Source organism: Molossus molossus, unplaced genomic scaffold (genome assembly GCF_014108415.1).
Source record: "Molossus molossus isolate mMolMol1 unplaced genomic scaffold, mMolMol1.p scaffold_m16_p_18, whole genome shotgun sequence".
Classification (NCBI taxonomy): domain Eukaryota; kingdom Metazoa; phylum Chordata; class Mammalia; order Chiroptera; family Molossidae; genus Molossus; species Molossus molossus.
In genome coordinates this window covers 4,213,478-4,357,656 of record NW_023425353.1, presented here as the reverse complement: position 1 = coordinate 4,357,656, position 144,179 = coordinate 4,213,478, and the positions used below count along the sequence as shown (strand labels likewise).

The window sequence follows — 144,179 nt, the reverse complement described above, 5'->3', positions numbered from 1 at the left end:
AATGGAAAAATGTCCTCGGTTGAGGATTAAAAAATATAAATATATATATATATATATATATATATATATATATATTCAATGGAAAAATATCCTTGGGTCAGGATTAAAAAACAAAAAGCCCTATGTAAAAAAAAACAAAAACTATATATCTATATATCTATATCTATATCTATCTATCTATCATCTATCATCTATCCATCTATATACATATACTCTATGCACAAAAGGAAACATACTTGTAGACTAAACCAATCTATGGATTACCCATTTACAATCTGTTATGGGTTTGGATGAGAGAACCCCATGCAGAGAAAAAAGAACTAACAATTCCTGTGCTTTTTTGGATGACTGGTAAATATTAATTCTGTGCTAGGCACTATGCAGAAATATTACAACAAATGAGAGAAATAAACCAGCCTTGCCTTGCAGAAACTCATGTCATTGATGAAATGAGATAAATACAGGTAAACAAAATCACAGCAACAGGCAGAAGAGAAAACAGTCCTATCCTGAAATGTAGACTTTCTAGGTGAAAAATGAGGGCCATGGCAGTTGCTCTGCATGGAATAAAATGTCAGAGACTGAGTTCTGGGTGCAAGACTGTGCAAGAAACTCCCTAGATTCCCACTTTCAAGATCTCAGTTTTGTGCAGTGTGAAGGAGTGTATTTTGATTTGTGTTTTATAAGATTCAGCCTCTGAATTAATAAGAACATGCTTTATACATATATTATTTTAGAATTAAAACAGATTTATGGGGGAAAATGTTGGGCAGAGAGCCAGATGGGGGCTGGGTTGTGTGGCTTGGGAAAGAGGATTGGTCTTGCCCATCTTGAGTGCACCCCTCCCCCCACCTGCTGGTCTGCCAGGTCTGCCACTCCCTGTTGTGACCCCAGAGGAATGGCCCTGGGCTGGAAATCTTCATCACCGCTGCTCAGTTTGCCGGGTCTAACAATGCAGGGGACTCAGACATTTGGCCTGGTGAAAGCCTGGATGGAAGTCCCACCCATCAGGGGCCAGTCACATGGAAAGATTGGAGTGTCAAGCTGGGCTGATTTTTCTGGGGGTTTTTTCACCCCCATCCTACTTGGTGTGGTGGCAAAGAGTGCTAGGGAGCCAGCCAGAGCCGAGGTATTGCGACTATGTCTCCCAGGTGGCTTCAGTCCAGGAGAGAGATGTGCATGTGCTAAGCCCTTCAGCTGCATTTTGTGAAGCAGATCAAGCTCTCCGGTGAGTTGAACCAGTGCAGCCATGAGAAGGTAGAGAAGTGCCCTCCCTGACTCCTACCGGTTACAGGCATCTTTATTATTTTTTTTATATTTCATTTTCTTCTCCTTTTTTCTTTTATATCTATTATCACTCTTTCCTTTTCATACCCTATTTTTTCCTCTATTCTTTTTTTACTCTTTTTTCCCATTTTTTCTTTTCCTATTCTATATTTTATTTTATTAATTATTATTACTATTAAAATTATTACTATGACTTCTTCTTTTTTCTCGTTTTTTCTTTCATAACTTCTTTTTTCATTTCTTGTTGAATTCTTTTGGTCTTTTGTTTTTTAGTATTCTTTGGTTTTTCTTTATTTTTGTCATGGTTTTTATTGTTGCTAGTTTGGGATTTTTTGTGTGTTGTTTTCTGTTTGGTCTTGTTTTGTTCTATCAGAACTTGTATAAAAGTTGGCATGACATGGTCAGAGTAGAACTTCAGAGTCAGCCATCCTGAGAGCCGAGTCCACCCATGAGCAGGACAACAGCAATTGAACCCAATTACAACATGAGAGCCCATGTAGCCCACACAAGAAACATTCTAGAGCACCCACCTAAGAAGATCAAGTAGACTACACCACTGAGAGGTCCCACAAGACACCCACTTCAGAAGGCCACCCTAGCAAGACAGGGAGTCATATCAGTTCTATCCAATACATAGAGACAAACCCCAAAACAGCAAAAATGAGGAAACAAAGAAATAGGCCCTAAATGAAAGAACAGGAGGAATCTCCAGAAAAAGAGCTAAATGAAATGGAGGAAAACAATTTATCAGAAAGACAGTATAAAGTAATTATTTTAAGGATGCTCAACAGGATGAAAAATGACAGAAACCATTAAAAACAAACAATTGGAAATGAAGATCAACAGATCTGAAATAAGAATACATTGGAAGGAATTAACAGTTAGATTAGAAGAAACAGAGGACTGAATCAGCAAATTAGAAGACAAAGTAAAAAAACAATCACTCAGTCAGAGTAGCAAAGAGAAAAAATAATTAAAAAGCATGAGGAAAGTTTAAGGGAACTTTGGGACATATGAAACAGAACAACATCCGCATCACAGGGGAACCAGAAGGAGAAGGGCAAGAGCAAGGAATAGAGAATTTGTTTGAAGAAATAATGACAGAAAACACTCCTAACCTGGTGAAGAAAAAAGTCATACAAGTTCAGGAAGTACAGAAGGTCCCAATCAAGATGAACACATATAGACTGACTACAAGAAACATCATAATTAAAATGGCAAAGGTTAAAGAAAAGAGAGAATCTTTTTTTCTTCCAATTTTTATCAATTTATTTTTGTTACAGATGTTTTTCCTCCCCCACCCCAGACACCCTGCTCCCCATCTCACACCCCCAAACCCCAGCATTGTTGTCTATGTCCATTGGTTCTGCATGCATACGTATAAGTTCTTTAGTTCATCTCATCCATCCCCTCTGCCCCACTACTCTGAGTTTTGTCAGTCTGAACCATACTCCTTTCTATGTGTCTGGGTCTATTTCGTTAATCAGCCCACCTTGTTCATTATATTCCACAAATAAGTGAGATCATGTGGTATTTGCCTTTCTCTGATTGGCTTATTTTGCTTAGCATAATACTCTTGGGTCACTACATGTTGTCTCAAAGGATTAAAGATCATTCTGTCTTGCAGCTGCATAGCATTCCGTTCTATATATGTACCACAGTTTTTTATCCACTCATCTATTGATGGACACGGGCTGTTTCCAGATCTTACCTACTGTAAATAGTGCTGCTATGAACATAGTAGCACATATATTCTTTCTGATTGGTGTTTCAGGCTTCATAGGGTATATTCCTAGAAGTGGGATTACTGGGTCAAATGTCAATTCAATTTTCAATTTTTTGAGAAAACACCATACTGATTTCCATAGTGGCTGCTCCAGTCTGCATTCCCACCTGCAGTGTACTAGAGCTCCCTTTTCTCCACACCCTCGCCGGTAATTGTTGTTCAATGATTTGTTCGTGGCAGCCATTCTGGCATGTGTGAGGTGATGCCTCATAGTCGTTTTAATTGACAACCTTCTGATGATTAGTGAGGCTGAGTATTTGTTCATATGTTTCTTGGCCATTTGTATGTCTTGTTTGGAGAGGTGTCTATTTAGGTCCTCTGCCCAATTTTGAATTGTGTTCTTTGTCTTCCTTTTGTTGAGTTTAATGAGTACTCAATATATTTTGGAAATTAACCTCTTATCTGATGTATCAATGGCAATTATGTTCTCCCATATAGTGGGTTGCCTTTCCATTTTGATGTTGTTTCTTTTGCTGTGCAGAAACTTTTTAGTTTGATGTAGTCCCATTTTCTCCTTTGTTTCTGTTACCTCAGGTGATGTATCTGAAAATTCTGCTGTCTGAAATTTTGTTGCCTAGATTTTCTTCTAGGATTTTTATGAATTCATGAGTCACATTTAAGACTTTTATCCATTGTAAGTGTATTCTGGTGTATGGTATAAGTTGATGGTCTAGTTTTATTTTTTTTACATGTAGCTGTCCAATTTTTTCAACACCATTTATTTTATTACTTTTTATTTTTTATTTTATTTATTTATTTATTTTTGTTTTTTTTTTATTAATTAATTTTTGTTACAGATGTTTCTCCTTTTTCCCCCACTGATTCCCTCCTCCCCCTCCCTCCCTGCCCTTTCCCCAGATTGTTGTCCATGTCCACTGTTCATGCATACATGCATATAAGTTCTGTGGTTTATCTCTCCCCCACGACCCCCCTCTTTAGGGGATTTTCAGTCTGTACCCCGCTTCCGCGTCTCTGGGACTACCCCATTCCTCATACTGTTATGTTCATTATATTCCACAAATAAGTGAGATCATATGAAACTTGTCTTTCTCTGTTTGGCTTGTTTCACTTAGGATGATACTTTCAAGGTCCCTCCATGTAGTCTCAAAGGATAAGAGATCTTTCTTTCTTACAGCTGCGTAGAACTCCATTGTGTATATGTACCACAACTTTTTTATCCATTCGTCTACTGATGGACACTTGGGCTGTTTCCAGATCTTAGTGATTGTAAATAGTACTGCTACAAACATGGGGGTACATATATTCTTTCTGATTGGTGTTTTAGGCTTCTTAGGGTATATTCCTAGAAGTGGGATCACTGGGTCAAATGGAAGTTCAATTTTTAATTTTTATTTATTTTATTTTTCTATTTTTTATTCAGGTAGAGTGGGAGGGAGAGAGAGGAAGAGAGAGAGAAACATCGATGTGAAAGGGACACATCGAGTGGCTGCCACCCGCACGACCAACCAGGGCCCGAGGACAAACTGCAACCGAGGTACATGCCCTTAGCGGGATCCGAACCCGGGTCTCTCGGGACCGCAGGCTGACGCTCTAACCGCTGAGCCAAACCGGCCAGGGCAATTTTTAATTTTTTGAGGTAACACCATATTGTTTTCCATAGTGGCTGCACCATTCTGCATTCCCACCAGCAGTGCACTAGAGTCCCCTTTTCTCCACACACTCGCCAACACTTGTTGTTTGATGATTTGTTGATGGCAGCCATTCTGAAAGGTGTGAAGTGATACCTCATTGTTGTTTTAATTTGCATCTCTCTGATGATTAGTGATGATGAGCATTTCTTCATATGTTTCTTAGCCATTTGTATGTCCTGTTTGGAGAGGTGTCTATTTAGTTCCTCTGCCCATTTTTTTAATTGGATTCTTTGTGGAGTTGTATGAGCACTCTATATGTATTGGAACTTAACCCCTTATCTTATATATCATTGACAATTATGCTCTCCCATTCTAGTGGGTAGCCTTTCCGTTTTGATGATTGTATCTTTCGCTGTGCAGAAGCTTTTGAGTTTGATGTAGTCCCATATGTTCATTTTCTCCTTTGTTTCTATTGTCTTTGGTGATGTGTCAGTAAAAATTCTGCTGCGTATGATGTCTGAAATTTTGTTGCCTACAGTCTCTTCTAGGATTTTTATGGATTCATGAGTTATATTTAAGTCTTTTATCCATTTTGAGTTTATTCTCATGTAGGGTGTAAGTTGATGGTCTAGTTTCATTTTTCTGCAAGTAGCTGTCCAATTTTCCCAGCACCATTTATTAAAGAGGCTGTCCTTACTCCACTGTATACTTTTGCCACCTTTGTCAAATATTAATTGAGCATATTGCCTTGGGTCCATTTCTGGATTCTCTGTTCTGTTCCACTGGTCTATATACCTGTTCTTGTGCCAGTACCAGGCTGTTTTGATTATAGTGGCTTTGTAGTATAACCTGAAATCTGGTATTGTGATCCCTCCAACTTTGTTCTTCCTTTTCAAGATTGCTGTGGCTATTCAGAGTCTTTTTTGGTTCCATATGAACTTTTGAAGTAATTGTTTTAATTCTGTGAAGTATGCCGTTGGTATTCTGATGGGGATTGCGTTGAATCTATATATTGCTTTGGGTAATATGGACATTTTAATGATGTTAATTCTCCTAATCCATGAACAGGGTATGTGCTTCCACTTTTTTATATCTTCCTCTATTTCTTTTTTCAATGACCTGTAGTTTTCTGCGAATAGGTCCTTTATTTCTTTGGTTAAGTTTATTCCTAGGTATCTTAATTTTTTTGCCGCAATGGTAAATGGGATTGTTTTCTTAGTTTCTCTTTCTGTGAGTTCATCATTGGTGTATAAGAATGCCATCAACTTCTTGACGTTAATTTTGTATCCTGGTACTTTGCCAAATTCATTTATGAAGTCTAGTAAACTTTTGATGGAGTCTTCGGGGTTTTCCTGTATAGTATCATGTCATCTGCAAATAATGACAATTTCACTTCTTCCTTTCCAATTTGGATCCCTTTTATTTTTTCTTCCTTCTGATTGCTGTGGCTAAGACTTCCAGAACTATGTTAAATAGGAGTAGCGAAGTGGGCATCCTTGCCTTGTTCCTGTTCTTAAGGGAAATGCTTTTAGTTTTTGCCCATTGAGTATGATGTTGGCTGTAGGTCTTTCATATATGGCCTTTATTATGTCTAGATATGATCCCTCTATTCCCACACTGCTGAGCGTTTTTATCAGAAATGGATACTGGATTTTGTCGAAGGCTTTTCCAGCATCTATTGATATTAACATGTGGTTTTTATTCTTCATTTTCTTTATGTTGTGTATCACATTTATGGATTTGCAAATATTGTACCAGCCTTGCATGCCTGGGGTGAAACCCACTTGGTCATGGTAGATAATTTTTTTGGTGTATTGCTTTATCCAATTTGCTAGTATTTTGTTCAGGATTTTGGCATCTATGTTCATCAGGGATATTGGCCTGTAGTTTTCTTTCTTTGTTGTGTCTTTTTCTGGTTTTGGAATTAGAATTATGCTGGCTTCAGAAAACGAGTTTGGAAGTCTTCCTTCTTCTTGAATTTTTTGAAATAGTTTGAGGAGAATGGGTATTAGTTCTTCTTTGAATGTTCAATAAAACTCCCCCGTGAAGCCATCCGGGCCTGAGCTTTTGTTTGCTGGGAGAGTCTTGATTACATCTTCAATTTCTTCTGTTGTTATTGGTCTGTTCAAGTTTTCTATCTCTTCTTGATCCAGTTTTGGGAGACTATGTGTTTCTAGAAATTTGTCCACTTTGCTTAGATTGTCAAATTTGTTGCCATATAATTGTTCGTAGTAGTTGTTAACGATCTTTTGTATTTCTGTGGTGTCAGTTGTTATCTCTCCTCTTTCATTTCTGATTTTGTGTATTTGGGTTCTCTCTCTTTGTTTCTTGGTGAGTCTAGCTAAGGGTCCATCAATCTTGTTTATCTTTTCGTAAAACCAGCTCTTTGTTTTATTGATCCTTTGAATTGTTTTTTTTTTTTTTGGTCTCTATGTCATTTATTTCTGCTCTGATCCTTACTATTTCCTTCCTTTTACTTGCTCTGGGGTTTTCTTTTTGTTTGCTCTCTAGTTCTTTAAGTTGTGAGGTTAGATAGTCTATTAGAGATTTTTCTTCTTTTTTGAGGTAGGCCTGTAGTGCTATGAACTTCCCTCTCAGAACTACTTTCGCTGCATCCCATAGATTTTGTGTTGTTGTATCTTCATTTTCATTGATTTCCAGGAAGTTTTTGATTTCTTCCTTGATCTCCTTGGTGACCCATTCATTGTTTAATAACATGCTATTTATGTTCCATGTGTTCAAATGTCTTTGTATGTTCTTCTTGCAATTGATTTCTAGTTTCATGCCATTGTGATCTGAGAAGATGCTTGATATAATTTCAATCTTCTTGAACTTGTATAGACTTAGTTTGTGCCCTAACATGTGGTCTATCTTTGAGAATGTCCCATGTGCACTTGAGAAGAATGTGAATTCTGTCGTTTTGGGGTGTAGTTCTCTGTAGATATCTATTAAATCCATTTGGTCTAGTGCTTCATTTAGAATCTCTGTTTCCTTGCTAATTTTTTGTCTAGAGGATCTATCCAGTGATGTCAGCGGGGTGTTGAAGTCCCCTGCTATGATTGTATTGCTATTGATTTCTCCTTTGAAGTCCTCCAGAAGTTTTTAAATATATTTTGGTGCTCCTATATTGGGTGCATATATGTTAATCAAGGTTAAAGCTTCCTGTTGGATAGATCCTTTCAATATTACATAGTGGCCTTCTTTGTCTCTAATAATGGCCTTCATTCTGAAATCCATTTTATCAGATATAAGTATTGCTACCCCAGCTACTTTTCCTTTTCCGTTTGCTTGGAAGATTTTTTTCCATCCCTTCACTTTCAATCTACGTTGTGAGGTGGGTCTCTTGTAAACAACATATAGATGAGTCATGCTTTCTTATCCAATCAGCTATTTTGTGTCTTTTTATGGGAGCATTCAGTCCATTTACATTTAGGTGATTATTGATATGTACTTGTTTATTGCCATTTTTGTTTAGTGTGGTTCTATTTTCCTTCCCATTTCTCCTGGAAGTTACAGCAGTCCTTTTAACATTTCTTGCAGTGCTGGTTTGGTGCTAATGTATTCCCGTAGCCTTTTTTTTGTCTGGGAAGCTCTTTATTTGACCTTCTATTTTGAATGATAGCCTTGCTGGGTAGAGTAGTCGTGGATTCAGATCTTTGTTTTTCATGACCTTGATTACTTCATGCCATTCCCTTCTAGCCTGTAGTGTTTCTTGTGAGAAGTCAGCTGACAGCCTTATGGGGTTTCCTATGTAGGTAACCTGTTGCTTATCTCTTGCTCCTTTTAGGATTCTCTCTTTGTCTTTAATTTTTGGCAATTTGATTACTATGTGTCTTGGTGTGGGCCTGTTGGGTTCTTCTTACTTGGGGCTCTCTGAGCTTTTTGAACTTGAATGCCTTCTTCCTTCACCAAATTAGGGAAGTTTTCTGTCACTATTTCTTCAAATATATTCTCTAACCTTATCTTATTTTCTTCTTCTTCAGGGACTCCTATGATGCGAATATTATTATGTTTCCAGTTGTCCCACAGTTCTCTTAAGCTGTCTTCCTGTTATTTTAATCGTTTTTTCCTTTTGGTTTTCTGATTGGTTGGTTTCTTCTAGCCTGTCTTCTAATTCACTGATCTGGTCCTCAGCTTCCCCTACTCTGCTTTTTAAACCTTCCAATGTGTTTTTCATTTCTGATGTGTCATTCTTCATTTCTTCCTGTTGGTTTTTAATTTCCAACTGGTTGATTTTCAACATTTCTATGTCTTTACTCAGGGTGCGCATGTCATCATTACACATGCTGTTGAGCTTCCTCAACATCATGGCTCTAAATTCTAGTTCTATTAACTTGCTTAACTGCACCTCATTTATCTCATCTTCCGTAGAGTTTTCTTGTTCTTTCATTTGGCTTTTGTTTCTTTTTTTCACCATTTTGGCTATCACATGGGCTTTGAAGTCTGCCAAATTTTCCTTGTGGGTGTTGGTGTTCTGCTGTTTGTGGCTCCCTCTTCTGGGTTTGGATGTGCCAGGGAGGACCCACTTTAAACACCACCATCAAGTCTTAGCTTTTCTGGTTAGTGTTGCTAGCCCAAGAAATGGTAGTTATCCTCTAGCTTTTCTTGCCTGGAGGCTATTAGTAGAGGTCACCTGCAGACCCTTGGTTTCTGAGTTGCCTGAGAAACTCCCTCAGGTGCTCAGTGTAAGAGGATTTCCTGAGCGTGAGGCAGCTGTTGGTTATTAATGGGCCTCAATTAGCATTTCAGTGGCCACCAGGTGGGGTTGAATCTCCGAGGGAGGGGCCGCCGCCTCTCCTCTGGGCCCTGGGAAGGAGTAAAATGACCACAGTCCTGCGTGGCTGCACTCTGCGAGACCTCTTAGCACCCTCCAAAACCCTAGTGTCCCCACACAGTTCTAGTCCAGTCTGCCTTCCCTCTGCCAGAGCCCAAGGTGAGTGGCTGCTGCCAATTTAGCCTCTGTCTGGACTCTGCGTTGTGGAGCCACCTGGGACTTTTAACCCAAGGGCGCTGCTTCCAGTCAAGGGAGGCCCGGCTGGGGCTCCAGCCAAGGGCCTTGCACTCAGCAGAAACCCCAGGACTGAGATGCGGTAGCGGGACACTGAAGAGGTGGCAGTAGCTTCCAGCACAGTCCCCTGGTCCCAGCGAGTCCATGCAGCAACATCTGAGGGCTTAGCACACAGAGTTCCCGGGACTCAGCCTTGGTAGCAGCGTCCGCCGAGTCCCCTGGTCCCCGCGAGTCTGTGCGGCACCAGCCGAGGGCTTAGCCGGCAACAGAGTTCCCAGGACCCATGCAGGGTCGCAAGGGAGGAGGTAGCAGTAGCTTCCTGCCGAGTTCCCTCGTCCCTGCCCTGGCCACTGTGGACCGTGGGCTCCCGGCCCCCTCTCACTTCCTCGCAAGCCTACCAGGATTGAGTCAGTGTTTCTGGTTACGTGTTCCTCCAAGGTGTCTTTCAGTTGCCCCTTCCTGATGATTTGCCTTTATTTTCATTGTAAATCCAGTTTGGTCCTGGGAGATGGTCTGTGTAGCTCCATTCACTTCGCCGCCATTTTGGTTCCCCTCAACACCATTTATTAAAGAGACTGTCTTTACCCCACTGTATGCTCTTGCCAACTTTTTCAAATATTAACTGAGCATAATGTCTTGGGTCCATTTCTGGGTTCTCTGTTCTGTTCCACTGGTCTATATGCTGTTCTTGTGCCAGTACCAGGCTGTTTTGATTACAGTGGCTTTGTAGTATAACCTGATATCTGGTATTGTGATCCCACCTACTTCATCCTGCTTTTTCAAGATTGCTGTGGCTACTCAAGGTCTTTCTTGGTTCCATATGAACTTTTGAAATCTATGTTCTATTCTGTGAAATATGTAGTTGGTATTTTGATGGGGATTATATTGAATCTATAGATTGCTTTGGGTAGTATGGACATTTTAATGATGTTAATTCTTTCAATCCTTGAACAAGGTATATGCTTCTACTTTTTTATATCTTCCTCTATTTCTATTTTCAATGTCCTGTAGTTTTCTGCAAATAGATTTTATACTTCCTTGGTTAAGTTTATTTTTAGGTATCTTAATTGTTTTGCCACAATGGAAAATAAAATTTTTTTTTTAGTTTCTCTTTCTGTGAGTTCAGTATTTGTGTATAAGAATGCCATACTTTCTTGACATTAAATTTATATCTCGCCAAATTGATTATTAAATCTAGTAGATTTTTGGAATCTTTAGGGTGTTTTATGTATAATATCATGTAATCTGCGAATAATGACAGTTTCACTTCCTCCTTTTCAATTTGGATGCCTTTTATTTTTTCTTCCTGTCTGATTGCTGTGGCTAAGACTTCCAGTACTATGTTAAATAAAAGTGGCGAAAGTGGGCATCCTTGCCTTGTTCCTGTTCTTAAGGGAAATGCTTTTATCTTTTGCCCATTGAGTATGATGTTGGCTGTAGGTTTTTCATATATGGCCTTTATTATGTTGAGATATGATCCCTCTATTCTCACTTTGCTGAGTGTTTTTATCAAAAATGGGTGCTGGATTTTGTCAAATGCTTATTCAGCGTCTTTAGGTATGATCATATGTTTTTCATCTTTCATTTTGTTTATGTGTGTATCACATAAGGCTTATTGATTTGTTAATATTGTACCACCTTTGCATCCCTGAGATAAATCCCACTTAGTCATAGTGAATAATTTTTTTAATGTTGCTGGTTTCCAGGAAGTTTTTAATTTCTTCTTTGATCTCCATGGTAATCCATTCATTGTTCAATAACATGCTATTTAGCCTCCATGTTTTCAAATGTCTTTGCATGTTCTAGTTGCATGCCATTGTGATCTGAGCAGAGGCTTGATGTGATTTCAATCTTCTTGAACTTGTAGAGAATTGCTTTTTGTCCTAACATGTAATGTCTCATTGAGAATGTCCCATGTGCACTTGAGAAGAATGTGAATTCTGAAGTTTTGGGGTGTGATTCTCTGTAGATATCTATTAAATCCATTTGATGTAGCACTTCAATTAGAGTCTGTGTTTCCTTATTAATTTTTTGTCTAGACTATCTATCCAGCGATGTCAGTGGGGTGTGGAAGTCCCCTGCTATGATTGCATTGCTGTCAATTTCTCCTTTGAAGTACTCCAGAAGATTTTTAATATATTTTGGTGCTCATATATTGGGTGCATATATGTTTCCCAAGGTTACATCTTTCTATTAGATAGAGTCTTTTAATATTATGTAGTGGCCTTCTTTGTCTCTAGTTATGTCCTTCATTTTGAAATCTACTTTATCAGATATGAGTATTGCTACCCCAGCTTTTTTTCTTCCCTTTCTATTTGCTTGGAAGATTTTTTTCATCCCTTCACTTTCAACCTATGTGAGTCTTTTGTTGTGAGGTGGGTCTCTTGTAAACAACATATAGATGAGTCATGCTTTCTTATCCAATCAGCTACTCTGTGTCTTTTGATTAGAGCATTCAATGTATATTTAAGGTTATTGATATGTACTTATTTATTGAAATTTTTGTTTATTATGGTTATATTTCTCTTCCTATTTCTTTTGCTGAACAGCAGTCCTTTTAACATTTCTTGCAGTGCTGGTTTGGTGCTAAAATATTCCTGTAGACTTTTTATTTATTTATTTTGTCTGGAAAGCTCTTTATTTGACCTTCTATTTTGAATGATAACCTTGCTAGATAGAATAGTCTTGTATTCAGATCCTTGTTTTTCATTACCTTGATTACTTCATGCCACTCCCTTCTGGCCTGTAGTGTTTCTGTTGAGAAGACAACTGATGGTGTTATGGGGGTTCCTTTGTAGGTAACCTGTTGCTTATCTCTTACTGCTTTTAGGATTCTCTCTTTGTCTTTAATTTTTGGCATTTTAATTACTATGTGTCTTGGTGTGGGTCTGTTTGGGTTCTTCTTACTTGGGACTCTCTGTGCTTCTTGAACTTGAATGCCTTCTTCCTTCATCAAGTTAGGGAAATTTTCAGTCACTGTTTCTTCAAATATATTCTTTAACCCTTGCTCATTTTTTTTTTTTCTTCTTCTGGAACTCCTATGATGCAAATGTTGTTACGTTCTCAGTTGTCCCACAGTTCTCTTAAGCTGTCTTCCTGTTTTTTAATTGTTTTTTCTTTTTGGTTTTCTGATTGGTTGATTTTTTCTACCCTGTCTTCTAATTTACTGATCTGGTCCTCAGCTTCCTCTACGGTGCTGGTTATTCCTTCCAATGTGGTGTTCTTTTTCTTTTTATTATTATTTTTTATTTCTGCTATGTCATTCTTCATTTCCACTTGGTTGGTTTTTAATGTTTTTATATCTTTACTCATGGTGTTGAGCTTCTTACTCATGCTGTTGAGCTTTCTCAAGATCATGGCTCTGAACTCTACCTCTGATAATTTGCTTAGCTGCATTTCATTTATCTCATCTTCAGTAGAGTTCTCTTGATTTTTCATTTGGGATTTCTTTGTTTCACCATTTTGGCTATCTCACAGGGTTTTTGGAGCCTGCCAAATTTTCCCTGTGTGTGTTGGTGTTCTGCTGTCTGTGGCTTCTTCTACTGAGTTTGAATGAGTGTTGGAGGACCCATGTTAAACACCATTGTCAAGTCTTACTTTCCTGGTTAGATTTGGAAGCCCAGGAAAGGTTCAGTAACGCTTCAGCTTTTTGTCTGGAGGCTATTAGTATCAGTTACTTGATAAGCCTTGTGTTGTAACTCTCAGGTGAATGAAAAATGCCCTCAGGTGTTCAGCATAAGAGGATATTCAGAGGGTCGAGCAGGTGCTGGTTGTTAATGAATCTCAATTTGCATTTCTCTGGCCTAGATGGGCAGAGTAAAGTGTCTGAGCGAGGGGCTTCTGCTTCTCCCCAGGGTTCCGGGAAGGGGTACCCAAGCAAGGTAGCCACTGTCCTGTGTGGCTGTGACTCATCAAAAACTCTCAGAGCCCTCTAAATCCTGAGTGTCCCCACACAGTTCCAGTCCAATCCGCCCTCCATCTCCTGGAGTTCAAGGTGAGTAGCTGTAGCTAATTTAGTGCTCTGTCCCAGCCCTTTGCACTGTGGAGCCAACTTGGGACTTTGACCCCCAGGGAACAGCTCACCACTAAAACAGCTGCTGTCCATTGGCACCCAGCCCTCCCTCTCATACCTCTGCCGAAGCATTAGGCTCAATTCAGTGTCTTTTTGTCCTGTCCCTGGTTATATGGGTCATCTCCAGCTGATTTTCTGTTGCTTTTTTCCTGATGATTTGTTTTTATTTTAGTTGTAATTCCAGTTTGGTACTGGGAGATGGTCTGGGTAGCTTTCATTTACTCCACCACCATTTTGGAATCCCCAAAGAGGGAATCTTAAAGGCATCAAGAGAGAGACAGTAAACTACAAGGAAGCTCCCATAAGGCTGTCAGATGATTTCTCAACAAAAAGACTAAAAGCCAGAAGGGAATGGCATAATGTTTTCATTCTGATGAAAAACAAGGATCAGAACCCAAGACTATTCTATCAAGCAAGGCTATCATTTATAATTTAAGGTGAGCCCTGGCCAGTGTGGCTCAGGTGTTAGAGCATTGGCCCAGGGACCAAAGTGTCATAGGTATGATTCCTGGTCAATGCCACATACCTGGGTAGTAGGTTTGATCCCTGGCCCTGGTCAAGGTGTGTATGTAAGACAACCAATCTATGTGTCTGTCTGTCTGTCTGTCTGTCTGTCTCTCTCTCTCTCCTCTCCTTCCTTTCCCTCCCTCTCCTCTCTCTTTCTAAATAAATAAATAAATAAATAAATAAATAAATAAATAAATGTTAAAATATGCTTGGGTTAGTATTAAAAAAAAAAATTGAAGGTGAAATGTAAGAGTTTCCCAGACCAAAAAACAAAACAACACAAAAACAAAGGTAAAGAAGTTTATTACCACCAAACCAGCATTGCAAGAAATGTTAAAGGGACTCTCTTAAGGAGAAGAAGAAATGGAGAAAGAGATGAACATAGGTATAGAATAAAAATGGCAATAGATAAATAGCTATCAATAGCAACCCTAAATATAAATGAATTAAATGTTTCCATGAAAAGACATAAGGTAGCTGGATGGATAAGAAAACATGACCCAGGATTCCAAAATGGCAGTGGAGTAAATGGAAGCTACACAGACCATCTCCCAGGACCAAATTAGAATTACAACTAAAATAAAGACAAACCGTTGGGGAAAAGCAGCTTGTGAGTACCATATAACCAGGGACACTGACTCAATCCTGGTAGGATTCCGGAGGTACGAGAGGGGGGCTGGGAACCCATGGACAGCAGCTGTCTTAGCTGTGAGCAGCACCCTCGGGGTTAAACTCCCAAGCGGCTCCACAGTTCAGAGCTGGGACAGAGCACAAAAATAGCCACAGCCACTAAACTTGGGCTCTGGCAGAGGGAGGGCGGACTGAACTAGAACTGTGTGGGGACACTCGGGATTTGGAGGGCGTTCAGAGCTTTTGCTGAGTTGCAGCCATGCAGGATGGTGGTCATCTTAGTCCTTCCCAGTGTTCTAGGGAGAGGCAGTGGCCCCTCCCTTGGAAATTCAACCCCACCTGGTGGCCATTGAAATGCGAATTGAGGCCCATTAACACCAACCATCTGCCCCACCCTTGGGAAATCCCCTTAAGCTGAATACCTGAGGGTGTTTTTCATTCAAATGGGAAGCCAAGACTCTTCAGGTAACCACTACTGATAGCCTCCAGGCAGAAAGCTAGAGGATAACTGAAACATTCCTGGGCTTGTAGTTCTGCCCAGCAAAGTAAGACTTGACAGTGGTGTTTAACGTGGGTCCTCCCATGCTCATCCAAACCCAGGAGAGGGAGCCACAAATAGCAGAACACCAACACCCACAAGGAAAATTTGGCAGGCTCCAAAGCCCACTGTGATAGCCAAAATGGTGAAACAAAGAAACAAAAGCCAAATGAAAGAACAAGAGACCTCTACTGAAGATGAGATAAATGAGGAGCAGTTAAGCCAGTGAACAGAGCTAGAATTCAGAGCCATGATCTTGAGGAAGCTCAACAGCATGAGTAAGGGCATCAACACCCTGAGTAAAGACATAGAAATGTTGAAAATCAACCCATTGGAAATTAAAAACCACAAAGAAGAAATGAAGAATGACATACCACAAATAAATAACACATTGGGCCCTGGCCTGTTTGGCTCAGGAGTTAGAGCATTGGCCTGTGGTCTAGAGAGACCTGGGTTTGGTTCCCGTTAAGGGTGCAAACCTCAGTTGTGGTATGTCCCCTGCCCTGATTGGGTTGTATGGGTGGCAGCCACTTGATCTGTCCCTTTCATGTCAATGTTTTTCTCTCTTTCTCTCCCACTCTAACTGAACAAAATATTGAAAAATGTCCTTGGGTGAAGATAAAAAGAAAGAACACATTGGAAGGTCTAAACAGCTGAGTTGAAGAAGCTGAGGACTGGTGCAATAAATTAGCAGATGGTAGAAAAAATCAACCAATCAGAAAATCAAAAAGAAAAAAACAATGAAAAAACAGGAAGACAGCTTAAGAGAACTGTGGGACAACTGGAAACATAATAATATTCGCATCACAGGAGTCCTCGAAGAAGAAGAAAATGAGCAAGTGTCAGAGAATGTATTTGAAGAAATAGTGACAGAAAACTTTCCTAATTAGGTGAAGAAGAAGAAAATGAGCAAGTGTCAGAGAATGTATTTGAAGAAATAGTGACAGAAAACTTTCCTAATTAGGTGAAGGAAGAAGCATTTAAGGTGAAGAAGCACAGAGAGTCCCAAGTAAGAAGAACCCAAACAGGCCCACACCAAGACACATAGTAATTAAAATGTCAAAAATTAAAGACAAAGAGAGAATCCTAAAAGCAGCAAGAGATAAGCAACAGGTTACCTACAAAGGAAACCACACAAGTCTCTCAGCTGACTTCTCACAAGAAACACTACAGGCCAAAAAGGAATGGCAAGAAGTAATCAAGGTCATGAAAAACAAGGATCTGAATCCAAAACTACTCTACCCAGCAAGGCTATCATTCAAAATAGAAGGTCAAATAAACAGCTTTCCAGACAAAAAAAGTCTACAGGAATACATTAGCACCAAACCAGCACTGCAAGAAATGTTAAAAGGACTGCTGTAATTAGTAGAAGATATAGGAAGAAAAATATAATCACACTAAACAAAAATGTCAATAAATAAGTAGATATCAATAATCACCAAAAATGTAAATGGATTGAACACTCTGATCAAAAGATACACAGTAGGTGATTGGATAAGAAAGCATGACTCATATATATGTTGTTTACAAGAGACCCACCTCACAACAAAAGACTCACATAGGTTGAAAGTGAAGGGATTGAAAAAAATCTTCCAAGCAAATGGAAAGGAAAAAAAAAGCTGGGGTAGCAATACTCATATCTGATAAAGTACATTTCAAAATGAAGGCCATAACTAGAGACTAAGAAGGCCACTACATAATATTGAAAGGATCTATCCAACAGGAAGATATAACCTTTATAAACATATATGCACCCAATATTGGAGCACCAAAATATATTATAAAACCTCTGGAGGACTTCAAAGAAGAAATCGACAGTAATACAATCGTATCAGGGACTTCAACACCCCGCTGACATCACTGAATCGATCCTCTAGACAAAAAATTAGCAAGGAAATAGAGACTCTACATGATGCACTAGACCAAATGAATTTAATAGATATCTACAGAGAATTACAGCCCAAAACTTAAGAATTCACATTCTTTTCAAGTGCACATAGGATATTCCCAAAGATAGACCACATGTCAGGACACAAACTAAATCTCTACAAGTTCAAGAAGATTAAAATCATATCAAGCATCTTCTCAGATCACAATGGCATGAAACTAGAAATCAATTGCAAGAAGAACATGCAAAGACATTTGAATACATGGAGGCTAAACAGCATGTTATTGAACAATGAATGGGTTACCATGGAGATCAAGGAAGAAATCAAAAACTTCCTGGAAACCAATGAAAATAGACACACAACAACAAAAAATCTATTGGATGCAGTGAAAGCAGTTCTGAGAGGGAAGTTCATAGCACTACAGGCCTACCTCAAGAAGCAAGAAAAGTTTCCAATAGAGTATCTAACCTCAGAACTTAAAGAACTAGAAAGCAAACAAAAAGAAAACCGTAGAGCAAGTAGAAGGAAGGAAATAGTAACGATCAGAGCAGAAATAAATGAGATAGAGACCAAAAACACAATTCAAAGGATCAATGAAACAAAGAGTTAGTATTTGGAAAAGATAAACAAGATTGAAGGACCCTTACCTACACTCATCAAGAAACAAAGAGGGAGAACCCAAATACACAAAATCAGAAATGAAAGAGAAGTATCAACTGACACCCATAAATACAAAAGATTGTTAACAAGTACTATGAACAAATATATGGCAACCAATTCAACAATCTGAGCGAAATGAACAAATTTCTAGAAACACATAGTCTCCCTAAACTGGACTAGGAAGAGATAGAAAACTTGAACAGACCAATAACAAAGAAAATTGAAGATGTAATCAAGACTCTCCCAGCAAACAAAAGCCCAGGCCCAGATGGCTTCACGGGGGAGTTTTACCGAACATTCAGAAAAGAGCTAACACCCATTCTCCTCAAACTATTTCAAAAAATTCAAGAAGAAGGAAGACTTCCAAACTCATTCTATGAGGCCCGCATAATTTGAATTCCAAATCCAGATAGAGACACTACAAAGAAAGAAAATTACCGGCCAATATCTCTGATTTACATAGATGCCAAAATCCTGAACAAAATACTAGCAAATTGGATCCAGTGATACATCAAAAAAATTATTCACCATGACCAAGTGGGAATCATCCCAGGGATGCAAGGCTGGTACAATATTTGCAAAACATTAAATGTAATACACCACATAAATAAAATGAAGAATAAAAACCACGTAGCCCTGGACGGTTTGGCTCAGCGGTTAGAGTGTTGGCCTGCGGTTCAGAGAGACCCAGGTTCAGTTCCCGCTAAGGGCACTTACCTCGGTTACAGTTTGTCCCCGGCCCTGGTTGGGTTGTGCAGGTGGCAGCCACTCAACGTGTCCCTTTTGCATCAATGTTTCTCTCTCTCTCTCTTCCTCTCTCTCCCTCCCACTCTATCTGAACAACAACAACAACAAAAATGCAAAAATGTCCTTGCATGAGGATAAAAAAAACAAAAAACAAAAAAACAACCCACATGATAATATCAATAGATGCTGAAAAAGCATTCAACAAAACCCAGCGTCTTTTTCTGATAAAAACGCTCAGTAATTTGGGAATAGATAGATCATATATCTGCATAATAAAGGCCATATATGAAAGACCTATAGCCAACATCATACTCATTGGGCAGAAACAAAAAGCATGTCCCTTAAGAACAGGAACAAGAAAGGAATGCCCACTCTTATTTAACATAGTACTGGAAGTCTTAGCCACAGCAATCAGACAGGAAGAAAAAATAAAAGGGATCCAAATGGGAACGGAGGAAGTGAAACTGTCATTATTTGCACATGACATGATATTATACATAGAAACTCTAAAGACTTTATCATAAATCTACTAGACTTAATAAATGAATTTGGCAACATAGCAGGATACACAATTAATGTCAAGAAATCGACGGCATTCTTATACACCAATGATGAACTCACAGAAAGATGAACTCACAGAAACAGAAACTGAAAAAACAATCCCATTTACCATCGTGGCAAAAAAATAAGATACTTAGGAATAAACTTAACCAAAGATGTAAAAGACCTATTGGCAGACAACTACAGGACATTGAAAAAAGAAATAGAGGAAGATATTAAAAAGTAGAAGCACATACCTTGTTCATGGATTGGAAGAATTAACATCATTGAAATGTCCATATTACCCAAAGCAATCTATAGATTCAATATAATCCCCATCAAAATACTAATGACATATTTCACAGAATAGAACAAAGACTTCAAAAGTTCATATGGGACCAAAAAAGTCCCCGAAAAGCCACAGCAATCTTGAAAAAGAAGGACAAAATAGGTGGGATCACAATACCAGATATCAGGTTATACTACAAAGCGACTGTAATCAAAACAGCCTGGTACTGGCACAAGAACAGGCATATAGACCAGTGGAACAGAACTGAAAACCCAGAAATGGACCCAAGACATTATGTCAATTAATATTGACAAAGGAGGCAAGAGCATACAGTGGAGTAAAGACAGCCTCTTTAATAAATGATATTGGGAAAATTAGACAGCTACATGCAAAAAAATGAAACTAGACCATCAACTTACACCATACACAAAAATATACTCAAAATGGATAAAAGACTAAAATGTGACCCATGAATTTATAAAAATCCTAGAAGAAGATGTAGGCAACAAATTTTTGGACATCATATGCAGCAGAATTTTTACTAATACATCACCTAAAGCAACAGAAACAAAGGAAAAAATGAACACATGGGACTACATCAAACTAAAAAGCTTCTGCACAGTAAATGAAACAATCATCAAAATGGAAATGCATCCCACTGTATGGGCGAGCATCATTGCCAATGATACATCAGATAAGGGGTTAATTTCCAAAATATATAGAGTACTCATACAACTCAACAGAAAGAAGATAAAGAACCCAATTCAAAAATGGACAGAGGAGCTGAATAGCCACCTCTCCAAATAGGACCTACAAATGGCCAAGAGGCAAATGAAGAAATGCTCAACATCACTTATCATCAGAGAGATGCAAATTAAAACAACAATGAGGTATCACCTCACACCTGTCAGAATGGCTGCCATCAACAAATCATCAAACAATAAGTGTTGGCGAGGATGTGGAGAAAAGGGTCTCTAGTACACTGCTGGTGGGAATGCAGATTGGTGCAGCCACTATGGAAAACACTATGGTGTTACCTCAAAAAATTAAAAATTGAATTGCCATTTGACCCAGTGATCCCATTTCTAGGAATACATTAGAGACAACATGGTGGGACCTGGAAAGTATTATCCTTCGTGAAACAAACCAAGCAGAAAAAGACAAATACCACATGACCACACTTATTTGTGGAATGAAATGAACATAACAGTCTGAGGAATAGGGTAGACCCAGAGATGTGGATGTAGGGTACAGACTGACAACCCTCAGAAGAGGGATGAGCGAGGGGAGGGAAGAGATAAACCATGGAACTATATACATGTATGCATAACCAATGGACATGGACAACAAACCTGGGGATTGGGTGGCGGGGATGGGGAGGAGGGTGTCAATGGGCGAAAAAAAGGAGAATGTTCTGTAACAAAAATAAAATAAAAAAATAAAAATAAAAGAAGATTATAATCTTAAAGAAAAAAATAAAATCCAAAAAGAGAAAGAAAACATGACCCATATATATATGCTGTCTTGAGAGTCACCTTAGAACAAAAGACTCACATAGAATTAAAGTGAAGAAATTGAAAAAAATATTCCATGCAAATGGAAATGAAAAAAATGTTGGGGTAGAGAAATACTTATAACTGACAAAATAGAGTTCAAAACAAAGGCCACAGCAAGAGAGAAAGAAAGTCATTACATGATATTAAGGGATCAACCCCAAAAGAAGATATAACCCTGGTAAATATATATGCACCCAATACAGGAGTAACTAAATATATAAAAAAAATCTTGGAGGACTTTAAGGGAGAGATTGACAGCAATATGGTTATAGTAGGAGACTTTAACACCACTGACATCACTGGATGGATCTTCCAGATCACAAAAACAAAAACAAAAAAACAACAATAAAATAGGTGCCTTAAATGACAGACTTGATCAGATGAGTTTAATTAATATTTACTGAACATTTCACCCTAAAACTGAAGAACATACATTTTTCTGAAGTGCACATGGAGCACTCTCAGAGGTAGACCACATGTTAGGACACAAATTAAGTTTTAACTAATTTAAGAAGATTGAAATCATATCAAACATCTTCTTGAATTACAGTGGAACGAAACTAGAAATCAACTACAATTCAAAACTCAAAAACATTCAAACATATGGAGGCTAAATAGTATATTATTAAACAATGAATGATTTCCCAATGAGATCAAGGAAGAAATCAAAAACTCCCTGAAAACAAATGAAATAAACACACAACAACCAAAAATCTATGGAACACAGCAAAAGCTGAGTGGGAAGTTCATAGCATTACAGGCTTACCTCAAAATAAACAATTGAACTCTTCATCAAAAAGAACAAGAAAAGCCCAAAGCAGAAAGAAGAAAATCATAAAGATCAGAGAGGAAATAAAAAACAAAGACCAAAAGAATAATGTAAAAGATCAATGAAACCAAAGGCTAGTTCACTGAAAAGATAATTAAGACTGATGCTTCTCTAGCCAGACTCATCAAGAAATTAAGAGGAAGGGCCCAAATAAAATCAGAAATGAAAGAGGAAAAGTCACAACTGACACCAAGGCAATACAAAAGATTTTAAGAAAATACTATAAACAAATATATGTCAACAAATTGAACAACCTGGGCAAAAATGGACAAATTCTTAGAAACATACAGTCTTCCAAAAGTCAACTAGGAAGATTCAGAAAACCTGAATAGCGTTATAACAGCAAATAAAATTGAAGCAGTTAAAAAAACAAAAACAAAACCTCCCAGCAAACAAATGTACTGGACTGGATGGCTCCATAGGCAAATTTTACCAAATATTCAAAGAAGAACTAACACTTATCCTTCTCAATCAATTCCAAAATAATTCAAGAGGAGAGAAGACTTCTAAGCTCTTTTTATGAGGCCACCATTATGCTTATTCCAAAACCAGAGAAATACACTATACAGAAAGAAAATTATGAGCCAGTGTTCCTCATGAACATAGATGCTAATATCCTCAAGAAAATGTTAGCTAATCAGATCCAACATACATTAAAAAGATCATACAACATGACCAAGTGAGATTTATCCCAAGGATACAAGGCTGGTACAATATTTGCAAATAAATAAATGTGATACATCATATAAACAAAATGAAAGACAAAAATCATATCAACAGACACAGAAAAAGCATTCAACAAAATTCAGTACCCATTTATGATAAAAACTCTCAACAAAGCAGAAATACAGAGAACATACCTCAACATAATAAAGGCCATTTATAAAAAACCTACAGCCAACATTATACTAAATGGGCAAAATCTAAAAGCATTTCCCTTGATGGGAACAAGACAAGGAGGGCTGCTTTCACCACTCATATTCAACACAGTACTGGAAATCCTAGCCACAGTAATCAGACAAGAAGAAAAAAATGGAAAGGAGAAAGTAAAACTGTCATTATTCATGGATGACATGGTATTGTACATAGAAAATCTTAAAAACTCCACCACAAAACTACTAGGTTTAATAAATAAATTTGGCAAAGCAGCAGGATACAAAATTAACACCCAGAAATCAATGGCATTTTATACACCAATAATGAACTCTCAGAAAGAGAAACTAAAAAAATAATCCCAACCCTGGCTAGTTTGACTCAGTGGTTAGAGTGACAGACTGTGGACTGAAGGGTCATGGGTTTGATTCCTGGTCAAGGGCATCAAGAAAGGGCATTCCTGAACCTGCATCTGGGTTGCAGGTTCAAACCCCAGCACTGATCGGGGTCATGAGGGAGACAACCAATCAATGTTTCTCTCTCATATCGATGTATCTCTCTCTTCCTCCCTCCCTCCCTTCCACTTTTATCTAAAAATCAGTGGAAAAATATCCTCAGGTGAGGATTAATAAACACACACACACACACACACACACACACAAATCCCATTTACCATTGCAACCAAAATAATAAGATATCTAGGAATAAACTTATCCAAGGAGGTAAATGACCTGTACTAGGAGAATTATAGGATATTGAAATAAGAAACAGAGGAAGATAGAAACAAGAGGAATCTTGTTTAATATTAAAATTTCCATACTACCCAAAGCAATCTATAGATTCAATGCAATCCCTCTTAAAATACCAATGGCATATTTCACATATCTAGAACAAATATTCCAAAAATTTATATGGAACCAAAAAAAAAGACCACAAATAGTCAAAGAAGAACAAAGTTGGGGAGATCATAATATCAAATATCAAACCATACTACAAAGCCATTGTAATCAAAACAGCCTGGTACTGGCACAACAACACACATCATTCAATGAAACAGAACAGAGACCCCAGAAATCAACACAGGCCATTATGGTCAATTAATATTTGACAAAGGAAATAAGAGCATACAATAGAGTAAAGACAGCCTCTTCAATAAATGGTGCTGGGAAAATAGGACAGGCACATGCAAAAAAATTAAACTAGACCACCAATTTACACCATATACAAGAATGAACTCAAAATGGATAAAAGACTTGAATGTAAGTGGCAAAACCATAAAAATACCAGAAACAAACAGGCAGTAAAATCTCAGACATCACATATAGCAGTATTTTTGCTGATACATTTCCCAGGACAAGGAAAACAAGGGAAAAAATAAACAAATGGACTACCTCTAACTAAAAATCTTCTGCAAAGCAAAAAAGCCAACAAAAAATGAAAATAGAATCCACTGTATGGGAGAACATATATGCCAATGATACATCTGATAAGGAGTTAATTTCCAAAATATATAAAGAACTTATACAACTCAACAACATAAAGACAAACAATCCTATTAAAAAATGGGCAAAGGACCTGAATAGACACTTCTCAAAAGAGGACATACAGATGGCCGATAGATAAAAAAAATGCTCATCATCACTAATCATCAGAGAGATGCAAATTAAAGCTAAAAGGAGATATCACCTCACTTCTACCAGAATGGCTATCATTAATAAATCAACAAACAACAAGTGCTGTCAAAAATGTGGAGAAAAGGGAATTCTAGTGTACTGTTAGTGGAAATGCAGACTGATGTAGCCACTGTAAAAAATAGTGTGAAGTTTCCTCAAAAAATTAAAAATGGAACTGCCATTTGACCCAGTGATCCCACTTCTGGGAATATATCCTAAATATCCCAAAGCATCAATCCGAAAGAATATATGCACCTCTATTTTTTAGCAGGGTTATTTACAATAGCTAAGATCTGGAAACAGCCCCAGTGTCCATCAGTAAGTAGATAAGTGGATGAAAAAGCTGTGGTACATTTGCACAATGGAATACTATGCATTTGAAAAAAGGAAGGAACTCCTACCTTTTGCACCAGCATGGATGAACCTGGAGATTATTATGCTAAGTGAAATAAACCAGTGAAAGAAAGACAAATATCACATGATCTCACTTATGTGTGGAATGTAATGAACAAAATAAACTGAAGAACAAAATAGGGCCAGAAGCATGGCTACATGGAAAGATTTACAGATCTCAGAGGGGAAGGGGTGGGTGAACTGGAAGAGATTAAGCATATATGCATAGATCACGGGCACAGACAATAGTGTGGTGAAGCCCTATTGGAGCAGGGCTAGATGGAGGGGAGCAAAAGGGGTGGGGAATGAAGAACATCTGTAATACTGTCAACAATAAAATTAAATAAAAAATAAAAATAATACAAAACATTTATTTATGTATGTATTTGTGCTAAAAGGAGATATATGCTGATTGGACAAGTTTTTGACAATACAGAAATATGTAAATAAAATAGAAAATTACCCAAAAGTCCATCACCCTGAATGAGGACCTTTAACCTATATACTCCCAGACTTTTAAAAATGTACATTGATCCCATCCAACTCTCTATTACTCACCCCCCAATGCAATGTACTTCTTTCCTTGGGGAAATGCCTCAGTAAAAAGTACATCTCCCACACTCCGTTGCAACTGACTGTGGCAGGGACAACCTGGCTTTCCCTGACCTCATTGATTCTCTCCTCTTCTCTGTCTGTCTACTTACAATACAGACGTGGGACTAGAGGAGCCACCCTGTGACCATGAATTCGCCAAATAATGAGAGCCAAACAGAGATCACTGGACAATGGAGCAGAAACCCGGAGTCCTGGATATTGGTATCATGGAATTGCTTTGGTAGCCTGGAATGCATTTTTCTCTGGACTTTTAAAGTAGATGCATGCTTGGCGGCTGGTTTCTGTTGTGTGCAACCAAACAATTCCTACCGATTCACCACTTGTTATATATGTATGTTTATATATTTATGTGTGGGTGTGTGCAAACGCACATACAAATCATCTTGTATGTTGATTTAACATGATTTACTCACTTGACTTGCTTGTCGCTGTATTGGTGTATAAGCACAGTTCTTTGATTATTTTTGTTTTCCATAAGTTTTAAAAACAAAGTTAAAGGGAGGGCACACCATCATTGCTGCACTCTGGGACTCAGCTTCAGGGAGTCTGTGCTTTCCAAAGATTTCCTGCTGAAAACTCAGATTTGGGATAAAAATCATATGTACCATTTGCACATTCGTGAGTGGGCAAATGTTCGTTACTTTGTACTAAGAACACATGCTCAAGTTCATTAAGCCCTTGGTATGTAGAGTCTCATTTAATTAGTAACCCTATGACGTAAGCAGCCTCGGTCTCTCCATTCTATACGTGAGCAAACGGAGGCCCACACAGGTCAAATGACTTGCTTAATGTTCCGCAGCCAGCAATCCAGGGGTTGAGGTTTATCCTAGGTTTCTGACCTTGGAAACTGAGGTTTTGCTCACCACAAGAGGAGACGTGGCCCCTCTTGATACTTTGTTACTAATGTCAAGGCTTAGGTACATCATACTGCTCTCTGGGTTCTCAATAGGGATTAAAAAATCAAATCACAGTAATATTAGACATCAAAAACCACTCCAGTAGCTACTCCTGTTCAAGGTCAATCACTGTATTTCTTTCTAAAGTACTCCTTAGACAACTAAGAACCCCATTAATGAGAGTAACTGCCATCTGTTAATACACTCCAAGTTATTTTGACCCTTCTTAAAGGGTACCATGTGTCACACATTTCTATACACTCTGCACCCGAAGGTACTTAAGGAAACCAGGGTGACTTGTTTCTTCCCACCTCCATGGGCAGTATTTATTATAATCGATGCCTCACCATTCCAATTACCCCAGGGCCTTTTCACATACATTGAGATGAAATTGAAAGTCTCTCCTTTCACTAATCTAACCGCTGCTGTTGTGGTTTTACAATCAAATGTGGCACAAAAGTATTAGGTCATTATCTTCAGTCTTTGAATATGTCACATGATGTAAATAAACATACATAAGTACTTTGTTTAAAGTACGCTAATTATCATGCTCTAAAATTAAAAAATAAGAAAAATAATTACATTTAAACACAGGCTGATATTAGGTTAAATCACAGGAAACTGCCTTTTGTTGTTAAAAGTCAAATATCCTCGATTTCAATATAATGCAATGCTGTTTCGGGTGATGAGCGGAGTATGAACTGGCATTAGGCTCACTGTCTGCGCTGGCTTCCAGGTTCTGCAAGTGATATAATCGAATGGGAACCTGGCAACAATTCATGCATAACTGTCTTTTGAAAATATTTTTATTTTATTTGTTTATTTTTTAATCCCCACCTGAGGACATTTTTCCATTTTTTGTTCAGATAGAGTAGGAGGGAGAGAGAGGAAGAGAGAGAGAGAGAGAGAAACATCGACGTGAAAGGGACACATCAAGTGGTTGCCACCTGCACAACCAACCAGGGCCGGGGACAAACTGCAACCGAGGTACTTGCCCTTAGCGGGAACCGAACCCGGGTCTCTCTGGACCGCAGGCCGGCGCTCTAACCACTGAGCCAAACCGGCCAGGGTTGAAGATATTTTTATATATGAAAATGCTTTTTAATAATATCCTTTTGGCATCTCACTGGCTGGAACTCCTCGGGGAGAGGCCAGCACTGCAATCTGGCCCCGTGGGCAGTGAGGTTGCTGAGGCCCAGCGGCCTGAGCCCGCGCTCGGAGACCGCCTTCCCTTCCGAAGGGCGAGGCGCTCCCCGGGAAAGAGCAGCAATGTCCTTTAGATGTTTTGCAGTCATCTTCCCTAATTACGAAGATCTCAATTCTGTCAGAGAGCGATAATTTGGAAAAGACTTTGGGAAGGATTCTTTTTCACAGGAGAGGTTGTAAACTTGGAAATTTTCACGCAACTGTCTGAATTTATGCGTGGGTGTACCTGAGTGTATTTGGAGGGAAGATTCAAAATCCAAACTCTACAATTTGTCGTTTCATTATTTCTAAATGGAGATTTTAAAATGTTATTCTAGACAGGCTAATTTTATAAAAACTCACTAAATAATTAGTTTCCTTATTTCTATGGTTATTTCATAACAGTTTATAATTTCATGATTTCTTTTAGGAATGAAGAAAACAGGGAAACCAAAGTTTCATTAGCTGAATGTAGTTCTCCCCATTCCAGAAATAAATGGAAAGCTCTTTCAGTTCCCTGGCGTTCCATTTTCCCGTGTGTCTGTTTCAGTTTGGGGGCCCTGTTGACTTGCGACAGTCCTTTGTCTCAAGAAATAATAAAACGTAAAAGAATTTAGAGAACTTCTGGTTCAGGGTTTGCAAAGTCAAGGCTTTGAGTGGCCAGGCAAAACCAGAAATGAGTGTCAAGTGTATGGCAGTAGGGAACAGTGGAGACTCTGGCAAACTGCGGAGCATGTGGCCTGTCTGTAGGGGCCTCCCTACTCAGCAACAGCCTATTGTGGAGAATTAGTGTTGCCAGATTTGCTTTGCAAGAGAAGCCAGAATTCTGGTGTATGCTAAGATCTCTTGATTATTAAATGTTGACAACGAATTCGAAACCATTTTAAACACTTCGCCAAACAAACACGTATGCAGGCCTGACATGACAAGCCCCTGGTTTGTGACTGCGGAACCACCGCATCCCCTTCATTTTGCAGATCAGGAAATTGAGACCCAGAGAGTGAAGGTGACTTGCCCCACACACAAGCTATTCAGTGGTGGAACAGGAAGTGGAATGTTGGCCACTTGTGTTCCAGCCTAGGGCTTTTCCAATACAAACATCTGCTTCTCTTTTCTTGCTAAGATTTAAATGATGTTCCTAATTACATGATTTCAAATGTTGCATATTGTTTAAAAAATAATGGTGATATTTAACTGGCTTTGGAGCACATAATTGGCAATCAATGGCTTTTCAGTCACATGGTCACATAACCAAAATTTGTTCTAACGTTTATAAGACCAGTGTCATTTTACTTCCATTCACGTACTAAGAAACCTTTCTGCATTTTTATTCCCTCCACTTTCCTTCTCCTTCATCTCTTTACTAAATCTTCCTAAATATAGAGAAAAACTAAAATATTTAAGAGGAGACAGGTTGATTTCTCTATCAAGAACAAGAACTAGGTGGCAGGAAAAAAAATACACCGTGAATCTGAGACTGTAAAATCTAAGCCATGCATACAAAGCATTTCAGGGCAGTTTGCTTGTTTTGCCAAAGCAAACATAATACACAGTACACTTGTAAGGATCCCAGTACACTTTGGAGAAGGACTAGAGATCATTATTCTGAGTTTCAGTAACTGAAAACCTTCATCATATAACTGAGGATTTTTTTTTCTTTCAGAAATTAAGAAAAGTACAGAATAGTTCAGAAATATAATATAACAAACATCTCTACACTAGCAGTTAGGATCGGAAATGTTAACATGATTGCTCGCTGTCCTTTGTTTTTAATCAGAAGAAATAACCTTCACAAAAAAAGTGGTCATTTCCTTTGCCCCCTAGTCCCGATCTCACCCTTATCTCCAGTGCCCAGAAATAGCTACTGTCATAAATTCCGTGTGGATCCTTCAAACTTTCATATGTGTGTGTGTGTGTGTGTGTGTGTATTCACACAAATATAGATACATATATATACACACACACACATATATATGGATGCAATTTGTACTGTTTTATCTGTGTTTTAAAATTTACATACATAATATTATACCACATGTAAGATACCATAGCCTGTGTGTTTTAATTAATAACAAAATTTTTAAAGAATTGATCCAAGTTGATGAATGCGGATCTAGTTCATTTTTAAACAACTTTATAATAGTTTACATTTTATTGTTCATTTCACTGAATGGCTATCTAGCCATTTCTAATGTTTGAACTATTTTATTTTAAAATATTTAAAGTAGGAATCAATTTATCTGAAAAGAATGACAACCACAATTGAATATACAGCAGATCACTATATTATCCAAAGGCTGAAAAGGAATAGAAAATGTTACAGTTTTTTCTAGATCCAGAACTCCTAACCTGTCCAGTGTATCAGGGAGACAGTCCAATTGAACTATTGTATGAAAAATGTATTATGCATGAATGGTGTTTTTAAAGACAGCATCCATAGCTCTTGTGAGAGTCTCAGAGTTACCTGTGCCTCCCAAAAGACCAAGAAGCATGTGTTTAAATGTCCCCTCCTTAGCGTGGGAAGCAGTCCTTGGCTTTCTGCATTCCCCTCGCACCTCCATTTCTTAGAGAAATTGCCATCTTTCATTGTGGCTTACAATGACATTAAATCGAATGGTTAAGTACTGAGAATACACTAAATGCCGATAGCAGGGACAAGAATAAGTCAGGAGCCCTGGCCAGTTTGGCTCAGCGGTTAGAGTGTCGGCCTGCCATCCAGAGAGACCTGACTTTTGTTCCCGCTAAGGGCATGTACCTCGGTTGCAGTTTGTCCCTGGTCCTGGTTGGGTCGTGCGGGTGGCAGCCACTCAATGTGTCCCTTTCACATCAATGTTTCTCTCTCTCTCTCTTCCTCTCTCTCCCTCCCACTCTATCTGAACAAAAAATAGAAAAATGTCCTTGGATGAGGATAAAAAAAAAGAATAAGTCAGGAAAGGCCCCCCTCACCCCCTGCCCCAACGGCTCCCTCTGGCCTGGAGGCACTGCCAAAGCTCCGCGGGGGCAGGTGGAGGGACGCGGGCGCTCGGCGGGTCCTCTGTGTGTGGAGCGGCCTGTGCACTGTGGGGTGTTCAGCAGCGTCCTCGACCTCTCTACCCACTGGGTGCTTGCGAGTGGACTTCTCCCCATAGGCTGTGATCATCAGTATGTCTCCAGACATTGCCAAATGTCCCCCTAGGGAAAAATGTCGCCAGGTGAATAGCACAGTTTTAATGTAATGAGCAGCGTGGAAGGGAAACATGGATTTCAGCTCCTCCTCTAAGGAGCAATCTGTAGAACAGAGTTCATGCAGGGCAAAAACAGTGGCCAGTACTCAGAGAAGGATGTTCTCGACTTGGCAATGTTACAAGTTATTTTATGACCTTGGAAAAATCATTGAACTTTTCTGAGCCTTAGTTCTTTCTTTGCAAAACCAGGAAGGTTGGATACTTCTGCTCTAATGTTTGATGGTATCCTAGACATCTGAATCAGTGGAGAGTGTCAGGATCTGGGTGGGAGACTAACATTTGGAAGCTGCTGCTATTTGGGGGGAAATAAACACAGAGAAAGTGCTCTGCTCAACCCTGTGTGTCATTGAAAGCAACCTTGTCATTAGAAACGTAGCCCCTAGATGCGTTCGCCACATTACTTCTGTTTAAATGATCTTGTCAATTGCCTTCTTCATTATAAAGCAATCTTCTAGACTCTACCAACAGGAATTGCAGGCTGTTTTTCATCTCTGGGAAAGGAAGCCAGACTGACAGCCGTGACATGTTCCGTCTCTTAGCCACAGAACAGACAGGCCAACGAAACTTTTCTGGACTGTGCAAGCAATGTGATCCTGGATGAATTGTCCTGAAAAATACAGCAATGCCAGTTCCACTAACAATATATATTTGATTGCTACTGGGTACAAGTCCATTTGTACCTAAGTGGACCCCAGAAATAGGTATCATTAAGGCAACTACTTAGCCATTAAACAATTCTCATTTTCAGTTCCATAATCATTTGATCAGGGTTCCAAATGGACGGAAAGGGATTTGGTATTGGACATACTCAACTCTCCCCTGAGGAACTATGTGCTATTCTCATTGAAATTCACTTCCCCCAGGTCTTTGCTTGGCCAGCTCCTTCTCATAACTCAGGTACCAGCAAAAAGTCACCCCTTCAGAGTATTTCTCACACATTATAGATCAAGTAGTCCTCTACACTTTCTGTTCTATTAGTTTACCTATTTATTAACTGTCTTTTCTTACTATAGGGAAACTTTATGAGCATAGGACTCATTTTGACTTATTTATTGCTGTATCACCAGGATCTAGAATAGAACTGGCACATAGCAGGCACTTGCTAACTAGTTGTTTTTTGTTTTTGTTTTTTAGTCATGCTTTTTGGTGTAACATTTAAGATCTTTCAGTCAGATTTGACTCTATATTTTCTTTAAAATATTGCATAGTTTTTCATTTAACATTTTTATCTATGATACATATTGAGTATATTTTTGTATCAAGTGTGAAATTTAGGTAAGAGGTTCACTTTTTTAATATATGGATGTTTAATTGTTCCAATAACATTAATTGAAAAGGCCAACATTTATCAATTGAATTGTCTTGAACAATCCTTTACAATCCTTTGTAAAAATCCAATGGACCATTTTTATATGAGTGTTTCTGGATTCTCCATTTGGTTCTATTGATTTCTGTGAATATCCCTTAGCAATATCACAGTCTTGATTACTATAGCATTATAGTAAATCTTAAAATTAGGTAGTGTGGTTCCTTCAATTTTGTTTTACTTTTTAAGACTGAGTACTTCTTAAATGAATGAATTAAATACTTTCCCTGCCCTCTTTGCTTTGTTAAGTCTTATTAATCATTGGGATTATAGATCAGGCATCACAGCCTCAGGGAAACCTTCCCAGACCATCCAGGCTGTGTCACATGACCACTGCACACCTGGGCAATGCCACGAATCTCTGTCCTCTTGGCATCTTCTTGGTCTTTATTTGGGGGTGACTGTGCCCCCTGAGGGACATTTGGCAATGTTTGGGGTCACATTTCTGGTGTGATGATTGGAGAGGAGGGGTGGACATCCCCTGCTGTGTGAAAGCCAGGGGTGCCTCTACACTCCTGCAATTCCAGGTCAGCCTCTCAACAACAAGGGCTTATCCAGCCCAAAGTGTCAAGATACTGAGACTGAAAAACCCTGCTCTAAACAGATTGGTAATTTTCCATTTATTTGTTTAATGTCTAGACTATAAAATAATGACTAGAATTTGGGATTTGAAACACATGAAACCTTATCCATCACCCTACAATTAGGGCCACCAGGCAGCTCACTTAGCCGTTGACTTTGCCAGTTCCCACATAGAGGTGATAATTAATTATCTTAGAAAAGTTCAAACAATAGTTCTCTGGAAGGAACACAGCAGAGTAGATATTTAACCATTTAATCAGGCACAAGAGAACCCAAGAAGCAAACCCCAAAATGCAAAGAACAAAAAACTGGGGAGTAGTCAAGTGTCAATATGTCCAATGGTCAGATGCAGGAACACAGGAAAGAATTTTGTTGTGGCTTTGGGTATTGATGGGGGTAAGGGTTGGGGGGCATAAGTAAATTGACCCCAGGAGGACCTAAGCATAATACATATGAAAACAGCATCTTCTCATTTGAGAGAGGAAGAGTTCAACCAAGGGGGAGAACAAATGCTCACATCCACTTCCAACGAAGAAATGACAGATCGGTTATGTAATGGTCAAAAGAGAACCTGTGAGGAAAAGGGTAGGTCTTTGTTACCTGTAATGACAGGGAAAACCTTCCTCCTCTTTAACTAATTTTTGATGAGTAGGGGAGGAGGATCTAGTTCATTTGTTACGCAATTAAATAGATCATTAGAGTACAGAGTTTATGTGTCCTTCAGGTTGTTTTCTAAATTTTTAAAGAGAATCCAGTATCCGAGGTTTTGTTTTTGGACTCTCTACACTTTTCACCCACAGAGCCTGTCTAAGGTGACGGACACCTGATGTAGCATAGACTGCTTGGCAGCCAGCGTACTTCACTCAAACATACATCACCACCCTGGCCAGTGTGCTCAGTGGTTAGAGCATCAGCCCTCACACTGGAGGGTCTCAGGTTTGATTCCTGGTCAAGGGCGTGTACCTGGGTTGCGGGTTTGATCCTCAGCCCTGGTCAGGGCATGTGCAGGAGGCAACTGATTGATGTGTTTCTCTCACACCCCTGTTTCTCTCTATCCCCATCTCTCTCTCTCTCTCTCTCTCTCTCTCTCTCTCTCTCTCTCTCCCCTATCCTTTACTTTCTTCCACTCTCTCTAAAAATCAATGGGAAAAATATTCTTGGGTGAGGATGAACTAACAACAACAACAACAACAACAACAACAACAGCAACAACAAATGTACATCACCAAGAGACTCTTTGAATTGAATTTAAAACAAAAACAGATTTAGTGTGATCTTTACCGCCTATAAAGTCCTCACAGAGGCCTCCTCAGCAGCTTATTTTAGGGATTCAGAGGACCTAACACTCTGTCCTCATAACTGCAGTATTTGAAGAGACTGTTAAGAAATAGATGGCAAAAAAACCTTTGTTTATTTTTTCTTACTTTTTCATTTTAATCTTTCCAAGTTCCAAGGACTAAAAACAGATGTTTACAGGCTGCTTTTTCTAAGACAGTAAAGAGAAGCTGACCCAAAAGTGCTAGGGAGAAATCTGTTTAATCAGTGTTTAGATTTGATCTACTGTGTTCCCAGATAATCTTTTAATCGTTCAGGACAAATCATGACACACATTTTTAAACAATCGTCTTTGCTCTGTGAACCTCTTTGCTGAAGAAAGACACTGTGAACACACTCTGTGCTGGTCGTGAGACCTCAACTATTCGCTTTGGTGCCAATTTATGGAGAGGGTTCTATTTATAATCTCTGGAATCTAAGGACATTTTTTATCCTTTACAATTACACTTAAAGAAACAGAATAAGAATTTTCTTTTGACACCCGTTCCCCCACTCTTGAACTTCAAACCTTTAGCTTTACTTTCCCTGAAATATTCCATCTATGATCAGTGGTTTTCCATGCCCAGGGACAATTTTGCCCCCAGGGAATATTTGACAATGCCTGCAGATATTTTGGTTGTCACAACTAACTGGGGTGGGGATGGGAGGTGTTCTTGAATCCAATGGGCGGAGGCCATGGATACAGCTGAATATCCCACAATGCACCACAGCAGCCCCTCCGCAGAGAGCCAGCCACTCACTCAGAATGCCAGTCGTGCTGAGACCGAGGAGGGCGGGGCTGCGATTTTCATCACCAGCGTTAATGGGGTCAAACATGTACGTGCCGACAGACAGCTTTTAGTATTTGCAAAACATGATTACCCTTTACTTCGATATCTTTCAAGCAGGTTAAAATATTAATGGGAAAATCAATGGTTTCCTCTATTAAGACTCCCAGGATCAGGACTCCATTACTAACCTTTCCAAATAACACCTCTGTTTTGGTCCCTGGGAAAACCATGTAGTTATAGTTTGTGAATGTCTCACCAAAGAGTCGTCCACAGAACTCTGGAGTTGGCACCTTCTCTAGGACTTCAAAGAAAATGTTATTGATTTCCTACTTTTTTTTTTTAATGGGTTACACACTGTTGTGCTAAGTTTCTATTCGGAAAATGCTCAAATAAGTAAGTGCTGGATCAAATGGAATCACTGAGGGCCCACTGTTTTTAGTACTGCTGTGTCCCCAAAGATGTGGGCCAAGGGGAATGAAGAAGAAGTCATCCTTCTTGGTATTACCTGACAATGAGGTTCTAACCACAGGAGGTGCTTGCTATGTGCACATCTGCCGATTTTCTTAATAGATTATCCCAGAAGCAGGCCCGAGCCAAGGATTGGGTTATCTGATGAGACACAGCAGGGAGCGGGGAAGGCGCACAGGAAAGGGATCAAGGCCAGGTTCGGGTGACAGCGTAGGCCCAGCCGCAGCCGCAGCGAGAATCTGCAGGGAGCTCTGGAGCGGAAACTGCACCTCCGGCTTGATCCCACCTGGAGGAAAAGGAGTTGGGGTTTTATGTTCCCACACCAGTTCCTCGTTGGCTTCCCTGGGGGAGGGGGGAAGCTCTCGGCACTTTGGCTTTCCATCCAGGGTGGGGCTGCAGTGCCCAAACTCAGTCCCCTGCCAGCAGCGAGCAGAGCCAAGCAGCAGGCGCTGGTGCTGGTGGAGGAGTGAGGGGTCTGCGACTTCCACGGTGTCAGCCTTGGTGCACAGCGCACCTGCCACGATGGACTCCGAGACCCGTTTATTCAGGCAGCCATTCATTCGGTGAGCAGTTTCAGTTTCTGCTGGGTGCCACAAACAGCACAGTGAGCTGGAGGTGAATGGTGTACAGGGAAGTGGACATGCACAGGCTGGGGGCTGAGGGGCGTGCTGTGGGGACACCCATCCGCCTGCAGAGGTGGCGCTGGAGGAGCCACGGCTGAGCTTGAGACATGAACAACAGGAAGGAATTAGCGGGGGAAATGCGAGTTCGGGGCTGGGCAACAGGGTTGTGAAGGTTTTCCCAGGCACAGGGACCAAGGCGATGACATCCTGAATGACACTTTGGGAACTGAGGGTGGTGGAAGAAGAGGAAACAAAACAGAAGCATGTGTTAAATACTGGTAGCAGGCTCTTTCCTCCCTAAATCTAGAGACACCACTGCAGTCCCTCCTGGGAACAACATCTCTAGGGAGGAATTTACACTTTTCCCAGCCTGTGTGCCACTAGCGAGACCAGGAGCTCGGGAGAGTCGTGAGGTTGCAGGGTGGGGCCACCTGGGCACCATGGGTTTCACTGTCAGTGTGAACATTGCCAGAGGTCTGATGACCTAGAGAGGCAGGCACAAGGACAACAGAGCACACCCCCAACTGCCCCTCTCAACTTACCAGACGAGCAGTGCTCAGGTGGCTTGGGGGCAATGGCTTTTTACCAACTCGAATAGTGCTTCGCTGTCGTAAAACTAGCAGTGCCCCATCGGTGCGGACCAGCGGAACATTGTGCAACTGAAGGGGGATGGGTATAAGACTCCCAAAAATCACTTGTAGTCCCTGCTTCGGGTAAAAACACAGGTAGTAGGAGCCTTTTATTTTTCTCTTTACTAAAACAGTCATTGTATAGTGTAGCGATAGCATCACATCCATAATGACATGGAAATGTGACAGTTGTGTACTGACTTAACATTAGCACAGCAAAGAGAAGACTGGGGAGTGCTGGGGTGGTGGCACATGGCAGGAAGGGCTGGACAGACTGGGACTGCTGCCACCCGCTGAAGCCAACTGGGGCCATGTGGGAACGCAGGCGCAGCACTGCCAGAACATCTGAGTTTTCAAGGGGAACCAGAAACTACAAAATTTAAGAGAGAGATGATTTGTTTTTTCTAAATCCTCACTTGAGTGTGTGTGTGTGTGTGTGTGTGTGTGTATATATATATATATATATATATATATATATTTAATTTATTTTAGAGAGAAAGAGAACCATTGATGTGAGAGAGACACATTGGTTGATTTTCTCTCTTACGTGCCCCGATCTGAAATCAAACCCACACCTTTTGGTATATGGGACAATGCTCCAACCAACTGAGCCATCAACCAGGGTATATCTCCTGCTTTTAAATATTGGCAGCCAATTAAAATGATTTTCAACACTGTGTGCACCGAACAAACTATGTCTGTGGGCTGGATTTGGCGTGCGAGTCTCCAGTTTGCGAGCCTCTGGCTCCAAAGAGCCTAGGTCCAGTTTGCTTTCCTGTGCTCCTCACCATGCTCTTCCTCCAATTCCTAGAATTCTCGGAGTCCGATGGGCCAGACTGGCCAGTTTCCTGAAGCTGAGACAGCTCCCTGTTTCTTGTGTGGTGGTCACAGTGACACAGGTGCCCCGGGACGTTTTAGATATGTTATCTAAATGGTGGAGATGATTAAATTTGCTCATGTTGACATTCTTGAGAGGGAAATGTCAGGGCTGGTGGAGACTTCACACCCAAGCTTAAGACAAGGATAGTCAATCATGGTTACTTCACACAGTGGAAACTCTGTCATTGAGGTTCTTGGGGATGGTAACAAAATACTCGAGTGACCTATAAATGGCCATGTAGCTTCCTACCTACTTGATTTATCAACCTTCTCTATCAGATTTTTCACTCTCTTATGAACCATTTCTGCTCTGTGTGTTGAGACAACATTTTGCTTCAACATGAGCATTCGCAGAAACACAAGCTACGACACAGGGAAATCTCATCACAAACGTGCTCCGCATAGCACGTTCCAGGGGTGAGCTCCGCTCCCTTCCCCAGCCTCCCACACTTCAAACTGGACTCTGTCTCCACTGCTTCAGGAAGAGAAAATGCAAAAGTCATGGCCAAAATGCAAAATAAACTAAAAGAACTTAATTCTTGTTTTTTTTATTTGTCTAGAGTCTGAGTTCTGTTGATTTAAGAATAATTAATGGACCTTCAAGGGAAATTTGAACACGTATGATTTTAAAGCTTATTTCCTATTTTTAAAAGCTAGTCTCTTTATAAGATGAAACTTCTTAACAATTATCATCATACTAATAGACAATAGTAATAATAGATATTATTTATTACCTTTCTGTGCCAAGCACAGAGCCGAGCACATTACAGTGTCAAACTCAGGCGTTATCTCAGTCTTCCCCTCAGCTCTGCAGCTCCCGAGACTACGTATTCCCGTTTCATAAATGAAGAAACAGAGGCACATATACATATACTGTAATTAGTCTCAGGTCACATGGCTAAAAGTGACAGTCAAAATTCAAACTCATCCACCTGACTTAAAAGCATACATTTTTAAAGAAAATATTAGTAGCTACCCCTTTATTAGTGGTGGTAAAAATTCATTATTTGTTTAATAACAATAATAATTATAACAAGCTGTTACTAAGGATGATGTTTCTGGCAATGAAGTGGGTAATAAAGCACAGTCTTGCACCTTGGAGTCTTCAAGCTATTTGAAAAAACAGAGATGTGGATAAATGATTAAAGTACAAGATGAGAGCTAAAATAGAAGTATCCACAGAACAATAATTTTTTTTAGTTTCTTTTGCATGTGTACTGTCATCAATCCCAGACCTCAGGTGTTAGACCAGTTGGAAACTCCTGAAATCTCTGGATAAAGAATCTTGACTGGTAAGTTATGCCTCTGAGTAAGTCAGGTAGCATGTACTCACCCTTCTTAATTAGTTTCTCAAAGTTTGTTAATAATCGTGGAGTCTGCAACTTTTACTATCTAATTGTTCTGACATCATCCAGAGATTTCCTCCTGGGGCCCACAATTTCCTAACATCCTCACAGTTCAATTTATAGTTTTGCTACTGAGAAGGCTGCTTAGTCAGACCACTAAGAGGCTACAATACAGTGGCCCTCCTTTCTCTGGGGAGTCTGGCCAATAGTCCAACATGATGGAGCAGTACTGTCAATGCCAGTGCAAAAGCGTAAAGCCAAGCAGAAGAGTCTCTCATACATTTCAGGCTCTGGGGCTTCGCTGTCACTAGGCTAAGAAGATGAAGACTGGCCTTTGGGTGCAAAACAAATAAGTTTGTTATTGACCAAAAATAAGTTTAAGCAAAGATGATTATTCTATCTGACATATTTGCTGAGATGATTTTTTTCCCCTTGAATTTTACAAATATGCTGGTATTGCAAAGTACAGCTATGTTGCTAATATCTTTATGTTGTCATAATTAGCTAATTATTAATTTTAATAATAGGAAGAGCGCAAAGGGGAGGCCAGACATTACAAGCATGGCCATCTGGGCAGCTTTACCAGGAAACTGCAATTTTACTCTCCCCAGGGAACCACTAATCCATTCCCTGCAAATCACTGGGGAAAGGGATTGAACAAAGGGGAAAATGGGTACATGCGCTGTGAAGTTGGGGTCACGTAAGGGAGGTGCTTGCCTGTCAGTCTAGCCTGGAAAAAAGGCCACTGGTAGGACGTGGACCCCAGAACAAGACTGCAAAAGTTTGGAAAGCTGATTGGTTATTCTGAAAAAGCTTCTGGTTCTTCCCAAGCCTGAGATACATAATCCCAAGTGAATGAATTCCTCCTTGTGCTCTCTTGCTCCATGACCTGGACTCACCAACTGTGTGGCTTTAAGCAGCTGCATGACCCATGGCCATGCAGACACCAAAATCAATGGACTGCAGCTGGGAATACAAGCTAACCTAGCCAGATGTTAGACTGGGCTGTGCTTTAATATGGAGCAGAGGCTGGGCAGTGGCCTTAATTCTGGCCCTGCAAAAGACAAGATTGGACTTTTTCCATGTCTGGACAGAGGGAAGTGGGACATTGAAAACCCAGGGGTTTAATTTCATGAAAATAAAAATCACTCATCCTCCCATGCAAGTCACAGTAAATTCCTTTCCTTGTTACAGCCCAAGAGCTCCACTTCCACTGGTAACCGGTGGGGACGCAGAAGGCACCCACCAATGACATTTAGAGAATATGGTTTCCTTGGAAGTGATATCTCCAGAGGGATTGTTAGAGTTTTTAGTCCATTGTAAAATTGCCTTTGTAAAGATCTGTAGCAGGGAAATAAATCCTAGGAGGGGGGCGTGTCTCTGAACATCTCATGACACTCACTGCTCCACAGAATTATCCTGTTAAATCTCCATATATCTTATTAACATTTATGACAGCCATAATTTATTGTGCATCTGTGATGTTCCAAGTATGAAACAATAAGGTTTATATCCATTATTTCTCATTCCAAAGTGAGGTGAATATGTCAGAACTCAATTTGTGCTGTGGGTCCTTTTAAAATATGCATTCTCAACAGGAATAATGTCATCCACGAAGAGGTGAGAAATGACTTGGGGGTAAACTTAACTCTCTCTATATAATACATTTTCTTTATCCACTAACAGACATTTGGATATCTCTTCAAGATACTGATTATATTTCTTCAGATATAAGCCCAGATGTAGATTGCTGGATCACATGGTAGTTCCACTTTTAATATTTTATGAACCTCCATGTTTTCCATAAAGGCTGCACCAAGTCATAGTCTCACCAACTGAGCACAAGGACAGACCTTTCTCTACTTTCTTGCTGACACATATCTCTTATCTTTTTTAGATAATAGATATTCTAAAGGGTATGAAGTGGTATCTCATTGTGGTTTTGATTTGCGTTTCCTCTATGATTAGGGACATTGATCTTTTCATGTACCTGTTGATAATTGTTTTTTTTTTTTAAGCATCTGCAAGACATTTATTTTTTTAAATTAATTCATTTATTTTTGTTACAGATGTTTCTCCTCTTTCCCCCACTGACTCCCCCCACCCCAACCTCCCCACCCTGTCCCCAGCTTTGCTGTCCATGTCCATTGTTCATGCACACATGCATATAAGTTCTGTGGTTTATCTCCCCCCCCACTCCCTCTTCTGGGGATTGTCAGTCTGTACCCCACTTCCACATCTCTGGGACTACCTCATTCCTCAGACTGTTATATTCTTTATATTCCACAAATAAGTGAGATCATGTGGAATTTGTCTTTTTCTGCTTGGCTTGTTTCGCTTAGGATAATACTTTCCAGGTCCCTCTGTGTCGTCTCAAAGGATAAGAGATCTTTCTTTCTTATTGCTGCATAGTACTCCATTGTGTAAATGTACCACAGCTTTATTATCCATTCATCTACTGATGGATATTTGGGTTGTTTGCAGATCATAGCTATTGTAAATAGTGCTACTATGAACATGGGGTTCATATATTCTTTCTGCTTATGTTTCATGTTTCTTAGGGTATATTCCTAGAAGTGGGATCACTGGGTCAAAGGGCAGTTCAATTTTTAATTTTTTGAGGTAACACCATATTGTTTTCCTTAGTGGCTGCACCAGTCTGCATTCCCACCAGCAGTGCTAGAGTCCCCTTTTCTCCACACCCTCGCCAATACTTGTTGTTTGATGATTTGTTGATGGCGGCCATTCTGACAGGTGTGAGGTGATACCTCATTGTTGTTTTAATTTGCATCTCTCTGAGGATTAGTGATGTTAAGCATTTCTTCATATGTCTCTTAGCCATTTGTATGTCCTGTTTGGAGAGGTGTCTATTTAGGTCCTCTGCCTATTTTTTAAATTGAATTCTTTGTCTTCCTTTTGTTGAGTTGTATGAGCACTCTACATATTTTGGAAGTTAACCCCTTATCTGATGTATCATTGGCAATTATGCTCTCCCATACAGTGGGTTGCCTTTCCATTTTGATGATTATATCTTTTGATGTGCAAAAGCTTTTGAGTTTTATGTGGTCCCATGTGTTCATTTTCTCCTTTGTTTCTGTTGCCTTAGGTGATGTATCAGTGAAAATTCTGCTGCGTATGATGTCTGAAATTTTGTTGCCTACAGTTTCTTCTAGGGTTTTTATGAATTCATGAGTCACATTTAAGTCTTTTATCCATTTCAAGTTTATTCTTCTGTATGGTGTAAGTTGATGGTCTAGTTTCATTTTTTTTTGCATGTAGTTGTCCTATTTTCCCCACACCATTTATTAAAGAGGCTGTCTTTACTCCACTGTATGCTTGTCCCACCTTTGTCATGTATTAATTGAGCATATTGTCTTGGGTCCATTTCTGGGTTCTCTGTTCTGTTGTACTGGTCTATATGCCTGTTCTTATGCCAGTATCAGGCTGTTTTGATTACAGTGGCTTTGTAGTATAACCTGAAATCTGGTAATGTGATCCCTCCTACTTTGTTCTTCTTTTTCAACATGGCTGTGTCTATTTAGGGTCTTTTTTTGGTTCCATATGAACTTTTGAAGTATTTATTCTAGTTCTGTGAAGTATGTCATTGGTATTTTGATGGGGATTGCATTAAATCTATAGATTGCTTTGGGTAATATGGACATTTAATGATGTTAATTCTTCCAATCCATGAACAACGTATGCGCTTTCACTTTTTTATATTATCCTCTATTTCTTTTTTCAATGACTTGTAGTTTTCTGTGAATGGGTCCTTTATTTCTTTGGTTAAGTTTATTCCTAGGTATCTTAATATTTTTGCTGTAGTGGTAAATGGGATTGTTTTCTTAGTTTTTCTTTCTGTGAGTTCATCATTGGTGTATAAGAATGCCATCAATTTCTTGATGTTAATTTTGTATCCTGCTACTTTGCCAAATTCATTTATGAAGTCTAGTAAATTTTTGATGGAGTCTTTGGGGTTTTCTACGTATAGGTTCATGTCATCTGCAAATAATGACAGTTTCACTTTCTCCTTTCCAATTTGGATCCCTTTTATTTTTTCTTCCTGTCTGATTGCTAAGACTTTCAGTACTATGTTAAATAAGAGTAGCAAAAGTGAGCATCCTTGTCTTGTTCCTGTTCTTAAGGGAAATGCTTTTAGTTTTGCCCATTGAGTATGATGTTGGCTGTAGGTCTTTCATATATGGCCTTTATTATGTCGAAATATGATACCTCTATTCCCACACTGGTGAGCGTTTTTATCAGAAATGGGTGCTGGATTTTGTCAAATGCTTTTCCAGCATCTATTTATATGATCATATGATTTTTATCTTTCATTTTGTTTATGTGGTGTATTGCATTTATGGATTTGCAAATATTGTACCAGCCTTGCATCCCTGGGATGAATCCCACTTGGTCATGGTGAATAATTTTTTGGATGCATTGCTGGATTCGATTTGCTAGTATTTTATTCAGGATTTTGGCATCTATGTTCATCAGGAATATTGGTCTGTAGTTTACTTTCTCTGTAGTGTTTTTTTCTGGCTTTGGAATTCGAATTATGCTGGCCTCATAAAACGAGTTTGGAAGTCTTCCTTCTTCTTGAATTTTTTGAAATAGTTTGAGGAGAATGGGTATTAGTTTTTTGAATGTTCGGTAAAATTCCCTTATGAAGCCGTCCAGGCCTGGGCTTTTGTTTGCTGGAATATTTTTGATTACATCTTCCATTTTTTTTTTGTTGTTGTTATTGGTCTGTTCAAGTTTTCTATCTCTTCCTGGTTCAGTTTTGGGAGTCTATGTCTTTCTAGAAATGTGTTTATTTTGCTTAGATAGTCGAATTTGTTGCTGTATAATTGTTTATAATATTTGTTAACAATCCTTTTATTTTTGTGATGTTAGTTATTTTTTCTCCTCTTCCATTTCTGATTTTGTGTATTTGGGTTCTCTCTCTTTGTTTCTTGATGAGTCTAGCTAAGGGTCCCTCAATCTTGTTTATCTTTTCCAAATACCAGCTCTTTGTTTCATTGATTCTTTGAATTGTGTTTTTGGTCTCCATGTCATTTATTTCTGCTCTGATCTTTAGTATTTCCTTCCTTCTACTTGCTCTGGGGTTTTCTTTTTGTGTGCTTTCTAGTTCTTTAAGTGGTGAGGTTAGATAATTAGAAATTTTTCTTGCTTCTTGAGGTAGGCCTGTAGTGCTATGAACTTCCCTCTCAGAACTGCTTTTGCTGCATCCCATAGTTTTTGTGTTGTTGTGTGTTCATTTTCATTGGTTTCCAGGAAGTTTTTAATTTTTCCTTGATCTCCATGGCAACCCATTCATTGTTCAATAACGTGCTATTTAGTCTCCATGTATTCAAATGTCTTTGCATGTTCTTGTTGCAATTGATTTCTAGTTGCATGCCATTGTGGTCTGAGCAGTGGCTTGATGAGATTTCAATCTTCTTAAACTTGTAGAGAATTGCTTTGTGTCCTAACATGTGGTCTATCTTTGAGAATGTCCCATGTGCACTTGAGAAGAATGTGAATTCTGCAGTTTTGGGGTGTGATTCTCTGTAGATATCTATTAAATCCATTTGATCTAGTGCTTCATTTAGAGTCTGTGTTTCCTTGTTAATTTTTTGTCTAGATGATCTATCCAGTGATGTCAGCGGGGTGTTGAAGTCCCCTGCTATGATTGTATTGCTGTTGATTTCTCCTTTGAAGTCCTCCAAAATATTTTTAATATATTTTGGTGCCCCTAAATTGAGTGCATATATGTTTCCCAAGGTTATATCTTCCTGTAGGATAGATCCTTTCAATATTATGTAGTGGCCTTCTTTGTCTCTGGTTATGGCCTTCACTTTGAAATTTACTTTATCAGATATGAGTATTGCTACCCCAGCTTTTTTTTCTTTCCGTTTGCTTGAAAGATTTTTTTTATCCCTTCACTTTCAACCTACGTGAGTCTTTTGTAGTGAGGTGGGTGTCTTGTAAACAACATATATGTGAGTCGTGCTTTCTTATCCAGTTATCTATATCTTTTTATTGGAGCATTCAAACCATTCACGTTCAAGGTGATAATTGATATGTACTTATTTATTGCTATTTTTGTTTAGTGTGGTTCTATTTTTCCTCCTATTTCTTGTACTAATCACAGCCATCCTTTTAGCATATCTTGCAGTGCTGGTTTGGTGTTAATATATTCCCTTAGCATTTTTATTTTTATTTTTTTTTCTGGAAAGCTGTTTATTTGACCTTCTATTTTGAATGACAGCCTTACTGGATAGGGTAGTCTTGGATTCAGATCCTTGTTTTTCATGACCTTGATTATTTCATGCCACTCCTTTCTGGCCTGTAGTGTTTCTGTTGAGAAGTCAGCTGAGAGCCTAATGGGGCTTCCTTTGTAGCCAAACTGTTGCTTATCTCTTGCTGCCTTTGGATTCTCTCTTTGTCTTTAATTATTGGCATTTTAATTACTATGTGTCTTGGTGTGGGCCTGTTTGTGTTCTTCTTACTTGGGGCTCTGTATGCTTCTTTATTGAATGCCTTCTTCCTTCACCAAGTTAGGAGAGTTTTTTGTCACTATTTCTTCAAATAATTCTCTTACCCTTGCCCATTTTCTTCCTCTTTGGGGATTGCTATGATGCGAATGTTATTACGTTTCCAATTGTCCCACAGTTCTCTTAAGCTATCTTTCAGTTTTTTAATTGTTTTTTCCTTTTGGTTTTCTGATTGGTTGATTTCTTCTAGCCTTATCTTCTAATTCACTGATATGGTCCTCAGCTTCCTCTACTCTGCTGGTTAGTCCTTCCAATGTGTTCTTAATTTCTGTTATGTCATTTTTCATTTCCACTTGGTTGGTTTTCAATGTTTCTATATCTTTACTCATGGTGCTGATGTCCTCACTCATGCTGTTGAGCTTCCTCAAGATCATCGCTCTGAACTCTACTTCTGAAAATTTGCTTAGCTGCATTTCATTGATCTCATCTTCGATAGAGTTCTCTTGTCCTTTCATTTGGGGTTTGTTTCTTTGTTTCACCATTTTGACTATGTCTCTGGATTTTGGAGCCTGCCAAATTTTACCTGTGGGTGTTGGTGTTCTGCTGTTTGTGGCTCCCTCTACTGGGTTTGGATGTGCCTGGGTGGGCCCACGTTAAACACCACTGTGAAGTCTTATTTTCCTGGGTAGATATGCAAGCTCAGGAAAGGTTCAGTTATTCTCTAGCTTTTTCCTAGTGGCTAGTAGTCTCAGTTACTCAGTGCCTTGGAATGTAGCCCTAGTGTTTTGTGTCCCTGGTTATATGGTCCTGTTCTGATGCTTTTCTATTGCTTTTTTCTGAGGATTTGTCTTTATTTTAGTTGTAATTCCTGTTTGGTCCTGGGAGATTGTCTGCCTAGCTTCTATTCACTCCGCCTCCATTTTCCCATCCTCTAAGCCTATCTTGTATGCAGTTGTGTCACACAGACCTTTCTGGTGCCCCCACACCCTGCATGTCCCGTGGGTAACTGGATTGCACAGTCCCTTTGGGGATCCGGCTCTATGCCTATGTTATGGGCTGCTGGGTCTCACAGGCCTCTGGTGCTTCAGCACTCCTCAGGCCCCGTGTGTAAGTAGATCACACAGTCCCTGCTGGGTCGCACAGCCTCTCTGGTGCTTCAGCACCCTGTATGTCCCACGGGTAACTGGATGGCACAGTTTCTGCTGGGTTGCGCATGCCTCTCTGGTGCTTCAGCACCTGACAAACCCCATGGGTAGCTAGATCATGCAGTCCCTGCTGGGTCACACAGGCCTCTCTGGTGCTTCAGCACTCCGCAGGTCCCGCAGGTAACTATATTGCACAGTCCCTACTGAGTCACACAGGTCTCTCTGGTGTTTCAGCACCCTGCAAGTCCTGGGGGTAACTGGATCACACAGTCTCTGCTGCGTCGCACAGGCCTCTCTGGTGCTTCAGCACCCGGCAGGTCCTGGGGGTAACTAGAATGCACAGTCCCTGCTGGGTCACACAGGCCTCTCTGGTGTTTCAGCACCCGGCAGGTCCTGGGGGTAACTAGAATGCACAGTCCCTGCTGGGTGGCACAGGACTCTCTGGTACCCCCGCACCCTGCAGTTCCTGTAGGCAGGCAGCTGGATTGTACCAGTCTCTCTAGGGTTCAGGCTTCCCAATGCTCTTGTGAGCTACTGTATCGCACAGGCCTCTGTGGAGCCACCGGTCCCGCCGCTGGTGGCTGGGGAGTGCTGCTGCCCTGTGGAGCTCAACTCCTGCTCAGCTTTTGCTGTAGATTTTGGGGGATGGGCCTTAGCTGCTGGTCTGTGCTTCTGTTGCCTGGGCATGGATGTCTGCTCCCCAGCCTCTGTTGCTGGGGGTATATCTGGACTCTGATCGGGCTGCTACTGCGGGCGATGGTGCTGGGCTCTGAGCTGTTCGTGGCTTCTATGCCTGGCACCTTGGGAGCTCCGCTACTGTGCACTGGTCTGTGTTGACACAGGGTGTCCACTGGTCTGATGGTGCCAGGAGTACTGATGGGTTCATGTTGCTGGGCCCTAGCCATTCCCACTGCTTCCTCCCAGGGAAGACCCAGGATATTCCAAAATAGTGGGACCTTCCCACGGTGCAGGGAGAAGAGCCCTGAGGGGCTGCTCACCATGGTAGCTGGCTGCTCCGTCCACAGCACAGGGACCTTCTGCTTTGCACCACCTTCGCGTCCACTCTCACTCTCTCACACACTCACCCTCCCTCTGGTCCTGCCCACTACGATCTTCCCTAATTCTGTTTTTTTGTTTTTTATTTCTCACCCAAGGATACTTTTTATTTATCATCAGATAAGAGTGGGATGGAGGGAGGGAGAGAAAGAGAGAGGAACAGAGTGAAACATTGATGTGAGAGGGCCACATGGACTGGTTGCCTCCTGCAGGACCCCTACCAGGGCCAGGGACAAACCGCAACTGAGGTACCTGCCCTTGGCTGGAATTAAAACCTCGACTCATTGTTCCGCGGGCCACTGCTCTAACCTCGGAGCCAAATTGGCCAGGGTCTTGTTGACAATTTGTATGTCTTCTTTGTGAACATGTTTAGTCAGGTTCTTTGCCCATTTTTAAACTGTATTATTATTATTTTTTTGCTATTGAGTTGTATAAATTCTTTATGCATTTTGAATATTAACCCCTTATCACATACAAATTTGCAAATACTTTCTCCCATTTAGTGAGTTGCCTCTTCTTTTCATTGCTGGCTTCCTTCGCTGAGGGAGAGCTTTTCGTGTGATGTAGTCCTACTGATTTATGTTTGCTTTGCAGCTTGTGCCTTTGGTGTCATATCTAAAAGTCTGTTGGCTGCCAAGCCCTGTGTTAAGGATCTTCTTGCCTTTATTTTCCTCTAGGAGTTCTACAATTTTAGGTCTTACATTTAAATTTTTAGTCCATTCTGTGTTAATTTTTGTGAGTGGTGTAATATATAGGACCAGTTTTATTCTTTTGTGTGTGGATATCAAGTTTTTCCATCATCATTTATTAGAGACAATCTTTTCCCCATTGAGTACTCTTGGCTCCCTTGTCAAATGTATATGTGTGGGTTTGTCTCAGGGCTCTGATTCTGTTCCATTGGTCTATGTGTCTGTTTCTAATACCAGTACATGCTGTTTTGATTTATACTATATCTTTCTATTATAGTTTGAAAACAGGAAGTGGTATGCTTTCAGCTTTGTTCTTTCTCAAGATGGTTTTGGCTATTTGGAGTCGTTTCTGGTTCTACAAATATTTTAGGACTGTTTTTTCTATTTCTATAAACAAAAAAAAGCCACTAGAATTTTGATAGGAATTGCATTGAATCTGTAGATAGCTTTGGGTAGTATGGACATTTGAACAATATTAATTCTTCAAAACTATTAAGAAACTTACTCTTTTGTGTATAATGCACAGGTATAAATACATTATATAGAAAGATATGCAGTATATTTGTGGCATTACATTTTCATTCAGTGTAGTGTTTCCAGAAAAAATTTAAAATGGAACTGCCATTTGACCCAGTGATCCCACTTCTAGGAATATATCCTATGAAGCCTGAAACACCCATCAGAAAGAATGTATGTACCCCCATGTTCATAGCAGCACTATTTACAGTAGCTGAGATCTGAAAACAGCCCAGGTGTATAGCAATAGATGAGTAGATAAAAAATCTCTGGTACATTTACATAATGGAATATTATGCAGCTGTAAGAAAGAAGGAACTCTTACCCTTTGATACGACAGGGAAGAACCTGGAGAGTGTTATGTTAAGTGAAATAAGCCAGTCAGAAAAAGATAAATATCATATGATTTCACTTTTTTGTGGAATATAATGAACAAAATAACCTAATGAAGAAAATAGATCCAGAGACATGTAAGTAAGGAACAGACTGACCAACCTCAGAGGGAAGGGTAATGGATGGGGTGGGAACAGATAAACAAATAACTTACATGCATATATGCACAACCCATGGACACAGACAACAGTGCAATGAAGGCAGGGGGTGGGGCAGGATTAGGGAGGAGGGTGTCAATGGGGGGAAAAAGGAGGGACATCTGTAATACTTTCAACAGTAAAGATAAATCAAAAACCATTTTTTTTTTTTAATTTAGGGGGCAATGATTAGAGAAAAAAAGTGTTTAAAAGGCTCTTTAAGGGGGTGATAATAGAAATCAAAATTGTGAAACACCACTTCAAGAGATAGCTAATTTACAGTTTTGTTGCTGGCTTTTTGTTGTTTTCTTTTGGCGGGGGTGGGAGGGTGTTGTTGTTTTTACATTTTAATGTGACATTTTTAAAAATCGTTATTTTAAAATCATTATTCAGTAAGTCATGACTCAGATTTTTCCACTTGCTTATTTTACGTCATATATTCTTGTATTTAGATTCTTTCATGCTTTGAAAATGTACAAGACTGTTTCCTTGGCTGCACAGGCCCATCCCTTGGACGGGGCACACGGAGGGCTGGCACTCCGTCCCCGCCCTGGAACCCGTGAGCCTGGCTGCTTTCCGGGGACGAGGTGTCACCATTCTCCTTTTACAGATACGGCAACTCATGTTTTGCAAGAGCAAGTCATTCATCTCTGCTGGTCCCACAGTTGGGTCATGGCGACTGGATTAAACCCAGTTCTGGAAGGGGTCAATGCACGCTTGATGCTTACCCCAGAATTCTCAGGATGGTAGCCTGTGGGCAAATCCAGCCTACTGACATGTTTAATTTGACGAATTTACTATAGATTTGAATTTGAAAATATTTTAATTTGTTTTCAACATTTAAAAAGTAGGACACCTTTCCATGAAAAAGCCTGGATTTCCAGTTCCTTTTTGAAGGGTCAGAGGCTGTGGTGGACATCCTACCGTGTGACATGACTCAGACTCAGTGGTGGACACGGAGAATATGGTGCACACACTCCAGCTCGCCTAAATCTCAGCCTCCCTGTCACCTCACAGCCAAACCCCTTTGTCCAAAGGCCCTTGGCCGAGCGGCTCCGCGCCGTGTGCAGTGTGTCTGAGTCCTTTGACTCCAGTGTGTTCCGAGGTTCTCCCATGTTTCTTCTGCACCTTCCCTTTTTATTCCCCATGCAACAATTTCAAAGCATGATTTATGAATCCAGTTCAATTTACTACTTTATTTTTTCTTATTTTTCTAGATCTCTCTAACATATGAACTTACTTTCAATAAAAATGAAACCAATTTTTCTTCTTCCAATAGTTATGTTATATTTCATCTAAAACATCTTTTTAATTTATTGCTTATTTCCTTAGGGTCTCCATTTCTGAAATTCATACTCTGCGAAACCTTAAAATACACCGTCTCTCTCAGTGTGTAGTTTTGAGCTACCCTGCCAGACACATCGGTTGTATTTCACAGTTCAGATTTTGATTGGTGGTTTGTGAGGAATTTTCTCTCCTGCCCTGACCTCTTATGGGTTAAACTGAGCTCTTTCCTTCTTGGATTCTTTCCTTACAACTGTCTTTATTTTGACTTGTGGTACGTGCAGATTACGTGTTTGAAAAAGAAGTGGTCTGCATGCCCACTGAAAATGAAACTCAAGAACCTGATCCAGGAGAAGGGACACAACGCGGAGAATGGGCTGGGGCGTTCCAGTCCATCAACAGCTCCATCTCTGAGGGCTCAGAATCCAAGAAACAACTGCACAGCAGAGACCACAGTGGATGAGAGGAGGCGTTTCCACTTTGGAAGCAAATATCTGTTCTCACATGTGGCTTTACACTGGCCCTTCCGTTAATGTGGTAATACACTCTTCACCGACAACATCTGCCTCTGCAACAACTATCTAACAAACTGAAGAAAACAAACACCACCAGATAAAAGTGGCTTGTAATTTGATACATCTGACATCATTCTTTCTTTGGGGTAGTTGCTTTAAACATTTTATTTGTGTGCAAATATAATTTAAAACATAAATCAGAGTACAGAATTTAACATTTTTGCCCCAATTTATTATAAATATCTTGTATTCATTGTAGTTATCTCACTTTTTCACTCATTTATTTGTTGATTTATTCACACATTATTCACTCATTCATTCTTCAAACATTGAGTGGCCTTTTAATTGTCACTGTGGAGCTTTTAAAAATACAGATGCCAGGGCCCTAGGCTTAGAGATTTATTTGGCGTATAGTGGGACCCAGGCATTGGTAATTCTAAAAAGATCCCTAGGTATTTTCATTGATTAAGAACGAGTGTTTAGCCCTGGCTGGTTTGGCTCAGCAGTTGGAGTGTTGGCCTGCGGACCAGAGAGTCCTGGGTTTGGTTCCTGCTAGGGGCACATACAAAAAAAACCCCCCAAAAAACTAGTGTTTAAAGCAGTGGTTCTCAACCTGCGGGTCAAGACCCCTTTGGGAGTCGAATGACCTTTCGCAGGGATCACCTAAGACCACTGGAAAAGACGTATCTCTGATGGTCTTAGGAACTGAGACACCGCTCCTCTATCTTCTCCAGGCGGGTCCGCCCACATGCAGGTCCGCCCACATACGAGTACCCGCATGATGACATCATCACGCCAAACCATCACATACACCCCGTACAAATACAAGTGTATGTGACAGGGTCAGTGCCATAATATACTTATGCAGACCAGTCACACATGTGTAGAGAGTAGCTACTGTGTAGAAAGCAGTTACTCTGTTAAAAGCAGCTACTGTGTTGAAAGCAGCAGTTTTGGAGGTAAAACGACACTTCGTGAATTATAATTACTGGGTAAATGTAAAATCATGTACTGTAAAATCATCAACTACTGCAATATATATATATATGTACCATGGGAAAATTTAATCTGTATGCTGATTTGTGTTTGTATTTATTTATTTATTTGTTTGTTTATTTTTCTGTCCTCACCTGAGGACATTTTTTTCCATTTTTTGTTCAGATAGAGTGGGAGGGAGAGTGAGGAAGAGAGAAAGAGAGAAAAACATCAATGTGAAGGGAACACAACGAGTGGTTGCCATCCGCACAACCCAACCAGGGCCGGGGACAAACTGCAACCGAGGTACATGCCCTTAGCGGGACCTGAACCCAGCTCTCTCTGGACTGCAGGTCAAAGTTCTAACCGCTGAGCAAAACCAGCCAGGGCTGATTGGTGTTTTTATATTCAACTGTGGTTGATGTAAATACTGCCTCCTTGTGATAGTAACAGGTATGTAACAAAAACAACACAGAGAATGGTAAATCATAGGAAACGTTAATAAACTGTATTGACTAAACTATGCCATGTATCATCTTTCGTATTATTAAAGCTATTGTTATACATTATTTTCATTAGAAAACCATCCCGTGACAATGGATCATGTAGAGAAGAATGTTAAGAAAAGAAAATACAGTGAGGATATTTTACAGTATGATTTTACCTCAATAATTACAGCAGAAATTGAGATACTGCAATGTGTTATTTGTTGTGAAGTTCTATCAGCTGAATCTATGAAGCCGAACAAACTAAAATGCCATTTTGATAGCAAGCATCCAAGCTTTGCCAACAAGGATACCAACTATTTTAGAAGCAAAGCTGATGGACTCCAGAAAGCCAGACTTGACCCTGTTGGCAAGCACCACAAACAAAACATAGCAGCCATTGAAGCTTCATATTTGGTGGCACTCAGAATTGCCAGAGCTATGAAACCTCACACCATTGCTGAGGATTTACTGTTGTCAGTGGTCAAAGACATTGTTTGAGTTATGATCGGAGATGAATTTGTTACAAAATTGAGTGCAATTTCCTTATCTAATGACACTGTCCACAGAAGAATAGATGACATGTCTGCTGATATTCTTGATCAGGTAATCCAGGAAATTAATCTGCTCTACTCCCAATATTTAACATCCAGCTTGATAGATCTACAGATGTTGCAAACTGTTCACAGTTACTGGTTTATGTGAGATATATTAATGATGGTGACTTTAAAGATGAGTTTCTTTGTCCTGGATGGTTTGGCTCAGCAGTTAGAGCATTGGCCTGTGGTCCAGAGAGACCCAGGTTCAGTTCCTGCTAAGGGCAGTTTGTCCTCGGCCATGGTTGGGTCATGCAGGAGGCAGCCACTCAATGTGTCTCTTTCATGTTGATGTTTCTCTCTCTCTCTCTCTCTCTCTCTCTCTCTTCTTCTTCTCTCTCCTTCCCACTATCTGAATAAAAAATGGAAAAATGTCCTCAGGTGAGGATAAAAAAAAAAAATTAAAGATGAGTTTCTTTTTTGCAAACCTCTTGAAATGACAACTACTGCACGCGATGTATTTGGCACAGGTGGTTCATTACTGAAAGAGCATAAGATCTCTTGGGAAAAGGTTTTTGGTGTATGCACAGATGGTGCTCCAGCTATTCTAGGATGTCAATCTGGATTTCAACATTTGGTACAGAATGAGTCACCAAAAGTCATTGGAACTCACTGTATGATTCATCGGCAAATATTAGCAACGAAGATGCTGCCACAAGAGTTACAAGAAGTAAAGAAAAGCCTCATATGTTCTGCCAATTTTGTAAAGGTGAGCACTTTAAACAGTTGATTGTTTTTGCAACTGTGCAACAAGCTGAATGTGCTGAACAATGCTCTGCTATTTCACACTGAAGTGATATGGTTGTTGACAGGAAAAGTTTTAAATGTGTTTTTGAGCTTTGTGATGAACTCAAAACGTTTTTTAATCAGAAAGCAAGACTGCAGTTTGAAGCACTTTTCAGTGATAAAAGTGAACTGCAGAAAATAGCTTACTTGGTTGCCATCTTGAATGAGTTAAATTTATCACTGCAAGGACCAAATGCAACATGCCTCAATTTGTCTAAAAAGATCCAATCATTCCAAATGAAACTTCAGCTTTGGCAAAAAATAATTGGATGAAAATAAAGTTTACATGTCGCCTACCTTATCTGCTTTTTTTGAGGAACATGACATTGAACCAGACAAAAGGATTACGATGATAATTTCTGTGAAAGAACACTTGTACATGCTTGCAGACAAAATTTTATTGTACTTTCCAAATCTACCTGACACCCCATTTGCACTTGCCAAAGGCCCATTTACAGTCAAAGTTGAAGATGTTCCTGAGACAGCACAAGTGGAGTTCACTGAACTTATTAACAGTGATGCAGCGAGAACTGATTTCTCTACAATGCCAGTTGCAAAATTCTGGATCAAGTGTTTGCTGTCATATCCTGTTCTGTCTGAAACTGTGTTGTGCCTTCTTCTTCCATTTCAAATAATGTATCTTTGTGAAACAGGGTTTTCTAGCTTGTTGGTTATCAAGTCTAAATACAGAAGTAGACTTGTTGTGGAAGATGATCTTCGTTATGTTCTTGCAAAGACTGCCCCGAGAATTTCTGATCTGGTGAGAAAGAAGCAATTTCAATGTTGGTACTGACTCTGGCTTTTTTTTTTGTATGTGCCCTTAGCGAGAACTGAACCCGGACTCTCTGATTTGCAGGCCGACGCTTCAACCACTGAGCCAAACCTCCAGGCCCTGACATTGTTTTTTTTTTTTTTTTTTTTTACCATATTTAGCATACTGTCGCAAAATATAGCAATGTAGTTGACTGTTGTTATATTAAGACTGTTAACCATGCTACACCATGCTTCAAGACAAAATTTTATTTATTTTTAATTAGAAATAAATGTTTCACAATATATAATTACATATTGTTTTTGTGATTAATCACTATGCTTTAATTCTGTTCAATTTGTACCAATGAAAATACATCCTGCATATCAGATATTCACATTACAATTCGTAACAGTAGCAAAATTACAGTTATGAAGTAGCAATGAAAATAATTTTATGGTTGGGGGTCACCACAGCAGGAGGAACTGTATTAAAGGGTGGCGGCATTAGGAAGGTTGAGAACCACTGGTTTAAAGAGAACCTTTGTCATGTAGATTTTTCCAAGAGAAGTGATTACAGTTGGCCTTTTTTTATCATGGTGAATCAGTTCCAGACTCTACCGCGATAAATGAATTTCTGCGAAGTTAGGATTCTTTGTTTACATACACTCGTCCCTCGCCACTTCACGCGTCCACGTTCGCGGCTTCACTCTTTCGCGCTGTTTTCAAATACAGTCTAGTACAGTATCCGAAAAAACAGTGATGAAGTGAGGCCGCGAGCACCAAGCGCCAAGTGCCGAGGGACGACTGTATTTGAAACATTATTGTGTAAGACCTTTTAGATTAAGGATGTATACACTTTGGGATAAATAATAATGTGCCTAAATAACTAACATTGATGGCAGTTAACATTTACTGAGTGCCATAGGTACTGGGCTAGGTAATTCATATCTAGGACATTTTAATTAGATTCTATATTAGCTCTGTAAGGTAGATATTATCCTTTTTTTGTGTGCAGCCAGAGGAAATGATATTTGGAGAGCATGCCTGAGGTCACACAACCAGAGTGCTTTAGCTGTTGGGATTTGAAGTCCACATATCTGACCCCAAAGTTATGTTCTTCCCACTCTGGGAACTCATTCAGATCTTTGTTTCAACATACCTCTCTTCATAATAGCGACTGGTAATTCTTCACAGTGCAGTTTTGAACACACGACCTCATTTATTTATTTATTTTTTTAATCCTCACCCAAGGATATTTTTCCATTTTTGTACAGATAGAGTGGGAGGGAGAGAGAGGAAGGGAGAGAGAGAGAGAAACATCGACGTGAAGGGACACATCGAGTGGCTGCCACCCGCACGACCAACCAGGGCCGGGGACAAACTGCAACCGAAGTACGTGCCCTTAGCGGGAACCGAACCCGGGTCTCTCCGGACCGCAGGCCGACGCTCTAACCGCTGAGCCAAACTGGCCAGGGCCACACGACCTCATTTAATAGTGCTGATCGCTTGGACAGCTGCGCGTGGAGGTGCAGAGACTGAGGACGAAGGGAGTGAAACTGAGAAGCTTTAGCCAGTTCTGCCTAGGACTTGAGCTGCAAATCCCGGCGTTCCTCCACTGGAACACTGCGCCTCCTCGTGTCTTTTTAGTTTTTGATTCTGTAGATTTAGGAGATAACAACTGCTTTGGCTCTTTGGGCAATGGAGGCAGGACCATGCACTTTGCCACAGCTGATTGGGTCAAAGGTGGGTCCTCATACTAGGTTAAGCCAATCACATTCATCTCTCTCTTTCTCACCACCCCTCTCTCCACTCTCAGGGTTGTAGAATTGAGACTAGAACAGCCGGGTCAGGTGCTGAACTGAGTGAGGTATGCACACTAGCAATGAATAAAATCCCGTTAGGATGGGTTCTCAGGGTCCAGGTAACTGAGAACGGATCAATCCTGGGACCTCTGGAAGAGAGAGAAGCAGCAAAAGTGGCTCTCTCGGCTCCTGCTGACTTTCTAGAGATGATTTATTCTCATTGTGATGCCTGAACTAAGTTCATGCCCTTGGGTCTTGTGAGCAACCCCTGACTTGATACAATAACCTCTTCTTTATTTGACCAAAATGAATGCTTCCCCTCTTTAAACCAACCAACGCTTGACTTAGTTAATGATCATATTTTGGTACACATAAAATTTTTTAATTTGGAGCTACCTTAGAGTAAGATTTCTTTTCCTAGCTGGGTCAATCAATCTGGACTATTTTGATTGCAAATGGTAGAAACTGAAATCAAACCAGATTAAGGGAAAAAGGGAACTTTCTTTGGCTGTTGTAATTGAAACACCCAGGATTTGCTTCTGGAACGGCTGAATCCGGTGACATGAACAATGCCTTCAGAAAAGTGCCTCTCTCCCTCTCTCGGGTTCATTTTCCACTCTGAAAACTTCATTCTCAGGAAGCCACAGAGGGGCCAACAGTCACCATGGCTCCCTGCATGCCCCCTGGGGCTTAGAAACCCCAGGGGCAAGAGAGTGGTTCATTCTCTCCAGTGCTAAGAAAACACCCAAGCCTGATGCTCATCGGCTCACACTGGGTAAGGAGCCCATCCCTGAACCAACTGATGTGGAAGGAGAGAGGAGGGACATCAACGGCCAGGAGCTGAGTATTCTGCAGCCAGAGCTGTAAAAGGCATGTGTTTCTCCTGAACTGCAAGAGTGAAAGAGGGTGCCTCCCCGGTGGTGGGAAGGTTTGGGATTCATTTCAGAGGGGATTCTGGGCAAGCAAAAGAAAGACTGTTCATAAACTCACCTACTTGCTAATATTCAACCACTTTCTTTTATTTATTTATTTATTTATTTATTTATTTATTTATTTATTTATTTTTCTTTATTGCTTTTAGAGAGAGAGGAAGGGAGAGGGAGAGAGAGATAGAAACATCCATGAGCGAGAATATCTACTGGCCGCCTCCTGCATGCCCCCTACTGGGGATCAGGCCCACAACCTGAGCATGTGCCCTGACCAGGAATTGAACTAGCAACCTACTGGTGCATGGGTCGACACTCCACCACTGAGCCACACCGGCCGGGCCCAACCTCTTTCTTTATTGGTACTTTGCTTTCTTATCATAATATATTTTTTCAAATTTATTCACTATTGCATTTTTAATTCCTGTTGTTTCCTAGTTCTCTCCAGGACTTTCCTGCTGGGAGCACACAGGTTCATGTTAGCCTTCCTGTTTATGCAACCTGGTCCTTTTATTTAAAGTAGTATTTTTATTTTTTAAATTTATCTTTATTGTTGAAAGTATTATAGATGTCCCCCCTTCCCCCCCTCATTGACTCCCTCTTTCCCATTCCCACCCAACCCTGCCTTTACTACACTATTATTTGTGTCTATTGGTTGTGCATATATACATAAGCATTCTTTGGGTTATCTCTTCACGCCCCCTTCCCCCACCTCACTCTGAGGATTTTCAGTCTGTTCCATACTTCCATGTCTTTGGAACTATTTTGTTTGTCAGCTTATTTTGTTCATTAGAGTCCACATATAAGTGAGATCATGTGATACTTGTTTTCCTTTGACTGGCTTATTTCACTTAGCATAATACTCTTCAGGTCCCTCTACGCCATCTTAAAGGGTAAGAGAGCTTACTTTCTCACAGCTGCATAGTATTCCATTGTGTATATGTACCACAGCTTTTTTATCCACTCATCTACTGATAGACATTTAGGCTGTTTCCAGATTTTAGTTATTGTAAATAGTGCTGCTATGAACATAGGGCTGTATGTATTCTTTCTGATTGGTGTTTCAGGATGCTTAAGATATGTTCCTAGCAGTGGGAACACTGGGTCAAATGGCAATTTTATTTTTACCATTTTAATGTTTTCTATAGAGGTCGCACCAGTCTGCATTCCCACCAGCCATTTACTAGGGTTCCCTTTTCTCCACATCCTCACCAGCACCTGCCTTTTGTTGATTTGTTGATGGTAACCCTTCTGGCTGGTGTGAGGTGATAACTCGTTGCAATTTGTATCTCTGATGATTAGTGATGTTAAGCATTTTTTCATATGTCTTATGGCCATTTGTATGTCCTCTTAGGAGAAGTGTCTATTCAGTTCCTCTGCCCATTTTTTAATTGGATTGTTTATCTTTCCTTTGTAGAGTTGTATGAGTACTTGATATATTTTGGAAATTAATCCCTTATGCAATGTATCATTGGTGAACATGTTCTCCCATACAGTGGATTCCCTTTTCACTTTGATGCTGGTTTCTTTTGCTATGCAAAAGCTTTTTAGTTTGATATAGTTTCCACTGTTAATTTTTTCCTTTGCTTCTCTTGCCCTAGGCAATGTATCAGTGAAAATTCTGCTATGTAAGATGTCCTAGATTTTGCTGCCTATTGTTTCTTCTAGGATTTTTATGGTTTTATGACTTACATTTAAGTCTTTTATCCATTTTACCTGTTCAATTTTCCCAACACCCCTTATTGAAGAGACTGTCTTTACTCCATTGTGTGTTCTTGCCTCTTTTGTCAATTATTGAGCATATTGGCTTGGGTTGATTTATGGATTCTCTCTTCTGTTCCATTGATTTATATGCCTGTTCTTGTGCCAGTACCAGCCTGTTTTGATTACAATGACTGTAGTATTAGTTGATATCCGATATTGTGCCCCCTCCTACTTTGTTCTTCTTTTTCAAGACTGCTGTGGCTATTTGGGGTTGATTTTAGTTTCATATAAATTTTTGGAATATTTGTTATAGATCTGTGAAATATGCCATTGGTATTTTAAGAAGGATTGCAGTGAATCTATAGATTGCTTTGGATACTGTAGACATTTTAATGATGTTAATCCTTCCAATCCATGAACATGGAATATGCTTCCACTTGTTTATATGTTCCTTTTTTTTTTTTTCTTCTCAAAGTCCTGTATTTTTCTTAGAACAGGTGATTTACCTCCTTGGTTCTTGGTTGTTTATTCCTAGGTATCTCACTTTTTTCATTGCAATGGTAAATGAGATTGTTTTTTAAGTTTCTCTTTCTGAGAGTTCATTATTGGTGTATGAAAATACTACCAACTTCTGAATTTAATTTTGTATCCTTCTATTGTCAAATTCATTCATTAAATCTAGTAGTTTTTTGGTGGATTCTTTAGGGTTTCCTATGTACAATATCGTGTAATCTGCAAATAATGAGAGTTTTACTTTCTCCTTTCCAATTTGAATGCCTTTTATTTTTTTCTTCTTGACTGATCACTATGGCTAACACTTCTAGTACTATATTGAATAAGAATGGTGAAAGCGGAATCCTTGTTTTGTTCCTATTCTTAAGGGAATTGCTTTTAGTTTTTTCTCATTGAGTATGATGTTGGCTGTAAGTTTGTCATATATGGACTTTATTATGTTGAGGTATGATCCCTCTATTCCCACTTTGCTGAGTTTTTATCAAAAATGGATGCTGGATTTTGTTGAATACTTTTTCTGCATCTATTGATATGATCATATGATTTTTATCTTTCATTTTGTTTATGTGGTGTATCACATTTATTGATTTGTAAATATTGTTGTACAAACCTTTCACCCCTGGGATAAATCCTCTTTGGTTATAGTGAGTAATCTTTAAATATATTGATGGATCTAATTTGCTAATATTTTGTTGAGGATTTTGACATCCATATTAATCAGAAAGATTGGCCTGTAATTTTCTTTCTTTGTAGTGTCTTTATCTGGTTTTAGAATTAAGATAATTCTGGCCTCATAAAAATAGTTTGGAAGTCTTCCCTCCTTTTAAATTTTTTTTGGAAAAGTTTGAGGAGGGTAGGTGTTAGTTTTCTTTGAATGTTTAGTAAAACTCCCCTATGAAGCCATCTGGACCAGGGCTTTTGTTTTCTGGGAATTTATTGATTACTGCTTTAATTTCACTACTTGTTATTGGTCTGTTCAGGTTTTCTGAATCTTCCTGCTTGAGTTTTGGAGGATTGTATGATTCTATAAATTTATCCATTTTGTCTAGGTTATCCAATTTGTTGGCATATAATTGTTCATAATTTTTTTTTCTTTATTGATTTTAGAGAGAGAAGAAAGGAGAGAGAGAGAGAAAGAGAGAGAGAAATATTGATGAGAGAGGACATTGATTGGCTGCCTCCTGCATGTCCCCCATTGGGCATCAGATCCACAATCTGGGCATGTGCCCTGACCAGGAATCAAACTGATGACCTCTTGGTGCATGGGTTGATGCTCAACCACTGAGCCACACCGGCCGAGCTCATAGTATTTTTTAAAATAAACCTTTGTATTTCTGTGGTGTCAGGTGTTACTTCCCCTGTTTTGTTTCTGACTTTATTTATTTAGTTTCTCTCTCTTTGCTACTTGATGAGTCTGGCTAAAGATTCCTCAATCTTGTTTATCTTTTCAAAGAACTATCTCTTGGTTTTATTGATCTTTTTTATTGCTTTTAGTCTCAACATCACTTATTTCCTCTCTGATCTTTATTATTTCTTTCCTTCCACTTACTCTGGGTCTTTCTTGTTCTTCTCTTTCTAATTCTTTGTTTTAGGATTAGATGCAAATGGAAATATTTAAAAAGTTGGAGTAGCAAAATCATATCTGACAAAATAGACTTCAAAATGAAGGCCATAATAAGAGACAAAGAAGGTCACTACATAATAGTAAAAGGGTCAATACAACAAGAGGACATAACCCTGGTAAACATATAGGCACCCAATCTAGGAGCACCAAAATATTTTTTTGGTACATGCTTCTAGTGGGAACCGAACCCGGGACTCTCTGGTCCGCAGGCTGACTCTCCAACCACTGAGCCAAACCGGCCAGGGCGAGCACCAAAATATATTTAAAAACTACTGGAGGACTTTAAGGCAGAGATTGACAGCAATATGATCATAGTATGGGACTTTAACACCCCACTGACATTACTGAATAGATTTTCCAGACCAAAAATTAACAAGGAAACAGCAGCCCTAAACAACACTAGATCAAATGGATTTAATTGACATTTACATAATATTTTACCCCCAAACTGCAAAATATACATACTTCTCAAGTGCACATAGGACATTTCAATGCCCCTGCCTGGGGTTTCCTCTTGCCCCACTCTCCACCAGACCAGTTCCGTTGCATTTGTTCCTACACAGCCCGAGGAACTTTTCCTCTAGGAAGGATCCGCACACTCTCCCTCATCACTTGATTAATTTAGAGGTACCTTGCTGAGCTCCCACAATTCTCTGTGCCTGTTCCATCTTCACTTTCATCACATGGCAGCATAACTATTTGTTTTCATCTCTGTATCAGCTAGACTGTGAATTCCTTTATGAGCAGAACTCGATTTTATTCATCCTATATCCTCAGTTCTTAACACAGGGCTTAGCTCAAAAACACATTCAATAAATGCCTACTGACACTTAACTCTGGCACTGCCTATTCTTCTTTAGCAGAGGAAGAATATTCTATCATAAATAAGTTCTTTGAAACACCTGTATGGTAGTCTAACGACCTACAGTGTCAATGGCCTATTTCTAGCTCAGGGAGATCTATTTGATTTTAATAGTTTGAAAGTCATTTATGGATGGCTAGTTCCTTTGGGTAGTGCATGGCCCTAATAACACCAAGGCCAGGGATTCAATATCTATTTAGTTGAAAGTGCTTTGCTCCACCTTGATTGACCACAGGCTATGTCTCTAACCAGCTGGCTGCTTTTCAGATTCCTGCCATTTGTCACATGGACTGTAGCCTGCAGACAGAGAAATCCATCATCCAGCCAGGAAACACTGTTCAAAGCACACGTCTCTGAGTAGAAAATAGAACACACTCTTGTAGAAACAAATAGCATATAAAAAGAATATTTAATATATAGACTAGTATAGAAAAAGGATAAACTCAGAGAAGTAGGCAAATAGTTCAGCCATAATTTTGCTGACAGCAATCAACCACTGTTAAAATGTGAACACTAATCTTTCTCCATAACTTTGATTGTTGCTATAATTCTGTTCATGTCATTAATTTTCCTAATTTTTCCCCCCTCTTCGTAACATTATATCCAGAGAATTTTTCCAGGCCCCTAGAACTTCTTGTAAATATAAATTTTAATTATTGCTTAAGAGCTTGTCATATGGTTATTCTGAGATTTTTATCATCATTGCTCATTTGTTGGAAATACCCATGGCATCTTAACTAAAAGAATGTAACGTAAAAGTCTTCCTTTGTTCTAACCTTCCAATTTAGGTTGAAATGTTAGTTTAAATTATGTCTTTTTTTTTTTTTTTTACCTAAATAAGCAAAAGATAGCCAGCATGTAGAATTGGCATCAGGGCTGGAATACACGGGACAATCACTTTCTTCTTCCTTGTTTCACAGATGAGAGGAGCAGAGGTCAGAGACCACGACCAGGTCAAGGATCTCACTGCAAACAATCCAGTGCTCTTTCCAAGCAGTGTGGTCCAGGGTCATGCTGACTCAGAGAGATGGCAACAGTCTTTCCTTGTCAGCATATCAGTGTCAAGTGTGTGCGTTCCTACCTCTCAGTGCAGAAGGCGATCCCCCTTGGGCTCAATAGCATCTCCTATACTATTTTCTCCCTTGATTGCCCACCCCACTGTTCTCCACCATAAAGAATTATATTCTGCATAAAAAAGATGAAAATAAACATGCACACAACATTTTTTTTTATTCCACTCATTAATGGGAACAGAAATACCCCCATTAAAACCAGCTCATTAGCACTTGGATTTGGTCCTATTTTACTAGTGAATGAAACTCAGACATGCATTCTATGATCTTTTATGCAAAGAATCTTCAGAGAGAGAGAGAATAGCATGCATGAGAAATAAAGACTTAGTTAAGAGAATATGTTTACCTGTGTTAGGCATTCATGAGCAAATATATAGGATTGTAGAATACACACTCTATTTGAGAACTGTAAACATGGAAGAATGAGAAGTAGCAGCCCTAATATATTACTTGCCAGAATAATGTTCACATTTATTTGTCTTGGCCATCAGGTTTTTCTGAGTGGTACTGTGACCTTGTGTTTCCCGTTCTAGAAACACAACCGTTCTCAGTCAATAAGCCAGTGGGGGTAAGGGTGGCTTTGCAGAATACTTACTCCATCCTCCACTTTGAAATGAAAATTGGTATTGGTTCCTCCCACCCATCAAGCTGTTTTCCAAATGCTAAACTCCTCTGTCTTTCATCAAACTTCTGCTTATCTCAATTGTCAATGTCTTTTTACATTCACAAATATTTCTACTAAATTTAAGGGGAAAATGAACTTTCTGTCTTACCTGCTGAATCCCCATAATAATGTTTTCAATCTGCATTATCTGCCCTCAGTAAAGAGGACTCTTTGACATTTCAAGTTCAAAAACCTTACTTTCTATGGCCGCTAATGTAATTTCCTCTTAAAGAGGCCAGAGAGAGCGTGAGGAGGGAAGCCTTCAGGAATAATCAGGACAAAGCCGAGCCAACCCTCCCAATGCACCGAGCATGCACTGAGCCGCCCACTGCCTAACTCTGCACGCACTGTACCTTACTGGGTCTTCACAAAAACCCTAGTGCTAACAGTATTGGCATTGTTTTCTTTTACGTAAGAAGACTGAAATTCAGACAGACGAAAGCACTTGCCCAAGCTTCCATAGGGAGTAAGTGGCACACACCTGATCAAATCCAGATTTCATTTGACCTCAGAGCCCTTGTTTTTAACTACCAGCTACTGTCATTCACGAAGGGGACACGTCCTGAGAAATGCATCTTTAATTGGTCTTCTCATTGTACAAACATCACAGAGTGCACCTGCATAAACCTGGACGGCCTAGCCTACTGCGCGCCTGTGCGACGTGTTACTGTACAAAACAGCACAAGATTGTCACACACGAGATAAAACACTGTGCTCCAGAGCAGTGCTGAGCACAAATACATGCCGCAGCTGCCGGCTTACAAGGGGCACTGTTTTATTTCTTTTTCATCTTCACTCAAGGATGTGTTTTATTGATTACTTTTTTAAGATAGAGGAAGGGAGAGAGAAAGAAACATTAATGTGAGAAGGAAACATTGATCGGTTGCCTTCCATACGTGCCTTGATCAGGGATTGAACCCAAAACGCTTGTTATACGGGATGGCACTCCAATCAACTGAGCCACCTGGCCAGGCCAAAGCACACGTTTCACAGAAAACTTTTTACAATGAGTAGAAACAGTACACTCTAAAATAACTAAACAGTCCTGGCCAGTGTGGCTCAGTTGGTTGGGCATCACCCCTTGCACCAAAAGGTTGCGAGTTTGATTCCCAATCAGGACACACGCCCAAGTTGCAGGCTGATCTCTGGTAGGAGGCAGCCGATTGATGTTTTGCTCTCACATTGATGTTTCTTGCTTCCTCTTTCTTTCTTTCTTTCTCTCTCTCTAAAAATCAATAAAAAAATTAAAATAACAATAAAAGAATAAATACATAAAGTAGAATAAATAAATACAGTAACGCAGTCATTTGTCATCATCATCACGTGGTGTGAACTGTACATACTGTGTGCACTGTCCTCAGGCATCGGGCAGCACCTGGGTGTGCTCACACCAGATCGCCACAACCGTGTGAGTAGCACATTGCTCTGCCATGGTAGAAGGGTTGGGGCATTTCGAGAGCTACAACCTTATGAGGGTTAAAACGTCGCTAGGTCCTGGGAATTTTCAGCTGCACTATAATCTTATGGGACCATGGCGATATTTGCTGTCAGTCGCAGACTGAAACGTCATTATGTGACATATGACTGCAATGTACCTTTCTGGTAAAGCGTCCAAGAAGTAGCAACCAGGCTGAAGAATCTGAAGTAGGAAGTTGAGACGAAAAGAAGCTGCAGAGATACCCGGGGAGAGTGGAAAGGTCGCCTCCCCTTGGGCGGGAGGAGGAGGTTCAGACTTCTGCTGGCAGCTAAGCCTCCAAGGCGACCTCACCTCACTGGCTGAGGGCTTGCTCTTCTCGCTCTGCCCTCTCTTGTCACCTCTGCCCAGACCCCCCACCTCAGTCTCTATCGCATTCTTCCCGCTCTAGTTCCAGTCACCCTTGACCTTGGGGTCCTCAAATGCTCCACGTGCTCTCCTGTCTCCAGTGAATTACCACTGTTGTTCCCCGACGGGAACCCTTGGTCCCTTCCCCCTTAGCCTGATTAACTTCACTGGCCGGCTGCACTGTATCTTTGTGGCAAATGTGCTCTCTAAAACCAGTCCCTACATCCGCTTCTTACTGGTGTGTCTGAGACTTGGCCAAGAACTTCATCTTCTGTTTTCTCAGCTAAAGGGTTGTGGTGAGGATGGTTGAGTTGAAACACGTAAAGTGCTCAGCACAGTGTCTGGCTCAGAGTAAGAGCTCCCGATATATTAGCTATCATTGCTCCTCATCACTCAAACCTTGGTTTCCCCTCATCTGGGCTGCAGCTCGGAGCCTCTGAGACGCTCTGACATGGTACTTCCGGCCCTGCATTGTGATGGTCTGTGCCATCCCTCTGCGCTGATGGCCTCTAAGCTCCTTGATGCTAGAACCGGGTTTGTGCTGCTGTCAGCTGTTCCTCTAGCACCGAGTTAGGAGCTTAGCACATGGAAGGACTCAGTAAACACCTGTGGAATTGCACCTTTGCCTGGCTCTTCCTGTTCTAGTATTTGATTGTTGACTCCTGACCTTTATCTCCAATTTCAAGGCCAGTTCACCCCATCAGATGTTCCTAGAAATTTTGTTCAGGAAAAGCTGCCTCAGGATCCTCTTCTTTGAGTGGGAATTTTAAGCAGTGTGTTCTGGGTTTAGCATTATTATGCCTGGGAAGATCGCCCAAACCCCAAACACTTATGTTCTCAATTCACATGACCTGAAGGAGGAGAAGAGGTCTAAAATAGCCAAAGGAAATCAACCTACATTGTTCTTATTTAAAACTTTATATAATGAAGAATCTCCATTATATTTCAAAGTAGGCAGACCACGTTCTGAACCCTCGTGCACTCACCATCCAGCTGCGGCAATGACCGACGCAGGGCCAATCATGTTTCATCCATATTTCTATCCACTTCTCCTCTTCCATCATTTAGAAGCAAGTTGTATTTGTCATATCACTTATTTACTTTATAATTGATGAAACTGAGGTCTAAAGAGGTTAAAAAACCTCAGATGCAGTTAAGGAGCTCAATCCTTTTCATTTGTCCACTCATTCGAATATGACTCCCATCGCCTGCCTGCCTTGTCTACGATGAGGCAGGCACTGGGAAGTTACAAGTGATGAATAGGACCAAGCAAGGTCCTGTTTTAATGAAGGTTACCTACTTGGGATAGAAAGAAGAAGGAACCAGATGAGAACAATTGAACAAATACATGAAGGAGAAAATTTTAGATAACGTGTAAATGTTCAGAAGACAACAAAAGAAAGGCATGGCAGGAGACTAGGAATGGGAATGAGGAAGGGCAGAGACTCGGAATGGGAATGAGGAAGGGCCAGAGACTAGGGATGGGAATGAGGAAGGGCAGAGACTAGGAATGGGAATGAGGAAGGGCAGAGACTAGGGATGGGAATGAGGAAGAACCAGAGCCTAGGAATGGGAATGAGGAAGGGCCAGAGCCTAGGAATGGGAATGAGGAAGGGCCAGAGCCTAGGAATGGGAATGAGAAGAGCCAGAGCCTAGGAATGGGAATGAGGAAGAACCAGAGACTAGGGATGGGAATGAGGAAGGGCCAGAGCCTAGGAATGGGAATGAGAAGAGCCAGAGCCTAGGAATGGGAATGAGGAAGGGCAGAGACTAGGGATGGGAATGAGAAAGAACCAGAGACTAGGGATGGGAATGAGGAAGGGCCAGAGCCTAGGAATGGGAATGAGGAAGGGCAGAGACTAGGGATGGGAATGAGGAAGGGCCAGAGCCTAGGAATGGGAATGAGGAAGGGCCAGAGACTAGGAATGGGAATGAGGAAGGGCCAGAGACTAGGGATGGGAATGAGGAAGGGCCAGAGACTAGGAATGGGAATGAGGAAGAACCAGAGACTAGGGATGGGAATGAGGAAGGGCAGAGACTAGGGATCGGAATGAGGAAGGGCAGAGACTAGGGATGGGAATGAGGAAGGGCCAGAGACTAGGAATGGGAATGAGGAAGGGCAGAGACTAGGGATGGGAATGAGGAAGGGCCAGAGACTAGGGATGGGAATGAGGAAGGGCAGAGACTAGGGATGGGAATGAGGAAGGGCCAGAGACTAGGGATGGGAATGAGGAAGAGCCAGAGCCTAGGAATGGGAATGAGGAAGGGCAGAGACTAGGGATGGGAATGAGGAAGGGCCAGAGACTAGGGATGGGAATGAGGAAGGGCCAGAGACTAGGAATGGGAATGAGGAAGGGCAGAGACTAGGGATGGGAATGAGGAAAGGCCAGAGACTAGGAATGGGAATGAGGAAGGGCAGAGACTAGGGATGGGAATGAGGAAGGGCCAGAGACTAGGGATGGGAATGAAGAAGAACCAGAGACTAGGAATGGGAATGAGGAAGGGCAGAGACTAGGGATGGGAATGAGGAAAGGCCAGAGACTAGGAATGGGAATGAGGAAGGGCCAGAGACTAGGAATGGGAATGAGGAAGGGCAGAGACTAGGGATGGGAATGAGGAAGGGCCAGAGCCTAGGAATGGGAATGAGGAAGGGCCAGAGACTAGGAATGGGAATGAGGAAGAACCAGAGACTAGGAATGGGAATGAGGAAGGGCAGAGACTAGGGATGGGAATGAGGAAGAACCAGAGACTAGGAATGGGAATGAGGAAGAACCAGAGACTAGGGATGGGAATGAGGAAAAACCAGAGACTAGGGATGGGAATGAGGAAAGGCCAGAGACTAGGAATGGGAATGAGGAAGGGCCAGAGACTAGGAATGGGAATGAGGAAGAACCAGAGACTAGGGATGGGAATGAGGAAGAACCAGAGACTAGGGATGGGAATGAGGAAAGGCCAGAGACTAGGAATGGGAATGAGGAAGACCAGAGACTAGGAATGGGAATGAGGAAGAACCAGAGACTAGGGATGGGAATGAGGAAGAACCAGAGACTAGGAATGGGAATGAGGAAGAACCAGAGACTAGGGATGGGAATGAGGAAGAACCAGAGACTAGGGATGGGAATGAGGAAAGGCCAGAGACTAGGAATGGGAATGAGGAAGGGCCAGAGACTAGGAATGGGAATGAGGAAGGGCAGAGACTAGGGATGGGAATGAGGAAGAACCAGAGACTAGGAATGGGAATGAGGAAGAACCAGAGACTAGGGATGGGAATGAGGAAGAACCAGAGACTAGGGATGGGAATGAGGAAGGGCCAGAGACTAGGAATGGGAATGAGGAAGGGCCAGAGCCTAGGAATGGGAATGAGGAAGGGCCAGAGCCTAGGAATGGGAATGAGGAAGGGCCAGAGCCTAGGAATGGGAATGAGGAAGGGCCAGAGCCTAGGAATGGGAATGAGGAAGGGCCAGAGACTAGGAATGGGAATGAGGAAGGGCCAGAGACTAGGAATGGGAATGAGGAAGAGCCAGAGACTAGGAATGGGAATGAGGAAGGGCCAGAGACTAGGAATGGGAATGAGGAAGGGCACAGACTAGGAATGGGAATGAGGAAGGGCCAGAGACTAGGAATGGGAATGAGGAAGAGCCAGAGACTAGGAATGGGAATGAGGAAGGGCAGAGACTAGGAATGGGAATGAGGAAGAGCCAGAGACTAGGAATGGGAATGAGGAAGGGCCAGAGCCTAGGAATGGGAATGAGGAAGGGCCAGAGACTAGGAATGGGAATGAGGAAGGGCCAGAGCCTAGGAATGGGAATGAGGAAGGGCCAGAGACTAGGAATGGGAATGAGGAAGGGCACAGAGACTAGGAATGGAATGAGGAAGGGCCAGAGACTAGGAATGGGAATGAGGAAGAACCAGAGACTAGGAATGGGAATGAGGAAGAGCCAGAGCCTAGGAATGGGAATGAGGAAGGGCAGAGACTAGGAATGGGAATGAGGAAGGGCAGAGACTAGGAATGGGAATGAGGAAGGGCAGAGACTAGGAATGGGAATGAGGAAGGGCCAGACACTAGAATGGGAATGAGGAGGGCACAGACTAGGGATGGGAATGAGGAAGGGCCAGAGACTAGGGATGGGAATGAGGAAGGACCAGAGCCTAGGAATGGGAATGAGGAAAGGCCAGAGACTAGGAATGGGAATGAGGAAGAACCAGAGACTAGGAATGGGAATGAGGAAGGTCCAGAGACTAGGAATGGGAATGAGGAAGAGCCAGAGCCTAGGAATGGGAATGAGGAAGGGCAGAGACTAGGAATGGGAATGAGGAAGGGCAGAGACTAGGAATGGGAATGAGGAAGGGCAGAGACTAGGAATGGGAATGAGGAAGGGCAGAGACTAGGAATGGGAATGAGGAAGGGCAGAGACTAGGAATGGGAATGAGGAAGGGCCAGAGACTAGGAATGGGAATGAGGAAGGGCCAGAGACTAGGAATGGGAATGAGGAAGGGCCCAGACTAGGAATGGGAATGAGGAAGGGCACAGACTAGGAATGGGAATGAGGAAGGGCAGAGACTAGGAATGGGAATGAGGAAGGGCAGAGACTAGGGATGGGAATGAGGAAGGGCAGAGACTAGGGATGGGAATGAGGAAGGGCAGAGACTAGGAATGGGAATGAGGAAGGGCAGAGACTAGGAATGGGAATGAGGAAGGGCACAGACTAGGAATGGGAATGAGGAAGGGCCAAGACTAGGAATGGGAATGAGGAAGGGCAGAGACTAGGGATGGGAATGAGGAAGGGCAGAGACTAGGATGGGAATGAGGAAGGGCAGAGACTAGGAATGGGAATGAGGAAGGGCAGAGACTAGGAATGGGAATGAGGAAGGGCAGAGACTAGGAATGGGAATGAGGAAGGGCCAGAGACTAGGAATGGGAATGAGGAAGGGCACAGACTAGGAATGGGAATGAGGAAGGGCAGAGACTAGGAATGGGAATGAGGAAGGGCAGAGACTAGGGATGGGAATGAGGAAGGGCAGAGACTAGGGATGGGAATGAGGAAGGGCCAGAGACTAGGAATGGAATGAGGAAGGGCCAGAGACTAGGAATGGGAATGAGGAAGGGCAGAGACTAGGGATGGGAATGAGGAAGGGCCAGAGACTAGGAATGGGAATGAGGAAGGGCAGAGACTAGGAATGGGAATGAGGAAGGGCAGAGACTAGGAATGGGAATGAGGAAGAACCAGAGACTAGGGATGGGAATGAGGAAGGGCCAGAGACTAGGAATGGGAATGAGGAAGGGCAGAGACTAGGGATGGGAATGAGGAAGGGCAGAGACTAGGAATGGGAATGAGGAAGAACCAGAGACTAGGGATGGGAATGAGGAAGGGCCAGAGACTAGGAATGGGAATGAGGAAGGGCAGAGACTAGGAATGGGAATGAGGAAGGGCAGAGACTAAGAATGGGAATGAGGAAGAACCAGAGACTAGGAATGGGAATGAGGAAGGTCCAGAGACTAGGAATGGGAATGAGGAAGAACCAGAGACTAGGGAATGGGAATGAGGAAGGGCAGAGACTAAGAATGGGAATGGCAGGGAAGATCTTTTTGAGGAGGCACCATTTGAGCTGCTTCCTGAACAAAAAGAATGCAGGATAAGATGATCTTAGAGCAGGGAATTTTGGACAAAGGGTACATGCAACAGGTACAGAGATTCTAAAGTGGAAATAAAATAGAATATTTGAGGAAAAAAGGAGACCCAAGTGGCTGAAATGGAGTATTAAAATATAATTTTCAAAAAAGGGCCAAATTATGACTCTCATACAGATATGAAGTAAGTATCTGGTAAGAATTTTATTTAATGTATTAATCAATGATGGACCTGGCAGGTGTTATCAATGGTTTATAGAAGTCACAACAGTACAAATTTAAGAGGAATATTGAAATGAGTGTGCAGAGGGAGGCAAAACTAGCTTCTACCACCAGTGGGAAGAGAAGTCAATACAACTTCTATTGGACAGGACAGATTTGCTTGTCTAGAGACAAGAATTGTTTTGCATTGCTAAATTACAGAGTTGTGAAATAGTTCCATCGACTCTGAATCAGATATTTTAAAGGGATGTTTTCTGAAATTAAAATAATGCATAATTTTCCATGGAAGCACAAATTTTCCCCTATGATGTGATTGAGTGGGACGATGATAAAAGATGAGATAGAAGTAGCCAGGACCCAGATTCTGCATGGCCTCGGGACGAAGCAGTGATTTCAGGTTTTATTTTAGGGAGAACAGAAGACCATGAGAGAGGTTTAAAGCCAGAGAGAGGCATGTTCTGTTTACTCCTTTGATAAGAACCACTTTGGCTACTGGGTGAAGAAAGAAATGTTATGGGGTGTTGAGACAACCAAGTGGCTAGGACACATAAAAATAATTTTTAGCCCTGGCCGGTTTGGCTCAGCGGTTGGAGCGTCGGCCTGCGGTACAGAGAGACCCGGGTTCGGTTCCCGCTAAGGGCACGTACCTCGGTTGCAGTTTGTCCCCGGCCCTGGTCGGTTGTGCGGGTGGCAGCCACTCGATGTGTCCCTTTCACATCGATGTTTCTCTCTCTCTCTCTGTTCTTCTCTCTCCCTCCCACTCTACCTGAACAAAAAATGGAAAAGTGTCCTCGGGTGAGGATAAAAAAAATAATAATAATAATAATTTTTAAAAAAGGAAATAATAACTCTTTTACAGATGTAAAATAAACACCTATTAAACATTTTCTTTAATTCGTTAATCGGTGAGGAAACCAGTCAGCTGCCCAGTGGGGGACGATGGAGGCGCGGGGGTTGGGGGGTAGAGCTCAGAGCACTGGCTCCGCGTATTACCTGGAGTCTTCAGGCTAACAGGTACTCAAAGGGAGAAGGGCCTTGAACCTCCTGGGCTGGAAAAGGAGGGTAAGAAAGAGAAGACGTCAGTGTTGAACAGAATTTGGGTGAATCAATAATAAAGAACACAGCTGGAGGCTGGAGGCATGAATTTTTCAATGGGAGGGAAACAAAAACCAAAGAGCACCGAGATCTGGAACCGTTACCTGTACCATGTGAGAGTGTGGTTGACAATTATCCTTATCCCTTCTGAACTGCTAGCCTGAAAATTCCCTCCCAGCCAAAGTAGTGGTGAACTCAGTTCTGCAGGGAAAATGGGACACAAAGGTACCACCTGAAAGAGAAAGGGGCTGAGTTCACCATCCGCGAGTGTTCATCTGGGGTGTGGAACCCCACCGCTCACCCCTCTCCATCATGACATGGTCCTGTGACCCAGGCACTTACCAGTACAAGTGGCAGCAGGAGGCGCGTTACAGAGCTCTTGTTTGGGGGCTGCCTCAGGTGACTTATTCTATGACAATTTCCATGACCTTGTTTGACAGATGTGAAAATCAAGTCTTGAAAAAGCTAAAAGATCTGCTTGATGCCATGAAGAGGTGGTGCTGTCGCTGTAAATTGGAGCATGTGGACTCTCAACACAGCTCTCCTCACTGCACCACACAGCCATCTCTATGGTGCTGATTAGTTCAAAACATCGAGCCCAATTCTCTGGATCAGTGCTGTCCAAAAGCGCTTTCTGCAATGATGGAAACATTCTGTAACGATGCTGTTGAGAACAGCCACTCGCAATGTGTGGCAATGGACCACGTGAAATGTGTCAGTGAGAGCCACTGAAGCTGGCATGCAAAATAGTTTGCTCCTTGTTCCTGGCTGAGTAAACAAAGCTTAATTCTGGGGCCATTTGGAGATGCAGTGAGCACCCCAAAGCCTTCAACACATTACATCTCTGCTTAAGCTAAGTAGAGACACTTCTCATATCTACAGCTAAGGACTCTAACTGATAATAGCCCAAAACCCAGGGGTTTTAGCTAAGAGGGAAAGTGTGTTTGTCAGTCAGGTTGGCTAGGTTTAGCTGCAGTAACAAACAATCCAAAATCTCAGTGACTCGTGCCGCCAAAGTTTTGTTTCTCACGCTACACGCCGTGGCTGATGTGGATTGTCTTCTGTGCTTCCTGTTTGTCCCATTGCAGGAGTCAGGGTCCGAGGACGGCTGGTGCCATGGGACAGATCAGAGAGAAACAGTGAATTATGAGCTGGATCTTGAAGTGTCTTTGTGGAAGCGATCGGTCTAGCCCTGATTTGTGGGCATAAGCAAGGCATTTGGCCACTCGGGTTGGGCAGGGCTGGATACATAAACCTCCCAAGGTAGGTAGATAGGCTATTTTGAATAATAATATATTCTATACCTATAAATAGCTAACATTTATTGTGTGCTCAATTTTTACCAGCCAATAAGCTAAGCCCTTTATATACATTATCTTAATTCAGTTTCACAGCGGTCCAGTTGGCTGGTCTCCTATTTCACAGGTGAGGACAAAGGCTTAGCAAGACTGTGCTGAGTTATGTAGTTCGGAAGACACCTTCTCTGTGACTTAAACCCCGTACATGCTTCCTTCTAACTACTTCGTGCTTTTAATGGAAGAAGAATAATTTTGAGAGAGGTGGGAAAATACATTAAACTTCTAAAAACACAAACTTTTCTTCAAGTCAGCAGTTAAACACTCCCGCTGCTGAATAACTCCGTCTTCCTAAGATTTCCTCAAAATTATGAGATCCAAGTCGCTGATCTCTGCAATTCTTTTGCTGTGAAATGTCCCAGGACTCTAGCTTAACTGTCAAAACAATGTTTTGCAATAATAAAATTCTTCAGCTAATTTTTAAAATTATCTTCTATGTCTAATATCTTTCTAACATTTTGGTGTAATATAGCAAATAAAGCCTTTCCCCGAACAGCCTTGCTTTTCCCAGGGGGGCCCCGGCATTATCTGACCCCTTTGTAAACATGTGCACTCTGTCGAAAAGTTTTCAGTGATATAATTTTACACAAATGGGATTATATTGTGCCTATTGCTTTGTCCCTTGTTTGTCTTTATGACATCATGGGTATGTCCTATGGCGGTGTGCACTGGACCACCTCATTCTAACAGTCCATTTCACTTTGTAAAGCACAGTGTAAATTCTGATTGTACGAGATCACACTCTCTTTGCCTCCTGCTGACCAAACGCTCATACAGGCTCATAAAGAGAATGCGGGTCTGAAGTTCTTCAAAATGAGCATCGGGCCGTCCCCTCCTGGTGTCACTGGCAGGTGTCATTTTTCTCCTGCATGACCCGGTGGGATTCATTTCCTCATGCCGGGATTTGCTCTGCAGTATGAAGGAAGCTTGTTTTGCTACCAGTTGTTACGGTCCAAGAGAAGAGGGGTCCCAGAAAGACGGACCAGTGGTGTCTTCCAGTAAACTCTTTCAAAACGACTGTCTGTGCGACCACCTTTGTTCGTAAGAGTATTCTTTGAGGAATGAACAATTTAATATGAGTAGTGGCCTCCCTGCCACCCAGTTCTGGGCATGTGGGAGCCTGCAATGAGCAGATTAGTATTTAATGCATTAATTTGTACAACACTGTCCTCCATAAAGCTTATTTAGTTGGACTTAAAGGAAGCCAGTGTGCTTCATACAGAGCACAAGGCAATTCGCCAGTCACCAGAGCAAGGGAGACTGCGAGTCTGTGGGTAATGCGTGGTCAGTCTGCTCTCGTCAGCGACCACGAGGTCCTCCACAGCGTCATTGATTGGGAGTGAATAATGTCACTGGGCACCAGCATGGGAGCTTTTAGCTTGTGTGTGCGCGGGGCCTTTAACAATCATGTGCATTCGGAGCATTTACTTCTAAGGGTCCCCGCGGGGAGTGGCCTCAGTGAGCTTGACAAAAACTGGAATGTTCTGGTTCCAGAAGGGAGAGACATGGGAGGGGTCATAGACTATGCTCCTGGGAGCCTTGGCACTGTCTCCAGGGACCAACCAGCTGAGACTTTCTGTCAAGGTTCCAGAATAAATAACTCACACAACTAATTAAGAGTAGTCTCGAATAATTAACATCTGTGCAACCAGACAGTTTTGCCTTGGGACCATTCAGAAGCAAATCAAAAGTGAATGGCACACATGAGCTGTGGGTGCCCGTAATAGTGTGCGCGCCTTCTGTCCCCTCAGCAGATGATGCTGAGGTGCGTGCTACAAGACCCCTTGGAGGTCCTGAGGGACTCTGCAGTGGCCACACAGAGCAACGGCCTCCCGCCGTCTGTCACACCTTTGTGTCACTGCCCATCTGTCTCTCACTGCTGCTCCCTGGGGGAAATTCGCACATGAGCCGCCTGCGAGCATCAGCGCGCACACAGGAGGCACAGGCACAAGCACAGTGAGCAGCCGCCTGCGAGCATCAGCGCGCACACAGGAGGCACAGGCACAAGCACAGTGAGCAGCCGCCTGCGAGCATCAGCGCGCACACACGAGGCACAGGCACACGCACAGTGAGCAGCATGGTTTGGAAACAAGATGATGCTTCGGAAGAGGTGAGGGAGCTGCGGAACGGGTGGGAAAGGGCTATAATTGACGCTATGAGAGTTGAAATTAAGGTAGGATATATCAAAATAGAATGAATTCAGGCTAAGAGATCCACTGCGATATAAATCCTACAATAATCAGACTAAATTAATTAGAATTATTTACAGTTCAACATATAAATAAAGTTAATTTTAAGTCATTCCTGTCTTATCTTCTGTTTCAAAATTAACCATATTTTCCTGATTATGTAGAAATGTACATACATAAAATATAATACAAATATATAAATATATTTTAGATTAAGTGAGATACACAAAATGATGGTAGAAGTGGTTTCCTCTGAGATCCAGGTCAGAAAGTTGGTCCCCTCTAGACGGGATAGTTAAGAACCCTTTAAAAAAAAGGGTTCATTTTACATTATGAACCCTTTAAAAAAACTTTTCAGTTACAATTGACATATAATATTCTATTAGTTTCAGTTGTACAACATAGTGATTAGACATTCACATACCTTATGAAGTGATCATGCTGATAAGTGTAGTACCCATCTGGTACCATACAGTCATTACAATATTATTGACTCTATTCCCTCTGCTATGCTTTACAGTCCTCCCCCCATGACTGTTTTCATAACTGACAGTTTGTACTTCTTAATCCCTTTCACCTTTTTCACCCATTCCACCAATCCCGCCTCCCATCTGGCTACCATCAGTTTGTTCTCTGTATCTATAAGTTTGTTTCTGTGTTGTTTGTTTGTCTTGTTTTATAGATTCCACATATAAGTGAAATCATATGGTGTCTGTCTTTCTCCTTCCATCTTACTTGACTTAGCCCAATACCCTCTCGGTCCATCCACATGGTTTCAAATGCCAAGATTTCATTCTTTTTTTATGGCTGAGTAATATTCCATTGTATATATGTACCACCTCTTCTTTATCCATTCGTCTATTGATGAACACTTAGGTTGCTCCATATCTTGGCTATGGTAAATAATACTGCAATAAATGTAGGGATGCATATGTCTTTTTGAATTAGTGTTTTGAATTTTTTCAGATAAGAACCAAGAAGTGGAATTGCTGAGTAATATGGTAGTTTTATTTTTAATTTTTAAAATTTATTTATTGCCCTGGCCAGTTTGGTTCAGCGGTTAGAGCATTGGCCCATAGACCAGAGAGTCCGGGTTTGGTTCCCACTAAGGGCATGTACCTCAGTTGCAGTTTGTCCCGGCCCCGGTTAGGGTTGTGTGGGTGGCAGCCACTCGATGTGTCTCTCTCACATCAATGTTTCTCTCTCTCTTTCCCTCCCTTTCTCCCTCCCTCTCTATCTGAAGATAAATGCAAAAAAAAAAAAATGTCCTTGGGTAAGGATAAAAAAATAAAATAAAATAAAATTTATTTATTGATCTGAGAGAGAGAGAGAGAGAAAATCCTCAATTTGTTGTTCCAGTTATTTATGCATTCACTGGTTGATTCTTGTATGTGCCCTGACCAGAGACTGAACTCCCAACCTTGGCATATTAAGATGATGTTCTAACCAACTGAGCTACCTGGCCAGGGCTTTATTTTTAATTTTTTGAAGGACTTCTATACTGTTTTCCACAGTGGCTGTTTCAATTTACAATTCCATCATCAGTGCATGAGGGTTCACTTTTCTCCACATCCTTTCCAACACTTGTTGATTTACTGTTGATAGCCATTCTGATAGGTGTGTGGTTTTAATTTGCATTTCCTTGATTATCAGTGATTATGAGCATTTTTTTATATGTCAGTTGATCATCTCTATGTCCTCTTTGGAGAAATGTCTATTCAGGTCTTCTGCCTATTTCTTAATCAGATTGTTGTTGTGCTTTTGGTGTTAAGTTGTAGAGGTTCTTCATAAATTTTGGCATTTAGTCCCTTATCAAATATATCAGTGGAGAATAACTTCTTCCATTCAGTAGGTTATCTTTTTTCTGTTGTTGTTAATGTTTTTTTCACTGTGTAAAAACATTTAAATTTCATGTAGTCCAATTTGTATGTTTTTTCTTTTGTCTCCTTTTCCTGATGAGACATGTTCAAAAAAATATTGCTAAGAGCAAAGTACAAGATTTTACTGTCTATGTTTTCTTCCAGGAGTTTTATGGTTTCAAGTCTTACATTTAAATCTTTAATCCATTTTGAGTTCATTGTATATGGGGTAAGAAGGTGGTCTAGTTTTACTTTTTTCATGTATCTGTCCAGTTTCGCCAGCACCTACTGAATAGGCTGTCTCTACCCCATTGTATATGTTCATCTCCATTGTCATAGGGTAATCAACCATATAGGCATGGGTTTATTTCTGGGATCTCTATTCTATTTCTCTGATCTATGTGTCTGTTTTTATGTCAATATCATACTGTTTTAATTACTATAGCCTTGGAATATAGTTTGATACCAGGTAGCATGATACCTCCAACTTTGTTCTTCTTTCTCATAATTACTGAGGCTATTTAGGGTCTTTGCAGGTCCATATATATTTTACAAGTATTTCTCTACTTTTGTCAAAAATAACCATTGGTATTTTGACAGATATTGCATTGAATATATAGATTGTTTTGGGTAGTATGGACATTTTAATGATGTTAATACTTTCTATCCATGAGCATTGTATATGCTTCCATTTATTTGTATCTTCAATTTCTTCACTGTCTTATAATTTTTTAAATTAATTAATTTATTTTTCTAACAGATGCTTCTCCTTTCCCCCCCCACTGATTCCCCACTTCCTCTCCCTCCCCGCCTTGCCCCCAGCTTGGTTGTCCATGTCCTTTGTTTATGCACACATGCATATAAGTTCTGTGGTTTATCTCTCCCCCATAACCCCCTCTTCTGCAGATTGTCAGTCTGTACCCCATGTCCACGTCTCTGGGACTACCCCATTCCTCAGACTGTTATGTTTATTATATTTCACAATTAAGTGAGATCATATGATACTTGTCTTTCTCTTTTTGGCTTGTTTAACTTAGGATAATACTTTCCAGGTCCCTCCATGTCGTCTCAAAGAATAAGAGATCTTTCTTTCTTACAGCTGCATAGTACTCCATTGTGTATATGTACCACAGCTTTTTGATCCATTTGTCTACTGATGGACATTTGGGCTGTTTCCAGATCTTAGCTATTGTAAAGAGTGCTGCTATGAACATGGGGGTACATATATTTTTTCTGATTGGTGTTTCAGTCTTCTTAGGGTATATTCCTAGAAGTGGGATCACTGGGTCAAGTGGAAGTTCAATTTTTAATTTTTTGAGGTAACACCTGATTGTTTTCCATAGTGGCTGCACCAGTCTGCATTCCCACCAGCAGTGTACTAGGGTCCCCTTTTCTCCACACCCTCGACAACACTTGTTGTTTGATGGTTTGTTGATGGTGGCCATTCTGACAAGTGTGAGGTGGTACCTTATTGTAGTTTTATTTTGAATCTCTCTGATGATTAGTGATGTTGAGCATTTCTTCATATGTCTCTTAGCCATTTGTATGCCCTGTTTGAAGAGGTGTCTATTTAGTTTCTCTGCCCATTTTTTAATTGGGTTCTTTGTCATCCTGTTGTTGAGTTGTATGAGCACTCTCTATATATTGGAAATTAACCCCTTATCTGATATATCATTGGCAATTATGCTCTCCCATACAGGGGGTTGCCTTTCATTTTTATGATTGTATCTTTTGCTGTGCAGAAGCTTTTGAGTTTGATGTTGTCCCATGTGTTCATTTTCTCCTTTGTTTCTGTTGTCTTAGGTGATGTATCAGTGAAAATTCTGCTGCGTAGATGTCTGAAATTTTGTTGCGTACAGTTTCTTCTAGGATTTTATGGATTCATGAGTCACATTTAAGTCTTTTATCCATTTTGAGTTTATTCTTGTGTATGGTGTAAGTTGATGGCCTAGTTTCATTTTTTTGCATGTAGCTGTCCAATTTTCCCACACCATTTATTAAAGAGGCTGTCTTTACTCCACTGTATGCTTTTGCCACCTTTGTCAAATATTAATTGAGCCTATTGCCTTGGGTTCATTTCTGGGTTCTCTGTTCTGTTCCACTGGTCTATATGCCTGTTCTTGTGCCAGTACCAGGCTGTATTGATTGCAGTGGCTTTGTAGTATAATCTGAAATCTGGTAATGTGATCCCTCCTACTTTGTTCTTCTTTTTCAAGATGACTGTGGCTTTCCGAGGTCTTTTTTGATTCCATATGAACTTTTGAAATATTTGTTCTAGTTCTGTGAAGTATGTTGTTGGTATTTTGATGGGGATTGCATTGAATCCATAAATTGCCTTGGGTAATATGGACATTTTAATGATATTAATTCTTCCAATCCATGAACAAGGTATGTGCTTCCACTTTTTTATATCTTCCTCTATTTCTTTTTTCAATGACCTGTAGTTTTCTGCGAATAGGTCCTTTATTTCTTTGGTTAAGTTTATTCCTAGGTATCTTAATATTTTTGCCGCAGTGATAAATGGGATTGTTTTCATAGTTTCTCTTTCTGTGAGTTCATCATTGGTGTATAAGAATGCCATCGATTTCTTGATGTTAATTTTGTATATTGCTACTTTGCCAAATTTATTTATTAAGTCTAGTAACCTTTTGATGGAGTCTTTGGTGTGTTCTATGTATAGTATCATGTCACCTGCGAATAATGACAGTTTCAGTTCCTCCTTTCCAATTTGGATCCCTTTTAATTTTTCTTCCTGTCTGATTGCTAAGACTTTCAGTACTATGTTAAATAAGAGTGGCAAAAGTGAGCATCCTTGTTTTGTTCCTGTTCTTAAGGGAAATGCTCTTAGTTTTTGCCCATTGAGTATGATGTTGGCTGTAGGTCTTTCATATATGGCCTTTAATATGTCGAGTTATGATCCCTCTATTCCCACATTGCTGAGCGTTTTTTTATCAGAAATGGGTGCTGGATTTTGTCAAATGCTTTTCCAACATCTATTGATATGATCATATGATTTTTATCTTTCATTTTGTTTATGTGGTGTATCACATTTGTTGATTTGTGAATATTGTACCAGCCTTGCGTCCCTGGAATGAATCCCACTTAGTCATGGTGAAGAATTTTTTGGATGCATTGCTGGATTCGATTTGCTAGTATTTTGTTCAGGATTTTTGCACCTATGTTCATCAGAAATATTGGTCTGTAGTTTTCTTTCTTTGTAGTGTCTTTTTCTGGTTTTGGAATTAGAATTATGCTGGCCTCAGAAATTGAGGTTGGAACCCTTTCTTCTTCTTGAATTTTTTGAAACAGTTTGAGGAGAATGGGTATTAGTTCTTCTTTGATTGTTTGGTAGAATTCCCCCGTGAAGCCGTCTGGGCCTGGGCTTTTGTTTGCTGGGAGAGTCTTGATTACATCTTTAATTTCTTTTGTTGTTATTGGTCTGTTCAAGTTTTCTATCTCTTCCCGGTTCAGTTTTGGGAGACTATGTGTTTCTAGAAATTTGTGCATTTTGTTTAGATTGTCAAATTTGTTGCCGTATAATTGTTCATAACATTTGTTAATGATCGTTTGTATTTCTGTGGTGTCAGTTATTTTTTCTCCTCTTTTATTTCTGATTTTGTGTATTTGGGTTATTTCTCTTAGTTTCTCGGTGAGTCTAGCTATGTGTCCATCAATCTTGTTTATCTTTTCAAAGAACCAGCTCTTTGTTTCATTGATCCTTTGAATTGTGTTTTTGGTCTCCATATAATTTATTTCTGCTCTGATCTTTACTATTTCTTTCCTTCTACTTGCTCTGGGGTTTTCTTTTTGTTTGCTTTCTAGTTCTTTAAGTTGTGAGGTTAGATAGTCTACTAGAAATTTTTCTTGCTTCTTGAAGTAGGCCTGTAGTGCTATGAACTTTCCTCTCAGAACTGCTTTCACTGCATCCCATAGATTTTTTGTTGTTGTGTGTCTATTTTCATTGGTTTCCAGGAAGTTTTCAATTTCTTCCTTGATCTCCATGGTAATCCATTCATTGTTCAATAACATGCTATTTAGCCTCCATGTTTTCAAATGTCTTTGCATGTTCTTGTTGCAATTGATTTTTAGTTGCATGCCATTGTGATCTGAGAAGGTGCTTGATATGATTTCAATTTTCTTGAACTTGTAGAGACATAGTTTGTGTCCTAACATGTGGTCTATCTTTGAGAATGTCCCATGTGCACTTGAGAAGAATGTGAATTCTGCAGTTTTGGGGTATAATTCTCTGTATATATGTATTAAAACCATTTGATCTAGCGCTTCATTTAGAGTCTGTGTATCTTTGTTAATTATGTGTATAGAAGATCTATCCAGTGATGTCAGCGCAGTGTTGAAATCCATTGCTATGATTGTATTGCTGTTGATTTCTCCTTGGAAGTCCTCCAGAAGATTTTTAAATATATTTTGGTGCTCCCATATTGGGTGCATATATTTCCCAAGGTTATATCTCCTTGTTGGATAGATCCTTTCAATATTATGTAGTGGCCTTCTTTGTTTCTAGTTATGGCCTTCATTTTGAAATCTACTTTATCAGATATGAGTATTGCTGCCCCATATTTTTGTGCTTTTTGTTTGCTTGAAAGATTTTTTTCCATCCCTTCACTTTCAACCTATGTGAGTCTTTTGTTGTGAGGTGGGTCCTTGTAAACAACATATATGTGAGTCATACTTTCTTATCCAGTCAGCTACTCTGTGTCTTTTTATCGGAGCATTCAAACTATTCACATTTGAGGTGCTAATTGATATGTACTTATTTATTGCCATTTTTGTTTAGTGTGGTTCTATTTTTCCTCCTATTTCTTCTACTAATTACAGCAGTCTTTTTAGCATATCTTGCAGTGCTGGTTTGGTGTTAATATATTCCCTTAGCCTTTTTTTTTTTTTGTCTGGAAAGCTGTTTATTTGACCTTCTATTTTAAATGTTAGCCTTGCTGGGTAGAGTAGTCTTGGATTCAGATCCTTGTTTTTCATGACCTTGATTATTTCATGCCACTCCTTTCTGGCCTGTAGTGTTTCTGTTGAGAAGTCAGCTGAGAGCCTTATGGGGGTTCCTTTGTAGGTAACCTGTTGCTTATCTCTTGCTGCTTTTGGATTCTCTCTTTGTCTTTAATTTTTGGTATTTTAATTACTATGTGTCTTGGTGTGGGCCTGTTTGGGTTCTTCTTAATTGGGGCTCTCTGTGCTTCCTGAACTTGAATGCCTTCTTCCTTTGTCAAGTTAGGAAAGTTTTCTGTCACTATTTCTTTAAATATATTCTCTAACCCTTGCCCATTTTCTTTCTCTTTGGGGACGCCTATGATTTGAATGTTATTACATTTCCAGTTGTTCCACAGTTCTCTTAAGCTATCTTCCAGTGTTTTAATTGCTTTTTTTTTTTTTTTTCTGATTGGTGGATTCCTATTACCCTGTATTCTACTTCACAGATCCGGTCCTCAGCTTCCTCTACTCTGCTGGTTAGTCCTTCCAATGTGTTCTTAATTTCTGCTATGTCATTTTTCATTTCCACTTGGTTGTTTTCAATGTTTCTATATCTTTACTCATGGTTCTGATGTCCTTACTCATGCTGTTGAGCTTCCTTAAGATCATGGCTCTGAACTATCCCTCTGATAATTTGCTTAGCTGCATTTATCTCATCTTCGATAGAGTTCTCTTGTCCTTTCATTTGGTATTTGTTTCTTTGTTTCACCATTTTGGCTATCTCAGTGGGTTTTGGATCCTGTCAAATTTTTCCTGTGGGTGTTGGTGTTCTGCTATTTGTGGCTCCCTCTACTGGATTTGGATGTGCCTAGGTGGGCCCACGTTAAACACCACTGTCATGTTTTACTTTCCTGGGTAGATTTCTAAGCCCAGGAAAGGTTCAGTTATCCTCTAGCTTTTTCTTGTTGGCTAGTAGTCTACTCAGTGCCTTGGAAAGTAGCCCTGGTGTCCTGCATAAGAGGATTTCCAGAGGGTGGAATAGATGCTGGTTATTAATGAGCCTCAATTTGCATTTCTTTGCCTCACCTGGGAAAGGCTGAATCTCTGAAGGGGTTGCAGCTGCTTTTCCCCACAGGTCTGGGAAGGAGCACATTGGCCACTGTCCTTTCTGGCCACAACTCAGCAAAAACTCTGAGTGCCCTCCAAGTCCTGGGGGCCCCACAGAGTTCCATCCCAATCCGTCCTCCCTCTGCCATAGCTCCCAGGTGAGTGGCGCTGGCTGTTTTAGCTCTCTGTCCTGGCTCTCTGCACTTTGGAGTGGGCTTGGTCTTTTTTCCCCAAGGGTGCTGCTCACAGCTAAGACTGCTGCTATTTGTGGGCTCCCAGGCCGCCACCCTCTCACACCTCCCCAGATCCTACCAGTGTCCCTGGTTATGTGGTCCTGCCCTGCTGCTTTTCTGTTGCTGTTTTCCCAGGATTTTTCTTTATTTTAGTTGCAATTCCCTTTTGGTCCTAGGTGATCATCTGTGTAACTTCTATTCACTCGGCCTCCATTTTCACATCCTCTAAGCCTATCTTGTGCGCAGCTGGGTTGCACAGGCCTCTCTGGTGCCCCTGCTCATTGCAGGTCTCACGGGTAATATGATGGCACAATCCCTTTGGGGACCCGGCTCCATGCCTATGTTATGGGCTGCTGGGTCGCACAGTTCCCTCTGGTGCTTCAGCACCCTGCAGGTCCTGCGGGTAACTAGATATTATAGTCCCTGCTGGGTCTCACAGGCCTCTCTGGTGCCCCGGCACCCTGCGTTTCCTGTGTGCGGGCAGCTGGATCGCACCAGTCTCTCTCGTGATCTGGCTTCCCACTGCTCTTGTGAGCTACTGGACCACACGGGCCTCTGTGGAGCCCCAGGTCCCATCTCTGGTGGCTGGGGAGTGCTGCTGCCCCGTGGGGCTCAACTACTGCTCAGCCTTTGCTGTAGTTTTTGGGGATAGGTCTCAGCTGCTGGTCTGTGCTTCTGTTGCTTGGGGATGGATGTCTGCTCCCCAGCCTCTGTTGCTGGGGGTATATCTCGACCCTGACCGGGCTGCTACTGTGGGGAATGGTGCTGGGCTCCGGGCTGTCTGTGGCTTCCATGACCAGCACCTTGGCAGCTCCACTACTGTGCACTGGTCTGTGTTGACACAGAGTGTCCACTGGTCCAATTGTGCCAGGTGCGCTGGTGGGCTCAGGTTGCTGGGCCCTAGCTGCTCCCACTGCCTCCTCCCAGGGAAGACCCGGGATCTTCCCAAATGGTGGGACCTCCCCATGGCGCAAGGAGAAGCGCCCTGAAGGGCCGCTCACCGCGGTAGCCGGCTGCTCTGTCCACAGCACAGGGACCTTCTGCTCGGCAGCTCTGCACTGCTGGTGTTTGGTCGTCCACCTTCACATCCACTCACACTCTCTCACACACTCACCCTCCCTCTGGTCCTGCCTGTCACCATCTTCTGTCTTATAATTTTCTGAGGACAGGTCTTTTATCTCCTTGGTTAATTTTATTCCTAGGTATTTTTCTATGTAACTGTAAATAGGATTGTTTTCTTAATTTATCTTTCTGATAGTTATTTTTAAAAACTTTAAAGCAGTTAAAAATTTTTAACTTTTAATTTTAAACAATAAGGCAAATATAAACAGTATAAAAGATGAAGTTTATATATACACATTAATGGTGTGTTCTTTTCAGACAAAATACTGAAACAGTTTAAAAACAAAAACTATACAGAAGACTTCATGCTATAATAGCTCAAACTTAAAATTTCTTCAGAGAGATTCACATGTCTAGTAACAGAATAAACTAATAACCTAGTATAATTTGTTTTTTAATTAAATCCACTTATGAGGCTGAAATTTCATTTTTCAGAAAAACAATAATATTTATGTAGGATAAGCTAGTCTATATATACCAAGTTTTTTTTTTAAATATGTTTTTATTGATTTTTTTTTTAGAGAGAAAAGAAAGGAGAGAGAGATAGAAACATTGCTGTGAGAGAGAAATATCGATTGGCTGCCTCCTGCATGTCCTCTATAGGGGATCGAGCCTGCAACCTGGGCATGTGCCCTGACAGGAATCGAACCTGGCCCTCTTGTTCCATGGGACAATGCTCAATCCACTGAGCCACACTGTCTGGGCTATACTAAGTTCTTATGTGAAGTTTATTTTGTTTTTGTTTTTTGAAATAAATGGATTGTGCCCAGCCAGTGTGGCTCACTGGTTGAGTGTCGACCCATGCACCAAGAGGTCACTGGTTCGATTCCCACTCAGGGCATATGCTGAGGTTGTGGGCCTGATCCCCAGTGGGGGGCATGCAGGAGGCAGCCAGTTGATGTTCTTTCTCATTGATGTTTCTCTCTGTCTTCTTCTCCCTTCCTGTCTCTAAAATCTATAAAAAATATGATTTTTAAAAATAGATTGCTGGGAGTTAGTATACATTTAATACTTTTCTGCCTTGATAGAAGTTTAGGTCAGATGTTAAGTTTTATCACTTTGACACTGTCCTTAACTCATGTAGGAATTTAAAGGACCTTACCAGTTTTGCAAACATAAGTAAAGCCTTAGTCACACTTAATTTTAAAAAAATCCTTAGGGATACCTTAGGGTAATAAAGTGACTTTCTCATAAAAATAGTTTGAAGGGGAAGTTAAGTTTTTCACTCAAATCATGGTGTACAGAAAAGTTGGTATAGAGCAACCGTCTGTCAGAGCCCAGCAGGAGCCCCAGCACTTACATTGTTTAGCGTTCCCTTGGTGTCCCCACTGTCTGGAGCAGTGTTAAACCGTGTTCTAAGCCTCACCGGTTCAAAATGCTATGTATGGCAAGGCAAATAAAGTAGTGAAAAAACATTGTAAAGTCCACCATTTGTAAAAATTCAAGTTTTATAATAGCTTACTGCAGCAGCTGCAGATAAATTACTCACCTTATTACAAAACTAAACCTTTGTAAACAAGTTTAAATTTTATTTTCAACAAACAAATTGCACTAAGCAAGAGTATATGAATTTTAAAAATTTAAAAACTAGATTCAGAGTTCTATATCACTTAATGTACCCTTTAAGGTAGCACTTATCTAGTTTAAAACTTAGATGATAAAATTCCTGGTTCAAGATAAACATAGTAACACTGGATCAAACATTTTTATGGCTTCTATCCAGTCACCTTGGGAATGAATTCATCTTTGTAAACAAGTCCTGCTGTTTCTTTAAAGAGCTGACATAGGAATGAATAAATTTCTTAGTGCCAATTTTAAGTGTTTTTTAAAATATGCTTTTATTGATTTTTTAGAGAGAGAGAGAGAAACATCGATTGGCTGCCTCCTGCACACCCCCAACTGGGGATCGAGCCTGAAACCCGGGCATGTGGCCTGACTTCTCAGTCCAGGGGACGATGCTCAATCCACTGAGTCACACCAGCTGGGTAGCAGTATTTTTAAATCAAAGAATGGTATTGAAATTTCTGAATTGGCTAAGATAGTCATAGCACTATTTTCCTGTAAAGCTTTAGCAGTTCCTTTTTTAAAATTCTACCAAAAACTCGTGAATATTTGTTTGCTTCACTAACTTCATTAGTGTTTCCTGGTGTTTTTTCAGTGCTCTGCAGTGGTGTCATAATGCCTCAATGCACACTGGTGACAATATCCCCCCTTCCTGAAGGTTTTTATGCAATTCACTTCCTCCACCATAGCCAGATGATGTGTATGTGTCAGGATATTGTGGCCTTCCATAGAAATTTTCTTAAAAATCTTCACTTTCACTGGACGAGTACCTTTAGTACACTGACAAAGGCACCATGCTACGTACACGTTCAGAAACGGTGTCCCTTCCAGACCCGAGCTTTCTTAGCAGCTTCCACAGAGGTGCGATGGGCCGGCAGCCGCAGCCAGTACTCTGCACTGGACTCTCGTGATCAGCGGCTGGAATACACAGATCTGAAAGCTGGGCTCTCCGAATGAGCTTTCCCTGCGAGGACTGACGCAGAAGTCTAGGAGCATCTTTAAGAGCATCAGTTTGGAGGCAAAGGTTTAGGCAGGAGAAGTGTTGCAGGACAAAGTTCTCATTTTAAAGCCTTTAATATAATGAGTTCCATTCCTAAGACATCCTCTTCTCTGCGAGCACCATCAGGGACAACATAAGGAATCTCTTGGTGCTTAGGAGCACAGATTTCCTCAAATTTGGAAGCAATCAATAATGAGGTAATCCCAATGAGTTGAAGCATATTTTTATTTATATCCTTTTGTGTCAACACAAATCTATCAAAAAAGTATTGCACAAAGCAAAATGCTTCCCTATGAAGTGTGTATACTTCAGATACCTCTAAAAACCAGTCTAGGAATAACGACCTCATCTGTGGTTCCAAGTCAGCATGCAGAACTTCAAAATGCTTGTCATGAACATATCAGGTTCCTTCCTTTAATATCTTTAGCCAGACATCCTTTGAACATCCCTAGCTTAAGTCAGGCAATGGTGAAGTTTGAATAAAAATATTTTTAAATCTGTAATTTGTAAATCTGGAGAAATCACTTGTTCCCATTTCTTTGCGGGGTGTTGCAACAACATCGCAAGGACTGACCCCTCCATGCACTACAGGTGGCTAACAGTTCCTGATCTCATACTGATGTTTCTTGGCGACCTTCTCCTATTTTCTTTTTTGACATCCTGGGCTGTTTTGCTCTTCTTGGCCTGAATCATCTGGGCTTCTTCGGGGGAGAAATCAGTGTGGCTGGGCTGGGGTTGCTGCTTAACTTGTAAACGGCTACTGCGTCTTGATGAAACCTCGCCAGACCTGCTACCATTGGCTCTCCTCTTTCTGGCAGTTTTATTGGTGCATGACAATGCAACCAATTTCTGAATATTAATTTTATATCCTACTACTTTACTGAATTCATTTATTAGGTTTAACAGCTTTTTTGGTGGACTCTTTAGTGTTATCTATATAGTATTGTGTCATCTGCGAACAACAACAGTTTTACTTTTTCCTTTCTAAGTTGGATACCTTTTATTTCTTCTTCTCTGATTGCTGTGGCTAGGACTTCCCATTGTGAACACTTTTGTATCTTTACAATTTTGTATTATGTACATGTATTATGTAAGCAAAGATTTAATTTAAAAAACATGCTTTGGCCCTGGCCGGTTTGGCTCAGTGGTTGGAGTGTCAGCCTGCGGACCAGAGAGTCCCAGGTTCTGTTCCTGATAGGAGCTCATACCTAAAAAATCCCCAAAAAACAAAACATGCTTTGGGCAACAAAATATCAGAGCTACATAATGATGAAATAGTCTAACATTCCTCTTCTCCAGGCCTCTTTCCCAGAAGCAGATGCTGCCAGAGGTTGGTGTGTATTCTTCTGAATCAGTGTTCTCAACTTAGCTGTGTATTATAAAAATAAAAAATATAATATTATATGTGTGTGTGTGTGTGTGTGTGTGTGTGTGTACTGTTTTACTATTTATCTAGGTTGCCTTTTCTTTTTACCTCTTTTGGTTACAGAGTAATAGATTTTAGGTTTGACTCTTGCTGAGTTAGTATCACTAATTCTAAATATTCATAGATAGATAGATAGTTTATTTTTTAATGATAAGTTTCTTTTGAACTAGTGGGGCAAATCACAAAGCTTTAACTCATTTTTTAGTAGCTATTTTAGTCAAGGCTATTTTGGTAGTAAAAAAATATATGCTCCAATGTAATATATACCAAATGAAGGTATTTTATAAGACAATAATAAGATGTCTCATGGAAATTAAAATTAGCTGCTAAAACAAACACCAATCTTCAGTGGCCTAACAGAATAAAGGTTTATTTCTTACTCCCTATATAGATCAATTGGTTTTTACCAGGTGGCCTTCCAGAAAGTGATTGATGGACATAGGCTCCTTCTACCTAATGGTTCTGTTGGGTCTTGAACCCTCTGTTGGATCCCGTTCATTGACCAGTTAGTGAGCAAACACAGATAGAGCCTGGGCCTGGCCAGGTGGCTCAGTTGTTGGAGCATCATCCCATATACAAAAAGGTTCTAGGTTTCAATCCCCATTTGGTCACATGCAGGAGGCAGATGATCAATGTTTTTCTCTCCCTTCTTTCCCCAAAAAATAATCAATAAATATGTGCTTGGGTGAGGATTAATAAAATAATAATAATAATAATAATAATAATACTAGAGCGCAGCAGGGCTCATGGGAGAATCAGGAAGCCACGACTGGAAGTGGTGCACATGCCTTCTGTCCACATTCCATTGGCTGGGACTTGGCCACACGGTATGACTTGAGTGCGGGACTCTGGACAATGCAGTCTGACTACCCAGCAGTAAGAGGGGAACATAGTGCTGGTAACACTGGCAGCCTCTGACATAACAGGAAGTGTGCGGTGGATTAAACAAGAAGCTGGGTAATGTTTAGGAACCCTAGCAGCTATGCTTTCTCTTTCTTTGGGGCTATATAATCTGTCTTTTTCTCCATGCAAACTATACCATTATTCTCTCTTCTCCATTTCTCTCTCTCCTCTTCTCGCTCTCTGTTTCTCTCTTTCTGTGTGTCTGTCTCTGTCTCGGTCTCTGTCTCTGTCTCTGTATTGCCTCGTCTTTCCCCGTCTCTCCCTCTTAAGGTAGACTTGAGAGAACCTCTGGCTGTTTTATCTGCCAGACAAACTGCCTGTTCTCAAAGTAAATATCTAATTTTAGCTGTAAGTGCTACCAAGTAACCGTTCAGTTTACAGTGGTCTGCGGTGGGGTCCTGGCAGCGGGACGGCTTCTCGGAGTCAGTGGGCAGGAGCTCAGCGGGGAGAAGGCGCGAGGACGGGCCCGCCGCGGGAGTGGTGGGCCGGCCAGGAAGCAGCGCGCTGCACCAGGCTGGCAGCGAGAGGGAAGGGTGCTGCCCGCTGGGCCAGAGCAGGTGCGAACTTCTAGACCATGATAAGAACTCCGGATTGTTTTCCTCACAACATGGAAAGTCAATCCCGTCTCTTTAAATATCTATTTTTTAGAATACGGACTACTCTAACTATTAGGCTTTTTTTCTTCAAAAGTTAGCAAGAACAGCGTAACTGAGTGGGGCAGAATGGTTTTGACCACACGTTGACTATAGTCATAGGGGAGGAAGACACAGCCATGGCCAGCTACGTGCTAATGTACACTAACCACACTTCCCCTGTCTCCCGATGAGCTAATCCACGCCAGCAGAACTGTGAAACAAAGTCATTAAGAATTAAAGTACCGGAAATACTTTTTTTATAATGTATAATTGCCTAAAATTGATAAATGTAGCAATTACCAGACAAAGACTGAGAGCAGAAATGCCTATTCTGTTTATGCTAAGATTATGTGTGTAGTGTGTTTTATGTAGCTACTCACTAGTTGAAACATAAGCGACATTGATTCTCTTTGTTCAGTAATCACCACGACACATATATCCTGGGATGGAAAGTCGGTGGCAGAAATGTGCTGTTAATGATGTGTGGACACGAAATTTCCTATATTACGAAACATGGCCTGAAATATCAAAATATGTTCTTATCAAGTGCAAAGTCAAATTAAACAAAGTTATTCTACTAAATGAGTATTAATTTCTTAATACTGATAGTAATAGAACAAACCTATTAAAGGAAAACATATTCATGACTATATAAACACTAAATAGCTTTATATGATTTTATAAGTATTCCCTGAGAAAAAGAAATAAAATTATCAATATTTTTACAGACTAAGACCAAATTAAATATAACTATCTTACAAAATAAAAAGATCTTTAAATTATCATGAACATTATTCTGTTCTTAGTTCTCTAACAATCATTTTCATAGGCAATCCAGTTCCAATATTTACCAGGTATCTGACCGTAGGCAGTTTATGTACTCTCTTTGAGCCTCAGTTTTCTCATCTGTAAATGGTTATCTTAGGTCATAATGTATAAGATTATTTTAAGGACTGAGATATTCTATCTAAAGCATATAACACAATTCCTAGCACTTAATAAAAGTCATCACTCAATAAAAGATAGATCTCGTCTATAAAATAATTTCTTAGCATCTCTTCAAAATGAGAACTTCCATGTGTTCACTCAATAAAATACAGTTTTGAGATACTACTAGATATTTGGAAGTAGATACACAAAGAAATATAAACCTCATTGTTCTTATCTTTGAAAAATTTATAGTTTTATGGGGTGCACTACTAATAGTTAAGTATACTACCAGGAAATATGTGGTTAAGTGATAAATTGATGTCATAGACCTAAGTTTCCTGAAACATAAGGCTTTATTTATTTATTTATTTATTTTTAATCCTCACTCGAGGGTATTTTTCCATCCATCTTCAGAGAGAGAGAGAGAGAGAGAGAGAGAGAGAGAAACATTGATGTGAGAGAGACACATTGACTGGTTACCTCCCGCACAACCAGGGTCGGGGATGAACCACAACCGAGGTACGTGCCCTTGACTGGAATCGAACCTGCGACTCTTTGGTCCGACAGCCAATGCTCTAAATGCTGAGCCAAACCTGCCAGGGCACTTAAGGCCTCTTTTAATTTTTTTTCTTTATTGATTTTTAGAGAGAGAGTAAGGGAGAGGGAGAGAGAGATAGAAACGCCGATGAGAAAGAACATTGATTGGCCACCTCCTGCACGCCCCCCCCCCCTCCCCAGGGATCAGGCCCACAGTCTGGGCATGTGCACTGACTAAGAATAGAACTGGTGACCTCTTGATTCATGGGTTGATGCTCAACCACTGAGCAACACTGGCTGGGCAAGTCTTCTTTTAAAGAAAAGTGTTCTCTCAGACTCCCTGGGTTGACTTGAATTACTTTTGCTATAATGATATTTAAATATTTACAAATATATCAGTAAAAATTTTGCTACATATGATATCTGAGATTTTGCTGCCTACATTTTCTTCTAAAATTTTTGTGGACTCATGAGTTACATTTATCCATTTTGAGTTTATTCTTGTGTATGGTGTAAGTTGGTGTTCTACCTTCATTTTTTTTTTGCAAGGAGCTGTCCAATTTTCCCAACACCATTTATTGAAGAGGCTGTATTTACTCCACTGTATGCTCTTGCCAACTTTGTCAAATATTAATTGAGTATATTGTCTTGGGTCAATTTCTGGGTTCTCTATTCTGTTCCATTGATCAATATGCCTGTTCTTGTGCCAGTACCAGGTTGTTTTGATTACAGTGGCTTTGTAGTATAGCCTGAAATCTGGTAATGTGATCCCTCCTACTTTGTTCTTCTTTTTCAAGATTATTGTGGCTATTCAGGGTCTTTTCACTGATACAATACCTAAGGCAAGAGAAACATAGGGAAAAATGAACACATGGGACTACATCAAACTAAAAAGCTTCTGCACAGCAAAAGAAACAACTATCAAAACGGAAAGGGATCCCACTATATGAGAGACTATAATTGCCAATGATGCATCAGATAAGGGGTTAACTTCCAAAATATATAGAGTGCTCATACAACTCAACAAAAGGAAGACAAAGAATTCAATTAAAAAATGGGCAGAGGAACTAAATAGACACCTCTCCAAACAGAACATACAAATGGCCAAGAGACATATGAAGAAATGCTCTACATCATTAATCATCAGAGAGATGCAAATTAAAACAACAATGAGGTCTCACCTCACACCTGTCAGAATGGCTCCATCAACAAATCATCAAACAAGTGCTGGCGAGGGTGTGGAGAAAAGGAGACTCTAGTGCACTGCTGGTGGGAATGCAGACTGTGGTGCAGCCACTGTGGAAAACACTATGGTGTTACCTCAAAAAGTTAAAAATTGAACTCCCATTTGACCCAGTGATCCCACTTCTAGGAATATACCCTAACAAACCTGAAACACCAATCAGAAAGAATATATGTACCCCTATGTTCATATTAGCACTATGTACAATAGCTAAGATCTGGAAACAACCCAAGTGTCCTTCAAAAGCTGTGGTACATGTACACAATGGAATACCATGCAGCTGTAAAAAAGAAAGATCTCTTATCCTTTGAAATGGCATGGAAGGACCCGGAGAGTATTATGCTAAGTGAAACAAGCCAAGCAGAGAAAGAGAAATATTACATGATCTCACTTATTTGTGGAATATAATGAACTAAACAAAATGCTGAACAAAATTAACCCAGAGACATAGAGGTGGGGGACTGATGAAGAAGCCTTAAAGGAGGGAGACTGGCGGGGGGGGGGGGGGAGTGATAAACCACAGAACTTACATGTATGTATGCATGACCAGTGAACGCAGACAACAAAGCTGGGGATGGGGTGGGGGGGAAGGCGAGGAGGGTGTCAATGGGGGAAAAATGAGAAACATCTGTAACAAAAAATTAATAAATAAAAAATAAATAAATTTAAAAAGACAGAAAAGAATATTTACAAATATAAAAGCATGTTATAAACTCCCTATTGCTCTCAGGTAACCATAAAACAAAAGCAAATAAACAAATTAAATACAAGCTACAGAATCAATGAAATTCAAATCAATGTAATTTAATGTATACAGTAATGTTTTCTGAAACAAAGGGTAGTTTAGAAGTTTGGGGAAGTAGGAAGGGAGCAGATATCAACAAGGCTTTCTGTTCAAGTAGGGTTTGAGACAGCAAAGCAGGTGAAGAGGGTTAATGTATACAACATCTTTCCAGAGAGGAAGTCAGCTGCCTAGGAGCCTGGACACATGGTCTACTAGAGAATTTTAGTGAAAGGAAGAAAAAATAAATAAGATGCAAAGTGAAGAAGGTTACAAATCCAAGAAATTTTTCTTTTAAGCTAAGGAATATCTGTGCTTGTTTGAAGACACAAAGAAGGAACCAATTGAAAGGGGAGACTGATGATGTAACCCACAGGAGAGTGCTGAGGAAAAGCAAGGGGGGAAGAGTATATCGGCAGCACTGCAGTCCTCTTCTCTTCCACCCAGAACATTTCTCTCCTTTCCTCCAGTAAAAGGTCCAACCCTTATTATACTCTGCTGTGACTGGTCAGTGAAGGGAGTTCTGAACCAAGTTTAACCAACCAGATAGTTTTTTCTGAGACTTTTTTTTCTACAAAAAGTTTTATTGTTTTCATCTGGTCTGATACGTGAAAGAAGGCTCCAGGTTGGTTAAATAGATGTCTAATGGTTTCAGAGAGAGGCTCAGGCAGAAGCCCAGCTCCAGGGGGTGCAGATGGGCTCCTCAAATGTCTCTGGCCTCCAAAGGCTCCTAGTCATTCTTGAGGGTGAGCCTTTTGAAGAGACACTTGCCCAGCCTAGCCTGGGGGTTGGCCAGCCTGCAGAGATTAGTCAGGTGGTTGCCTATCTTCTTGATGAGTTTCACCTTCTCATCCAGGAAGTGCTTCTCCAGGAAGTCACAGAGATGAAGGTCTGTGGGGATAGAACCCAGGGCATGTAGATTCAAAAGCGCCTAGTTCAGGTTCTTCTCCAGGACCATGGCAGCTTCCACAGTGTCCTGAGTTTTACCTGCTCATCTTTGGAAGACTTCTGCACATCCAGGAAGAGGGCATGGTCAATGTGTTGGCTCTGCCTCTTCAAGAGACAATGGGAGTGCCCTGGCCAGTTTGGCTCAGCGCTTGGAGCATCGGCCTGCAGACCAGAGAGTGCCAGGTTCGGTTCCCGCTCGAAGCACGTACAAAAAAAAAGAGAGAGACAGTGGGAGCCCTGGTGCTCCTCCTCTGCCAACTCTCAGAAGAAGCAGTTCACGCTCTCCACAGCCATATCGTCATGGTTGCAATACAAGCCCAAGGAGAGGTAGGTGTAGGAGGCCCACAGATGCAGGTGACCAGGTAAGTGATGGGGCCTCCACCCGCATGGAATAATTCTGATGAATTTGGGAGCTCATGGTTGTTTGGCAATAAGGAGTAAAGCTCAAAAAATGGTGTTGGCTGCTCTCAGAGGCTGAAGATGGCTGAGATGGCTCTGAAGGGGTGACTGGGAGAGAGGTTGGAGGGAGGTTGGAGGGTGTTTGCAGGCTGGACGAAGGGGCATCCCTGGATCCGTGCCATCCAAACACTGTTGAAGCAAGAGACAGATCTGGGTGACTGCCAAGAGAACTGCCTTTTCTGAGATTTTGAAACTTGAGTTGAGAATCAAAGTACTGAAAGGAGTCTGGCTCGATCATTGTATGGCCCCATGCCAGAGGGAAGAACCACTTCCAAGGTCATCACTATGTCTTGTTATTTCTGTGTGTGTGTGTGTGTGTGTGTGTGTTTTTTTTTTACTTTATTAAATAAATCAATCTTTCCCTAAACTGCCCAGAAATACACTAAGTTAAATGCAACCAAAAGAATATTATCTGGTACATAGTGAGGGCTCTAAACGTTGATGCCGAGACCCACTCTCCTTTCTTTGGGACCGAAGGGAAGCATAAGGAATAGGTGTTAGTCACAGGTGGACAAACAGGTATATGAAAGGGTTCAGGTCAAATGACCTCAAGCTTCTTAACAAAATAAAAAGTTGGATTATCTGCCAAGTGTAAGGTGGCGAAATGTGATTATAAAAAGAGCTTAACACATGAAGGCATTTTTATCTGCTTAGCCCAGGGCACAAAATACCTGTAGAGAATGATCCAATATTGTTTGGAAGACTATTTTTACTAAACAAATTACAAGACTTGGGTACTGGATTTAGAGTTTGAGTCCAGTTCTAACAATAGAAAGAGAAGCTAGTCTGCTAGAGAGAATCTTAAGGGGCACAGTAAGAGAACTGAGCGCTATTTAGAGGAAAGGTGAAATTAGAAATTAGAAATGACTAGTAAATGGCAGTTTATTATGTTTTTTGCCGAGGGGTATGTGATTAAAAATAATCTTCTCTAGCCCTGCTGGTGTGGCTTAGTTGGTGGAGCATCGTCATGCACTGGGAGGTCACCAGCTCAATTTCTGGTCAGGGAACAGGCCCGGGTTGCAGGCTTGATCCCCAGTGAAGGGTGTGCAGGAGGCAGTCAATCAATGTTTCTCTCATCGATGTTTCTATCTCTGTCTCCCTCTCCCTTTCTCTCTCTCTCTAGAAAATCAATAAAAACATTTTTAAAAAGTCTTCAGCCTGGCAGATGTGGCTCAGTGGATTGAGCATTGTCCCATGAACTGAGAGGTCCGGTTCAATTCCCAGTCAGGGCACATGCTCGGGTTTCAGGCTCAATCGCCAGTAGGTGGCGTGCAAGAGGCAGCCCATGGATGTTTCTCACATCAATGTTTCTATTTATCCCTCCCTTCTTCTCTCTCAAAAAAATCAATAAAAACATATTTTTAAAAAATGTCTTCTTCAAAATTTTCCTTAATATAGCTTCTATAAATGTTCCATCACTTTGTTATGCTTTAGGGACAGTAGACATTTGTGCAGGGAAGAGTTGACTGAAAGAGTTGGACAAGATACAGCTCTCATATGAGTTATATAACCAATCACTTGAGAGTTAACAAGAGACAATAAATTGTTTTCAAGCAAGAATCTGCCATAAAAAAAGTTCTTGGTGTTCCAGGACTTGCTCTGACAATGCTATGGTTTGAGAATCCTGAAAGGGAAAAAAAAGGCATATGGAGATTGAGTTTGTGTGGATTCTGGTTATAAAGGAGTAAGAATATTTATATTCTCCAGAATACTCTCCAAATATATATATATATACACACACACATATATATAATCTTAAGGGGAAAAAAAAGTCAAAAACAACCATTTCAGTGTTCTGAAAGTCAACCAAAAGAAAAAAATTGAGAAGCACATATTCATGAAAAAATGCTGACCTTTAGGCAGGAGTAGTAGGTGTCTGTGGCTTTCTTGACTGTTGCTGCTCACACTCTAAGTTGACAGACAAGACTGACCATGAAAACCAGTAGCTTTGTTATTGGAGAGAGTTCACTTGATTTATAGCAGAGAATGGAAAAGTTGTGACCAGTGGTCAGTGGGAAAAGCCTGCAGTAATCTGAGCCTGAGATTTCAGTGTCTCTTGGCTTGAGCGGCACACTAAAGGACTATAAAGAACTTTAATGAGAAAAGAAGATAGCCATTGAAAGGCTTAATAAGCACCCCGCAGATCTCTGGCAGGAAGCCTATGCTCCAGCACAGTGGAGAACTGGCAGAGCCCAGTGGAAACTAAATTCTATGTCAAACTCAAAAACTGCCCATATTTTTAATGCTTTCTTTAAACCAAACAGATCCAACAGCAGAGGGTAAAAGCCTTTTAGTCTATGCAGCAAACACAGGATACAAATACAAATTGAATTAAATTAAACGGAACAGAGACATCAGAGGCTGCACACTGTGGGGTGACAATCTGACGGTGATTAAGTACAAGTAGATCACTTGAAAGAACAACAACTGCTCAGGCCGGTTTGGCTCAGTGGCCAGAGTGTTGGCCCTCGGACCAATGAGAAGCAGATTTAATTCCAGTCAAGGGCATGTACCTCGGTTGTTGTTGGTCCCTGGCCCTGTTTGGGTCGTGCAGGAGGCAACCAGTCGATGTGTCCCTCACAAGTCCATGTTTCTCTCCCTCTCTCCTTCTTCCCATTTTATCTGATGATAAATAGAAAAATATCCTCAGGCGAGGATTAAAAAGAAAAAAGAGCAACAAGTAACAAAAACAGCAACAATAAAAACTATCATATGAAAAATAGAAAATTAGAATCCAGCATTAATATATTATGTAAAATATGCAGTTTTCAACAAAAAATTATGAGAGCTGTAAAAACAAGAGAGGGTGATCCATATTCAAGAAAATAGTAGTCAATAGAAATTGTGTCTGCATGGGTTTAGAAGTTGGATTAGACAAAATAAAAAAAAACCTCAAAGAAGCTATTAAAAAATATTCAAATAATTGAAAAAAATGTTTAAAGAAAAACATGATGACCATGATTTAACAAGCAAAGCATATCGATAAAGAAATAGAAACTATTATAAGGAAACAAATAGAAATTTTAAAGTTGAAAAATACAATAATTGTAATGAAAAGTTCAATAGTAGAACTGAGATGGCAGAAAAAAGAGTAAGTAAAATTGAAGATAAATCAATAGAACTGCCTCAATCTAGGGAACAGAGAAAAATAATGAAGAAAAATAAAGAGCACAGAGGTCTATCAGACGACATCAAATATGTTAATACATGTATAACTGGGGTTCCAGAGAGAGAAGAAGAAAGAAGCAGAAAAAAACATATGGAGAAGTAATGTCTTAAAGTTTACAAACATGCTGAAAAATATTAATCTACAGATCCAAGAAGTTCAATGAACTCTAAGTAGATAAACCAGAAATTCTCACTTAGACCCAACATGAATACTTGTTGAAAGACAAAGAAAAGATTTTGAAAGCAATAATAGTAAAATAACTAATATATAGTGGAACAACAATATAATTAATTGTTGACTTCTTACCAGAAACAATAGAGGCCAGAAGACCTCTTTCAGAATTGCTAAAAGAAAATGAGCATGAACCAAAAATTTTATATTAATCAAAACTATTCTTTAAAAAATAAAGGCAAGGACTTCTGGTCAGGATGGCGGGTAAATGGGTCTCACCTCGTCCCACAACCACATCAAAATGACAGCTAAACTACAGAACAAACATCATTCAGAAACACCTGACACTGAGCTGAATGGAAGTCCTACAACTACGAGATTAAAGCAGCAGCCACATGGAGACGGGTAGGAGGGCGAAGGCGGATGGGCTGGTCCCACACCCACGTGTGGCGGAAAAAAATCAGGAGGATACCTCGACTGGGAAGGTCCTTCCTGAGGAGTGAGGGGTCCCTGTCACACACCAGGTGCCCAGCTCAGGTTTCCAGTGCCAGGAAGAGAATCCCCATCACTTCTGGTTGTAAAACCAGCGGGAACTGAGGCTGAGGGAGGCGGAGGCTGCAGGAGCCCCAGGCAGCTCCTCCTGAAGGGCCCGTGCACAAAATTACTCAGACTTGCTCCCTCTGAGCTCCCAGGGGAGGCAGCTTAAAAGGCACCAGAGACAAACAGGGAAGAACTGAGCTGTTTGGCCTTGGGATGAGGACTGGAGAGACACTTTTCTCTCAGACAGATGTGCTCACAGAGGTCTTTGTCCCTTTGGTGAGCCCTTCCCTGGGGCGGCAGACAGCTGCCATATCTGGGACTCCAGCAACCTGGCTCACACTGTTTGCCCCGCCCTGGTGACTCCATGAGGCCCCACCTCACCCAACTTTCAGGCCCACCCAAGCTGTTTCCAGTGGCTTTACCATAGGATTGGCCTGTCTTGGGTCCTGCTTCAGATTTTCTTAAAATCTCTCAAACAAGCAGCATCTGATCTCAGTGAGCCCCATACCTCTTGTTAAGTGGTCCCAGGCCAGGCACTAGAAACTGCCAGCCTTGGTTCATAACTTGGCTTTTCCTGGGCACCTCCAAGCCCAGCACAAGAAGCAGCCATCTGCAGATCACTTTGTAGCTTAAGCCGGGTGGCCCCGGATAGAATACAGGCAGTGGCTGACCTTGCCCCAGAGCAAGCACACCCAGTGGACAGCTTCAGAAAACATTGAAACACCACCATCCAACCACCTCCACAAGTGACACACTCAAGGAGTGGACTCAGTGGGTACCAAAGCCCTGCTGAAGTAAGTCTTGATCTGTGTGGTGGGCCCCTACATAGCTGATCCTCCAAGGTAGTCTGAGGCTAGTGGTCAGTGGGCACAGTCAATCTTTGCAGCTGATTTGTCTTAGTAATTCCCTCCCATTGATGTGCCAATAGCAATCAAGACTCAATTACAACAGAAGGCCGTGGAATCCACACTAGGAGTGCACCTTGAGGGCCCTGCTGGGATGATCAGGGAGGCTGTGCCACTGGATCCTCCAGGACACCTACAACAATAGGCCACCCTATGAAGCCTAGGAGACATAGCAACTCTACCTAATACATAGAAACCATCACAGGGAAGCAACCAAAATAAGGATATAAAGAAACATGCCCCAAGCAAAAAAAAAGAACAAAACTCCAGGAAAAGAACTAAACACAATGGAGATAAGCAATCAATCAGATGCAGAATTCAAAACAGTGGTTATAAGAATGCTCAAGGAACTTAAGGAGACCTCCAAGGAACTTAGTGAAAACATCAACAATATAAAAAAGAACCAGTCAGAAATGAAGGATGCACTAACTGAAATAAAGAATAATTTACAGGGAATCAATAGTGGAGTGGGTAAAGCCAAGAAGCAAACCATCGATTTGGAATATAAGGAAGCAAAAAACACCCTATCAGAACAGAAAAAAAGAAAAAAACAATTTAAAAAAATGGAGATAGTGTAAGGAGCCTCTGGGACAACTTCATGTGCACTAATATTCACATCATAGGGGGTGCCAGAAGGAGAAGAGAGAGAGTAAGAAATTGAAAACTTATTTGAAAAAAATAATGACAGAAAACTTCCCTAACTTGATGAAGGAAACAAACGTACAAGTCCAGGAAGCACAAAGTTCCAAACAACATTAATCCAAAGATGCTCACACCAAGACACATCATAATCAAATATAGAAGGTTAAAGACAAAGAGAGAATCTTAAAAGCAGCAGGAGAAAAGCAAGTAGTTACCTGCAAGAGCGCTCCCATAAGACTGTCAGCTGATTTCTCCAAAGAAACTTTGCAGGCCAGAAAGGAGTGGCAAGAAATATTCAAAGTGATGAAAAGCAAGACCTACAATTAAGATTACTCTATCCTGCAAAGCTATTATTTAAAATCAATGGACACATAAAAAGTTTCCCAGAAAAGAAAAAATTAAAGGAATTCATCACCACCAAGCCAGTTATTACATGAAATGTTGAAGAGTCTTCTTGAAAGAGAAGAACAACAAAAATATAAACAATAAAATGGCAATTAATACGTATCTATCAACTATTGATTCTACAAACAAAATGAGAAAGCAGAACAGGAACGGACTCATAAATACAGAGAACTTTTCTTTTATTAATTTATTTATTTTTGTTGCAGATGTTTCTCTTTTTTCCCCCACTGATTCTCCCCCCCCCCCCGTCCTCTCCCCAGCTTTGTTGTCCATGTCCATTGTTCATGCACACATGCATGTAAGTTTTGTGGTTTATCTTTCCTCCACCACCCACTCTTCTGGGGATTGTCAGTCTGTAGCCCACTTCCGGTTCTCTGGGACTACCTCATTCCTCAGACTGTTATGTTCATTATATTCCACAAATAAGTGAGATCATATGATACTTGTCTTTCTCTGTTTGGCTTGTTTAACTTAGGATGATACTTTCCAGGTCCCTCCATGTTGTCTCAAAGGATAAGAGATCTTTCTTTCTTACAGCTGCATAGTACTCCATTGTGTATTTGTACCACAGCTTTTTGGTCCATTTGTCTACTGATGGACACTTGGGCTGTTTCCAGATCTTAGCTATTGTAAATAGTGCTGCCACAAACATGGGTGTACATATATTTTTTCTGATTGGTGTTTCAGGCTTCTTAGGGTATATTCCTAGAAGTGGGATCACTTGGTCAAATGGGAGTTCAATTTTTAATTTTTTGAGGTAACACCATATTGTTTTCTATAGTGGCTGCACCAGTCTGCAGTCCCACCAGCAGTGTACTAGAGTCCCCTTTTCTCCACACCCTAGCCAACACTTGTTGTTTGATGATTTGTTGATGGCGGCCATTCTGACAGGTGTCAGGTGATACCTCATTGTTGTTTTAATTTGCATGTCTCTGATGATCAGTGATGTTGAGCATTTCTTTCATATGTCTCTTATTCATTTGTATGTCCTGTTTGAAGAGGTGTCTGTTTAGTTCCTCTGCCCATTTTTAAATTGGGTTCTTTGTCTTCCTCTTGTTGAGTTGTATGAGTACTCTATATATTTTGGAAATTAACCCCTTATCTGATATATTATTGGCAATTATGCTCTCCCATACTGTGGGTTGACTTGCCATTTTGATGATTGTATCTTTTGCTGTGCAGAAGCTTTTGAGTTTGATATAGTCCCATGTGTTCATTTTCTTCTTTGTTTCTGTTGCCTTAGGTGATGTATCAGTGAAAATTCTGCTGCATATGATGTCTGAAATTTTGTTGCATACAGTTTCTTCTAGGATTTTTATAGATTCACGAGTCACACTTAAGTGTTTTGTCCATTTTGAGTTTATTCTTGTGTATGGTGTAAGTTAATGATCTAGTTTCACTTTTTTGCATGTAGCTATCCAATTTTCCCCACACCATTTATTAAAGAGGCTGTCTTTACTCCACTGTATGCTCTTGCCACCTTTGTCAAATATTAATTGAGCATATTGTCTTGGGTCCATTTCTGGATTCTCTGTTCTGTTCCACTGGTCTACATGCCGATACAGAGAACTTTTTGTTGGTTGCCTGATGGGAAGGGGTTGGAGGGATGGGTTTAACAGATGATGGGATTAAGAGGTACAAATTGGTTGTTAGGCTGATGAACCTCAAAGGGCAGAGGGCAGGCAGGGAGGAGATAAACCAAAGAACTTCTATGCATATGTGCATCATCAATGAACACAGATAATAGTGTGGGGAAGGCAGAAGGGGGACAGAAATGGGAAGAGGGGATCAATGGGGGAAAAATGTGGGATATCTGTAATACTTACAACTATAAAGATAAATTAAAAACCAACAAACCACAAACAAAAGGTTATATAATAAGAGACAAAGAAAGATCCATTTCTGGGTATTTATACAAAGAAATCCAAAACACTAAATCAAAAAGTCATATATATTTATATGCTCATTGCACCATTATTTACAATAACCAACATACAGGAGTTGGCAAAAGTAGGTTTACAGTTATTTGTATTGAAAAATATATAATACAAGAATAAATAATAATGTAAGAGTAAACTGTATTTCATGTACTCTTTACTATAATCTTACTCTTGCCCATCCTTGTATGGAAGCCACCTAAGGACTCATCAACTGATGAATGGATAAAGAAGAAGTGATGCATAGATACAATGAAATCTTACCATCTGCAACAACATGGATGGAGCTAGAGGTTATTATGATAAATGAAATAAGTTAAACAGAGCTATAAATATGCCATATAATTTCACTTATATGTGGAATCTAAAATACAAAATAAAGAAACAAGCAGAACAGAAACAGATTCATAGATACAGAGAACATTTTGATGGCTGCCAGGTGGGAGGGTGGTTGAGGGGATGTGTAAAAATGTTGAAGGGCCCTGGCCAGTTTGGCTCAGTAGTTAGAGCATCAGCCCACGGACCAGATAGACCTGGGTTTGGTTCCTGCTAAGGGCACGTACCTCAGTTGCAGTTTGTCCCCGGCCCCATTTGGGGTTGTGTGGGGGGCAGCCAATGGATGTGGCTCTCTCACATCAATGTTTCTCTCTCTCTCTTCTTCACTCTCTCCCTCCTGCTCTATCTAAAGATAAATGCAAAAATGTCCTAGGGTGAGGATAAAAAAAAAATGTTGGAGGGATTAAGAAGTACAAATTGATAATTACAGAATAGTCACAAGTATGTAAACTACAGCATAGGAAATATAGTCAATAATATTGTAATATCTATGTATGGTACCAGGTGGGTATTGGATATATTAGGGTAATCATTTAGTTAAGTTATATAATGTCAGATCACTGGGCCATATGCCTAAAATGAATATAATAGTGTATGTCAACTGCAATTTTACGAAATTATTTAAAGTTGCCCAAGCCAGTCTGGCTCATTCGTTATAACATCGGCCTATGCACCAAAGGGTTGTGGGTTTGAATCCCATTCAAGGGTACAGACCTAAGTTGCAGGTTTGATCCCCAACCCATGTTGGGGTACTTGTGGGAGGCACCCAATCCAGGTGATTCTCTCACAGTGATGTTTCTCTCTCTCTGTCTCCCCCTCCTTCCTTTCTTTCCACTCTCTCTAAAAATCCATGAAAAAAATGTCCTTGGGTGAGTATTAACAATAACAACAAAAAATATTTAAAGTAAAAGAAGACAAAATATAACATGTTCAGACAAATAAAGGCAGAGAGAATCCATTGTGTGAAGCCTGCCTCACAAGATGAATCAAAGCAAGTGCTTCAGGAGGGACAGGCTGTCTCCAGGCAGAGACTCAGATCCCCAGGAGGAGAACAAGAGAACAGCGATGGTAAATGCGCAGATACATGCACAGGTTTGTATGGATGTATCTTTATATTTTCTACTCTTAGGTTCTTAAATGATATAAGACTGATATCTTAAATGATAATAATTTTCATACTGTATGCAAACAGTAACCATAAGAGAGCTGAAGTGACAATATCAATATTAGACAAGATAGATTTTAAAGTAAGAAATATTGCTAGAGAAAAATAGATTTAATAAAGATAAAATTGTCAATATACTAAGAAGATATTACAATTATAAATGTACATGCATCTAAAAAATAGTCTAAAAATACAAAACAAAAACTTCAAGATTAAATAAATCAAAAATTCAAAAATTATAGTTAAAAAATTTAATATCCCATTTTAAATAATTAAGAGACTAATGAGAGAAAATTTTGTTAGTGAAAACAATGAAGATTTGAGTACTTTAAAGTACTTGACCTAATGGATATTTGTAGAATATTTCACCCAATGACAACAGAACATACGTTCTTTTCAAAAACACACAGAACATTCTCTGGTGTAGAGCATATGCTAAGCCATAAAACAGTTTTAGTAAATTCAAAATGTTAGAAATCATTCAAAGGACTTTCTGTGATAACAAAATAAGTGCATTAGAACTCAACAATAGAAATACATTTTAGGAACTCCAAATATTTGAAAATTAGCATTACACTTCTAAATAACCCACAAGAAATCAGAAAATCTTTTAAACAATTAAAAGGAAAGTATACTATATTAAAAATTGAGGGGTGCTGAAAACAGGACTTAGAAGGAGATTTATAGCATTGAATGCTCATAGTAGAACAGAAAAAAAGTTCTCAAACCAAATCAATAATAGAAGCTTCTATCAAAAAAAACAAACAAACCAACAAAGCCTGAGCAGAAATCAATGAAATACAAAACAGAAAAATTGTAGAGAAATTTAACAAAACCAAAAGTCTATGTTTTAGAAAGATCAACAAAATTGATAATCTAGACTGATCAAGAAATTAAAGGCAAAAAAAAACCCATCAAAATAAAGAAGGAAAGAGGTGTCATTACTACCAACTCTATAGAAATTCAAAGGCTACAAGAGAATATTATCTACAACTTTATCAGACATCTTAGAGGAAATGAGTGAATTCTTAGAAAGATACAAGTTACCATAACTGGCTTATGAAGAAATAGAAAAGCTTAATAGATCTACATAAAGTTTTAAGAGGAATTAGTAAATAAAAATATTCCCACATAGAAAAGCCTAAAACCAGAAGGCTTTAGTGGTGCCTTTTGTGAAATATCTACAGAAAAAACAAAACAAAAAAAACCACAATTGCCCGGCTGGTGTGGCTCAGTGGTTGAGCATCGACCCATGCAACAGGAGGTCACTGGTTCGATTCCTGGTCAGGGCACATGCCCAGGTTGTGGGCCAAATCCCCAGTGGGGGCCATGCAGGAGGCGGCCAATCAATGTTCTCTCTCATCAATGTTTCTATCTCTCTCTCCCTCTCCCTTCTTCTCTCTCTAAAAATCAATAAAGAAAAAAAAATACCAATCATCCAAAAATTTTATCAGAAAATAGAGAATGTAGACCCCGAGAAAGAAGATTATCTACTAAAAAGGGCTCCTGGTGGTTATCTAGGCTCAAATTAAAACAAACAAACAAACAAACAAAAATAACAAAACAGAACCCAGAGCCCAGCAGCCATTTCCACACAGGAGCGTCTCATGCACACTGCACTTCCCTGCTTCCCACGTGGAGCTGCCCTGGCCGTGTTCCTGCCCTTTGAGCCAGCCCTTATAGAGGAGTTCCTGGAAATGTATTTCAGCCAATAGGACTAACACTTTCCCCATCCAAGGGGAACTGCCAGGTGTATCCTCATCCGCTTCTTCATTGACCAAAGTGGCTCCATTCTGACCAATCAGGACAGTGCCTTTTGGACCAATCAAACTGCAAGGATTTGGAGTCCTCATTTGAATCAAGAAAGACCAATCAGGGACCAGGGATGAGGACTTCTGTCCATGTAAATCAGCCTCCCTCTGGCTCTAGGAGCATACTTTTCCTTCCCACCAGAAGATAGTATTTCCCAGCCTGAACTGAAACACCGAAGATGTCTCACCAGAGCAGAGCTTGGTTTACCAGAAGTAGGAAACACTTCCCAAATCATTTTATGAAGTCAATATTGTTCTGACAGCAAATCCAGACAAAGATATTATAAGAAAAGTGCAGACCAAGAGTCCTCATAAATATAGATATAAAAATTCTTAGCAAAATATTAATAAACTGAAACCAGCAACATGTAAAAATAATTACACACCAAGTGAGATTTGCCCCAGGAATTCAAGGTTGGCTTAACATTAGAGTGTAGCATGAGCTCCGCAACTAGCTCAGCTTAATCTGATTTGTGAAGACAGAGAATAAATTCCTAGGAAAGATGGATAGCTCATTGAATTAGTAGAACACAATCAGGTACAAGAAACAGAGAAACAGGCTCAGAAGTTCAGTGAACTGTGTGGCCTGAATCATTGTCAAAATTAGACCACAGCATCAATGCATCAATTTGAGATATATATGGAGAGAGAGGAGAAAGGGAAGAAGGAGAAAAAGGAAAGGGGGGGTGGGGGGAAGGGGAGGTTTACTATGAGAACTAGTTCCTACAGGTACAGAGGCCGAGCCCCACAGCCTGCCTTCTGCAAGCTTGGGGAACGAGGACAGCAGGCGGTGCAACACAGCCTGAGCCAGAATGCCAAGCAACCGAGTGCCAGTGTCCCGGGGCAGGAGATACATGTCTCAGCTCAGACAGAGAGAGAGAATTCGCCCTTTCTCTGCCTTTTTGTTCTCCTTTTTTTGTTCTATTCGGGCCCCCAACAGATTGGATGGTACACGCCCGCATCTAGAAGAACGCTCTATTTTAGTTCCCCTACTCAAATGCTACTCTCTTTCAGAAACACCCTCACAGAGTCACCCCAAAATAATGGTTTACCGGAGACCTAGGCAGCCCTTAGCCCGGGCAAGCTGACATGGAAAATCAACCGCACCAGAACCGTCAGGAAAATAATGGCTCCTCTCTTCAAAAAGTCAAAAGCCGTCTCTTCATTTACCTTTTCCCTCACCTTTTTCCTACAGGGGAGGGTTGAACAATTCCGTGAAATAACCCTTCACCTGTGTACTTCTAGAGTCACAAAGACAATATGAAGGAATGATTAATAAAGACATATGTTACTCCTTTGGGTCCAATTATGTTTCACTGCGTTTTCCCCATAAAATGCTACAGACAGTACTATTGACTTCTTTACTGCTAGAGAAATGTCTGATGCTGAATTCAGTTTTAGTTACTTTGTACATCTCCACCAACCACCATCCTAGGCCTTCTAAGGATTTATATATTTATTTCTGAAACGCAGAAAGTCTTCCAGGATATGCTGTCTTTCACTGACTAGCTGAACAACGACAAAGCCTTTGCAGCTGTGTACACAGGGTTTCAATCCCTGCTTCATTCCGGCTGAAGGCTACTCCGCTCACCTACCGAGGATGCTTCTCTCAGCCTGGCTCTCTCCCCAGAAGTACCTGTTAATGTTAAGTATAATTTCCACTCCAAATCCGCTGAATTCTCCTATTATCTTTGTCGTTTGCTTTTGAGACTGGAGGAACATCTTAACTTCATCTTCCAAACAGTGATTTGATTTTCAACAGTGACTATTTGTCTCCTTTTTGAACTCATATGGAATATTTAATTCTGCTACTGCAATTTTGATTTTCTTATTATTTCTCCTTAGCCCATTAATCTCAGTTTTCACTTTATTCCATTTTATTTCATTCAATTTGATTTCTTATGGCAGCCCTCTCTGCCACACCAGCTGTCTAGGTCCCCCATTTTTACGATAAATCACTTTCAGAGGCTAATTATGTTGAATCTTCAGGGTGATGATTACTTTCAATTTCCTGCTGTATTTTTCATGGATTCCTATTTTTTGTTTCTTTTTCTGTTTATGCATCTAGAAGTGACAGACTTCGTCTCCTCTCTTGTTTCTTAACCAACAGGGTTTAAAGATTGCGGATGACTCCACTCTTTGCCCTCTTGGTTGTATGTTATTAACATGTGAGTGTCTTCAAGGAAGCTCTTATTTTATTCAAAACAGCCTCAAAAAAAAAAAAAAGACTAAGATAAAACCACGGCAAACAAGTCCACGTGTATGGCTCTCATTCCCATTCTCAGTGTCTGCACAGATTCACCCAGTGCAGCTCTATAGGCCCGATATGATCTGAACTTCTTACCACCACCTTGTGTTTCATGAAATAATAAAACCCCACAATTCCCAGCCAGTACCTAGGTATTTCCTGTATGTAACAGACTGGCTCTACATTGACTCTCAGTTTTAGTTTGGGTTCTGGCTCTGATTTTCCACCTTAAATCTTGTCTTCGTGTGTATTTCAAAGAAACTTGTGAGAGTGTAAACTGGGCTGCTAATAAGATGCTATTCTATATATGAAGCCGCAAGGGAAAACTCCAGCTGAGCACTTACCCAAATGATGATGAATGTCACGCTGCGCACCCCGAACGAAGGCGGTCTTCCTGTGTGGAGCAGTAAAATCATCTTTCCTAATTAAACAGGGGTCTCCGTTTCGTGGCCTTTATCGTTTTCCTTTTGTTAGAGAAAAATGCAGTTCTGTCTGTAATGGATCCAATGGTACTTTTAAAAAGAAAGAAATATCATTTTGTTTTGTATTTTATTACAGCTCTTCTATAAATTAGAAATAATTATGACACTATGAAAATTTATTGACACCATAAACATGGTGAGATTATTTTATAATAGTGTGAGTCATTTCTCTTCTATAAATGCTTATTTTTATTTCTGATTTTCTAGAAGAGACAGGAAGACTTAGGCACCTCACATTTAAATAAAGTTATTGGTACATATTTTGAGGAAAATGGTCAACATTTATTTCTTCTCTGCATGAAATCATATAATAAACTCAGGCTTCCCAATCATTGTTTTTTCCTATTGTTAAATGTTGAATTTCACAGGGTTTGGTTCTGTTTAAACATTTTGTGACTAATGAAAACAGCATCTTTAAAGGCTTATTTTAAAGTCAGGTGCAAACAGCGTGTGTGACAGGCAAGCATGCTTTGGCTGGGATTGTAGGACTGGATCGATTGCACACGCTATCGACACATGAGCTTCTTAAAGTAGGCTTTTCTAATGTAACAAGCAGTCTCAAAAAAGTCTTCAGTGCCATTGTTAAAATAACAACATTTGCACTTGGCAAGGGGGATAAAGAGGCACCAGGCTGCTATTGTTCAAATTACGCAGCATTGATTTTGTACAGACTGCCGTGGAATGTTCTTCATGTACTTGCTACGTAAATTCTTAAATCAATAGTTTTTCTCCAGGCTCCTCCCACCCTTGCTTTGTCTGCATTTCTGCAGTTCTTTGTAGGAAATTAGGGAACTCATTATTCATAAATTGGGAGGAATTCAATGAATCATGGAGGAAAGGTAATTTATGAAGGCAAATCACTCTCTCATCTTCAGTGTGCGTGAATAATAGTAATTTATTGTTATGATACAATTTATTATTGTTATGACCTGTTTTCTATTTATAGCCATGGCCCTTACAAAATTAAGTGCAACATAATTCCCACGTAAAAAGATGAATTTATGAGCCACTTGTCTCCCAGAGGTGAGCCTCCCTTGCTTGGAAGCAATTGAGTACACCATTGAACTGCATTGTTTCTTTCTTTTGGAAATGATGCAAGCTCAAAGTTATGGCATCCACCCCTGATCTTTGACAAAGAAAATGATTTCAAGAGTTAACACTAAATTATTTATGTCAAAGAGGAACTATTTTTTTGGTCAGTATATATTGGTTTAACACTGTAATGTTCCTAAAAGAGAAATATATATGTAGATATATATATATTTTTTTCAAATTGTCTTTCTAAATTATGTGAAGCCTATACTAATACCCTTCTGTCAGGGATGCAACTGATGGCATAGTATTTAGTTGACATTTGATAAAACAATTTGCTTCTTGGTGCTATTAGAAGCTATAGCATCAATTTCATCTGGTCAACATTTTTCCCAAATCTTCTTTTGTCAACGTAGCTAAAGGAAGTTTTTGACTTTGAGGTGTAACATACATGCAACAATATATGCAAATTCTAAGTGTACAGTTTGATGAATATTTACACATAGCTACGCCTACGTGACCGCTATCCAGATCAAGATACAGAGTGTTTCCAGCTACTCGGTTTCCTTCATGCCCCTCCTCAAGATGTAACCGTCACTTTGACTTCTTTCACCATATTTTAATCTTCCTCAGTTTTGAACTCCTTATGAATAGAATCTACAGCATGAACCTTGTCAAAGGAGCCAGACATAAGACTGATTTCTTTTTTTTAATTTTATTTCCCAATTACAGTTTACATTCAATACTATTTTGTATTAGTTTCAGGTGAACAGCATAGTGGTTAGACAGTCATATACTTTACAAAGTGTTCCCCTTGGTATTTCAAGTACTCACCTGGCACAGTACATAATCATTACAATATTATTGACTGTATTCCCTATGCTGTACTTTATATCCCTGTGACTGTTTTTGTAATGACCAATTTGTACTTCTTAATCCCTTCACTTCTTTTACCAGCCCCACCACCCTCCACTCTGGCAATCATCACTCTGCACTTTGTATCTATGTATTTTTTCTATTTTGTTTGTTCATTTATATTGTTCTTCAGATTCCACATATCAGTGAAATCATATGGTATTTGTCTTTCTCTGACTTACTTCACTTAGCATAATATCCTCTGGGTCCATCCATGCTATCACAAAAGGTCAGATTTTATTATTTGTTATGGCTAATAGTCCATTTTATATACGTATTATGACTTTTTGTTGTTGTTAATCCTCACCCGAGGATATTTTTCCATTGGTTTTTAGAGAGAGTAGAAGAGAAGGAGGGAGGAGAGAGAGAGAAACTTTGAAGTGAGAGACACACATCAGTTGGTTGCCTCTGGCCTGACCCTGACCAGGGCCAGGGATCGATCAAACCTGCAACCCAGACACATGTCCTTGACTGGGAATCGAACCAGCAAATCTTCAGTTTGCTGGCTGATGCTCTAACCACTGAACAAAATAGGCCAGGACACGAGATTTTTTAAAATTCTCACCTGAGAATATGTTTTCCTGATCTTAGAGAGAGGGAAAGGGGAAGAGAGAGAGAGAGAGAGAGAGAGAGAGATGTATGAAAGAAACATCGATCAAATGATCAATTGCTTCCCATCAGGGATCGAACCCACAACCTAGCTATGTGCTATAACCAGAATCAAAATGGCAAACCTTCAGTGCACAGGATGACTCTCCAACCAACTGAGCCACACCAACTAGGGCCCGACTGCTTTTACCCACTTGTCTATTGATGGGCACTTGGGTTGCTTCCATATCTTGACTATTGTAAATAATGTTGTAATGAACTTAGGGGTGCATATATTTTTGAATCAGTGTTTTGGGTTTCATCTGATATATATCCAAAAGTGGAATTGCTTTTTTAATTTTTTGAGGAACCTACATACTGTTTTCCGGAGGCTGCACCAACAGTGTACTAGGGTTACCTTTTCTCCACATCCTGGCCAGCACTTACTGTTTGTTGATTTATTGACGATAGCCATTCTGACAGGTGTGAGGGGATTTCTCGTTGTTAATAATGAGAAACATTTTTGCATTTCTCTGATGGTTAATGATGTTGAGTACCTTTTCATGCATCTATTGGCTATCTATATGTTCTCTTTGGAGAAGTGTAAGATCTATTTCTTTTCAGTGGACTGTTCTTTGAATGAATTGGGCCAAATTTTTCCCTTGTGTGATATCTTTTTTAGCCACTTATCAGTCTTATTTTTTAAAAATAATAACATGGCTCTTCCTCAAAAGGCTTCCCAAAGCAGCATTCACTCACTCATCTACTTATTCATTCACAAAATACGTGTTAAGCATGTGTCCAGGGAAGTGTGAGTGGAGTTGAGAGGATGAAGAATAAAATGAGCATGATGACCAACCATAAGAGTTTCCAGTCCAATGTGAGAGATAGATAAGAACCAAGTGCATGTACAAATGGTGGTTAGTGCTATGAAGTAAAAGAACAGACTAATGATGCCCAGCCGGTGTGGCTCAGTGGTTGAGCATTGTCCCTGCACCAAGAGGTCGCCGGTTCAATTCCTGGTCAGGGCACATGCCCAGGTTGTGGGACAAGTCAGCAGTGGGGGGCATGCAGGAGGCGGCTGATTGATGTTCTCTCTCATCGATGTTTCTATCCCTGTCTCCCTCTCCCTTCCTATCTTTCTAAAATCAATAAAGGAAAAAAAATTTTTTTCAAAGAAAAGGCGAATGAAAGGACGAAGCCACGCTTCAGAGGGCTTGGCAAAAGCGGCCTATGAGGAAGTGAGGTTTCAGCTGAAGGCTGGCCCGGCCCATGTGGCTCAGTGGCTTGAGTGTCCCATAGACTGAGAGGTCTTGGTTCCATTCTCTGTCAGGGCATGTGCTGGGGTTGTAGGTTTGATCCCCAGTAGGGAGCACACAGGAGGCAGCCGATCGGTTTCTCTCTCACATCAATGTTTCTATCTCTCCCTTCCTCTCTCTCTAAAAAAATCAATAAAACAATATTTTAAAAAATAAGCTGAAGGCTTGAAGGTGAGAAGAAGCCATCAGGTGGAGAGACAGGGAAGAGCAATCTAGGCCCAAGGAACAGCCCGTGCAAGGGCGAGGTGAGAGAGCACACACGGAGGGACAGAGGCGCAGTGTGCCCATGACGTGCTGCAGTGTGGGATGAGACTGGACAGTGGGGAGGAATATACCCAAGGAATTTCGGCAGGTGTGTCTGCAAACTTGACATTGACTTCAATCCTGAATGATTTACCTCATCATACAATAAACGGCTGCAGAATTCCAGGCCACGCATCCGTTGCCAAGCCAGCCAGCTGAAGGAGAGTGGTCTCTTCTGGTGGCCTGCGTGGACGAGGAGACAGCTTCTTTCCCTGTACCTGGACTCTGTGTGGTATTACACACCCACTCCCAAATCAGCCGCTGTGGTCAGAGGAAAGAAATATATTTATTCAGGAGCAATAGAAAGTCATCCCCAGAAGGTGAAGTTAATCCCACCTACCTAGACCTCCTGGCTGCAGATAGGGAGGGTGGATTTCCCACAGGAAAACTGCATGATTTGGGTGGTGGGAGGGAGAGATAGATGCTAGGATAAAACAAATAAATGACCACAGCAGTGTGTCGTCTCGCATATAGTTGCTATTAAAAAATATTACTGTCTTTCTCTCTCTAATTTGAGAAATCCTTTCGTGGTCCTCACTCTGGGATCACCCACTGGTGAACAGCATGGACCCTCTCCACCTGATGCTGTGTGTGGTGACAGTCACGGGAGTGGCCCTTGACGCAGTCAGACCAGCGTGACCGCCCGCCGCCCGAGACTGCCAATCCCAGGACGCACCGTGCAGCCCTGGGCATTGTCGGCTGATGGAGCCGGGCAGCCCGAGCTCGTCTCCGACCGGAGACAGAGCAACAACCGCCCAAGGCACCAACCGCCTGTCCGGAGGGAAACTGAGTTCAGATGCTTTTGTACACAGGTTGCGATTCCGAGTCAGACGCCGAAGATGAGGCGCCAGAGCTCGGGTTCCCTAAGAAAGCTGCGGCTCCAGGAGGGGCTGGGCGCCGGAACCAGAGGGGGCGCTTTCCCGCCCAACAGTCCTGCCTGGGCTGCTCCCTAGAAGTGGCTTCAGTTCCTTGTGAACACTCACACTCTTAAAGGGACACAGTCAGCGGCACTGTTTTGAGCATGCTGACTGGCTCAGTGTGTGCTAGAGAAGGATTTGGACATGTAGAAAGTCCCTTGATATCAGCATGAGTTATAACCACGTCACAGAGATCAGAGCTGATATGGTATCTCTAAATATCATGATTTATCAACAAATATAAAGAGGAGGATAAGCCTTTTATGTATCAATTTTGCTTTTTAAGTTTTTATTTTAGGAATTCATGGTAGCAAGCCTTACTACTTTCTCCTTGCAGGTATGTGTGTGTGTGTGTGTGTGTAAAATATATATATATATATATATACGTAAAATATATATATATATTTTAGTAGTCCATTCTATTTCACTTCTTAAAATAAGTTAGGATCTATAGAAAGAAAATACATTAGATCTGGCCCAGACTCAAGAGCTGGTCCAGTTGAAATTCTAACTTCTGCCTTTCTAATTGCTCCATCCTCCTTTATAATAAGTATAAGAGAAATCTGCAAGCAATTGTTAAAATAAGGAATCTAAAAAGAATTAATCCAACCATCAATTGATTAGGTCACCAAAGGTATAACTTCGTTAGACAAATTTTGTTAGGTGTTACATCCTCAGTACACAAACTTTGAAAATACAGCAAAGCATATTTAAATAAATGCACATTTATTCTTTTTTTCCTCTGTCATTTAATTTTTTCCATCACGATTTACCCGCATCCCCTCCTCCACCTCCAACCATCCCAACCCGCACCATCCCCACACTGCTGTCCCACCCACGAGTTTCTTATTCTTTTTCTGCTCACTCCCTGCACTCCCAGCCCCCCGCACCAGAACTGTCAGCCTGCTCCTCACCTATGAGTCGGTCTCCGTTTTGCTTGTTAACTCAGTTTGTTCATTAGATTCCACACGAGTGAGATCATATGGCACTTGTCTTTCTCTGACTGGCTTATTTCACTTAGTATAATGTACTCCAGGTCCATCCAAACTGTCACAAAGGGTAAAATTTCTTCTTTTCTGTGGATGAGTAGTATTCCATTGTGTAGATGTTCCACAGCTTTTTACCCGTTCATCTTCTGATGGACACTTGGGCTGCTTCCAAACTTGGTTATTGTAAATAACGCTGCAGTGAACATGGGGGTGTAGTATTCTTCCAAATTAGGTTTTCAGGTTTCTTTGGATAAATTCCCAAAAGTGGAATTGCTGAGTCATAAAGGCAGTTTCATTTTTAATTTTTGAGCTATCTCCAAACTGCTTTAAAGGTGGTTGCATCAATCAGCATTCCCACCAACAGTGCATGAGGTTTCTCCTTTCTCCACATCCTCACCAACACTTGTTCTTTATTGTTTTATTGATGATAGCCATTCTGACTGGTGTGAGGTGAAATCTCATTGTGTTTTTTAATTAAATTTTATTATTTTTTAATGTTTTTAAAAATTTTATTTTTGTTACAGATGTTTCTCCTTTTTCCCCCATTGACACCCTCCTCCTGATCCTGCCCCCCCCCCGCATTGTTGTCTATGTCCATGGTTACACATACATGCATATAAGTTCTGTGGTTTCTCTCTTCCTTAACCCCCATCCCCCTCCTCTGAGGTTTGTCAGTCTGTATCCTACCTTTATGTCTCTGAGTCTATTTTGTTCATCAGCTTGTTTTGTTCATTATATTCCATAAATAAGTGAGATCGTGTAATATTTGTCTTTCTCTGATTGGCTTGTTTCACTTAGGATAATACTCTCTAGGTCCCCCCATGTTGTCTCAAAGGATAAGAGATCCTTTTCTCTTACAGCTGCATAGTACTCCATTGTGTATATGTACCATTTTTATCCACTCATCTATTGACGGACATGTGGGCTGTTTCCAGATCTTAGCGATTGTAAACAGTGCTGCTATGAACATAGGGGTGCATATATTCTTTTTGATTGATGTTTCAGGCTTCTTAGGATGTATTCCTAGAAGTGGGATCAATGGGTCAAATGGAAGTTCAATTTTTAATTTTCTGAGGTAACACCATAGTGTTTTCCATAGTGGCTGCACCAGTCTGCATTCCCACCAGCAGTGTACTAGAGTCCCCTTTTCTCCACACCCTCACCAGCACTTGTTGTTTGATGATTTGTTGATGGCAGCCAAAAGTGGAATTGGCAGGAGGGAGGTGAGAACTCATCGTTGTTTTAACTTGCATCTCTCTGATGATTAATGACGTTGAGCATTTTTCCATGTGTCTCTTGGCCATTTGCATGTCCTGTTTGGAGAGGTGTCTATTTAGGTCCTCTGCCCATTTTTAATTAAATTCTTTGTCTTCCTTTTGTTTTGTTATATGAGTACTCTATATATATTGGAAATTAACCCCTTATCTAATGTATCGTTGGCAATTATGCTCTCCCATAGAGTGGGTTCCCTTTCCATTTTGATGGTTGTTTCTTTTGCTGTGCAGAAGCTTTTTACTTTGATGTAGTCCCACGTGTTCATTTTTTCCTTTGTTTCTCTTGCCTTAGGCATCGTATCAGTAAAAATTCTGCTGTGTGTGATGTTCAAAATTTTGTTGCCTACATTTTATTCTAGGACTTTAATGGATTCACGAGTCACATTTAAGTCTTTTATCCATTGTGAGTTTATTCTTGTGTGTGGTGTAAGTTGGTGGTCTGGCTTTATTTTTTGCATGCAGCTGTCCAATTTTCCCAACACCATTTATTAAAGAAGCTGTCTTGACTCCACTGCATGCTCTTGCCACCTTTGTCAAATATTAATGGAGCATAATAAATTGGATCAATTTCTGAGTTCTCTGTTCTGTTCCTTTGATCTATATGCCTGTTCTTGTATCAGTACCAGGCTGTTTTGATTACAGTGGCTTTGTAGTATAACCTGATATCCGGTATTGTGACTCCTTCTACTTTGTTCTTCTTTTTTAAGATTGCTGTGGCTATTTGGTGTGGGAGACTTTTGCATGGCATCCATTTTGTTGCAGTCTGCTCTGTCGTCTCCGGCCTCAGGGCGGGGTCTCTCTGCATACAGTGTCTGCATTCCTCTAGATAATTGTTTACTCCATTCTTTGCTTATCATTTGTTCCACCTGGGGTGTTTACTGGAATTTGCTTCAGATGGGATACTCATTAACTGTTTCACCTGTTTTCCCCCTATATATTATGTGAACTCCCCCTGAATAAACGAGACTTGATCAGAATCCTGTCTTGTCTCCATTTCTCGTGTCTCTTGTCCCTCCTCATCCTCACTCCCCCTCTAGAGTCCTTGTTGCTCGACCTGCAGGACGGGTCAATTTGGGGTCTTTTTGGGTTCCATATAAATTTTTGGAGTATTTGTTCTAGGTCTGTGAAATACGTCGTTGGTATTTTGATGGAAATTGCATTGAATCTATAGATTGCTTTGGGTAGTATGGACATTTTAATGATGCTAATTCTTCCAATCCATGAACAAGGTATATGCTTCCACTTTTTAATAAATCTTCCTCTATTTCTTTTTTTCAATGACCTGTAGTTTTCTGTGAGGAGATCCTTTATATCTAATATTTTTTAGTTTCTCTTTCTGTGAGTTCATTGTCAGTGTATAAGAATGCCGTCGTCGTGGTTTTAACCTACATTTTTCTGAAGATTAGTGACGTTTAGCTTCTTTTCATATGTCTATTGGCCATCTGTCTGTCCTCTTTGGAATAGTGACTATTCAGGTCCTTTGCACATTATTTAATTGAATTGTTTGTTTGGTGTTGTTTTGTAAATTCCTTATAAATTTTGGATATTAACTCCTTCTCAGATGTATCATTGGAAAATGTATTCTCCCATTTAGTGTGTTGTCTTTTTATTTTGTTGATGGTTTCCTTCGCTGTGCAAAAACTTTTAGTTTGATATAGTCCCATTTGTTTATTTTTTCTTTTGTTTCCCTTGCCTGAGGAGATATATCAGAAAAATTATTGCTATGAGAAATGTCAAGATTTTACTTCCTATGTTTTCTTCTAGGATTTTTATGGTTTAAAGTGTAACATTTGAATCTTTCATCCATTTTGTGTTTATCCTTGTGTGTGGTGTAAGTATGCGGTCTAGTTTCATATTTTTGCACATATCTGACCAATTTTCACAATACCACTTATTGAATAGACTATCTTTAGCCCATTGTATGTTTCTGTCTCCTTTGTCTATGAAGGTATGGTTTTATTTCTGGGTTCTCTGTTCTGTTCTATTGTTCGTTTTTATGGCAGTACCAAATTATTCTGATTACTATGGCCTTGTAGTATAGTTTGATATCAGGTAGTGTGATTTCTCCAACTTTGTTCTTCTTTCACAAGATCACTCTTGCTATTTGGAGTTTTTTGTAGTTCAATATACATTTTTAAAATATTTTTTCTAGATCTGTGAAATAAGCCATTGGTACCTTGATAGGAATTGCATTGAATCTGTAGATTGTTTTGGGTGGTATGGACATTTTAATAATGTTAATTCTTACTATCCATGAACATGGTATATGCTTCCACTTGTTTGTATCTTTTTCAGTTTCTTTCTTCAGTGTCTTATAATTTTCCAACTACAGGTCTTTTATATCCTTGCTTAAATTTATTCCTAGTTTTTGTTTTGTTTTGTTTTTTTAAGCAACTGTAAATGGGAATGTTTTCTTAGTTTCCTTTTCTGATATTTCATTATTAGTGTATAAAAATGAAACTGATGCCTGGCTAGTATGACTCAGTTGGCTAGAGCATCATCTTATGCACTGAAGGGTCACAGGTTTGATTCCCAGTCAGGGCATATACCCAGGTTGTGGGTTCAATCCCTAGTCAAGGTGTGTATGGGAGGCAAACAATCACTGTCTCTCTCTCACATCAATGTTTCTCTCTCTCTTTCTACCTCAGCCTTCCTTTCTCTCTAGAATCAGTGAAAAATATATCCTTGGGTATGAATTTAAAAATTGCAACTGATTTCTGGATATTTATTTTGTATTGTGCTACTTTACTTAATTCATTAATCAGTTCTAGTAGTATTTTTGGTGGATTCTTTAGGGTTTTCTATATACAGTATCATGTCAACTGTAAATAATGATAGTGTTACTTCTTCCTTTCCAAATTGGATGAATTTTGTTTGTTTTTCTTGTCTGATTGCTGTAGCTAGTCTGATTGCTGTAGCTAGGACTTCCATTACTATGTTGAATAAGAGTGATGAAAGTGAACATTCCTGCCTTGTTCCAAATCTTCAGGGGAATGCTTGTAGTTTTTGCCTATTGAGTATGATGTTGGGTGTGGGTTTGTCACATATGGCCTTTATTATATTGAGATATGTTCCCTCTATTCCCACTTTGCTAAAAGTTTTTATCATAAATGAATGGTGAATTTTATTAAATGCTTTTTCTGCATCTGTTGATAGGATCATGTGGTTTTTAGTCTTAATTTTATTTATGTGCTATATCATGTCTATTGATTTGCAGATATTGTACCAACCTTGCATTCCCAGAATAAATCCCACTTGGTCATGGTGTATGATCATTTTAATGTATTGCTGGATTTTGTTTGCTAATGTTTTGTTGAGGATTTTAGCATCTATGTTCTTCAGGGATATTGGCCTATAATTTTCTCTCTGTGCAGTGTCTCTATTTGGTGTTGGAATTAGGATAATGCCGGCCTTGTAAAATAAGCTTTGGAGTCTTCACTCCTCTTAAAATTTTGGAAGAGTTTGAGAAGAGTAAGTGTTAGCTTTGCTCAGAATGTTTGCTAAAATTAACCTGTAAAAGCATCTTGTCCAAATATTTTGTTTGTTGGAATTTTTTTTTTAAATTACTGTTGCAATTTCACTGGTTGTAATCTGTCTATTCAAATTCTCTGATTCTTCCTGATTCAGTTTTGGAAGATTGTATGTGCCCAGGAATTTATCCATTTCACCTGGAGTGTCCACTTTGTTGGCATAGGTAGTCCATAATATTTCCTTACAATCCTGTGTGTGTCTCTGTTATCAGTTCTTACTTATCTTTCATTTCCAATTTTATTTATTTGGGTCCCCTCTCTTTTTATCTTGATGAGTCTGGTTAAAGGTTTGTCCTTTCACAGAACCAGCTCTTGGTTTCATTGATATTTTCTATTGTTTTTTTTAGACTCTATTTCATTGATTTCTGCTCTGGTCTTTATTATTTCTTTCTATCTACTCACTTTGGGATTTGTTGTTCTTTTTCAAGTTCCTTTAAGTATAAAGTTAGATTGTTTATTTGAGCTATTTTTGTTTGTTTCTTGAGATAGGACTGTAATGTTATGAATTGCCCTCTTAGACTGCTTTCTTTATGTCCCACAGATTTTCAATTATGTCCCTATTTTCATTTTATTCAAGGTATATTTTGTCTTTTTTTCTTGATCTCATTGTTAACCCATTAACTGTTTAGTAACATATGATTTAGCCTCCTTGTGCTTGTGTGTAGAAAGTACAGCAGAGAGAATATAGTCAATAATATTCTAATAACTAGGTATGATATTAGATGGGCATGAGATATTTTGAGATGATCACTTAGTAAGTTTTATAATGTCTAATCATTGTGTGTCAACTGTAATTGATAAATTAAAAAATGATTAAGAAAATAAAAGTATAGATATAGGGACTGATGGAAGAGGTATAAAGCACAGTGAGGCCAGTTGCTGCTTGTTTGAAAGATTTTAGGAAAGTCCAAAGCATGAAGCAAGAGAGGATAGTTGTATGGAAAAGCCACTGGATAAGCCCATAAGTTGGGTTGGGTGGAGTCTCAGAGAATCACAGCTTGGGGCAAACAGTGTGAGCTGGGTTGATAGAGAATCAGATATGGTGCCTGCCTATCAGCACTGTGGTGGAGAGGGCTCTGAAGGAGCAATGGCCCCTACTGGCACTTGTGTCTGGGAGTAAGCTGCCCTTCCAGCTCTTGCCCTGGTGCCAGGCAATTTAGTTCCTCCCCATATGTCCCTGGTTTCTTTCAAGCTGCTGCCCCAGTGCAGGACCTCAGAAGGCATGAGTCTAAGTAAGCTGGTGAAACTATGAGTGATCCATAGCTTGTGACTCCCTCTTCTGGGTCTGGGTGCATGTGGGAATTACAAACCACACACCATGGTCAGCTTTTAGCATCACCAGGGTCAGGGGCAGATCAGCAAAATTTCCAAGGCACCCAGGTTCCTGATAGGCTTAATCAGTGAAAGAGTCTCTGGTTGTACTCCTCAGCATGACTTAAGCTCCACAGGGTGGGGTGAGAAGCATTCCAGCGGGTGGAGCTATTGCTTCCCACAGGCTAATGCTGCATGAGAACGATGGCTTGTGCAGTAGGGGGAATGACTCCATCCAGGAATGCTGGTGGCTGGCCTTTCATCTCTATCCCCAGAGCCACCAACCCCAGACTCTCCTCACAGGGCTCTAGTCCCCTCTGCTGGAGCCCAAGGTGATTGGCTGCGAATGTATGTTGTTTGTTGGCCCTTTAACAGTGTGGCTGTGTCTCTAGTCATCTCTCCCTGGTGGACAGACACCCTGATGCTTTTCACAGATGGATGTTACATCGGTGCCTTTCCTGGTTCTGGTGCACTAGGCTAGAGAACCGGCTTGGGGTTTAGACCTCACATTTATCAAGGAGAACCCCCTGCCACTGGTCTATCCCTTCATAACTTCAGCTGCCCCAGGGGAGCCCAGCCAGCCCTCTTGTGCCGCTGCACTCCCCCAGCTTTGATGCGGCCTCTTCTGCTAGTGCTCAGGTATAAGGTTCTCTAAAGCTGGTCTTCAGTTAGTTATTCAGGGTGATTTTTTATAATTTAGTTCTAATTCCACTTTGACCTGGGAGGAGGTGAGTGTAGCTTCTGCATAATCTGCCACCATCTTGCATCTTCTGAAAATGTATTTTAAAAGTACATTTAAATAAGAACTACCCATAAAAGGTATATTTACTAAATTTACTAAATACTTACTAAATATAGTTTTGTCCTGCTTTGTTAGCTTAAAATTACATTGTGGGATTTTTAAACAATGCCCTGGCCAGGTGGTTCAGTTGGTTGGAGCATTATCCTATACACCAAAAGGTTGTGGGTTTGATCCCTAGTTAGGGCCATATGGGTGAGAATGTAAGTTTGTCAAATATTTTGGAAATATTTTGGCATTTTTTAATTAAGTGCAATGTGCACTTACAACACAATCTAGCAATTTCCTTCTTAGGTATTTACCCCAATCAAATGAAACATGTTTCCACCAAAGATCTGTTCAAAAATGTTTATAACAGTCTTGTTCATAATAGCCCCAAATTGGAAACAAACCAAATCTTCAACAGATGAATGGATAAACAATGTGTGGCACAATCGTACCACGTAATATTAAAAGAAAGGACTGCTGATATATACAGTGACATGGATGAATGTCAAAAACATTTAACTAGTGAAAGAAGCCAGGTATAAAAAAGAATATGCTCTCTATTCCATTAGGAGAAATGATGGAATTTCCAGAAAATTTGGGGTGATCTGTAGACCCGTCAGCAGTGTTTGGAAGCCCCATCTCAGTGTGCCCACGTCACCACTGGGCTCAGCAGTTCCCAAAATCTATGGTTTGATGGGGAAAAGGCTTCTCCTTAATTTGCATTTCTTTGTTTTTTAACATAATTGAATGTTTTCATTTTCTTTCAGTATTTTTTTAATCGCCCCCTTAGAAATTATTATCTATTGTTTTTTATTTTAAATTTTTTTATTGCCACAATGTTTTTTAAGAGTACCTTATATATTAAGGATATAAACATGTTGTAATATTTGTGATAAGTATTTTTCCTCAGCTTGTTTGCCTTTTTATTTAGTTTATGTTTTGAAAAATACATATCCTATCTGTGTTAACACTCAAATGTATTGCTTTCTTTATATTTATTCCATGTTTTTCTCTCCAAAGGCAGAGATACAAAAACCTTTGCCTAAATTTTCTTGTAATTTAATTTTGTGTAAAAATGTTCATTGATCTGGATTATTTTAGTATTTGGTGTCAGATATGAACCTTCTTCATCCTTTTTGTAAATAGACAATTTGCAACACCCTTTTAATAATCCACTGTTCTTCCCCTTTGTCACATGTGCCCCTCATCAGGGACTTGGAGTGCGCGGCGGGGTCTGTGACGGATTAGCTACGGACTACAGTGCGCTGTGTGTCTATTGTTATGTGAGTTCAACAACACTTGTTACTATCTACTTGAATAATTCATGGCTTGTATACTTCTACTCACTTATTTTTGAGAAGTTTCTTAATTTTTATTATCTATTTTTCTTCAAACATTTATTGACTATATTCTGTTTGCCAGGTACTGTGCTTCTAAGTGGAGATAAAAATCTTTGAAGATAGATACGCCTTGAGTTTTCATGTAGAATGTAAGTGCTATGACAAAACCTAAGTAACTAAAATAGCTAACACTTAGTTTTTCCCATGTACCAGGCACTATGCAACAGTTTTACACATGCCAACACATTTGATCCTCAGAACAATCCTATGAGGTAGGTACTATCCTATGCTTATTTATTTATGATGGAAATTGGGCACAGAGAGTAATTGCCCAAGGCTGCACAATTAATAATAGCAGAGCTTAGATTCAAAACTGGGCAGTATTAGAAATTGAAAACTTTTTACATTGCTGGTGGGAATGTAAAATGGAGCAACCACTGTGGAAAATGTTTAATGGTTCCTCAAAAAGTGAAACATAGAATTACCATATTGATACCATTGTAATTAATCCTATTATTAATTAGTAACAGAAAAGCAGCAAAGGAAAGTTGCAATTTAGACACATATCCAGTAAGTTCCCCTGCTTGGCTCTTGGCCCTCTTGCTCTCTTAGGACTCCTGTTGCAGGGGGCACGCTCCCCTGCATTCGGCCACGTGGGCCATGTGGGACCCACACAATGGACTGAGGGACTGGATCTAGCCTGATGCTCTGCTGAACTCAACTCCACCATAGAATGAACACTCTGGACATTGGCCCTGCTTCTAGCTCTGCTGAATTCCCAGCTGCCCCTCCTCCAGGACTGGACTAAGGGAAAAGGGACTCTGGAAACTGAGGGATATAACTCTACACAAATAAAAATCACTCATTCTCCTGTGCAAGTCTTAGAAAATTATTTTTCTCAAGATATTACAAGAACCTCACACCCAACAGTGACAGAGACATTCTACCAATGTAATTCTATGGTAACAAATGACCCAACAATTCTACTCCTAGGTGTGTACGCAAAAGTATTGAAAACAGGAACTAAAACAAATACTGTATAAAAATGTTTATGATACAATCATCAAAACGGACAGGCTACCCACTGTATGGGAGAGCATAATTGCCAATGATATATCAGATAAGGGGTTAATTTCCAATACATAGAGAGTGCTCATACAACTCCATAAAAGGAAGACAAAGAATCCAATTAAAAAATGGGCAGAGGAACTAAATAGACACCTCTCCAAACAGGACATACAAATGGCTAAGAGACAGTTGAAGAAATGCTCAACATCACTAATCATCAGAGAGATGCAAATTAAAACAACAATGAGGTATCACCTCACACCTGTCAGAATGGCCGCCATCAACAAATCATCAAACAACAAGTGTTGGCCAGGGTGTGAAGAAAAGGGGACTCTAGTAGACTGCTGGTGGGACTACAGACTGGTGCAGCCACTATGGAAAACAATAAGGTGTTATCTCAAAAAATTAAAAATTGAACTGCCATTTGACCCAGTGATCCCACATCTAGGAATATACCCTAAGAAGCCTAAAACACCAATCAGAAATAATATACGTGCCCCCATGTTTGTAGTAGCACTATTTACAATCACTAAGATCTGGAAACAGCCCAAGTGTCCATCAGTAGACGAATGGATAAAAAAGTGGTGGTACATATATACAATGGAGTACTATGCAGCTGTAAGAAAGAAAGATCTCTTATCCTTTGAGACTACATGGAGGGACCTTGAAAGTATCATCCTAAGTGAAATAAGCCAAACAGAGAAAGAAAAGCTTCATATGATCTCACTTATTTGTGGAATATAATGAACATAACAGTCTGAGGAAGGGGGTAGTCCCAGAGACGCAGAAGTGGGGTACAGACTGACAATCCCCTAAAGAGGGAGGTGGTGGGGGAGAGATAAACCACAGAACTTATATGCATGTATGCATGAACAGTGGACATGGACAACAAACTGGGGAAAGGGCAGGGAGGGAAGGGAAGGGGGGAATCAGTGGGGGGAAAAGGAGAAACATCTGTAACAAAAATTAATTAATAAAAAAAATGTTTATAACAGCACCATTCACGGTTGTCAAAAGGTAAAAGCAACCCAAATGTCTATCAACTGATGAGTACATAAACAAAATGTGATCTAGCCATGCACTGGAATATTCTTCAGCCACACACTGGAGCGAAGTACTGGTGCAGGCTCAACACGCCAGTGAGAGAAGCCGTCATCACCAAATCACCTTCACTTCTTGTTTTTTCTATGAATTTTCACAAGCTGTTCTACCTGTCTGGATTGTTTCTTCCTCTGTCTCTCTACATTCTCTCTTACTCCCTACCCCCAACACACACACACACACACACACACACACACACACACGTGTTGTGGGACTTGTACCAGCTTGTGAAAGCCGACTGTACCATTTTCTTCCTAACATCATATCCAGTGTTACCAGGTCAGTGGTTTAAAACTGAACACAGAAATTGGCAAACACTATAAATAAAGGGTCTTTTACTTGGACAACCAGTTGTTAAACACTTACCAGTACACCACTAACTGAGCCCGGTTGACTAGTGCAACATACACAATGCACCCATTTCTAAAGCTCAATTATCACAACTTCCACTGAAGGTTTTAGCATTTTGCTGTATTTGTGCAAGGAGAGGAAGCAGTTGTGGAGTTTTTCTCTAGGCAGGATTCATTTCACTTCAGGGGTGTCTGTGTAGGTCTTCACTGCTCCGTGGCTTAGCAAGTAGGAAGAGGAAGCGGAAATAGCAGGTGGGTTGGCAGCAAGCTCCTCGCTCCCAGCGCTCATAGACACACGTGGTCTGGCCCCAGCCTGCTCAGCAGCGCCCAGGACTCAGAGATGTCTCCAGCCAAGCTGGGTTTCCAACCTCTGCAAGCCCAAGTGCATGCTGATGGAATCTCTGGACTCAATATTTAATGTGGATTCATTTTGTGCACAGGGGTGTAAATGATTCCCACGGGGCTGCTCAGGTCTGCCCTGTAGCCAGATCTGAGCAGCAAGTGTACTGCAGGGAGAACAGTAACTTCACCTCCAAGAGGACTGAAATGACTGTTATGGAAGAGGAGGCTTGTGCACATCGAAACATCTCCCAAGACTGCTCTTTGACTCAGTCATTGCAATGAGGTTTTAGAAGACTATCTACAGTGTGAGGAAATGGTGTGGTATATATTAAATTTAAAATCAGGTATATTTTCTGTATTGTCAATCCATAGAAAAACTGGAAAAAAATATATATATTTTTTATCCTCACCTGAAGACACTCCTGCATTTATCTTCAGATAGAGCAAGAGGGAGAGAGGGAGGAAGAGAGAAACATCACCGGGAGAGAGACACATCGAGTGGTTGCCACCCACACGAGCCCAACCGTGACCGGGAACAAAACTTCAATTGAGGTACGTGCCCTTAGCGGGAACTGAACCCGAGACACTCTGGTCCATGGGCCGACACTCTAACTACTGAGCCAAACTGGTCAGAGCAGGAAAAATGTGTATTAAAAATCCCGCTTGCGATGTGTGTGTGGGAGCAGGCTCATCGTTTTCATCTGCTCCCTCATCTGTTGTGCGATGCAGCGTACGGACTGGTTTGTGATCAGTGTGAGGACAGTCGTCTGAATCAAAACAGCAGCCACTTCCACTCTGTGGAAAACCAGAAGGTGGCCACCAGTGTGGTCTATTTCGACCTCTGCCATGAAAGGTGAAGCACGCATTCGTCTAGGCCGATCACGGGGCCACACCCTCCTAAGCTCAGGGGTGCGCCCAGGGGAGGTAGCGAGCCCTGGACGCACAGTGACAGTCCCTCCATGCGACTTGACAAACAGGTGCTGGGAGGGAGAAGGTGTGCCTCTCCCTGCTGAATTACGAGCTGTGGGGAAACAGATTTGGGCTGCCAGTTTCCCCCCTTACTTGTGGAAGGAATCTTTCTAGAAATGAAGCCAAAATACCCAGAGAAGAGAAACGAGACCTGAACAGTGGCCGTGTTCAGCAACCTTGCTGAGCTGCGGAGGACACACCCGTCCCTGGACTTACCTGTGAGCCAGTGAACTCACTTTGGCTCCAGGTAATTTCAACCAGGATTCTCTCATTGTAACTAGAACCACTTTTACTAAAAACAAAACAGAACGACTTTGTGTTATAGCTAAATATTAACCTGGATGGACTGTTGGGCTATTCCACACAATCTGCAGCAAAAATAGTCATTTAAATCGGACCTTGATTTTCACCTCAGTGTATAGAAGCATCACTTTATTATCAAATCCTGCATCCAGTATGCAATAAATCAGTTATTGAGCATAAACTTGTCCCAACTAGTAAGTGCTGGGCAAACACACCGCTGGATAAGAAGGTTTCTGTCTTCCCGGGCTCATAATTGAGTGGGGTGGAGGCCAAGGAAGAAAGGCGAGGATGAGGAGAGAGACAGGGAGTGATGCCCTCTACAGTTCAGAAGCCTGCGGTTTGTGTGCTAATTGTCCCTTTGGAACGAAGTTGGAAAAGCACCTTTTTTTTTTTTTTTTTATTTGTTTTGTTTTTTTTATCCTCACCCGAGGATATTTTCCATTTTTTTGTACAGTTAGAGTGGGAGGGAGAGAGAGAGGAAGGGAGAGAGAGAGAAACATCGACGTGAAGGGACACTTCGAGTGGCTGCCACCCGCACGACCAACCAGGGCCGGGGACAAACTGCAACCGAAGTACATGCCCTTAGCGGGAACCGAACCCGGGTCTCTCCGAACCGCAGGCCGATGCTCTAACCGCTGAGCCAAACCGGCCAGGGCGGAAAAGCACCTTTTTGTAAGCCTTTTGTTCTTACCTCCACAATGTAAAACAAGAGGGTTCACTTGTCCTCAAAGGATGATCTAGGGACCTCTAGGTGCCCCACAATCCTTTCAGGAGACCTATGAAGTCAATGCTATTTTAATAATAATATTAAAAATATCTGCCTCTTATAGTCATTCTTTCATGAGTCTGGTCCTTTCCCAGACTCCGTGAGGAGTGATGACATCATCACTCCAACAGATGCTGGAATGCATGCTGTGTACTCCTGTGCTGTCTATACTTTTCAAAGGTGGTCAGTTTAAGGAAGAAGCATGTATCTTTTCTAGAGATGAACTCGGTTTCTTCTCAATACTTCTACTGTGCTCTGACGAGCTAGCATAACCTCATCGATATAAAATAAATTATTTTAAAATCCCTAAATTTTCCTGTAAACACAAGACACAACTAGAATTGAATACATGTTGTTGTCTTATTTTGCAATAAATATTTTTTCCCAAAACTCCTCAATTTAAAATTTCCATCTAAATTATTTTAGAATTTATAATATTTTATTCTAAAATGAAAAAAATACATTTTTCTTATATGTAAGGATAGATTATTGGTTTTTAAAGGGAGGTGTCTGAAGAACTGAAAAAGATGACACCAGCGCATCAGGGGAGGGAGGAGGACCATATCGCTGAGGACTGGGCACCCTGAGAAATGACAATATGAAGTGAGTCATCTTGATAAATGTTTGTTTACCTTGTTGTGATGTGTAGAACAGAACATTTTCTTCCTTTAAAAAATTTTTTTTTTCTTTTATTGAGTTTTAGACAGAAAGGAAGGGAGAGGGAGAGAGAGATAGAAACATGAATGAGAGAGAAAGAACATCAATTGGCCTCCTCTTGCATGCCACCCACTGGGGTTCTGGCCCACAACCTGGGCATGTGCCCTGACCGGGAATCAAACTGGCAACTTCTTGGTGCATGGGTCAACGCTCAACCACTGAGCCACACTAGCAGGGAGAACAGGACATTTTCAAATCGTATTCTGGTGCCAGTGGAGACATTCCTTTGAGACCAACTACTAAAAGTTTAAAGAAGAAGAAAATAAATATTTGAACCATAGATGTGATGAGTTTTTTCAAAGCCAAAAGTTTTTTGTTGTAGATTTTCAAACTAGAAATGAAATAGCTATTGAAGCATCTTACAGGGTATTTCATTGGTTGAAGCAGCACACACAACAGATGATAAACGAATAAATCCTGTATAGTTGGTATTGCTAAATGCCCGCTACATGATAAGTCAGCAAAAGCAATAGCAGCAGCAGGGCCATTAAAAATGTAGCTGTAATCACAAAGATCCGTATTCATTTCTTGCACATGGAGGAATGTAAAGACAGCTGGGTGTGCTGTTCTGCTTGCATTTGTTGTTATTAGCATTGTTTCTTCATTACATTGTATCTTTTTGTGTGTAAATGCTCAGCAACAAATACAAACAGATGCTAAACTATCCAAATTTTGAATAATATTTTGAATTTCATGGTTTAGTTCTGAAACAATGTTTGACATTTGCACGCCCAGTGCAAAGGCCAAACCACTGGGCCTCAGCATGGGTAAGGTTGTGACACAAATGTCTAGCCATCATTGCATTCTTCATTGCTATGCCCTTACAGGAAAAAAACAACAATGATTAACCATTAAAACCAATTAATGCCAGTTTCACCTGAGTGTCCTTGATGAAGCAAATTATTAATTTCATTGAATACACCAACCCTCGTTTTCTGTGAGACCAGATGGGAAATATGTATGGAGCCTGTTTGCCCTATTTGAAGTACTGTGCTTTCTTGAGAGAAGCTCTGGCCAGACTGTTGGAGTTAAAAGCTGAGTTAAATTGTTTTCATGGTACAGGATCTCTGAAAAGCCAGTGACTGACAAACCATACCTTTTCAGACTTGAGTATTTGGCTGCCATTTTCTAGAAAATAAACAAAGTGAACCTGTCACTCCATGGAAAACAACCAGTGGTATTTGTTGCCAGTGATAAAATTCAGTTTCAAGTGAAAATGAGAAGCTTGGAAAATTTTATAAGAACCACTGTGAGCTTGACACTGTGTGGTTTTTCTAATGAGATTAGTGCCAACATTTACATATATGATTATTTGGTATTTTAATGAAAGGTGCAATATTTGGATGATCTTCATAACTCAGTGAACCGGTATAATCCAAATGATTGATCCATGATGTTATACAATTACTCATGGCTCAAAGATCCATTTAAAGTGCAAGTTAGACCAGTAGATTTTAATGAAAGAGAATGCAAAAAGTTCATCAGTAAGGTTTAAGGTTAATTTGCATTCACACACAAATAAATCCTGAAACGAATCCTCAAGACACTACCTCTTACCCTCCCATGGTGCTAGAGAGCGAGAGCAAGCCCAGTACCATGAGGTCAGTTCAAGCTTTTCCTTGCATCATGCTGCTAAAATTCTATTAGCAAAACAAATCACACGGCAGAGTCCAAAGTCAGAGTGGTGGACCAAGGGATGTGCCACAAAGTTACACAACAAAAAATGTGAATATAGGGTGAGGTGATGAATCAAGGCCATTTCTGCAATCAACCAGAGCTATAGTAACGATCATGGAAGCCTGTCACTCTGTGCTAGGCTGTTTGCATAAATTATATCAACTGAAAATAACCTTATGATGTGGGTATTTGAGTAAATCAAGATTGATTGCAAGTGACAGAATCGCCACACAAGCTAGTTCCAGTCAAAGTGCATTAGGGGCTCAGTTAATTGGTAAGTGGCCCAGATAGGGTTACTTAACATGTCTGAGTATGTCATGGCTGGATCCAGAGGTCCCGATGAGGGCTGTGAGGCTGTCAGTACAGTGCGCAGTTTGCGTTCCTCTATATGTTGGATCCATTCTGCCAGTATATTTTCTCTGAAGCCAAGAGTGGTCTGAGCAATCCCGGATTTACAGGACCCTCCAGACAGTTTGCGATCTCAGAGGAAGACAGGGCATCTTTGCAAGTGGATCCGTTCACTGGGAGCTCATTGGCCCGGCAAAGAGCATGTATTTATACCTGAGAAGGAGTTCTAAAACCAAGACTAGGTCATCTCTGAGGCCTCTTAAGTTTTAAAATAATGAAAGTATTCTTGTACTATTTGTTATCTCCTGTTGAATTATAGTAGTCTTCACATTTGGAAATAATAGGACCTGAACCATTACAGTACCTTTTATTGATTGTATCTCATGAAATGCTCCACTCACAAGGACCTGGAGAAATACACCCATATGCAGGACCACTTGGAAGCAGGCCACAGTAGGAGACTGGGAAAAACAGAGTCCAGAGTTCTTCTAACCTTATCATGTTCAAACAAAAGAAACAACCAAACTAAAAGATCTATCTTGTAAGAGAATCATATTGCTAGTAGGATTACATTTCATGTAGGAAATCTTAATTCATCAATTGTTTTATTATGTACACTTAGATAACCTCTACTTGGTCGATCCCAAAATAAAATCCTAGCTAAAAGAGGGTGAATAGGTTTATCTTTTATGCCAAACCAATTAGTGGAAGCTCCCAGGATTGCTAGACTGATCAAGGCCCTTGAAACCAGAAAGAAACGGTATTGATTAGAGATGTCTGCCATGGATAGAGAGGGAGGAATGGCAATGTGCTCAGTTCTTAGCTTGTTTTCACCTTCAGAGTATGATTAAAAAAAAAAAAAAAAAAAGATGCCTTTTTATAGAAAATGCATATAGGAAAAATCATTGGAAGAGATGTAAGTATTTAACCAGTAACCTAGAGGCAACTGGCAACTACACAAAATAAGCTTTAATAATTTAAGCAGAAGTTAGCAGCACCTATGGAACTTACTTTGTAATAGTCACAAATGTCTCATACATTAACTAATCCCTCCCATAAATATTTATTAGGACCCTTTCTTGGTCATGCAATATACAAGATCCGTGGGAAGCCAATAATTACAAAATTCACTTGAGGTCCCCAGATATTGTATAGTGTAAGCTCAAAAAAGTAAAAAAATTTTTCTGTTTTCTGCAAAAGGAATAGCCCTGGTTTTAGTTGTTTTCAAGGGGATGTTGTGTGTTATTACTGCTCAGCAATGAAGCTGACCCAATAGAAGATTATAGAATTGTCTAAACCAAAAGCAACATGTTAACAACCACAGTAGCTTTCTATTCCAAGACTGAATACTTTTGGCAAAGGCTCTGAAGAAAATTGTACCCACACATTCAATTGCCTTTATAGGTACAAATTATCCATTGCCACTTTCTCCAATGAGAAGATGACTATGTTTACTTGCCTGAAATGAGACCCATTATACTCTATGCAGAGTTGGAGCTGGAATAGTTAACACCAGCTCTTCAGCTTGGATGGCTTGTATTATTCTGTTTGACATGTCTCTCAGCTGCGCATTACAGACAGAAGGAATACCCATGGTAGTCTTCCCGCTGCGTGTGCAATGTGCGGTGGGTGATTTCTACACTGTAATTAATATTTTGGATCCTCACTCATTGATTTGGCAAAGAAAAAATAGTAGCCCATATCTGACAGTTGCAATCCTGACTGGCCAAGCTAATTATGTCGGACAGAACACTTGTTCCCCACGGTCTGTGCCGGGGCCATAGGTCACGAGGGAGTCTTTATCTTCCCAGTCGTGATTGTTACATGGCATGCCGTGGTCTTGAAGGAACACATTACAACATCGTGAGCAAACACAATAAAATGATTCCAGAATGTTCTCAGTTGAGCCAGCTGTGTTTATCGATGTGGTAATATTTAGCAATCTCAGGGAAAGGAACATAAATAAGCAGTAGGAAAGATACCAATCCATTGCAATAATAAATCACCTTGACTTTTGCGTTGTATTTTCTGTTAAAGTTTCCTCAGTGGTCTTTGTGTCTGGGAGGCTGCATGCCTGAGGACAACCGTGGGCCTGCCGTCAAGCAGACACCGATTCAAATCCTGGTTCCCCACTTCCCAGCTGTGTGCCCTGCGGCAGACTTCCCACCTGTGCCCAATTTGTCGTGTGTAAGGGTGTGAAAGCGATACCTCACAGAGCTATTGTAAAGATTAAATCCAGTACTAGATCTAGCCCTGCCGGTGTGGCTCAGTGGACTGGGCATTGTCCCATGGACTGAGGGGTCCCGGTTCAATTCCCGGTCAGGGCACATGCTTAGGTTTCAGGCTCTATCCCCAATAGGGGGCGTTGAGGAGGCAAACTATGGATGTTTCTCTTCTCACATGGACATTGTTTCTACCTCTCTCTCCCTTCCTCACTCTCTAAAAAATCAATAAAAACATATATTTTTTAAAATACTAGAAATAGTGCGATAGGTACCACTTGGGTACTCCACAGATGGTTTTTGTCCTTCCTCTTGGATCTGTATCACTTTATGTAACTTCATATTTTTGTTGGCTGACCAACTTTTTATAATTTTTTCAATTCCTTTCATAACTAAAGGCTGCTTGTGCTTCTGCAACTACAGGGTACAACCATGGAGAGGAGTGTTTACATGTCTTACTCTGTTACCGTGAACATCTTGTCCATGACCATTGTTTTGCGTCTCTGCTCTTAGGGAGACAACAGAGAACAAGGCACAGCCGCCGTCTTCACCTTCCTGCCCAGGTGACCTGCTCCGTGCGCCGTCCACACTGAAAGAACAGCGGCCCGCGCTTCCTTCCCCGGCCCAGCAGGCCCACCCGCCTGCGCCACTGGCACCAGCTGCTGCTTGCCAGGCGCAGCGGGCAGAGCGGCCGTGGTCACAGAGCCGCGGAGGACGGGCACCACGTCCTCTTCCGTGCTGGTCCCCGCAGAGCTGACCCGCGGCTGGCACAGGCGGCGTGCTGGGGCGCGGTGCTTCTCCGGCACCAGCCCTGGCCCAGGCCCAGAGTTATTTTAGCAAAGACCCCAGGCGGCGAAGAGTGACGTAGGGACTCCTAGCTGCTCCTCAGTCTGAGCACCAGAACGGGCCTCCCCTGTGCTCTCCAAATAAGCAAGGATCCAAATACCCCAGTACCAAGGCGTTGGTGTGGCCCGGCCACTCTGGGCCCGCCGGAGGGAGTGCTCTCCGTGGGAACTTGAGGGTGGCCCAGATGTAGCCGATGGCCGTTCTGCTCAGCCTCCTGCAGCATATCCCTGGGACGTCTGCACAAAGTGGAAAACAACTGAAAAGTTGTCCAATGAATTGTTCATATTTTGGGGAAAAATTACCCACAAGTGGCTTCTATGTATTTTTCCCCAGTGAATTGGAAAGTAGGGTATTTATAGATGTTCACTATATTAATAACTTTACTTTTGGTTTTACGGGCTGCACTGGGCTTTCGGAGAGCTGTCCTGTGCGGCTGCAGGCAAGCGGCCCCCGCGCCGCGCCGAGGCCCAGGCGGGGAGGGAGCGGCCGAGTCGCTTCTCCACCTCTTGGTTGTTAACTTCGGAAAGTCAGCCGCCTCGCAGAGATTGCTTCCAGAGGTTCTGTTTCTTCATCTATAAAATGAAACAACATTCTAGTGACTGTCTCCTGGATCCTTTTCTTTGCCTATCTACCTCTTTCTTCCACTTTTCACAAGATCTCGAAACAAGTAACCCCACAATGTGTTGGAAAATGACCTAATTTTGGCCAGAGGCTTATCTTCCTGACCATGATCATTAGTTCAGGAATAGACACGTGATCCAGGCACGCAGTGAGGGATTATGAAGGAACTTTCCTGCTAAATCCACTGGGAAAATGCCCTCTCTTCCTCTGGAATGGCAAGTGACACTGTCATCAGGGAAGTGGAGTGTCCCTTTCCTCGGAGTGCTGGGGGAGGAGTCCTTACGATATCTCGAGAAAAAGAATTTTTGAAAACTATCACGGGAGAATGAGTGATTTTTATTTGTGTGGAATTATATCCCTGGGTTTTCAAAGTCCCATTTCCCTTAGTCCAGTCCTGGAAGATGTGGAGCTGGGGATTCAGGAGAGCTGGAAGCAAAGCCGGTGTCCAGAGTTTCCGTTCCACGTTGCAGCCGGGTCCAGTCCAGCATCAGGCTAGTTGCCGTCCACTGGCCCATTGTGTGGGGTCCACAGGCCCTGGGCCATGAGGGCGGATGCAGGACAACCACGAGGGTTGCTTCTCCTGCAACACGAGTTCCAGAGGAGCCAAGAGAAGGCAAGCGCACCAGAGCCCAAGAGAGAGAACTCATTTGTTTCGGGAATTAAATATCCCAAGACTTCCTGCACATACAGTGGCCACGCCCATTCTGACCAACAACCTGTTCCCAGGTGTGACTGACAGGCAGGTACCTTTCCTGTGTCACCCCAAGTTTACTGGGCACGTGTCTATTCTTCTCTTTGTCTGGTCCCTTCCCCCAGTGATCTGTGGGGAATAAACTGGTGGCTCCCTGAGGAGTGTAAAGCTGTAGCTTCCTGGTGAAGCTGCCCAAAGGACACGCCTATAATATTTGGCCTTCCTTTTCTGTTATTAATAACTAGTTTAATTATAAGGGTAGCAGGACAACCAGTTCATCTGCATTCGCTCAGGTTAGCACTGGATGTCCCACACCCCAGAAACCTCTCAATCCTTGACACAAGCTGTGGGGATGATTCAAACCTGGACTGCTGCAAGGGTTCATGGGAAAAGTGATCTCCATAATGGATCCAACACACAGAGAAACCAGTTGAGAGATGGAGAGACAGTGCATCACAGATCTCATGTGGGCCCCCGCATCCAATTTTGACATGCCTCGGACTTGTTAAGTAACAGTGACTGGTTTACTTCCCAGTCAAATAGACTTCTGTTTAAAACCGTCCACATGGGCACTCTGTCACTTGCAGTCAAGAATCCTTGTTACAACAGTGATGAGCTATTGTCAAGATATAGCCTGATTTATGCGAAGCACCTTGCACAGAGAGAGGGGGCTCCAGGATCATCGTCACAGATCTGTTCATGGCAAAGGGGCCCTGACTTGTCTCCCCTCTATATCCATGGTCTCTACTGTGTGACTCCAGTTACCTCCCCCTCTGACATTTAGCCAGTGCATGTTAGCAGACATGATGCTTGGAAGACTGAACTTGCTATGGCTCCCTCTCTTTCCGAGCACAAAGACATGCCTGAGTGAGCTCTTCTGTTGGAGGCCGAGACCGCGGAGCAGAGCCAGTCAGCCAGCCAATAGCCAGCTAAACCCCACACACTCGTGAGCTAAATACTTTTGCCTCAGAGTTTGGGGATGATTTATGTAGTGCTATTGTGTCCATAGATAATCCACAAAAGGGCTATCATTTATGGAATGTGGGCTATGTTCCAGAAGCTTTCCATGTGTTATAGAATTTAATCTTTACAATGACTTCCCGAATGTTATCAATTCCACTTTATAAAAAAGAGAACGGAGCACGTTGCAGTAAAGACACTTGCAGGTGTGCAGAAGAACCAGAACTCAAACCAGGAGTCTGACCCAGTGCACTTCTAACCACCAGCTGACCGTGGTCTTCACCATCTGTTCTCGCGGGCACGCTGTAAATCGGTTTGCCACTGCGGGCTATGATTCACTAATGCGTCACGGAATGAATCGACTGGGTCATAATCAGTACTATCGGTACTACAAAAACAATAGAATAGAAAATACCAGCATGTGTTTCATGAAAAATAGGTTTGTTTTATATATATTCATGTTTATTTTGTAAGTTCTGAGCTGTCTTGTAAAATGTATTTCTCACTGTGAATCATAGTAAAAAAGCTTGAATGTATTCCTATTGTAATTTCTAAAGGCCAACGATCAGTAAATACCGTGTATGCCGTTTGTTTCCATCCCCCGGTTCTTACGCTGTAATCAAGGGGCAGCTTCCGGCCTCGGGAGAACAGAGGTGGCAGTGCTCTCTAGCCCCTCGGGGCTGTCCCCTTTCAGACGTCACCCTCTGGGCTTGCTCTTTCTCCTCTGGGGAGACAGGAAATCCTGTCGCTGTGTGAGTCCAGGGGACTGCTTTGTACTGAATGGACATTCTCCGAGAGGCCCGGTGGAATCCACAGCCTTACACCAGGCATGTACCCCCAGGGCCACATATTGACTGGGGATATGGACTTTTCAATTGAACCGAAGGTTTTCGGTCACCGTTTTCTTTCAAGAGGCCTCTGGTGGCTTAAATGTGCTCATCAGTCCGAGTGCTCCATAACTAAAATTTACATCAAGTTGTCCACATTCCGAGGAGTTACTAAAATCAATGTTGTAACTGACAGGTAGTGAAGGGCATTTTGGGCACATAATAGAGCCGACCTAGAAGGAAAGTAGGAAGGGATGTGAAAGGTAAAACATCACAACATAATTCTTCACAATCTTGGAGTCTGCTCCTCCGACCCAAAGGGCGATGCCCACACTTTCTGCCTATGAACCCCGAGTCCTCTCAGGCAGATGGGTCTTTTCACACCAGCATAATACAGTTTATGACCGGAAGTGTGCAGCACTGTGGGACGAGGTCTGCAGAGTGCGTCTTCTTATGGAAAGCACCCAGGGAGCTAGAGGGAGAAAACCGACTTAGTTTCCCGTGGGAAGGTGTTCTGACATTTACACGGACAGTTCCGAAGGGCAGTGCCGAGTTTCAGTGACAGTCGGGGTGGCAGCACCCAGGAGATGCTCCCGTTTCCTGCTGCTGTCCTCTGGGTGGCAACAGCACTGTCTTCTGGTCAGGCACGGCCCTCCGAGGCTCTGTGCTGTCACAGGAGGTGCTGGAAGGACCCTCCCCCAGCTAGTGTTCCCGAGTCACCCACGCCAGCAGCTCAGAGCCCACGTAGTGCTCTCTGTCTGCTTTCTAGGAAGCAGAGTCACAGCTTACACAGCGTTTAAAAATTGTGTAAGGTCAAAATCCTCCTGAAAAGTCCTCTAAGTGAGCATAAGGAACAGTGCGATTCTACCGTCGTCAAGGCCGATGGTGGTTTTCTCCCAGCCCTGAACTAAGGGCTGTTTCTGCGCTGACACAGACTTGGCTGCTCTGAGGAGCCATGTGTTCGAGGAATACATCGCTTCGCGTGCCAAGTCACACCCCAGGAGAGAGGGTTCGCGCTCAAGGGGAGCATAAGGCATGTGCAGCAGACTGAAGGCCACAGCTCGTCTGCCGCCTCGGGGGTATCATGGAGTCCTGTCCGTTCAGTGAACAGCTTGTCTTTTTCAGTCCAGTGAAGCCATGAGACCTCACTGGCACGGACATTTTGGCAGCCTGCTGAAAGGGAATTAGGAGACTCAGAACGACACTAGACAAGTCAGGAACCATCACAGCACTGTCCCCTACCGCACCGCCTCTGCCAGCAGCGTCTGGAAGGGGTCAGTGGGCTCGCTGTTCGCTCTACCACCCTGGGTGCCATACCGCAGTCTGGACAGTCCTTCGTCAGCTCTAACTGTGCTCCTCCATGCTGTCGAAACGATTTCATCAGTTCATCCCGGGCTCCTTGTAAGTTATGTCCCATGCTGTACTGCACACTGCCGCTGCGAGGGAGAAATACAACTCTCATTTGCTGAGCTTGCTGCCGTGTGAACACTCCCACCCGGCTGACTCCCAGCTGACAGCACGCAGTCCCTGGACATGAACTTGGAAGAGATGAACATCATCCACTTCTCTGGCTGGCTCAGCAGCCCCTGGCTCCTCTCGCATCTGGCCCCGCAGTACGTTGTACGTCCCTGTGCACGACACCCTCCGACCCACTGTGCCGGTGTCGAGTTGCCGTGCAGCATGTGATGCATTCTACACGCGGGACCAACCTCACGGCACAGCGATGAGTGCTCCGGCACCAGTGACACACTGGCAGCGAGTCACGGCCGTAGGTAGTTGCCAGGGACTGTGAGCATCTGCTCCTCCTGGTCATCTGAGATCTACTTTGGATTGAGCCAGAACAGCAGACACCTGGTGACCTGCTGTCGCTAACAGCCCTTCCCCGCGTGGCCGGCAGCGCGCATTGTGGGAGAGCTCCAGAAACCACAGCCCGCGGACGCGACCACGCGTGTTCCGGTGGGTGCGGGGCACTGGGCTGTGCGCGCCTTCAGGAGATGCCCCGGGAAACGTGCCTGTGCTCAAGACCCGCAACTGCACTTCCTCTGTGCAGTTTGTTTTGTAATGTTGTATAGATCCTTATTGGATTCATTGATCACCTCTGTTTTTTATTGGCAGCCAGAAAATGTGGTGTCAAATTTTCACTCTACTCCTAAGAACTATCAGTTCATTATCACAGTCTGTCTTGCATTCATTCAGCGAACATGCCACTCTCTCTCTGCCGGGTATGTGCTGCAGCAGCGATTTTCAACCCTTTTCATCTCATGGCACACATAAACTAATCACGAAAATTCTGCAGCACACCAAAATATATATTACATTTTTTGCTGATCTGACAAAAATAAAAATAGGTATAACTTTTATTCATTCATTCCAAATGGCTATTGTTGTGTTGCCTGTTGTCATTGTTCTTATTTGGCATCTAAGGGAAAACAGGTCAGTGCCCGGCCTAACAGTCAGGTGTTACTGAATGTTTTAAAAATTCTTAGAGCACACTCCTTGGAAATCACTGTGCTAGAGGCTCGAGATACTCCGAAATTTTTAAAAATTCCTTATTCCCTGGCCAGTTCAGCTCAGCAGTTAAAGTGTTGGCCTGCGGACCAGAGAGTCCCGGGTTCGGTTCCCACTAGGGGCACATATCAAAAAAAAAAAAAAAAAAAATTCCTTATTCCTGATATTTTTGTACTAGTAGAGTCAGACATCAAATAAGTCGGCATGCACGTAAGTATAGATTTGTAAAAGGTGCTCAGTCAGAACTGAAAACGCAGAGTGCTGACTGGAGGGTTGTCACATGGTGCCACTGTTCCTTTCTTTCCTTTTATCTCGGTTTTAATTGTCCCACTGTATATTTTAAGTATACCTAAGGGTAAATTGCTCTAAGAGTTTTCTCCCGACAACTGAATGAAGAATGAATGAATGAGTACCAGGTAACCAATACTAAGTTTTTCCTTTCAGACTATTACAGCAATTGCCACTTCAGTGCAAAGCATGCTCTTGGAAACTCGACATGCAGTAAATGAATTATAATAAAAATAAATTAGAATGATAACCATGTACCAGACATTGTTTTAAATGTGTCATGTATTTTAGTAGTTGGTGTGCTGTGAGGCCACAACTGTCTCTAGGACTGTCACCATCTTACAACTCTCATGGAATCTCCCTTGGTTGAAGAAGGTTGCCTTGTTCAAGGTCAAGCCCATATTCAGTGACAACATGGAACATATTATCATTATTGTTTGAAATTCAGATTTCTGAACCTCAACACCAGAGAGTCTAAGTCATACATTCTTTGGTGAGGCCCAAGAACAAACATTTCTAACAACTCCCCAGGTTTATGGTGGCCCCAGTGGGCAGGCGCCCACATCTACCCTGTAACCTGGACCCAAAATGCACCCACAGCAATGTACCCATTTTTTTTTTTTTTTTTTGCTTTTTCCTTAGGGAAGTTTCGAAGTAGCTGATTACCATTTATTAAAAATCATCCTATTAAGTCCATCTTTTTTGTTTCCTTGCTTCCAAGTTTGAGCAATGGCAATTAACAGCAACATACTCTTCGTTATAGCTCTCCAGGCCCCTTTTGCCTGAGGCCTGTTTCCAAATATTTGGTAGTGTTCTCTGCTGTAGGAAGGAGTTTGGAGAGGACAATTCTTGGGCACCTGTGTGCTGAAACCGACAGGGTGGCTGACCTAGGATGACCAACCAGAACTGTTGGCCTTGACTGAGAGGTGCCTGAAATGTGGGACTTCTAGTCCTAAAACTCAGGAAGTCCCAGGTGAACTGAAACAGTTTGTCACCCTTTGTCGGTAGCACAAAAAAATCTAAGGGGCAAACACGTCCTTGTTTGTCTGAGGCTGAGAGAGTTCCTCCATCAGACTTTCAGTATGAAACCCAGGTAATCACCATGGCAGGCTGGAAGCATGGCACCCCACCCCCAATATCCGCGTTCTTAAATGTTTCCTCACTTGGAAAAGGGATATTTACCAATGTGATTGAATTAAATCTAGAGATGAGGATATTGTCCTGGGTCATTAGGACATCATATAGCAGACAGCAAATGTCCTTGGGTCTCGCGTGTGGTTCCCACAACTGGCAGTGTCGGTACTACCTGGGAATGTGTTCGAAATGTGTATTTTGGGGTCCCACCCCAGATCTACAGAATTAGAACCTCTAAGGGCAGGGCCCAGAAATCTGTGTTAACATGCCTTCCAGGTGGTTCTGATGCAAGCTACAGTCTGAGAACCATGACTGCTTTCAAGGCTCACTGGCCTTGAGCTACGTACAACATCAAATCCTTCATGCCTTTGTAGCTCAGCTGCCTCCCAGTTGAAGGTTAGCCCTGACAACCTAAAGCCTGGATGGTCTCAGTAGCATTCTAATTGGTTTGTCTGCTCTGGTCTTAACCTCCACAGAGTCAGCTCCCATTCAGGGTTCAGAATTTATAAAATGCATATGACCATGTTATTTCCCTGATTGAAATCATTTTGTGGTTTCCCTTTATTTCCAATGTTAGCCATCCATCAGGAAGATTGAGGAACTTTTTATAATAAAAATGTCCATGCCTTACCCGGAACCTACCAAATCGGAATAAACAGGGGCAGAAGCCAGGAGCCTTGAGCTAGTTCCTACAGATTAAGTGTAACATCTTCTAGAACTTGCCTCTTACCTACGTGGCAGCTTGTCTCCCACTGATTCCTGCCTGTGTCACGTTGTTTAGAGATGCTGAATGGCTTCTGTTTCTGTTACCTGGTGTACTCAGTAGTTATAAAACATTCCACATGTGTTTGAAAAGTATGTATAATAACAATGTAGGTAGTTGTGTTATCCAAATAGCCTTATCCTTAATACATTTTTTGTGTGTACTTTATCAGTTTCTGATAGAAGTGTGTTACTATCGCCCATTGATTTGTTCATTTATGCTTATAATATTGTCAGTTTTTCCCAAAATATGTTATTAAATGAATACAAGTTCCTCATTGCTTTAACTAACTTCATTTATTATTATGAATGATCTCCATTCATCCTAATTTATGTCTTTGTACTAAATTATTTTTGTGGCATTAATATTGTGTACTAGCTTTTTTTTCTCTTAAGTTTAGCCTGATGTGGTAGGTAGAGTAATGGCCCCTCCAGATATGGTTGTGTTTATTTTTTCTTTATTGATTTCAGAGAGAGGAAGAGAGAGGGAGAGGGAGATAAACATCGGCGAGAGACAACATAGATCAGCCACCTCCTGCACGCTCCCCACTGGAGATTTGGCCCACAACCCGGGCATGTGTCCTGACTGGGAATCCAACCAGCGACCTCTTGGTGCATGGGTTGATGCTCAACCACTGAGCTACACCGGCTTCCCTCCACCCCCCACCCCGGATATGTTTATGTCCTAATCTCTGAAACTTGTAAACATGTCACCTTACTTGGCACAAGGATATTACAGAGTGATTAAGTTAAGGGCCTCAAGGTGGGAAGACTGCTGGGTTATCCCCGTGGGCCCAATGCAGCCACAAAGGGCCTTGCAAGAGGGAGGCAGGAGAGTCAGAGTCAGAGGAAAAGGCCTGATGACTTAAATAGAGGCTGCAGTGATGCAATTGCTGGGAGGACCCATTCGCTCAGGAGCGTGGGCAGACTCCAAAAGCTGGAAGAGACAAGAAGTAGGTTCTCCCCGAGAGCCTCCAGAGGAAATGCAGTCCGGACAACAACTTCTGTCAACTGTACAAGACTCACTCACCGCTTCTGACCTCCAGAATCGGAAGAAAAAGTTCTGATGTTTTAAGACACTAAGTCTGTGTAATGACTTACAGCAGCAATAGGGAAAAAATACTTAGTGTATATATGTTTTATCTCTTTATTTTCAATCCTTCCTTATTGTTCTGTTTAAGTATGCTCTAACAAAGGTGATTTTTATATTTTTCTTCAATCTGATATTCTTTATCTTTTAATAGATGAGTTTAAATTATTTTTATTTTGATTAGATTTGTAATAATTTTTGCAATTATATTTTGTGATTTGTGTTTACCATGCATTTTTGGGTTTTGTTATTTTTCTCCTTCACCGCCTTTTTTAAAAAATATATTTTACTTTAAAAAATACTTTGTAAATGCAGTGCAACATGCATTCTGATATGTGCACACAGCTTACTTCACAGTTTCAGAGATGGCTATGAGGTAACCATCCTGGCAACCAACACATAAGTCAGGTTCTGGAACATTGTCAACAACTCCAAGTGCACAGCTCCTCTGTGCCACCTGAAGTTAGTGATAACGTATTTCTTTATTCTGTTTTTTCTCCTATCCTACTTTGGAAGCTAAAGAAAATATTTCTATTTTTAGTGTTTATTTATCATTTTAAACATATAAATGAAGCTATAAATGCCCAAAGCATAAGGTTGTCTAGCATCTCCATTTTCCTACTGAACAACAACAAAATACCCCCCCTTTTTCCTTGTTATTCTTACCCATTTATATACACAAAAAATAAACTTTTTAGATGTCCATAATTCACTAA

The 144,179-nt window shown here is 40.9% G+C and overlaps 1 pseudogene; it reads right to left on the bottom strand.

Moving 5' to 3' along the window:
• Nucleotides 1-35,447: 35,447 nt before the first annotated feature.
• Nucleotides 35,448-139,098, bottom strand: LOC118633508 (annotated as a pseudogene).
• Nucleotides 139,099-144,179: the final 5,081 nt, after the last annotated feature.